The sequence below is a fragment of the Ornithodoros turicata genome, chromosome 5 (assembly GCF_037126465.1).
Source record: "Ornithodoros turicata isolate Travis chromosome 5, ASM3712646v1, whole genome shotgun sequence".
Lineage (NCBI taxonomy): Eukaryota > Metazoa > Arthropoda > Arachnida > Ixodida > Argasidae > Ornithodoros > Ornithodoros turicata.
The window spans coordinates 84,252,956-84,391,579 of NC_088205.1; the positions used below are offsets into that span (position 1 = coordinate 84,252,956).

At 45.6% G+C, this 138,624-nt stretch overlaps 11 protein-coding genes and 4 long non-coding RNA genes across 31 annotated transcripts in view; 7 read left to right on the forward strand and 8 right to left on the reverse strand.

Moving 5' to 3' along the window:
* Window positions 1-6,207: 6,207 nt before the first annotated feature.
* LOC135395126 (proline-rich protein 36-like) lies at window positions 6,208-13,793 on the reverse strand. Of its 2 annotated transcripts, none has more exons than XM_064626360.1 (2): window positions 13,482-13,793; window positions 6,208-13,411 (listed from the first exon to the last, which is right to left on the reverse strand). In XM_064626360.1, the coding sequence occupies exon 2, from the start codon at window positions 13,347-13,349 to the stop codon at window positions 7,275-7,277; it is 6,075 nt and encodes a 2,024-aa protein (XP_064482430.1). In that variant the 5' UTR covers window positions 13,350-13,411; window positions 13,482-13,793; the 3' UTR covers window positions 6,208-7,274. The 2 variants fall into 2 exon arrangements, with proteins under 2 accessions (XP_064482430.1, XP_064482429.1); XM_064626359.1 differs by having other exon boundaries at window positions 6,208-13,416.
* A 4,935-nt stretch (window positions 13,794-18,728) lies between these two features.
* Window positions 18,729-28,312, forward strand: LOC135395127 (calumenin-A-like). 3 transcript variants are annotated; one of them, XM_064626361.1, is made up of 8 exons: window positions 18,729-18,920; window positions 21,280-21,359; window positions 21,565-21,658; window positions 21,711-21,875; window positions 21,931-22,075; window positions 25,995-26,213; window positions 26,266-26,468; window positions 26,526-28,312. In XM_064626361.1, the coding sequence occupies exons 1-8, from the start codon at window positions 18,738-18,740 to the stop codon at window positions 26,628-26,630; spliced, it is 1,194 nt and encodes a 397-aa protein (XP_064482431.1). In that variant the 5' UTR covers window positions 18,729-18,737; the 3' UTR covers window positions 26,631-28,312. The 3 variants fall into 3 exon arrangements, with proteins under 3 accessions (XP_064482431.1, XP_064482433.1, XP_064482432.1); XM_064626363.1 differs by lacking the exon at window positions 18,729-18,920 and adding an exon at window positions 20,367-20,380; XM_064626362.1 differs by lacking the exon at window positions 18,729-18,920 and adding an exon at window positions 20,429-20,621.
* Window positions 28,313-28,433: 121 nt separating this feature from the next.
* LOC135395128 (pyrroline-5-carboxylate reductase 3-like) lies at window positions 28,434-29,773 on the reverse strand. The gene is made up of 6 exons (XM_064626364.1): window positions 29,477-29,773; window positions 29,360-29,424; window positions 29,128-29,307; window positions 28,859-29,071; window positions 28,714-28,806; window positions 28,434-28,663 (listed from the first exon to the last, which is right to left on the reverse strand). The coding sequence occupies exons 1-6, from the start codon at window positions 29,559-29,561 to the stop codon at window positions 28,460-28,462; spliced, it is 840 nt and encodes a 279-aa protein (XP_064482434.1). The 5' UTR covers window positions 29,562-29,773; the 3' UTR covers window positions 28,434-28,459.
* Window positions 29,774-33,968: 4,195 nt separating this feature from the next.
* LOC135395132 (ER degradation-enhancing alpha-mannosidase-like protein 2) lies at window positions 33,969-43,234 on the forward strand. Of its 3 annotated transcripts, XM_064626379.1 has the most exons (10): window positions 35,322-35,618; window positions 38,132-38,388; window positions 38,446-38,571; window positions 38,635-38,846; window positions 38,902-39,043; window positions 39,104-39,228; window positions 39,283-39,427; window positions 39,484-39,605; window positions 42,820-43,063; window positions 43,117-43,234. In XM_064626379.1, the coding sequence occupies exons 1-10, from the start codon at window positions 35,536-35,538 to the stop codon at window positions 43,209-43,211; spliced, it is 1,551 nt and encodes a 516-aa protein (XP_064482449.1). In that variant the 5' UTR covers window positions 35,322-35,535; the 3' UTR covers window positions 43,212-43,234. The 3 variants fall into 3 exon arrangements, with proteins under 3 accessions (XP_064482450.1, XP_064482448.1, XP_064482449.1); XM_064626380.1 differs by lacking the exon at window positions 35,322-35,618 and adding an exon at window positions 33,969-34,038 and having other exon boundaries at window positions 38,902-39,228; XM_064626378.1 differs by having other exon boundaries at window positions 35,315-35,618; window positions 38,902-39,228.
* Window positions 34,187-34,799, reverse strand: LOC135396276 (uncharacterized). Its single transcript, XR_010423367.1, has 3 exons — window positions 34,780-34,799; window positions 34,660-34,715; window positions 34,187-34,210 (listed from the first exon to the last, which is right to left on the reverse strand). It is a non-coding gene; the product is annotated as an uncharacterized LOC135396276 (long non-coding RNA).
* LOC135395138 (myotrophin-like) lies at window positions 43,209-44,469 on the reverse strand. The gene is made up of 4 exons (XM_064626386.1): window positions 44,061-44,469; window positions 43,577-43,687; window positions 43,438-43,521; window positions 43,209-43,384 (listed from the first exon to the last, which is right to left on the reverse strand). The coding sequence occupies exons 1-4, from the start codon at window positions 44,127-44,129 to the stop codon at window positions 43,295-43,297; spliced, it is 354 nt and encodes a 117-aa protein (XP_064482456.1). The 5' UTR covers window positions 44,130-44,469; the 3' UTR covers window positions 43,209-43,294.
* Window positions 44,470-45,521: 1,052 nt separating this feature from the next.
* LOC135395137 (small ribosomal subunit protein uS9) lies at window positions 45,522-47,717 on the forward strand. Its single transcript, XM_064626385.1, has 4 exons — window positions 45,522-45,625; window positions 45,693-45,738; window positions 46,239-46,340; window positions 47,404-47,717. The coding sequence occupies exons 1-4, from the start codon at window positions 45,618-45,620 to the stop codon at window positions 47,692-47,694; spliced, it is 447 nt and encodes a 148-aa protein (XP_064482455.1). The 5' UTR covers window positions 45,522-45,617; the 3' UTR covers window positions 47,695-47,717.
* LOC135395136 (very long chain fatty acid elongase 4-like) lies at window positions 47,711-55,260 on the reverse strand. Its single transcript, XM_064626384.1, has 9 exons — window positions 55,184-55,260; window positions 55,026-55,090; window positions 54,783-54,970; window positions 54,649-54,729; window positions 54,421-54,592; window positions 54,232-54,359; window positions 54,023-54,172; window positions 53,830-53,961; window positions 47,711-47,807 (listed from the first exon to the last, which is right to left on the reverse strand). The coding sequence occupies exons 1-8, from the start codon at window positions 55,231-55,233 to the stop codon at window positions 53,830-53,832; spliced, it is 966 nt and encodes a 321-aa protein (XP_064482454.1). The 5' UTR covers window positions 55,234-55,260; the 3' UTR covers window positions 47,711-47,807.
* On the forward strand, window positions 50,241-53,378 carry LOC135395140 (uncharacterized). The gene is made up of 2 exons (XR_010422998.1): window positions 50,241-50,313; window positions 50,375-53,378. It is a non-coding gene; the product is annotated as an uncharacterized LOC135395140 (long non-coding RNA).
* Window positions 55,261-55,297: 37 nt separating the features above from the next.
* LOC135395135 (basic helix-loop-helix ARNT-like protein 1) lies at window positions 55,298-57,607 on the reverse strand. Of its 2 annotated transcripts, XM_064626382.1 has the most exons (12): window positions 57,280-57,607; window positions 57,073-57,230; window positions 56,938-57,017; window positions 56,792-56,884; window positions 56,626-56,737; window positions 56,227-56,572; window positions 56,056-56,165; window positions 55,853-56,003; window positions 55,742-55,798; window positions 55,662-55,689; window positions 55,584-55,602; window positions 55,299-55,529 (listed from the first exon to the last, which is right to left on the reverse strand). In XM_064626382.1, exons 1-12 carry the CDS (start codon window positions 57,297-57,299, stop codon window positions 55,378-55,380), a joined length of 1,326 nt encoding a protein of 441 aa, XP_064482452.1. In that variant the 5' UTR covers window positions 57,300-57,607; the 3' UTR covers window positions 55,299-55,377. The 2 variants fall into 2 exon arrangements, with proteins under 2 accessions (XP_064482451.1, XP_064482452.1); XM_064626381.1 differs by having other exon boundaries at window positions 55,298-55,602.
* Window positions 57,508-70,112, forward strand: LOC135395131 (soluble guanylate cyclase 88E-like). 2 transcript variants are annotated; one of them, XM_064626377.1, is made up of 15 exons: window positions 57,508-57,612; window positions 57,678-57,988; window positions 58,041-58,308; window positions 58,370-58,515; window positions 58,571-58,639; window positions 58,688-58,879; window positions 67,513-67,588; window positions 67,651-67,735; window positions 67,803-67,932; window positions 67,989-68,135; window positions 68,191-68,337; window positions 68,391-68,547; window positions 68,602-68,711; window positions 68,767-68,856; window positions 68,966-69,083. In XM_064626377.1, the coding sequence occupies exons 2-15, from the start codon at window positions 57,821-57,823 to the stop codon at window positions 68,996-68,998; spliced, it is 1,818 nt and encodes a 605-aa protein (XP_064482447.1). In that variant the 5' UTR covers window positions 57,508-57,612; window positions 57,678-57,820; the 3' UTR covers window positions 68,999-69,083. The 2 variants fall into 2 exon arrangements, with proteins under 2 accessions (XP_064482447.1, XP_064482446.1); XM_064626376.1 differs by having other exon boundaries at window positions 57,512-57,612; window positions 68,983-70,112.
* On the reverse strand, window positions 69,236-97,623 carry LOC135395130 (C2 domain-containing protein 5-like). Of its 10 annotated transcripts, none has more exons than XM_064626373.1 (26): window positions 97,355-97,449; window positions 96,771-96,860; window positions 95,246-95,332; window positions 86,029-86,063; window positions 85,855-85,979; window positions 85,730-85,801; window positions 85,523-85,678; window positions 85,403-85,463; window positions 85,262-85,348; window positions 82,521-82,588; window positions 82,432-82,475; window positions 82,270-82,378; window positions 80,081-80,195; window positions 79,885-80,028; window positions 79,775-79,832; window positions 75,411-75,464; window positions 75,273-75,347; window positions 73,706-73,771; window positions 73,524-73,628; window positions 73,385-73,471; window positions 70,976-71,065; window positions 70,726-70,789; window positions 70,560-70,615; window positions 70,409-70,513; window positions 70,202-70,348; window positions 69,236-69,380 (listed from the first exon to the last, which is right to left on the reverse strand). In XM_064626373.1, the coding sequence occupies exons 5-26, from the start codon at window positions 85,973-85,975 to the stop codon at window positions 69,324-69,326; spliced, it is 1,941 nt and encodes a 646-aa protein (XP_064482443.1). In that variant the 5' UTR covers window positions 85,976-85,979; window positions 86,029-86,063; window positions 95,246-95,332; window positions 96,771-96,860; window positions 97,355-97,449; the 3' UTR covers window positions 69,236-69,323. The 10 variants fall into 10 exon arrangements, with proteins under 10 accessions (XP_064482443.1, XP_064482444.1, XP_064482440.1 ...); XM_064626374.1 differs by having other exon boundaries at window positions 97,328-97,410; XM_064626370.1 differs by lacking the exon at window positions 96,771-96,860 and having other exon boundaries at window positions 85,523-85,627; window positions 97,328-97,623.
* LOC135395139 (uncharacterized) lies at window positions 70,293-72,846 on the forward strand. The gene is made up of 3 exons (XR_010422997.1): window positions 70,293-71,115; window positions 71,432-71,486; window positions 71,596-72,846. It is a non-coding gene; the product is annotated as an uncharacterized LOC135395139 (long non-coding RNA).
* Window positions 97,624-120,524: 22,901 nt separating the features above from the next.
* Window positions 120,525-121,186, reverse strand: LOC135396277 (uncharacterized). The gene is made up of 2 exons (XR_010423368.1): window positions 120,896-121,186; window positions 120,525-120,840 (listed from the first exon to the last, which is right to left on the reverse strand). It is a non-coding gene; the product is annotated as an uncharacterized LOC135396277 (long non-coding RNA).
* A 2,421-nt stretch (window positions 121,187-123,607) lies between these two features.
* The window catches only part of LOC135395141 (ATP-dependent RNA helicase DDX54-like), a 30,618-nt gene continuing 15,601 nt past the window's right edge, over window positions 123,608-138,624 (forward strand). The window contains exons 1-11 of the mRNA XM_064626387.1: window positions 123,608-123,806; window positions 129,189-129,228; window positions 129,283-129,353; window positions 129,410-129,592; window positions 129,648-129,835; window positions 130,229-130,412; window positions 130,462-130,593; window positions 130,662-130,872; window positions 135,666-135,770; window positions 135,819-135,892; window positions 135,958-136,090. Of these exons, the coding sequence (XP_064482457.1) occupies window positions 123,786-123,806; window positions 129,189-129,228; window positions 129,283-129,353; window positions 129,410-129,592; window positions 129,648-129,835; window positions 130,229-130,412; window positions 130,462-130,593; window positions 130,662-130,872; window positions 135,666-135,770; window positions 135,819-135,892; window positions 135,958-136,090 (1,342 nt within the window). The 5' untranslated portion in view covers window positions 123,608-123,785. The remainder of the gene's footprint in view (window positions 123,807-129,188; window positions 129,229-129,282; window positions 129,354-129,409; window positions 129,593-129,647; window positions 129,836-130,228; window positions 130,413-130,461; window positions 130,594-130,661; window positions 130,873-135,665; window positions 135,771-135,818; window positions 135,893-135,957; window positions 136,091-138,624) is intronic.

Consider the following 138,624-nt stretch of genomic DNA (forward strand, 5'->3'; position numbering starts at 1 on the left):
GACAGAAGAACTTTGATTCCACCGTTTGGTACGGTCCCAGACGACACACAAAGTCCCAAGGATGTCCTATGTCGGTCTCGTCGTCCGCGTTCCATGCGGGACAAGTTTCGGATTACCCAGGACGTCCGTCACGGGGACGACAACTGTCCCGAGGATATCGGCAGGCAATCCCGCCGATGGAGCCAGAACCTTTGAAAAAGGATCAAGTAAATGAGTAACGACTGGTTGTCCTTAGCGGCCGCTAACAGACAAACCTGCGCCGCATGGCCGCCACTGTTATATTGGAAAAGGTTCATTTCCTAATTATACCCCTCTCCTCATAAAAGGAGAATGGTTCCATTTCAGATGAAGGTGTACAGGAGGTGTATGAACCTCGCGGAGAAGTGGTAACGCGTGCGTCTTACACCTTCCTTCCTCGACCGCTCAGCCGCTATGCACTTTCATCCGTGCATGTAGGACATATAGTTGCCCCATACTTTTAAATGTTTAAACACATTACCCCAAGAACACAATGATATTCTCAGGTCATCCCAAGGATGTTCTATTGGGAATAACTCCTACAGGACTTCTACAGGAATAACATCCCTCAGACATCCCCGTATGGTCCTCGGTTTGTCAGAAAAGCGTTAAAATGCAACGCCTCGGGCCATCCCCAGAAGCTCCTCAGGAAGTGTCCCCAAAACACCACCAGTAAGGTTTTAGGAGCAGAACAGGATATCTCATTGTGTTGATTTATGTATTTATTTATTAGCGAAATGGGGCCCATTTTGAGTACAAGGCCGTTTTTCTCTTTCCGGCACTTGCTCAACCTTAGTCACCAGCTTTTCGTTTGCTGCTTTTTATTTGTTTAGCGTATTTCTCATAACGGACAAAGATAAGTATAAAATGACGATATTAAATAGGTGAACTCTGTCATCGTTAATCATCACCGCTACCAACGCAAGCAAATTATTTGTGAACATGTTTCATTCTTTACGCCCTTATGCGACCTTTCACTTTCACGTCGGTTTGGAGTGTGGCGAACGCAGGTTTGTGGTCGGTCGTTCGCACAGGTTTCACTGTGGCTGAGACGTTGAAGATCGTATGTGTGAAGCTCAGGGTTATCAAGGAATTTATACTTTTCGGAAGGGTCCTTCGGACAGAATGCATTCGGTATTAGGTTCATCCACGGAAGTGAGAGATGTTCTTGAATACGGTAAGGCTTAACAAAACCGTTTTGTAGTCATAACCTTTGTTCTAGGGAGTCAGTTCAGCGAATTCTTTATCATTTATTCTTTCTTTATCATTTTCAGGTTGCATTCCAGCTTGACTGGTAATGAGACCTGTTGCTGTGTCACAGGTGAGGTCAGTTTGGGTCCATAACATTGTTTTTGTGGTGAATCAGTTACCTCTTTTGCTTTACAGTTTCATCGTGCAAATTGACCGCTGGACGTTCAAACGCTTTCAACGAAATGGTGCACAGAGGCGTCGTGGTATTAATGTGTGAGAACTTGGTTTCTGTAGGTACTGTGACTTTTCGGATTTGCATTTCTTCTGTGTGGTGGTCGATACTGGACGCTTCGATACTAATGGTCAAGCCGGTTTAGATTCGAATTTGAACGTATTTACTATTTCACTCTTTGTACCTGATGGCTAATAAATGTGTGTTACAGTTCACATTCGTCTTTCTGTGGTGCCAAACTGACGCATTCTCTTGTTCGATATTTTGTATTTCACTCCTCATTTGGTATATCATTTAAGCTACAGAACTCTATGGAAGGAGTAAATGCTTACTTCTTCTAGAAGTGGCAAAAAGACTCCTCTGGAGGGGTTCGCAATGGGACAATCCGTTAACTGCTATTCGTGAGTCAATGTGTACATGTAATGTGCACGCATGTCCAATCTGTGTCATATTTTTGCAGTGCTGTCCCAGTGTATGTTGAAATGAATAAATATTACAGGAGCACATCAGTGCATGATGATATTTAATCATGTTCTTGAGTGTGTACCACAATAAAGAACCACATAGAATGTTGCAAAACATGTCCGATATATGAAATAAAGCGACGTCGCCAGGATTTCATCCGAACAACCCGCGATATGCCAACGGGACGTCACAGATAGATCCCCAGGATATCCCATGCGGGATACCCTTTGACGTCCGTGGGATGTCTTTGTGTTGTCTGGGGTGTTGGATAAAATCCTGGACGATGAGGACGAGACTGACTACGGACGCCTTGTAGAGCATACACAGAAAACAGCCGAAACTGTCATAGGACACGTGTGGCTAGACTCAAACCGGATAAGACATCTATGGTTCGACGGAGAAATCGAACAAGCAATACACCAGAGAAGACTCCTAAATCGAGAACACCGAAAAACAATAACGGACGAAGCCAGCCAGGAAGCGCGAGAGACAACATGGAGACAATACACCGAACAAACGAAAGCAGTTAAGACCCTTGTTCAGAAAAAGATCAAAGCATACGACCACAGCATCGAAGGCGATATAGCGAGAGCGGGAAACAAGTCTGGAGAGCACTTCTGGCGGTACATTGAATCTCTACAAGAGACCGAAGGGCAAACAAACAGGGACGCCATCGCACTACAGGAAAAAATCAGCAACCTCAAGGAATACCTCACCCAGTACTTTACATCACAGCAGCTTACACTCAATAACAGAACAAAGACAAGCCTTCATGAGAAACGGCAAATAGACAAACGCGTATGCCCCGAGAGAGACGTCAGCTATATGAAGCAGCTGGACGACCCAATAACCCTCTACGAATTAAAATCACACGTAAAGAAACTTGAATCGAGGAAAGCATCAGGACCTGACAACGTCCCAAACGAATTCCTAAAGAATTTAAAGGCTTCGACAATGCTACAACCATCATGGCCTCAAAAGAAATCCCTACGGACTGGACAACGTCAAGGACCAGGCTAATCTGCAAACCTGGAAAAGAAAAAACAGACTTATCCTCTTACCGCCCAATCGCGGTGCAGAGTAACATCTACAAACTCTTCACTTGGATCCTAAATTCTCGCCTCCAGAACTACTGTGAACATCACAAGACGTGCTGCGAGGCCCAACAAGGTTCCAGAAGAAACCGCAGAGCCAGTGACAACATCTACATCCTAACCCAGTTGATAAAGCTGAGTAGGAGGAAAAACGAACCACTGCTAGCTGCCTTTCTCGACCTGGAAAAGGTGTACGACGCGGTAGACCATAAGATCATGCTCGACAAACTGGACGGGCTGACACAAAACGAGATGACGCTCATAGAAAAGCTGTACGAAGAATGCAATACGGTCTACACAATTGGGAAACATACACATGGGTACACATCAAGGTTGGATTACGGCAAGGGTTCCCCCTATGCCCCACACTCTTTAATACGGCTAGAAAATGAGGGAATCACGCTAAGCACGGCATCGACAACCGGGGAGATAACTGAAAGCGTTTGCGGATGACGTGGTACTACTGGCGCGACAACATATGCTAGACATTTGTACCGAAGAAGCTGTGAGGGATGGACTAAAATTCAATACATCAAAAACTCTCTGTATGGACTTGAATGGCAATGAAACAAGCAGCGATACTTTCTACCTGCAGGGTCGACCCCACAGATGAGTACAAATACCTCGGCGTAACACTGACAAGCGAAGAAGACTATATCGCGAAGCACGAATCCAATGTACTAAAGAAATGAAACAAACTCAAAGGGTACGAATGGAACCTAGCCAGGCACTCGTACAACCAATACTGTCGGCCAACTCCTTTGGAAAACTACAGCCGTCCCAGCCGTAAGCTACGCAAACGACGCCTTATCAACACCTACAATGAAGACTATTGACAGACATCAACGTGAGTTGGGAAAGTGGATCCTCGGCGGAAACTTGGCCACGGCAAATGCAGCCATCCAGGGAGAAATGGGATGGTCCACGTACTCCGCAAGAGATGCAAGATCCAAAACTACGTATAAGAAACGTATTCTATCACATAAGATATTGCGGTTTCAAGACAAGGTGGATCCAAAAAGTGAGTCAATATGATAGAAAATACAGAAGAAGGCACACTGTCCCAAATGAAAAACAATGGACGCAATAGAAACTGAAGATTGGCGAAGGAACGTTGCAAAGAAACACAGTGTCCACAGGCCTGAACCGTCGGTCTCCCATGCATACACAGGCGACAGCGCACTCTTATTTCAGGCGGTTCACTGCTAACCAACGTTAGAAGAAGCCAACTGTTCAGCAACGTGGACCCCACCTGCGAACTATGTATCAGCGCCCCAGAGACCATATACCACGTCCTGGTGGAATGCCAGGACTCAAAAGTGATGACACCGAGGCGATCGTCACTTCCATACTGTGGCAAAACGAAACCGAAACTGAGGAAACCAGCGACCGACTCGAGACACCAAAGGGGGGGGGGGGGGTAATTACAAGTAATTACATGTAATTTAAAACACGGCCGTCTGCGTCATACGTGCAAAAGAAACGGTTCAGACACGCTCTGTTAAAAACGATCACCGCCACACCGCAGGAGTTTGGTGTGCCCAAACTCGCAAAGACTGAAATGTTGAAACGCGCTTTGAATTGTGCAATATCCCTCATGGAATAAAAGTGTGTCTCCTGTAACATGAAAATATCCACACCTAGGCGACGTCCAAAACTAACTACGTCCGCCTGTTTCTGAACATTGCGGAGTCCGTTGACATTGCCTTTGGACTTTGCTAATGCCCTCCTAGGGAGTGCCCTTCAGCATATGCTATATTGCAATTGATTTCATCTTGGAAAAAGTGTTATATATATTTTTAAAAAATATGTTCACAGTTAGCTGGGACACCCTGTATATATATATATATATATATATATGTTTACAAGTCGTGCCATAATCCCAGCTGTGGACGACCGTTTCGAGCTTGTTGGCTCTCATCGGCACAGCGTAGGGATGTGACACCCATATATACATATGAATACGTATATATCAAGGTGAAAAACCGGGCGTGTTGGTGTTGATCTTGCATGACGAACTAGCACTGGGAACGGGACAGAGAGAGCACGGAGCTCTCTGTCCCGTTCTTAGTGCTAGTTCGTCGTCATACGTATATATCTTTTTTTTTTTTCTACTCATATCTGCACTATTTTCGTGGGTCGGCCCGTCGCAGGTAGAGTGGGTCTCCTCCCCCGTGGCTGCATTCTTTTGCTCATAATGTAGCTCTAGTTAACCGCGTATGATGTGGTACTGCTGTGATATAAAAAGCACGAAATGATGGTGTTGTAGCGGCATTCGCGTGTAAAGGACGTGCCTAGACCGACCCTCAAAAGTCTTCCCTTATTAATTGCGCGCGCTCTTTTGCTACGGATCAGCGTGCATAATGTCGAGAACCATTATAATCCCAAGGGCCACATTTCACTCTCACTTGGTAAATTTTTTTCAGGGGCCGCACAAGTCTAAATTAGCCTGCCAAAATTATTAGTATGCCAAACAAACCAAACACTCCTTTGTAACTATTACTGTACTGGAAACTTGACAAAGTTACGGTAAGAGAACACCTTTTGTTCATTTTATTAAGAGCGGGAAAGGTAATGCAGAGAGGCTTTTGCACGCTTGGTCGGAGGACAACCGAAGCCCCTAAAAACTGTCACGCACCTAAAGTGCTGATGGTGAAAGGGCTCGCCGTTGTTGGCCTCACGGAGGTAGACAACGTCACGGCTGACGGGGAATGTGCGTCCTGGGCCGACTTCTAAGGGCCGGAATTGATGTGATGCCCTAGAACGTCATGTTAAATGCACAAGGGCGTTCCTAACGTGGCAAAACTAATTTCAAGTTGCAAGTGTGGGAATTTCACCCTGCTCGAGGGTTCCAAGCCCTTTACTGATAAGCTAAGACAAGAGAGGCCAGAAAAGAATAGCAAGCTCATGCGGAGTTTGTAGTACTCCTAAAAGTACTCTCCCCCCAAAGCAGCCCATACAAAGAGTCCTGGCAAACCAACCGCCCAGCCAGACGACTATGAACAGAACTAAGACCCTCAGCTGCCAACTCGGTGGCGTCAATATAAAACGACATACTTTATTGTCATCCGGATTTCTTCCTTGTACTGACCGGCTCATATGCAATTCATCCTAGGGAGTAAACAGCGCACAAATAAAGGGGGAGCACACAAAAAGAAAACCGGCTGCTCGAACACGCCTTTATCGCTATCAGAGGACACGTAGTACGTATGTCGCAAGATACGAGTGCCGATCGGGACGGGCCGACGCAACATAGGCGCCGCCAGGATTTTTGGGGGCAGGGGGGCATAATGTTTGGGGTGGTCGTATTCACGTTACGGGATCTGCATGTAATTCTTGTGAGTCGGCTGTGCTCAAACTACATTGTCTTGGCTCAGAAACCCTACGTATCTGGAACGTAGAGAAAATAAAGGAATCATAATTTGTGATTGTGTTGCAACGGCAAAGTTTACTTGCTGAAGCCCCCTGTGACGGCGCCCCTGATCAGAACAGATGCCCCATTCGTTTGCTGCTCTTGGTGACACCCGAAGTGCACCTTGGTTCGTGGCTAAGAAAAGGTGCGCTCATGGACTAACGGCAGGTGACCAATCACGCTTGGCGCTATCTCAACAACCTGCGTTCGGCACACCATGCAGTCTTTTCTAGCCCACCATACCTCCGGCCAATAGCAATCGCGGCGGCGGCGGTACTCTGAAGCTTGCCTGTGCGCTATATGTACAATGTCTAACCTTCAAGGCGGTTTCTGCGCATACATGTCGCTGTCCACTGACGCTGCCTCACCGTCTTGTGTGTTCCTCAAACTCGAGGAAATGTTTCTACAGTACACCATTGTAATCTGTTTATCTAGCACAGGTTCAGACTGGCGCCTTGGTAAAGTGATCCCGAATAAGAGTGGAAACAAAAGTGCGCATTCCAATTACAGACTGTATAACAGACTGCTCTAAGCTCCTGCAACACATAATACATTAAAAAAATTGCTAAGAAGCAAGCGAGCTGGTGAAGATGATACACACTCATGTTTACAAGATTTTTTCTCACACTCAGATAGGATTATTCATGCGAGGCCCTTTCATTAATCTTGACTCAAACAGATGTGTAGACTTCCCCACCTTCGTGGAGCAAAACCTTGACGTGGCTCAACCAATGGAATTCGCCATTATAGATATGCCTAATTATAACGATCGGATGTGTACTTCTTTTGAACGCGCTTAATGAAGCATTTTCGAGCGTTACCAACTTTATATCTGTGGGCAATGTGTACAATGCACCTGGCTTTAAGCTGTTTCAATCCGTCGCGCTTTTTTGTAATCACAGTCGTCGCAGTTGGGATCGAAATGAAATTCTGGGTACTTTGAGTCATGAAAAGTGCCTAGGAGACGATAGCTTCTTCGTTTCCGCCCTTCTTTCCACCAGTACCACAGTCCAAACCCAATGGTAAGTGCGAGTGGACCAAGGATAGCGTACAACGCGCAGGAAAGCTTGCTTGTGGAAGATGAACTACCCTTGCCTCGAAAGTAAGCGGTGCCTTGAAAAGATTTCTTTGAGCTCTTGGTCGTCGTGTTGTCATTTTCTTCCAACTTGGGTTGGCCCCTGAAAAAGGCCTTGACTCCAAACCTTTTAACGGGCGTTGTCGTTTCATATTTCGTAGGGGCCGTTTCCTTGCTATTTAGCGTCTTATCTTCCACCACAAAGCATGATTTCTTTATCAGTGTTGTGCAAAGGACACGTGTCGTTCTCTCGGTGTCCTCTGGAGGACAAGTAGCTTCTTGCTCTTCTTTAGTGGTTAACCGTTTTCCGACAATTTGCCTCCCAGGTGGTCTCTGACTTGGAGTTAAGGGATTCAGAGGGCCCCGTGCCATCGGCGGAGGACGTTTTACTGGATGCCGTTTCTGCGCAGGTAAAAATTGCAGTGGGGAGGGCGTTAATGGGGGTTTCGTCAATAATGACCTGGACGGCACTGGTGAAAGCCGTGCCGGAAGTCTCATTGCTGGGTATGCTGCTGGTTTAGGAGGTCTCCTCAGTGGTGAGGGCCTTTTCCGAGCTGATGATTTCACACCTGTGGACAGAGGTCTTATACCTGGTACTGATGGTTTCGGGCGTCTTTTTCCAGGGTGTGGCGGCAGAACAGGTGGCATGCCTGGTGACGGTAGAGTTGGTAGACGTCTCCTGCCGTGTTGCCCAAGAGAAATGATGCCAGGAGGCTGCGGAGGAAATTGCATGCCTGGTGCTGACAGAGGCCCGGGTGGCCGCATTCGTGGTGGCGGTATTGGTGAACGAAGCGGTCCTTTAGCAGGCGCAAAAGGTGCCAGTCGTCCGGGAGGTCTCGAGACGGGCTTCAGAGAACGTAGGGGTTCGGGGGGTCTTCTTGGTAACGATACGAGTCTCGGTGGGCCCGGTAACGGCATGGTTGTGAGTGGTTTGAGGGGACCAGGAGGTCTCGGTCCTTTCTGTAGAAGTCGTGAGGACACGGGGAGTCTTTGCGGCAGCGATGGGAGAACCGGTGGTCTTATGCCTGGGGGTGGCATTGGTGACTTTGGTGGACCAAGAGGTACTGGGCGGGATGGCAGAAGATGTGGGGGCATGGGCGGTCTTCCTAGTGGCAGAGGGAGCCTTGGTGGCCCCGGTGATCTCACGCCTGGGTACGGTATTGGTGGTTTTGGTGGACCAGGAGGTCTCAAGCCAGACGGTGGTAGACGTGGGGCGCCGTTTTTTTTTTCTGATGGTGGTGAGAGCCCCAGTGGGCCCCTAGATCTCGCGCCTGGTAATGGCACTGGTGACTTTGGTGGACCAGGCGGTCTCACGCTCTGCAGTGGAAGGCGTGATAGCCCATGGTGTTTTCCCTTTGGCGCTGGAAGCCTCGGTGATCCCGGTGATTTCATGCCTAGGGGAGGCATTGGCGGTTTTTGTGGTCCAGGAAGTCTCGGGCCAGGCGGCGGAACACGTGGGGATCCGGGGGGTATTCTTGACGGTGGTAAAAGTCTCGGCGGCACCGGTGACCTCATGCCTGGGGGTGGCATTGGCGGTTGTGGTGGACCAGGAAGCCTCACTCCAGGTGGTGGAAGATATGGCGGGTTGGGGGGTCTTCCTGGGGGCGGTGGGAGCCTCAGTGGACCTCGTGATCTCACGCCTGGTGGTAGCATTGGTGGCTTTGGTGGACCAGGAGGTCTCCAGCCAGATGATGGAAGACGTCGGGGGCTGGTGGGCCTTCCTGGTGGCGGTGGTAGCCTAAGTGGACCCTGTGATCTCACGCCTGGTGGTACTATAGGTGGCTTGAGTGGACCAGGAGGTCTCGAGCCAGACGGTGGAAGACGTGGTGGGCTGGGGGGCCCTCCTGGTGGTGGTGGGAGCATCAGTGGACCCCGTGATCTCAGGCCTGATGGTAGCATAGGTGGCTTCTGTGGACCAGGAGGTCTCGAGCCAGGGGGTGGAAGACGTGGGGGGCTGGGCGGCCTTCCGGGTGGCGGTGGGAGCCTCAGTGGACCCCGTGATCTCACGCTTGGTGGTAGCATTGGTGGCTTTGGTGGACCAGGAGGTTTCGAGCCAGACGATGGAAGACGTGGGGGGCTGGGGGGCCTTCCTGGTGGTGGTGGGAGCCTCAGTGGACCCTGTGATCTCATGCCTGGTGGCAGCATTGGTGGCTTTGGTGGACCATGAGGTCTCGAGCTGAACGGTGGAAGACGCGGGGGGCTGGGGGGCCTTCCAGGTGGCGGTGGGAGCCTCAGTGGACCCCGTGATCTCATGCTTGGTGGTAGCATTGGTGGCTTTGGTGGACCAGGAGGTTTCGAGCCAGACGATGGAAGACGCGGGGGGCTGGGGGGCCTTCCAGGTGGCGGTGGGAGCCTCAGTGGACCCCGTGATCTCATGCTTGGTGGTAGCATTGGTGGCTTTGGTGGACCAGGAGGTTTCGAGCCAGACGATGGAAGACGTGGGGGGCTGGGGGCCCTTCCTGCTGGTGGTGGGAGCCTCAGTGGACCCCGTGATCTCATGCCTGGTGGCAGCATTGATGGCTTTGGTGGACCAGGAGGTCTCGAGCCAGTCGGTGGAAGACGCGGGGGGCTGTGGGGCCTTCCGGGTGGCGGTAGGAGCCTCAGTGGACCCCGTGATCTCACGCCTGGTGGTAGCATAGGTGGCTTCAGTGGACCAGGAGGTCTCGAGCCAGACGGGGGAAGACGTGGGGGGCTGGGGGGCCTTCCTGGTGGCAGTGGAAGCCTCATTGGACCCCGTGACCTCACACCTGGTGGCAGCATTGGTGGCTTTGGTGGACCAGGAGGTTTCGAGCCAGACGATGGAAGACGTGGGGGGCTGGGGAGCCTTCCTGGTGCCGGTGGGAGCCTAATTGGACCCCGTGATCTCACCTCTGGTGGTGCCATAGGTGGTTTCCGCGGACCAGGAGGTCTCGAGCCAGATGGTGGAAGACGTGGGGGGCTGGGAGGCCTTCCGGGTGGCGGTGGAAGCCTTAGTGAACCCCGTGATCTCACGCCTGGTGGTAGCACTAGTGGCGTTGGTGGACCAGGATGTCGCGAACCAGACGGTGGAAGACGTGGGGGGCTGGGAGGTCTTCCTGCTGGCAGTGCGAGCCTCAGTGGACCCCGTGATCTCACGCCTGGTGGTAGCTTAGGTGGCTTCAGTGGCCCAGGAGGTCTCGAGCCAGACGGGGGAAGACGCGGGGGGCTGGCGGACCTTCCTGGTGGCAGTGGGAGCCTCAGTGAACCCTGTGATCTCATGCCTGGTGGCAGCATTGGTGGCTTTGGTGGACCAGGAGGTCTCGAGCCAGATGGTGGAAGACGCGGGGGGCTGGGGGGCCTTCCAGGTGGCGGTGGGAGCCTCAGTGGACCCGGTGATCTCACGCCTGGTGGTATCATAGGCGCCTTCAGTGGGCCAGGAGGTCTCGAGCCAGACGGTGGAAGACGTGGGGGGCTGGGGGGCCTTCCTGGTGGTGGTGAGAGCCTCAGTGGGCCCCGTGATCTCACGCTTGGTGGTAGCATAGGTGGCTTCTGTGGACCAGGAGGTCTCGAGCCAGATGGTGGAAGACGTGGGGGGCTGGGAGGTCTTCCTGCTGGTGGTGCGAGCCTCGGTGGACCCTGTGATCTCACGCCTGGTGGGAGCACTGGTGGCTTTGGTGGAACAGGAGGTCTCGAGCCAGATGGTGGAAGACGCGGGGGGCTGGGGGGCCTTCCAGGTGGCGGTGGGAGCCTCAGTGGACCTGGTGATCTCACGCCTGGTGGTATCATAGGCGGTTTCAGTGGGCCAGGAGGTCTCGAGCCAGACGGTGGAAGACGTGGGGGGCTGGGAGGTCTTCCTGCTGGTGGTGCGAGCCTCGGTGGACCCTGTGATCTCACGCCTGGTGGGAGCACTGGTGGCTTTGGTGGAACAGGAGGTCTCGAGACAGACGGTGGAAGACGTGGGGGGCTTTGAGGTCTTCCTGATAGCGGTGGAAGCCTTTGTGAACCCCGTGATCTCACGCCTGGTGGCTTTGGTGGAGGTCTCGAGTCAGATGGTGGAAGACGTGGGGGGCTGGGAGGTCTTCCTGCTGGTGGTGCGAGCCTCGGTGGACCCCGTGATCTCACGCCTGGTGGTAGCACTGGTGGATTTGGTGGAACAGGAGGTCTCGAGACAGACAGTGGAAGACGTGGGGGGCTTTGAGGTCTTCCTGATGGCGGTGGAAGCCTCAGTGAACCTCGTGATCTTAAGCCTGGTGGCTTTGGTGGACCAGGCGGTCTCGCGCCATGCAGTGGAAGACGTGATGACCCGGGGAGTCTTCCTGGTGCGGGTTGAAGCCTCGGTGACACCGCTGATCTCATACCTGGGGGCGACATTGGCGGTCTTTGTGGTCCGGAACGTCTTAGACTAGGCGGCAGAACATTTGAGGGCCCGGGGAGTATTCTTGCTGGCGGTGTGAGTCTTGGCGGCCCTGGTGATCTCAGACCTGGGGACGCTATTGGCGGTTTTTGTGGACCAGGAAGTCTCGGGCCAGGCGGTGGAAGACGCGGAGGACCGGGGGGTTTTCCTCGTGGTGGCGGGATCCTCGCTAGCACTGGTGATCTCACGCCTGTGGGCGGCATTGGTGGTTTTAGTGGTCTTGGAGGCCTCGGGCCAGGCGCCGGAACACGTGGGGAACCGTGGGGTCTTCTTGCTGTCGGAATAAGTCTCGGCGGTACCGGTGATCTCATGCCTGGAGGTGACATTTGCAGTTTTGGTGAACCAGGAGGTCTCAGGCCAGGCGGTGGAAGATGCAGAGAGCCGGGGAGTCTTCCTCGTGGTGGTGGGACCCTCGGTTGCCCCGGTGATCTCATGCCTGAGGGTGGCACTGCCGATTTTTGTGAACCAGGAGGTCGCGGGCCAGTTAGTGGAAGAAGTGGGGTCCCGGGAGGTCTCTTTGCTGGCGGTGAGAGTCTCGGCGAGCCCTGTGATCTCATGCCCGAGGGCGGCTTTGGCGGCCTTGGTGGACCAAGAGGTCTCGTGTGTGACGGTGAAATACGTGAGGCCCCAAGAGGTCTTCCTCGTGGCGGTTGCATCCTCGGTAGCCCCGGTGGTCTCATGTTTATGGGTGGCGTTGGTTGTTTTGTTGGACGAAGAAATCTCGAGCCAGAGGGCGGTGCTGCAGGTCTGGGTCGTGGTGGAGCTCTTCCTACTTGAGGTAGCTTTTGTGGCACTCGTTGTGTGTTGTCAGGCTGTTGTGGACCAAGTCGTCTTGGACCAGATTGTGTTGGCCGTCTCTGGGGATATTTATGTGGTCCTGGCATTAGCGGTGGTCTTCCCCGTGGCTGGAGAGGTCTCTGTGCTGAACCTTGTTGTCCAAGTGGACGTCCAAACCTCAAAGGGCCTTGTCTTCTGCCTCTTACGTAAAATAACGATTTATTCGTCACTTCCGTGGAATTAATCTGTGGCGAGCTAAGCGCAGTCGATGCATTTTCCTTTGCAATATCTTGATTTGTTGTGTCATTTGGCCTTTTTTGTCGTCCTATCAAGGACCGGAGGAGAGAATCTGGAAATCCTTCAAGATCCTTTAGAGCAAACGCATTTCCTGTTTCCACACCCGTTTGAAAGGTTGCACTCTCGTTGTTGCTGGACAATTCGGATCGTTGTTTTTTCTTTTTCACCAGAAGTTTCCGAGTGCCATTCTCTGGAGAGTTTTGTACCCTTAACCAAATATAGTCTCCTCGTGGTACTTTCTGCCAGCTTCCTGGCGTCCCATCATCACACTCATCGTCGCCGTTGCACTGCTGTGGTCTAATGACCCGTACACCGAGAACATCAAGGTTAAGGGACACATTCTTGTGGATGACGTCGGCACTAAGACGTTGAGTACATTGGAGAAAAACTGAAAGCCAAAGGAGGGACTCCCTCATGTTTGCCCTACGTGACCTCTACCGATGGTGATTTCTTTCGTCAATCCACTTGAGATGCCCTACTATTCTGCAATAGCCCTTTTATCAAAAAGATGTCTGTTGGTGATTCGCGTTGGTTACACTGGTACTTACGTTAGCACGCAGCATTGTTGCAATGTTGTCGAATGTGGCAGCGTTTGGTTGGTGCAATGTTATCAACGTTTCTTTGCATTTATCAAAGTTGCTGCGATCAAGCAAAGTTGAACATGGATGTTGCCCGGACACCACCAACGTCCTGGTCCATACTGGATGTCCCAGAGATATCGTGTTTACAAAGGCATCCCGAAACGCCCAAGAATGATGTTATCATTTCCGAGACATTATCCGATTGTCCTTGCGATGTGCGTGAAATTGCGATGACGATTCCGCTATGCTATAAAAGTAGGACTTGAACCATGAGCCCATTTGACCATCATCCAGTGACCGTTCAGAGGAGATACAGTCAACTTTGGCTACTCTCTGTTTGAGCTAGCGCTGTTGTGCTATTTTTGGTTTCACCTTCAAGGTCCTCTTGATGAGTGCTACGAAACAGAAAGAAGAGAGGTTTCTCGGGCACTGTACGAAGGAGGCGAAGACGATGTTAAAATGTGCGTGAAACTGCAATGACGATTCCGTTATGCTATAAAAGTAGTACCATTAGCCCATTTAGGACCATCTCAGTCAGCGTTAGCGTCATTGTGGACAGCGCCCTTTCCTTCGGCCCACATGTGAACACCATTGTGAACAATGCTGTCAGGTCTCTGGGTGTTATAACGCAATTTACTCGTGGCTTCACTGGCCCTCGGTGCTTGTTAGTACTGTATATGAGCCATGTCAGGAGCAGACTCGATCATTGCAGTATTGTTTGGAACCGTTTGACTAAAACGCAGTCAGACCAAATTGAACGTGTACAACGTAAGCTGGTTACTACTGTTTATTACAGATATATTGGTAGGAGGTTATACTATGACTATGAGCGCATTCTTGATTATACAGGACTTTCGTTATTGTCGTGTCGAAGACGATGTATTGATTTGCGATTTTTTGAAAAAGTAATTAACGGTGAAATCGACTGTCCCATGTTGTTATCACCCGTTAATTTTCTGTGTACAACAAGGACAAGGGCACGAAATTTGTTTTACATTAGTCATCCATACGTTGCTTCTCCTTTGTCTCGGTTACTGAAAGTGTATAATGACTATGGTTGTGATTGTGCGACATTTCGATAGTATATCTTTCTCTTAATTTAGTTATCCCGGAATCTTTAATTAGCCAGCATTATGCATGTGTAGTTCCCTGTTGTATATAGAGTATGTATTGTGTTTCGTGCACCACACTAAAGGCCACGGCTGTTTGTGGGCACTTTAAATAAAAGCAATCAATCATCAATCAATCTTCCAATGACCGTTCATAGGAGATTCCGTCGATATGGAGCGTATCCTGCGGTACTGTGCACCTCCTGCGCAACCTTGTGGTGGATGCTCCCAGCTTGTGTAGGGTAGTGGCCGTCAACATGGCTCCCAGTCGTGCTCGATGGATTGCCGTCTTGATCGGTCGTCACTATATCAGGGCTATTATACTACTTGAATATCTTTCTCATTTCTAGCCGCCTTTCACCGGAGTGCCTTTAGTCCCGTCACTTCCGGCTTACCTCTCACTCCGGTTACCAGTCCCCGGTTCTTTTTTTTGCGGTGTGTGCAATAGTAGCTATCATAGCGCAAGTCAGTGTGCGTTTGCAGCATTGATTGTAGGTCGTGTTACCTTGTTCGCGTAATGATTATTAGTATTATTTTTTCAGTTTAGGGGTTTCCCAGCCTGTTCACCACGTGATACGGTCAGTCCATTGCAGCTTCGACGGGGGGAACAACACGCACCTAGCCACTATTTGGCGAAGCCGCCCTACGTCGTGATGTGGATGGGTGGCTCCCGACCGCTCAGACTAGGCTCGGCACATACTTGGCCACTGTGTTGACGACACTGCCCTACGTAAGGTGGATCGGTGGCTCCCGACCGCTGAGACTAGGCTTGGCACATACTTAGCCACTGTATTGACACTGCCCTACGTCGTGAGGTGGATCGCACCCTCCACCTCAAGACCTTTCCCCCCTCCACCTCAGCTGTGTTCCTCTAACGTGCCTCGTACCTTCTTCCAGACAGTCCATGGCTTCCCCTCAAGACGCAGATCTCAGGACCATAGTGCTCAGGTGGACCACTTGATGTAACGAATCCCACCTCTGGATGGTATCGACAAAGAATTGCTTACAAGTCCGTGTTGCGTAGATACCTCCACCGCAGAGAGATCATACAATAACATGCAATCATCAGAGGTCTCGGAACAGGCCCAGAACCAGTGGCTAGTGGGCTTGGCAGGAGTGAGCCCACAAGCTCCGGCGATTAGGAACTTCCTAAATTCCGTTCCCTGAGGTGTGCTCGGAGCGGTGTCGGTAGGCCATTTCCGATTTTCCTCGGCTCAAGTTCCCTTTCCTCATCGTGCCCGAATGAAATGCAGAAATGAAGGCACTCTCCCGCCGCACGGGACCAGAAACGCCTGCAGACAGCGACCCAGACAGCAGCAACGCCTGCCAGCGTGACCAGACCTTGCGGGAGCTCGGGGTGGTATCTGCCATAAGCCCTATCATAGTGCTCCTCGAGTCCTACTCAAAACCGAACATGGCTCCCGAAGACCCATCCAACACGGGAAGGGTCGAAAGACGTGTGATTGCCGACCACTTGGCGGCTACGCTTTCCCATCTGAGGAAGTTATTTGCCACACTGGACGCTGAGCCTCGGGGATCATCATCCAGTGCATCGCCCCTGAGCTCCGTGTCCAAGGAGGCGGCTCCCGAAGGCGAGGGTTTGTTTGGTCAACGCTTCCTGGACCAACTCCGAGCCAGAAATGAAACATATAGGATTCTTCGAGAAGCTCATCATAGCAGTCGAATGGATTCCTATATGAGGTCACCCCCTCTTCTACTTTCCGACGCACAGCCCCGCCCTTTCGAGGGAGGCCCTTCCCACCGGGAAGGGCTTTTCAGTCCTATAGAGGTAAGTACCATAATCTCCTACACTCTACTAGCGGGACGACTAGCGTATTGCGTTCGGGCATGGCAAACATTAACTGGAGATGCATGGGTTCTTCAGGCTGTGACAGGATACCGTCTCGAATTTACGCACCTACCACCACAAACTGACCATATCGAGCACAACGAGCAACATAAGCGTCGTCCAGGAGCTCTTACACAAGGGAACGCTTCCTGTCTCCCAAAGAAGGATGCTCCCCCCAGACCAATTCTGAACATCAAACTGTTGAACACCTTCACGGTCCACGAGCACTTCAAGATCCGTGAAGGACCTAGTCCTTCCGGGCGACTTTCTGGTTCGCCTGGATCTCAAAGATGCCTACCTGTCTGTTCCAATAGCAGTGTCAGATCGGCTCTGCTTCCTCTATCAGGGGAGGTAACCAGTGGAATGTCCTCCCTTCGGTCTCAGTTCGGCCCCAAGGACATTGACCAAGATTATGAAGCCAGTAGTGGCCTTTCTGAGAATCCTGGGAGTCCGGATAGTCATTTTCCTGGACGTCATCTGGACCAGTCCTCTGCCCGCCTGTCACTCACTTAGCAGTAAATCTCCTGCATTCCCTGGGCTTCATCGTGAACCTGGCCAAGTCGCAGCTGTTACTGACACACTTCTTGGCCTTTCTGGGCTTGGAATTCTCCACAACATCCCTAACAGTGAGCCTTCCGAGGCCGAAAAGCTTCACAATCGTACAGGAACTGGACACCCTGTTGGGACGCCAGGCCAACGCTCGATACCTAGCAAGGGTCATAGGCCGCCTGAATGCAACATCCCTGGCCATCCAGGAAGCTCCCCTCCACCTTCGGTCACTGCGCAAGTCAAACTTTATCAGGCTTTGAAGCAGGGGTTCTACACGAGCACAGTTACGCTTTCAGCAGAGGCCCTGGAGGATCTAGAGTGGCGGAGAAGAATGCTCCCTCTGTGTCAGAGCGTACGCGAGCATTCAGTGTCGCAGGTTATCCAGTCAGACAGCTGACTTGAGGGATGGGGGCCTGGCCGCGTCGTGGGACATCGGTGGTTCAAGGACCACATAAACAAGTTGGTACTTCTACTGGCCTTCTTAGCTCTGAAAACCCTATCGGGTAAATCGCGCACTGGGTGTATCCTACTCCAATTAGACAACTGGTCGGCAGTGGCAGCGACCACCGTATGGGGAGCACCCGCTTGGCTCGGCTAATCTGCAAATCAATCGGATTCATCTATAGAAAAGATGTCATAGTCAACAAGTTAAAATCGCCGTTCGGAGCTAGCTTGGTAGAGTTCATATATAGCTCAAATTTCCCCATTCATTATCATCAATTTATTTGTTATTGTTGTTAACGGGGCGCACCCTCCAAAAAGCGCGCGCTGACTTGATCTAACTGCGTGCTCTCTCCTATGCCAACAACACGTAGATAGAGAACGGCTGCTTACTCGTCGACGTGACGTAACGGTGAAAGGGCTCGCCGTTGTAAGGGTCGTGTTTTCAACGGCGGCAGCCATTCACGTTCGTGGCCGAACCACCGTCGTCTGCGAGTGTTGATTGTACGTCACCGCGTAATAAATAGGAAACCTCGCACAAAAAGCGCAAATCTTTCTCAAAAGTGATTTTCTGGAAAGCGCACTTTTTGTCTAAATATTCAGGTTCATTTGCCGGCTCGTGAATTCGCAGTAGCAGATGAATCCTGGCTATATATGTCCACGTAGCGAAGGAGACAATAAGCGGGCCTTCTTTATCACCATACCTTCTGTATCTAGGTGCCGTTGCAAAAGTCCCTTTGAGGGATCATGTGAGGCGCTTCATGCGTTTCACGTCATCGGACGTCAGAATAACGTCACTGCGACATCCGGTGGCTAGTGCTTACTGATTGGTTCCCATGAGGATAAATTCGTTTTCCGAGCGATGATTGGCCGTTTTCAAATTTGTTCGCGAGCGCTAAAACAGGCGCGTCGGCTGGAACCGGAACATGGCGGCACTTCCGGTTAGACCGCTAGGCAGTCGACTAACCGGGGTATTGGAACGAACTTTCCTTTCGTTATCCTTTCACCAACGCCTCCTCTATAAATATTTATAGAGAAGGCGTTGCTTTCACTATGACGTCATTTGTTTACAAGCAGGGAGAGGTCTATTGGTAGAGCCCTGGACCGGCAATCCAGAAGATGGGGGTTCGAGTCCCAGTAGCTGACTAATGATTTCAGTGACTTTCATCTTTCATTGGCTGCGTCTACTAAAAAAGCGCCGACAGCACCGGTAGGGGGCAGCGCTAGCGACAGCAGGCGCTGGTTTAGTAGACAAGCTCGCTGGTTTTGCTGAAAATGGCGGCGAACGAGCAGACGACGAGATCCCCGATGGTACCGCGCAGTCGATTACTGGATGTTCTTATTTCCGAAGCCTCCGAGACAGATGGAGAGCTGTGTATAACTGGCGCGCTTTCCGTCCTTACTACAAAAAAGCAAACAGACAAAGAATCCGAGGCCATGCACGAGAGCCGCCTTCAGGTTAGTCTCGCCGTAAGCGTATCTCGGTTCAAACCCTACCGCTTCCAGACCGATTTTAGAACGTCACCAACAGCGTTTGAGGTTAGTTCATGTATCCACGACCCGTATAGGCTGCATGTTGGCGTCGGGTAGCCACTGTGACAGTGATGAGCCCAACAGTCGATGTGGACGCTATGTTCAAACTACGCAGCGGGCGATGTCGTCTGCTATCGTGACGTCACACAGCCAGCAGCAGCGCGCTCAGCGGCTCCCGACCAGTGTTGCCAAGTTGGAGGATTTCCCTCCAAATCTGGAGGGTTTGTGCCGGAGCCTAGCGGGAAGAATTTTAATTTGGAGGGAGGAGGGAAATCTGGAGGTTTCGGTTGCACTTCGGAGGGATTTCAGAGGAATTTCAACTTTCGTCATGTACCCATAAAAGTTTTGCTAATACGACCCCGAAACAGGATCAACGAATGTCAGATGACAAACTGCAGAAGTTTCAGAACGCCTGATGTTTTAGAAAGTAGCGTGTTGCACACCTTATGCGGCTTACTCGGGGTTTCTTCGTGCTTCGTGTGCTGGCGTCTGCTCCGGCCAAGCGTCCGCTCCTCTCCGTGACGGCGGACGCGTGTTGGGTTTGCATACTCTGTGAAGCTCTTTGGATTTTTCGCGTGTCTGTTTGCTTCTGGGGCACAATATCCATCCTCACAATAATGGGGAAACCTTCCAATCCAGAGAAGAAGTCACCATATACCGGCAGAAGTTCTCGAAGGAGTACGCGTGACTTAAACTTGATGAATTCAAGGACTGGCCTGAAGAGGTTTCCCAAAGCATAGCATTGCAAAGCAGTGCATTCTACCAGACTTTTAGACTCGATCTCCACTCTTTAGTTTTATTTTCTCACTACTCTCACCTCAACTCGAGTCGGGGCGATGCTCGGTAAAGGGCATGCCTGCGTATACAAAACCTGTGATATGTTCCTTGCAAGTGAATATGTCAGTATATCATCAATATCTAATTGTTTCACTGAAAATACACGACATTTTTAGAAACGGAGGTTTTTGTCCAGATTCTAGAGGGTTTTGGGGTTGACTTGGAGGGAGCGCCGAAAAAATGTTGGCAACACTGCTCCCGACCTGCTGTAACATGTTCGCACATGCTATGTGCACATGTCTGAACATGCTCGCTTGTTTTCTGAAAAGCACTTCAAAACCCGTGACCTGATAACGTACAAGCACTTTCATGTCCATGCCGTGTGAAAACTAAACCGAACAAACCGTGAACCGTGTTTGTGTCTGTCCCTTCGTGTTCCCTAGTCTCGGGGGTTTTTTACATTATGCAAATTTCTTGTGGTCGGTATTCCAAGACCTTGCTAGGTGGTGAAAAGGGTTAGATGGAGATAGACAACGTTCAGACAACAAAACAAAGGTTCGATAGAGATAGATAATGAACCCATTCCTTGTGAAAACAAGCAGAAAGCAGTGAGTAGAAGGGGCCTTGGCATTTTCGTTAGACAATTTTATTTCACTAAGAGCAACGTACGCATTTGACAGTCACCGTAAATCAAAATATCGAATACTATAGTAACGAGGCAATATTTATACGACAAAATCCCGTAGAAGAATCTCCACACAACACAGCAAGGACTGTTCTGCGCAGCAGTAGGACGAACCTACGTTGAATGTCATGAAACTGACTACACATCAACGAAGAGTCAATCAGGTAATACGAGGCTCAGACCACCACCACCACAGTCATCTCAAAGTTCACTTATGAGCTCAAAATCCACAATATATCTCTCACACAAACGCCTTTCACCTAGGATTGCGTTCCTAGGTGTGTGCACTAAAAGGCTTAGCTGCTGCGTACGCCTTCGGAATGTGCGAAATGTAAACAATGACACAGTTGCCAACACGTTTTGTGTTTCCTAAGCCGCTGCTGCCGCTAATTCAAAACGAAGCCAGACGGGAGAGCTATGGGAATGGGACGCCTCCAGCAGCAGAGCTCTGCTGCCATGTTGCTGCTGCTGCTTTGCTGCTGCTGCTCGGATAAAGCTATGGGACCCGGCCCAAACAACAACAAAAGACGGAAAGCAGCGCAGAAAGGAAGAAACTAGTGCAAGAGAAACACGAGCACGTCACTTACGTCATTGGCGACATAATCAAATAAGAAAAAATAGGGTAGCTAGAAGTAGTAGAAGCATAGAAGTAGAAGTAGCTGCGTTTTGGAGGACATTAGGGTAGGGTAGGATAGGGCGTTAGGGTAGCTAGAGAAGATGAAAGAACTGACTAAGGGAAGGGTAGCTAGTCCTCAGTCATTGGTCCAGCTCCGGAGGTCACGTGAGTTTTCCTCTACAATATGGTTCTTGGTTCTACTGCAGCTTCGTACCCGTGGTGCCTCCCCTGCCAAAACTGCCAGCGGGACAGCAAGACGCATTTTTAGTACCCTAATTTTTGTTAGGTGAGTATGGAAATGATGATGATTGACAAATTTGTGGCGTGTCCTTCGTTTTTTATTCGCGCTATCTACAAACAGAGCTGACGGTGTTGAAGTGAAATAATCTTTGTGCATAGCATTTGTTCATAGAAAAGACAACCGTTGAACCTAAATACTCATCAATTTGTTTTTCAAGCGAATCAAGAACGGGCAATGTGTTTGTTTGCAGGATGCTGCTCTGGGTAATGTTTCAAGTATTGGCTGGACTTCTTCATCTATCCCTGACCATTGCAATCCCCAAAGAACAGCATCGCCCTCAAAAGGTGTGGTACTACCTTTCTAAACGTGTGGTTCGTAACGGAATGACGTTTGTAGCCCTTGAGTGAAGCGGAACATTATGTCTCTACCGGTGAGCATAATCCAAAGTATGACCACGACGCATTCCTGGGAGAGGATGAGGCCAAGAGCTTTGACCAACTCTCGCCTGAGGAGAGTAAACGGCGCCTCAATAAGATCATTGACAAGATTGATAAGAACCAGGTTAACATATGTTCACCAGTAATGCGCCAAATTGTGACGGCTCTTTGTTATTCAGGACGGATATGTGACACAAGAAGAACTGCAACAGTGGATTCAGTACACACAAAAGCGTTACATCCGTGAAGATGTCGAGAAGCAGTGGCAGGTTCACAACGTCACCGACAGCATCAGCTGGGAAGATTATCGCAGGACAACTTATGGTCCGTCATTTTATTATTATAGAGAGTGTTTCGAATGTTACTTTATAAATTCGCAGTGGCTAGCGTTACAACAACAGTAACACTAACTGGCTGTTAAAGTTACTACAACAATAACGGCAACCGCCTGTTGCAGTTACAACAACGTTAACACTAACTGGCTGTTAAATTTCCAACAACGGAAACCGCTTGTTCCGACAACAGTAACGGCATCCACAACAACCGCCGCAAACAAGCGATCGTCGGTGCATCTTTTGTAAAAATAGGCGAGAGGGGCGGATGACATCGATACCATTTCTGTTTCGTCGCAGCATTTTCTAACCCAGAACTTCAAAGTGAATGATCGTCGTTGTAAAGTTGCTATACAAAAAGGTTCCTCCCCCCTCCCGTAGGCGTTGCCATTCTGGAAGTCGGCTTCACCTAACTCCGGGGTGCATGTGGGTGAAGCCAACTTTACGAAACGTCCACTATTTTCGTTGCCTGGTTTTTCTTCCTTATGTTGTCTTTTTAAGTGCAATATATCATAGAAACATTCATGGTTAGGCTGGGTGTTTGTGAGGTTAGATTGGATTAGGTTTGTCGCCTGCCTTTGCTAGTGCCAATATTTCATTTAACCTACCCAACCCAACCTTACGTTACACGTTTCTTTATTATATTTAATCTAAAAAGAAAAAAGAAAAGACAACACGTCTCGTAAAGTTGAGCACTACGGTGGTCACCACTGAGCTATGTAAAAAAAAACCAAGCTATTCTTTTTCCACTGCGAACAGGGGTATCATGATTGCAGTCTGCTGACAGTGTATCAGCAAGATAAGCCTTGCAAGCCTCCTGTCACGTGTTGCTCACAGTTTGTTGCCCCAAATACTTATACGCACCTATGAGCCACAACAAAAAAAATTAATTTTACTGCATGCATGCAGAATGCACTATACCAGTTTGAACTGAAATGAATGTGGCATGAGTATGGTATGAAATGAATGAACAGCACAACCTTTATGTACAGGACACAAATATGTACATGAGCTATATACAGCATATATGGCATATTGAATATGCATCCATGCAGAATATGTAATGCAGCTATATACATATATATAGAATGCACCTTCAAACGTGAGAGACTACTACGAGAAGAACTGGAGAATGTGTAAATGTTTACTGGGCCGCAGTTCATGGAGGGCACTTTCAACAGCACCACAAACAACCGGCTGGAAAACTTCAACGGGCAGTTAAAGAGTATTAACTCCCTACGAGAATTTTTCATCCAGCTTTTCAAGTTGCTGCATGTGCTCAAAACTGAGCACACACATAGCTACTGCTATGCACTGTCAAAGCGACCAAGAGATTTTTCCAGCTGGGATATGTCCCTTCAGCGCTACTACGAGAAAGCCACACCGTACGCATTCAAGCACATTAAGAAGCAGAATGAGCTCTCCAAGAAAGTTACGCTCCCAGAGGAAACTGGAGGCATCTACATATACCAAAGCAGCACTGGATCGAGCTTCACTGTCTACAGAGGAATGCCAGTGCACAGATTTTTTATCTATGCGGCTTCCATGTAAACACATTTTTGCGGCAAGGAGTCACCAATGCATGAACCTGTTCTGTGAGCATCTCCTGGATAAAAGATGGACACGGGTATACTATTTAAGAGGGCAGTCAGAGGAGAGAAGCACAGGAAATGATACCTGCATTCAGCTGCCAAATGAGATTTACATTTTGACATGTGCACCTTTCTTTAATTTGGGAGGAGGATGTGGAAGTGTTTCCAAGCAGAGTGTCGAAGGTTGTCCTTGACGAAGGAATTCACCTTAGTGATATATCGAAATATTTCACAGCTGACGGTTGGGATGCAGTCTGTAATGTTGTCGACACCAAAAGGTCAAATATAATATGCGAGTGTAATGTATGTAGGGATGTTTTAGATGAGGAGTGTGTCTCGTGTGATGGTTGCTTGCTGTGGTACGACGTTGCTTGTGTGCGTATACTCAAACCAAGTCTAGGAAGTTAGGCACCATGGTTTTGTCACAAGTGCCACAGGAAATGAAAGTATCCAGTAGCATATTGAATGCTTGATCCATTGTATATCTTGCTGCATTCTGTATACAGTCAACCCTCGATTTATGAACACCCTCGGTTCCCCGAAAAATCGTTCATAAATCGAAAATTCCGTTAAGTGAGTACTATCGCGCAAATGGAACAGTATTTCCGAGTTGGTATTGTGTTTATAATGCAATATATTGTGTAATTTTGCTTTCGACCATGCCTTCTGCTGTATGAATCTCACAAAGCACTGATGTTAGCGCATTCACACTCTGTTTATTATGCAATACTAAATAGTTTAATTTTGCTTTGGACCATGCCTTCCCCTGTGTCAATCTTGGAAAGAGGAGATGTCAGCACATTCGCACTCAACTGGTCTCGGATTTCCTCTGGGGTTTTTAACCTAAGTTTATCAATCTCCGGGTGACAGCGGACACCTTATTCATGAATTGAGGTCAGGAACACTTCTGCAAAAACCCGTTTGTTGTTCGGATTTCGAGGGGTTAAGAACCGAGGGTGCAATACCTGGAAAATGTTTTGTCTGTTCAGGCGTCATTCATAAGACCACGAATAATCCCTTTGAAGGTTTTTGTTGGCCTCGGAACGACCCGTTCATAAATTGAGGGCAAAAACGCTGGGCAACTCCTAGTTGATTCCCAGAAATTCCATTCATTATTCGAATATCGAGGTTCATAGAACGAGGGAAAAACGCATGTAAAAAGTTTGGTTCCTCATGCTAGTGTTCATTAAACGAGGGAATTCATAAATCGAAGGTTCATAAATCGAGGGTTGACTGTATATGTATATAGCTGCATTGCATATTCTGCATGGATGCATATTCAATATGCCATATATGCTGTATATAGCTCATGTACATATTTGTGTCCTGTACATAAAGGTTGTGCTGTTCATTCATTTCACACCATACTCATGCCACATTCATTTCAGTTCAAACTGGTGTAGTGCATTCTGCATACATGCAGTAAGATTAATTTTTTTTGTTGTGGCTCATAGGTGCGTATAAGTATTTGGGGCAACAAACTGTGAGCAACACGTGACAGGAGGCTTGCAAGGCTTATCTTGCTGGTACACTGTCAGCAGACTGCAATCATGATACCCCTGTTCGCAGTGAAAAAAGAATAGCTTGGTTTTTTTTACATAGCTCAGTGGTGACCACAGTAGTGCTCAACTTTACGAGATGTGTTGTCTTTTCTTTTTAGATTAAATATAAAGGAACGTCTAACGTAAGGTTGGGTTGGGTAGGTTAAACGAAATATTGGCACTAGCAAAGGCAGGAGACAAACCTAATCCAATCTAACCTCACAAACACCCAGCCTAACCATGAATGTTTCTATGATATATTGCACTTAAAAAGACAACATAAGGAAGAAAAACCAGGCAATGGAAATAGTGGACGTTTCGTAAAGTTGGCTTCACCCACATGCACCCCGGAGTTAGGTGAAGCCGACTTCCAGAATGGCAACGCCTACGGGAGGGGGGAGGAACCTTTTTGTATAGCAACTTTACAACGACGATCATTCACTTTGAAGTTCTGGGTTAGAAAATGCTGCGACGAAACAGAAATGGTATCGATGTCATGATTTCGTGTATCGATGGTATTGATTTCTTAGGCAATTTGAGGCTTTGTTTGTATCTGTCCCTTCTATGTTGTTCCAGCCTCAGAACATCAGTTTATCTGATGTCATCCGCCCCTCTCGCCTATTTTTACAAAAGATGCACTGACGATCGCTTGTTTGTGGCGGTTGTTGCGGATGCCGTTATTGTTGTCGGAACAAGCGGTTTCCGTTGTTAGATATTTAACAGCCACTTAGTGTTAGCGTTGTTGTAACGCTAGCCACTGCGTTGTAAATTACCAAAGGTGAGGACAGCGAAGCCACATACCATGACATGATCCGCCGAGACCAACGCCGCTGGGATCGTGCAGACAGGAACCAGGATGGAAACCTGTCAAAAGATGAGTTTGCGGATTTCCTTCACCCAGAAGAGAGCGAACACATGAAGGATGTGGTAGTGGAAGAGACCATGGAGGACATTGACAAGGACAAGGACGGCAACATCTCCCTGGAAGAATATATTGGTAACAATTTATTCGGCATAGAGGGATGGTCTATGGAAGGACGTTTTTGCAGGTGATATGTACGGAGGAGCAGAAGAAGGAGAAGTTGAACCAGACTGGGTACACAATGAGCGAGATCAGTTCAAGAATTACAGAGATCGCAACAAGGACGGGTTTATGGATGGGGACGAAGTCAGAGAATGGATTATGCCCGCAGATTATGACCACAGCAAAGCAGAAGCCCATCATCTGCTCTATGAGGCTGACAAGGACAAGGTCTTTCTTTTAACGCAAGGCTCCTTTCCAGAGAACTGAATGAAACATTTCTTGCAGGACAACCAGTTGAGCAGAGAAGAGATCCTCAATAAGTATGACCTATTTGTTGGAAGCCAAGCCACAGACTACGGAGAAGCCCTCACCCGGCATGACGAATTCTGATCTCATTTCAAGAAACCAAACAAGATTTTATCCAACGTGTTTCTCGCCATATGCAATGCATTTCCTAAACTTTTTTGCCTTGGGAAACAAGATTTCCTCTGATGCGACAAAGTGTGTTCTACGAACCATCACAGATGGAAACACTTTTTAAATTGAGTCCAAGTGATGATTGTGCCATTACTTGCCTTAGGCAACACGGAAAGAAATGGTGTACTACAGAAAATTATTTTGTCTGTTGAACAATTACTACTCTGCCATGACTTTTGCTCTAACTAGCCATTTGAATCTATTTTTCTAATTCCAGCAACTTGTCACTGGCAATGTGTCACGATTTATGTGCAGGTACCATTTCCTCAAATATAAATACATAGACAGTACCATTACGACATCTTGGTTACCTCATTTTTGAGAAAGCGAAAAAAAAATAGCTAGTTAACACTATTCTGCTTTCTCTGATGATTTCTTGTGTCCATCTGAGACTTTTATTCAGGTGCAAGACCATGATGCACGTTGTGGTAGTATAAATAGTATATTAAGGGTGGTTACGTTGAATGGATTGTCTTTGATTTGAGCTGCAGCTCTGGCAATAGTGCGTACGCCACTGACTGAGGCTGCGTGGTCACTTTGAAAACACGAGTGCAGTCCCCACACACATGTTCTTCATGTTTGCCTGCCTTTCACATACCGGGAAATTTGTAATTTGGAAGGAACCTGCTGTCATTGGATTTTGTCTCTGTTATCTGGAATTGGTTATTTGTATCCAGACAGCAAGTACTGGGACCAATGTTCCAGAATCTCCATGATTCTGATTCGTTCATCAGGAACTGTGTCAATGGCATGTGCTGTGTGTTCCAGAAAGGCATCACATCTCACACAGTGGTAGACTAAGCGCAAGAAATCCACATGTGAACGTCAATGTCCGTCCGAAAGCATCTTTTGGCCAAATACGTTACCACCTTTCTGGAAGTTACCCTTCTTAGAACAGCAGTGTGCCTACTAATTTTGAGTAGCTCACTTTTCCTTGTGTCCTTTTCTGGAGCTATAAAGAGGTCTCCAAAATTTTTCGAGTTTCCCCGGAAGATTGCTTGGTTCGGCTATCCGGAAATTCATTTTTCAGACGAAAAGGGACAATTCCCGAGATGTCCGGATAATCGTGTTTGTGCTTTAGTAGTTATTGAAATAAGTGTTTCATATGGCTCTGTTCCTGTAAGCAGCTTTGGAGCTGCTGGATTCTGAGAAAATGTGTGTGCTTGTTTGCAGCAGTGCTTGAATCCACAAGTGCTGCATCACCTTCAGCGAGTGCAGCCAAGTCAAAGAGCATGCTCATTTCTGGTTCTGTCAAAAAAATGTCTATTTCTTGAGGAGCTTATGTCTGTTTTGCAGTACTACCTGCTGTGCCAAATATGTCATGGGCAAAGATGTGCATAAGATGCTGCATCATCGTGTTGAGAGCTGTTTAAAATTAATTTTGATTAATATGGATAACATTGTGACGCTAGCTAATGAAACCCTGTACATGAAGGCTACACTTTGTGAAAAATTTTCCTTTTCAGATTATTACAGATGGGTGCATGAAATGTTGACAACAGCCAAGGCTATGTAGTCCTTGTTCTTGCGCCTTGTTTAGATTATCAGTTTGGTTTTGGGCCAACATGCCAAATAAATTCAACTATTCAACTTTATTCTTTGTTAAATTTGTTTTCAACTATGGCTAGAAATTTAAATGGGCTGCCATAGTTAGCGTTAGTTTTTAAATTCTGAAAGAACAATTGCTTCAACTGAATTACAGCTTGAAAAAAAAGGTAAGGTAAAATGAGGGTTTATTGCAGTCATTGTGGGCTCTGTGGGTGGTGCTTTCTACCAAGCTCAATAGATCGAAGTGTAGCTGCTTCAACGGCTTCCATGAAAGCAGCTCTGACACATCGTTTTTCAAGTGCATGTACCCCTTGAATGGTTGTGCCTTTTGGAGAACAGACATTGTCCCGCAGTTCTGCTGGATGGATCCCACTTTCCAGGACCAACTTGGCTGAGCCCTACATGAGTACCTTGTGTGAGGCAATAACCTATTGAGGCAGCCACTCACCATCACTGTCTGTGCAGCAAACTGTAAAGCCATTGTCCGTGACAGGCCCATCTTCACACCTCCATCAGCGAGACCTTCAATCATCAGGAACACCTATTGGGAAGAAATTTTTACGTGGCTAATAACAAGTAACAAAGGAACTCACGTAAGCAGGTCCGCAGCCACTGAGTCCTCCGACGGCATCCATGAGGTTCTCGGCAACTTCCTCGCAGAGGGAGATGCTCTCAAGCAGCGTCCGCAACAAGTCCATTTTCTCGTCACCAACATCCGGGCCACGGCAAAGAGCGCATACTCCAGCTTTGGCCATCATAGCTGTGTTTGGCATGCAGCGTACCACCTTGCCATAATCTGGCAAGTGCTATAGCAAGGGCTACATTGCACTCATCAAGTGAAGGACAGCAAGGGAGCACGTACCATTTTCAGGTCCGAAATCCTGATGCCAGCTGCTACACTAACCAGGAGCTGTTCCCCTGTCAGGATAGGACTGATTTCGCTGCACACCATTGGCACCGTGTTGGGTTTCACGCAGAGAAAGATCAAAGTGCAATTCTTGACCACTTCCATGTTGTCATGCGTAACATTGTAGCCTCGTAACTTAAAAGTGACACCTTTTTACCACTTGAACTGACTAGGATGTGGGGCTCACCTTGAGTTTGACTAGATGCTTCTCTGTAGGAGCACTCACCCAAAACTGGCTATCTTTCAAGTGAACTACAAGAAAATGGGTGGCTCATTAAATCATATTACCCGGTCGGGTTATTACCTGACTCGTGGATGCCCAGCATGATGCACTGAGCCATGTTTCCGGCACCAATAAAGCCTATCTTTAGGTTCTGTGTGTCCATCATGGATATGACAACCTCACGATGGGTGAAGCCTCCCAGCCGACGAGAGATGCTTGGGCTTCTATGACTTCAGTAACACTGGTAACACAAAACCACAAAACGCTGTGGATGGATTGCAGTGGCACCAGTAACACCCCTGGTGAGCCTCTTTGCAACGAGGAGTACTGAAGCTGAAGCCACGACCTACTAGATTATAACGACCATGTCAGGCGCACCCCTTCTATGCGCCGCATTTTTGGAAGCTAGCGGTGGCGCTTCTGATCGTCCTAGTTATTGCTTCCTCAACTTCTACAATACTTTGTACTTCAGCTTACCTTAGTATTTCTGTACAAGCGGTGGGCGTTCCACAGATGTTTCATTCTGATGTTTATTATCATCATCATTCTACGCGTTTTCATAGGAGCTATCGCTGTCGTCTGCTACGGTAGTCGTACACACGCTATTCTAGCCACCATACACACGCTTCACGCTTCTGCGCGTTCAGAATTCAAATTTCCATCGTCCAATCGTGTTGTGCCGATCAGTAGCGCCCCTGGCGGATCGTGCGGACAGGCTCCTCATAGGGTTTTCTGATTGTGACGTGGTCGTTATAATCTACAGCTTTTTCCGGCGTTATTAATCCTCTTGTCGTACATTTTAATCCTTATGCCATGACATTTAATCCTTTTGCCATCGGAATTAATCCTCCTTTCATTATTTTTAATCCTCATTTTACATAATTTAATCCGTTTCTCATGCAATTTAGTCCACGTGACTATGTGCGGGCTACATGACTTTTTTTGTGTATTTTGGGGCAATTCCCATGTGTACGCATATTGCACGTGCTTTTCACTAATATTGTGGGTTTCTGCACCATAATGGAATACTGCGATGCTTTTCATTAGATATGCAGGTTTCTGCACTGTAATGGGATAATGTGAGACTGTCGATCTTCATTATGATATCCTGGGACTATAAGCAAGTCTACGGTTATTCCCAGTGCTTTCCATTCGAAACGCGTTTTTTGCACTGTAATGGGATACTGTTTGACCGTCAATCTTAATTACGATATTGTGGGACAATTTCCATGACTATGGGTATTACCCATGCTTTTCATTCAAATGCAGGTTCCTAGAGTATAACGGGACAGTGTGGGAATGTCTCTCTGGTTTAGGATATTGTGGAACTATTCCCATGTGTGCGGGTATTACCCAGGCTTTTCGTTAAATATGTGGGTTTCTGCACTGTCATTGGATACTGTGGGACTATTCCCATGTGTGTGGGTATTACGCACGCTTTTCGTTAAATATGTGAGACTCTGCACTGTCACGGGATACTGTGGGACTATTCCCAAGTAACGGGTATTACCCATGCTTTTTGTTAAATATGTGGGTTTCTGCACTGTCATGGGATACTGTGGGACTATTCCCAAGTACCGGGTATTACCCATGCTTTTTGTTAATTATGTGGGATTCTGCACTGTGATGGAATTGTGGACTATTCCCATGTGTGCGGGTATTACCCATGCTTTTTGTTAAATATGTGGGATTCTGCACTGTGATGGGATACTGTGGGACTATTCCCATGTGTGCGGGTATTACCCATGCTTTTTGTCAAATATGTGGGATTCTGCACTGTGATGGGATACTGTGGGACTATTCCCATGTGTGCGGGTATTACCCGTGCTTTCTGTGAAATATGTGGGATTCTGCACTGTAATGGGATAATGTGGGACTATTCCCATGTGTCTGGGTATTACACATGCTTTTTGTTAAATATGTGGGATTCTGCACTGCAATGGGATACTGTGGGACTATTCCCATGTGTGCGGGTTTTACCCATGCTTTTTGTTAAATATGTGGGATTCTGCACTGTAATGGGATAATGTGGGACTATTCCCATGTGTCTGGGTATTACACATGCTTTTTGTTAAATATGTGGGATTCTGCACTGCAATGGGATACTGTGGGACTATTCCCATGTGTGCGGGTTTTACCCATGCTTTTTGTTAAATATGTGGGATTCTGCACTGTGATGGTATACTGTGGGACTATTCCCATGTGTGCGGGTATTACCCATGCTTTTTGTTAAATATGTGGGATTCTGCACTGTGATGGGATACTGTGGGACTATTCCCATGTGTGCGGGTATTACCCATGCTTTTTGTCAAATATGTGGGATTCTGCACTGTAATTGGATACTGTGGGACTATTCCCATGTGTGCGGGTATTACCAATGCTTTTTGTTAAATATGTGGGATTCTGCACTGCAATGGGACAATGTGAGACTATTTCCATGTGTGCGGGTATTACCCATGCTTTTCGTTAATTATGTGGGATTCTGCACAGTAATGGGATACTGTGGGACTGGCAATCTTGATTACGATATCCTGGGACTGTAAGTGTGTCTATGGGTATTCCCCTGCTTTTCATTAAGAACGCGTGTTTTTGCACTAATGGGATACTGCGGGGCTGTCAATCTTGATCACGGTATTTTGAAACAACTCCCATCTCTACGGGTATTGCACATGCTTTTCATTAATAATGTCGGTTTCCTCACCATAATGAGATACTCTGGGACGGTCAACCTAGATTGCGGTATCGTGGGACTATTCCCATGTCCACGTATTTTACCCATGGTTTTGATTAAAAATACGGGTTTCTGTACCGTAATAGGTTAGTGGGACTGTCAACCTTGCTTACGATATTGTGGGACTATTCACATGTGTGCGGGTATTACCCATGCTTTTTATTAGATATGCGGGTTTCTGCACCTTAATGGGATACTGTGGGACTGTCGGTCTTCATTACGATATGCTGGGTCTATATGCATGTCTATGGGTATTCCACCTGCTTTCAATTAAAAACGTGGTTATTTGCACTGTAATGGGATACTGTGGGTCTGTCAATCTGGAACATGATTTCGTTGGACTATTTCAGCGTCCAGATAGACAGTCATCCGTCATTCCATAGAGAGAGTCATTCCATCCAGATAGACAGTCCCATAGTATCCCGTTACAGTGCAGAAACCATCATTTTGAGTTAAAAACGTGAGTGATACCCGTAGACATGGAAATAGTCCCACAATATTGTGATCCAAATTGACAGATCCACAAAGTCCTATCACAGCGCAAAAACCCGCGTTTGTAATTAAAAGCACGAGGAATACCCGTAGACGTGGGAATAGCCCCACAGTATCGTAATCAGGATTGACAGTGCCAGATTATCACATTACAGTGCAGAAACCCACATTTTTAATTCGTAGACATGGGAATGGTCCCACAATACCGCTACCTAGATTGACAGTCCCACAGTATCCCATAAGTGCAAAAACCTGCGTTTTTAATGAAAAGCAAGAGGAATACCCATAGACATGCTTATAGTCCCAGGATATCGTAATCAATATTGCCAGTCCCACAGTATCCCATTACGGTGTAGAAACGCACATATTTGATGAAAAGCATGGGTAACACCCACGCACATGGGAACAGTCCCACAATATCCCATTACAATGCAGAATCCCACATATTTAACAAAAAGCATGGGTAATACCCACACACATGGAAATAGTCCCACAGTATCCAATCACAGTGCAGAATCCCACATATTTAATAAAAAGCATGGGTAATACCCACACACATGGGAATAGTCCCACAGTATCCAATGACAGTGCAGAAACCCACATATTTAACGAAAAGCCTGGGTAATACCTGCACACATGGGAATAGTTCCACAATATCCTAAACCAGAGAGACATTCCCACACTGTCCCGTTATACTCTAGGAACCTGCATTTGAATGAAAAGCATGGGTAATACCCATAGTCATGGAAATTGTCCCACAATATCGTAATTAAGATTGACAGTCAAACAGTATCCCATTACAGTGCAAAAAACGCGTTTCGAATGGAAAGCACTGGGAATAACCGTAGACTTGCTTATAGTCCCAGGATATCATAATGAAGATCGACAGTCTCACATTATCCCATTACAGTGCAGAAACATGCATATCTAATGAAAAGCATGCGTAATATCCTTACACATGGGAATAGTCCCACAATATCGTAATCCATATACAGAGTTCCAGAGTACCCCATTACATGACACAAATCCACGTTTTTAATGAAAACGATGGGTAATACTCGTAGACATGGTTATAGTCCCACAACACCGTAATCCAGATTGACAGTCCCGCAGTATCCCATTATGGTGCAGAAACCCACAATATTAGTGAAAACCATGTGCAATATGCGTACACATAGGAATTGTCCCAAAATAGACACAAAAAAAGTCATGTAGCCTACACATAGTCACTTGGATTAAATTGCATGAAATACTGATTAAATTATGTGAAATGAGGATTAAAAATAATGAAAGGAGGATTAATTTCGATGGCAAAAGGATTAAATGCCATGGCATAAGGATTAAAATGTACGACAAGAGGATTAATAACGCCGGAAAAAGCTGTAGTAGATCGTGACTGAAGCTGAGAGGCTGAGATATGGTGAGTATTGTATAACCATATTGTATAACCACATGGTATGTATTGTATTATTGCCGCGTCACTCACGCTTCCAGATGCTTCCGCGCAAAAATGTAGCATGTAGCTCCTGCTTCTCATTGGCTGCTGTGCTGCTGTATGGGACGCCTTGCGTGCTAGTTTCCTCCATGGTTTCCTCACCGAGAAAAATGATGCCATTATATTTAAATGTTTATAGCCCTCTCCTTAGGATTCTACCTCCATGTTAAAATTTCATCCTTTTTGTTTTGGCATTTATTAATAGGCTTGTTCTCTCACACGAGTGCCGCACAGACTGTCTTTTCCACGTTGTTGAAATGTTGAAATACTCGAGGAACTTTTTAACTGCTTTATTTGTAGTTTGCTGGGCCTGTATGTTGAAGTCGTTGAAACCGGTTGAAGTCGCCACCCCATTACACTTGACTTTCGGGAATGTGCGCCTCTATTGCCACCTCGGGTTTTTTGGGTTTTCTGCAGCCGCCGCCGCATTATGGTGCTACTGGCTACTGGTGCACTAAGGCTCCCACACTCCCACAGAGCCCATAGTTTGAGATAATTCAGGCAACACTGGACATGCAACCAATGAAAATGAACTATGATGCCTACCTTTCGTCCAATCAGGAGTCTCTCAGTTTGGCTTTTACTTTGACTGGTCAAAAAATCTGTAGATTTCAGAAATAATCTGTAGATCTGTAGATGTTGTCGGAAATCTGTAGCTCTACATACAAATCTGTAGATGTGGCAACACTGGCTGAAACTGCTGAAACGGCCGCCGGGACGCTGCACACACATGCGCGCGTACAAAATGCGATTTCAAATCGTTGTCGACCAATCGGAGCGCGCACGCAGTCTGGGCCAATGAGCTTGCAACGTTGTAGATTGGCGCAGTGGTACATACTCTACAGCCGCATCCTCGGTTACCTGAGGAGGACTGGTCGAGACGCGAGACGCCGCTGCCACTTCTCTCCCTTCTCTTCTCGTTCGTAACTTCCCGCCAGACAGGCAGCTCGCGAAAGAATGCTCTCTTGAAACTTTGCCAACCAATAGCGGAGCGCGCAATGTCCTTCGGCCAATGGGTATCAACTATGATGCCTGACGGAGTAATACCACGTGTTTATGACGTGCAAACATTTTTTTAGATCCATGACGAAAACCCGAGACTGGGAAAAAGACGAAAACAGACGACACAACACAAAGTCTCAATTGAGACTTTGTGTTGTGTCGTCTGTTTTCGTCTTTTTCCCAGTCTCGGGTTTTCGTCATGGATCTTAGCCACCAGCTCGCTTGCTTTTTAACCATTTTATTTTTTTAGAGCCGCGAAGAGGGGGAGCTGTGGGGGCCTGCTATGGTGGTGCCGCCGCTATTCATCTAGCCACCATAGCCGCATATCGACTAATAGCCGACTAGAGCTAATTCAGAAGGCGGGACTTATCGTCTGCTTGCGATGAATTTCACCGCTCTTCTGGCTCTTCCCCAGTGATCATGAGGTTATGGCTGTTGGTGTGCGTCTGTATCGCACAATGTCATTGCCACGAGTGGACCAAGGATGCCATCAAGAATTACAGGTGCAGTTACCTTATGTAGCATTAATTACAAGAGCGAAACCCTTCTGCCATTAGCATCAGTCGCAGTTGCTAAGGTACGACGTTCGGGGTTCACACATTGAGGATCGCTTTTGTTCGATAGCAGTAACGCAGCCAGAAAATATATATTTCGGGAGGGAACTTTACATGGGGCTTTCACCCTCGTTTCCCTTTCCAAAATGGACTTCGGGAGGTTTTGAACCCAACACACACCACAGCCACAGTTGCTCACATTCAAATCCTGCAAAAGATAAAGAATGCCTCATTCTTCTTGACGCTGCTACAACCTCATCAACATCTTGATGTTCTCCGAGGTTCTGTTGCCCACCCGAGCTTGCTTGCTGGGGTGAATTGTAAAGTTAAAATATGAGGAGTGGTTGGTTGCAGTTATGTAGTTAAGACCTAGCTACTACGCATTCATTTGCTGCAGGCAGCGCAGCCGCTGACACATGCGTCAAAGCGCTTCAACCCTAAATTACAAACGATGGCAAAGGTAAAAAAAAAAAAAAAAGTTTTCTGTTGTGGATCACTCAGGTCTCCACTGTAAACATGATGGCAGATGTGTTATGCTTAGTAGTAGTGAGCTCACTCTGTCAGAACGATAGAATGAAAATGAGGGCATCTCAACACAGATAATATTTTTCAAAAGACCACTAGCTTGAAATGTCTTGAGAGGAGGACTAGACTTGCTATTAATTGCCTTGGGACAAGTCTTGTTCATTGTTCACACAGGGAAAGCATCACTGCCAGGACAGACTCAGTATTTTACAGCCGAGGATTTCCCCTAAAAAATTTTACAACACCCCCAAAATACAAGGAGGGTGCTCTAAAAGGTGAGTCACATATCTACTTGACAGACAGGCTTCCGCTACCACACAGTAAACAATTTGTGTCAAAGAAACGTACGAAAACATCAGGGTTGCCATGCATTGTGTAACAAAATAAATACGACTATGGAAGCTTTGGTATTCGTGCATTTTGTGTGCGCTATACCGATAGACAGAGATGAAAGTTTGCGTGGTCGTATTATTTTGTTACACAGTGCTTGGTAACCACATAGGTTTCTCTGGCATAAATTCTTTACTCTGAGGCAGCGGAAGTCTGTGTGTCAGTGAGGTATGATGTCACGGATGAAAATGTGACTGACCTTTTAGAGCATCCACCCTGTACTAGAAACCTCTCTAGTATCTAGCAGATATGAGTGTACTCTGTACCAACACCTCCTTCGAGAAAACCCTGTTTTGAGTCATTCGTCATTGTGTGTCTTGTCCTTTTTCTCTACAAGTTTCTAAATACTGCTTCCTTGACGTGAGGGACATTCTGATCTGAAGATACGTATTTGAGGGCCCAAATGTACCCAATGTATCCAAAATGTATTTTGCTGAACAGAGTTCGAGGTAACTCGTTACTGTAACTAAGTTCCTTTTTTTGGTAACTTGTAACTTAACTCAGTACTTTTGCACCGTGGTAACTTTCAGGGGAACTTGTTCCTTTTTCAGGTAACTTTGCCAAAGTAATTTAAGTTAAGTTCCAAGTTACTTTTAACTCGTTTTTCACTCACGTCCACATATTTTCTTGCTTTCTCTCCAATTCCTTCATGTCATTTCTTGCCATAAAACGTGATATTCAATCAACGACAGTATTTTATTCAGGAAGTAAGAACCGCTGCCATTGAAATGAAGCTGAACCATTGTGCGCCCACGGGGAGTAAGATGCAAAGCGTTCAAATAGACCTCTACCAGAGAAACGTCATCATGACATTGACTGAAACGTAAACAAATCGGAAGGAGAGGGCTGGGTTCCACAAATGGGCCGCTGCCTCCCATTGAAAGAAAAGTAGGACCGAGGGTCGTGTCCCCATATCTTAATTCCCTCAAGACCGTGGCTTTCGGGCATGACCTTGTTCACCTCTAGCTTCGAGCGTAGTTCAATTCTACCAAATTTTGGCGCTGTCGAACACTATGACGTCATTTGTTTACAAACAGGGAGAGTTCTATTGTTGGATATAAACGAAAACGATCTAAGTGTGTTGCACTCCTCCCTTTCATTTTTTCTTTTTCTTTTTTTCTGCCAATAAATCCCCCCTCTCCAGGCAACTCAAGGTCTAACTCAATTGCTCACGCGCGCTGCACCTGCATAATGCTATTTTGTGTCCGAAGTAACTTGGAAGTAACTCGTTCTTTTTTTTAAGTAACTCAGTAACTGCGAGTTACATTTCAGGCTGAAGAACTTGGTTATTAACTTAGTTACATTTTGCACACGGTAACTTAACTTGTAACGAGTTCTTTTTGACGGGTAACTTCTCAATCTATGTTGCTGAATATTGTGCAAGAATTGTGCAAATAAGCACGCTTCTTGAGATCTTTCTACATGGTCTTGTTCATGTTTTTATTCCAGGAAACATTCTTCCCTGACAGAAAGCAAAATAATGGCATCTTATTTGCGTTGAACACATTGTGCATTTCTGATGGTCTCCATCTACTTATTGACTGCAGGGATCGTGCAAAGGCCATGTTTGAACATGCCTACGAAGGATACCTGAGACATGCCTTTCCCTATGATGAGCTTCGTCCCCTGTCATGTGATGGTGCAGATACCTGGGGTGGATTCTCCCTGACCCTGGTGGATGCTCTAGATACTCTAGCTGTAATGGGAAACCAATCAGAGTTCCACAGAGTGGTCCAGCTCCTCAGCAGGGGGATCAACTTTGATCGTGATGTGAATGTGTCTGTCTTTGAGACTAACATCCGAGGTGAGTATCCCACCCCGTATATCCCCCTCCCCCTAAGAAAAGAAACTGTATGACCAGTCGTGGGAGGCCTGCTATCTGCACACTTGCTCTCTCAACGAATGGGGATGGAGCTGGAACCTGATTGGCCATATGAGGGACCTCTACTTCGGATGGCTCATAACCTTGCCCAAAGGCTCTTGCCTGGTGAGTACCATTCCATTCAAAACTGCCATTACTCCATTCAAAATTGCCATTATTTTGCTGCAGCTTTCAGTACAAAGTCAGGGATGCCATACGGGACGGTGAACCTATTATATGGAGTTCCTGAGGGGGAAACGACTGTCACCTGTACAGCGGGTGTGGGCACCTTCCTTCTGGAATTCGGGACTCTGAGCCGACTGACGGGAGACACAAGCTTAGAGGAAGCTGCACGCAGGGCTCTTGATGCTCTGTGGAAGTCTCGATCTCCCATTGGACTGGTACGTACACTTGTGTTGGGTGTTGGACACTTATGTTGGACAGGCTCTGTTGCAGGTGGGCAACCACGTGGATGTGCAGACTGGACAGTGGACGGCCCTAGATGCAGGCATAGGAGCAGGAGTGGATTCTTATTACGAGTATTTGGTCAAAGGATCTCTCTTGTTTCAGGAACCAACACTTATGAACATGTTTCAAGGTTCAATATCAATTTTCTTCAATTGTTCGGTCAATTGGCAAAGTTGCTCTCTCTTGACAGGATACTTGAACGTAATCAACAAGTATGTAAGACGTGATGACTGGCATCCCTGGGTGAGCATGGGATCTGGCCAAGTTACTCTTCCAGTTTTTCAGTCCCTAGAAGCCTTCTGGCCTGGACTACTGGTCAGTCAACACAGTTGAACATAAAAGCTTGCAACATAAAAAGACATTATGCAGAGCCTGGTGGGAGACCTAGAAGCAGCTCGCAAGTCCCTATATAACTACTACCAAGTGTGGAGACAGTACGGCTTTACACCAGAGTTTTATGACGTGGGACATTTCAGAGCCAGTGCCAAACGAGAAGGCTATCCCCTCAGGCCAGGTATGACCAGTATGCTATGCTATGGTTTTGAGTGATATGTTTGGGGGATATTGCAGAGCTTGTGGAGAGCATCATGTACTTGTACCAGGCCACAGGGGACAAACACTTCCTTGACATGGGTGCAGATATTATGGAATCCATCCAACACAGTGCACGCACCCTCTGCGGATATGCCACAGTAAGCATCCCATGCCAGAACCGCATATAAATGATCAATATATACAGGGTGTCTCACCCAGTGATCGGAACCGGAACTGAACCGAAAAATACCTAGTCCTATGGTTCGGGAATCGGTTGAAATAATTGTACTACTGACAGACGTTTTCTTCACTCACCTGAAATGGTTGTCTCTCAACCGGTACGGGGAGCGTGAGCAAAATTACTGCCAGTTAAACCGGGACCAAAAAAGTAACAGTTCCAATCGCTGTAAATGTCACGACTGCTGACCAATTTTTTTGTCTGTGTATGTGCGGGGGGTGTTCTCCCTGAGCCGAACCCAAACTTCAAGCTGATAATTCCGGTTCAGTGGGGCTAAACCCGAACCAAACCAATATGCCTGAACCCGAACCGGACCGAAAAAAATACCTATCCAATTTCTGGTTTCACCTGATTTGACCTTGATGCTGGCGACAAGCAACTTATCAAAAAGAAAACAAAACAACCGGCATATCACAAAGAAGCCAAGACAAATGAAGGTGGGGATACACTCTCGTCTAGACGCAGATTTCGCGCACGCTTCTCTGCGAAAATTAAACAGGCGGGGCTAAAGCCTAATTTTTATGGATTTTTTAATACTATTTTTGTTGCGATACTGTGCATAGTTTTGGTTGGGTCTGTGGTTATCCGAGGAGGACTTCATATTTCTGTGGGAAAAAAGTGGAGTTTGCTTGGCAATTTTCAAAGTTCAATTGAAAAAAATAAATTTCCCACAATTAAAAATTGTCTAAAGCTTTTCTCAATGGTGGCAAAAGTTTCTAGAAGGTAATTGCCGAAAGTTTCACAATCCTCCGGCGCGTACGTAGCCAGTTAGAATTTTTTATCACCTTAGGTGAAACACCCTGTATATACAGGGTGTCTCAGTTAAATCCCTGGGCTAAGTAATCCGCGAACGGGTGCACCAATCCAAGAACTTTCTTTTTTACGAGTATCTGTCTTATACCACTTACAGGCTGTGCACTGTGTGGATGAGCGGGAGGCGCTCATTATTTGAATAAAAATTCAAATGTGTTTTTTGAAAAACATAACTTCTATAGCAGGGTGCCATCGGCTACTACCCCTTTTGGGATTTTCAGTGGACACCTTGTGACGTTCAAATTAATTTTAGTGCATCAATTCCATAAAACATTGCTTGGTATTTTTGATATTTTTGTGAAAGTATTACTATTGCACTCAGGGATGCTCAAGGTCGATTCATTCTCTGGCACACCCAACTCTGTCTCCGCTTCTGCCGTCCTTGTATGAATTGATCCTTTGTATAGTGGTCATCTTTGCCGTGAAAATGAGTTCCCTTGGGACTTATTCTTTTGTTTTGTGTGGTTTCTGTGAATTGTTTGTCCGTCGCATTTTGTGTTAGCATTGTCTGGGTTTGGAGGTCGTGACGTATGATTGGACGTGTCACGAGGCTCGGGCAACGAAGGATAAACAATAGCTTATAAGCTGCCGTGTGACGTCAAGAGAAGGAGGAGAGTCAGAGCCCAGCAAGTACAGCCGAGCCAGAGGACAACCTCAATGACGAGAGCGGGTTCGTAGCCGACGTCATCTTCCATGTGCGCTGGCTACCGAAGCTGAGGCTGGGAGCACCTGGGTACCATGAGTCTGTGGCTGACCGACGACAATGAGGAGAAGTGCAGACGGCTGCTCAACTCCAGGGATCCATATGCAGGACTAGACTTGGGTTGTGGACAATGAGCAGAAACCGTGGCTCGGGAAGATGGATGGAAGCGGCAACCAAATCCTGTACCTGGAGCCTCCGCTCAAGTCATCTTCCGTGTCTACGGCCTGAGGAAGCTTGTCGGTGTCGTCAGGTCCTTGTGACGTCGTGGTCAGTCTATTCTTGTCGGGTCAACGTTCTGGACACTGGGTGCATTCGGTTATTTTTGGAGTTTGGTTGCTGTTATTTCTGTATTTTTATCATTGCTCCCATACTGCATTCAGTGTGTCAATATTAAATTGTGTTTGTTAACGTTAATTAGTTTATGAGCCTGACACATCTGCGGGTGCCCGGGAGTTATGGCAACCTTTTAGAGAAAAATCTGCCACCGAAGCGGATCATTGCTTGCAGTAATTAATTGGTTTCAGATTATATATTTTTGTCACAGCTGGTCCCAGTGAAGCTTAAAAGGACACTCTTCCACTTCCTTATCCACCAATGAATTACATGTTCTTGATCTTACTTCACAACAGGGAGTGCTGAAGCAAAAGTTAACAGCATCAGACTGGCTACGGCAGGCCCCACCCCACTTATCTGATTGATATACGCCCTTGCAGTCATGATCGCACGGACGAAACACAGTTACAATCACATAGTACCTTGATATTACATGTTTTCTATTTCTCCTTCAGCACTCCCCATTGCGAAGTAAGCTCAAGAACACTCAATTCATTGGTGGATAAGGGAGTGGAAGAGTGTCCTTTTAAGCTCCACCGCGACCAGCTGTGACAAAAATTTGTAAACCGAAACCAATTAGTTAATGGGACAAATAACCCAATTCAGTGGCAGATTTTTCTTTAAAAGGTGTCCATCGAAGGTCCTAAAAGGGGTAGTACCCATTTTAATGCCGATGGTGCCCTGCTACAGAAGTCATGTTTTTCACGAAACTCATTCGAATTTTTATTTAAATATTGAGACCCTCGCACTCATTCACACGGTGTGTGGCTTGTAGGTGGTATCAGACAGATACTTGAAAGAAGAAAGTTCTTTGGTTGGTGCACCCGTTTGAGAATTATTTAGCCCGGGGATTTAACTGAGACACCCGGTATATTGATATATCGGTGTTTGAAAAGCCGTCACGCCATTACTTGAAGAAGTGAAAAAAAAAGTTGCCCTTGTTTTGTTACTTTTCATACGTATTACCGCACATGATGAAGACAGAATGATTGGAGAATAACTAGTGCAGAGAATGTTGCCCTCTTTGTATCCACCTTCTTCGAGGAGTGGATGTCACCAGCAAGTTTCTACTGCTGTGTACGATGCGTGCTCGGTGAACCCCCCGGACAATCCACCAACTTTGAGAAACTAACAAAGTTTTTCCTTAACGTGCATCACATGTTTGCAAGAGGAAGTGAGGGGGAAAAAAGCCTTCAAGTGTGGCTAATAAACTCCTCTCCTGAGCCACTCCTTTTTTTGTATCCTGTCCTGCTGAATGATATTGTTCCATCCTTCTAATCCCCAGGTAAAAAATGTGTTTGATCACCAACTAGAGGACCGCATGGAATCCTTCTTCCTCGCGGAGACCACTAAGTACCTGTACCTGCTCTTTTCGCCGGATCACTATCTCCATGGAAGCATCTTCAACACAGAGGCTCACCCCATCGACCCTTCTGTGGTCCTTCAGAAACTCAAGATGCCCTCCATCAACCTTGACCACCTACTGTTACCAGAACCAGGACAACCAGTCGAGGGGATGACACTTAAAGGTGAGATCTCTCTTGGTGGCCAACATGTGTGATATGACGTGTGTGATATGCAGGCCATCACGAAGAAGGCACACTCAGCTGCCCTGCAAGGCCCTTTGTGGCTGCAAGGCTCGCTTTCTGCGGACAAATGTTTCATGGCCCACAATAAAATGTTCCCACGGTGGTCCAATTTATTCCGTTTATGATTAGACTGTACAGTAATAAGAAAAATGCTCTTCTGTATCAACATGGTTAGCTCCGTAGCAAATCTTTGATCTCGGGCTTTTCCGCTGCTTCCATGTAGCTGACACCCTCTGGGGTTGTGCCATCTTTATGTGCTCCCTGCAAAATGTTGCTTTCTTTTGATGGCACAAGAAAAAGAGCCAAATGGTTACCTTCTCCAACATAAGTTTGACACAGGCCGTGTGGCCTTCCCAGATCGCAGCTAGCAATGCCGAAATACCATACTTGTCCTTTGCCTGCGGTTAAGGAGAGAAAAAGGTATCTTACGAAAACCTCTACTACATTACTTACATTGACGTCAGCACCACTGTCGATAAGGAAGCGAACGACCTCAGTCTGACCGTAGTCTGCTGCGTGATGTAGTGGCGGTCGTCCGTCAATTGCTTCGTTCACATCAATGCCCTTAGTAGAAAACATGTTCAACATGATTGGAGATGTTGAATGGTAAAAAAACCTAAAGGACGATTCTTTGCTGCGATGGGTGGCCTCTATAGAAAGGGTCACCATACCAGTGATATTCCAAACTACTACCAAGTCCAATTTTAGCACTTTATAGTAAGTTAGTAGAGGCTGAACGAACACCAGTCAGGACGGCAGTATTTTTTGCATTTTCGTCGGCAGTCCCACCGCAACGAAGGTGCTACTGGGTTCCATGACTTGGGTTATGTACTTATTCCGAATTGCGGGCGATTAATCGTAGTAGTTATACGGTACCTCAACGGCAGGTTTACATCGGGCCTACATTCCCACAAGACATCTATCCCTGAGCACTTGCCTTGTGTTCCAAGCAGTCCTTTACTTGTTCTAGGTCACCAATCTTAACACTCCACAAAAATCCACTCATACTGTCGCCGTTTCGCTTTTGTATGTGGTGGATATATGGAGCAGCACGCACTTTTCAACGATCAGCAGCATGAGAGTGCTCCAGAGTAGTGTAGATCACGTGACCAACAAGAACGGGTTTCAACGACGGCAAAAGTCCTGTGCGTGAGATGCAGAGAAGCTTGATATGCTTTAATATGCTTGATACTGGCAGACGTGACGAGTATGATGCTGCGAGCTAAATGATCAGGTAACCCAAATGGACAAGCTGGGTTGCGCAAGCACAATATGCCGTAGCATCCAAAAAACAACGGTGCATGAGGCAGAAAGCATCTGTTGACGTCATGGGCCTGAGTCTGGTCTGGAACAGCTAGCTCCGGTTTGTTAGACGCTCCAGTGTATTAATATCACGTGACTTCTCACTTCTTCGTATTGTGCAGATTTTGCACATGCATGTTTTGCCCTTCCCAGATCATCCACCATGACATCGCAAAATAAGCGCAACCAAAACTTTGTATTTAGTTCTTACATGATCAATTTTACTTTTGCTTGCACTTTGTGATTGTTGAAAAGCAGGCAGCGCCAGCAACGCTGGCTGTTGTCCGCATCATGGTCCGCTACGCTATGGTGAGGTATGAGTAGTATGAGTCCGAGGTCCGAGCGGATAAACATTAGGGCCTTAGGGTGAGGCACCCTAAGTAAAGTAAGCAAAGACAGTGGAAAAGTGAAATGCAGGCGAAAGCGTCACTTGGGGTGTACAGGGAACACAAAAGCTTACAGTTCCTCTGTCCCTTCGTGTTCCCTAGTCTCGGGGGTTGTTTTTACATTATGCATCATGCAAGATGGAAACAAAAACACCGACTGAACATAACAAACTAACCAATTTATTCAGACGTTTCGTCTCCCATACGGGAGACTTCATCAGTGCACCCTCGGGAGGGTGATGTCTCCCGGCTTTTGGAATATATTCGCATTATGCATCATCTTCACCAGCTCGCTTGCTTCCTAGCCATTTTTTCATTGACAAAAAGGAAATACGGTCAAAGAGAATTTTTTACAACTCCAGAGCAAGCGCGTTGCTGTCACAGATAAAACATGGGGTGTGTTGACAAAAGAGTAGACCGCGGAGCATTGGCATCATGGGCATGCCCAGGCATGCGGCATGCCAAAGGGGCCAAAGGTATTTGGCTGATTTGGCCGACGCAGTGTGATGATGTGACATTATGGGAAGCACTGGGTTTCCGAAACGATAGGAACGAATTTAACAGTACAAAATATAGAAGACTGACTAAATGATTGGTGGCACAGGAATGATGTAGATATTTCCACTGGCAATGTGAATTCGTTATCCGTATATGAATGTCCCCTGAGGTGGCGCAAGCTACCGCTCATTCCAAAGGGAAAAGCCGTAGTACTACGCCCCATCCATCTATGCAATCCGCAATCCATCCCATCATCCTTTCTTTCCTCGTGTCCGTTTTGGCGAGGTTGGTGACTTTAAGGTTCCAGTATGTGTAGGTAAGGAATATAGGTGTTGATAATGTTTTTTGGAAACTTATCATTTGCAATGTCTGTTTTTCCCCAGCGGAACAAAGGAAGCGATTCAGTCCGTGCAAGTGTTCGGAAGGAAGGTATGTGCGTGAGATTAGGCTTATCCGTTCGTCGATGCAAGCTTTTCTACACACCCGCAATACGCCGCCGGAGCGTTTTAATAGGCATCCGTACATGTTCTGGATATGTCCTTGAGTTACTTTGCATGAGAGGAACTGTAAATTTTGCTGTTGGAGGACCACGTGGGCTGGTCGTGTTGGGGACAGAACGTCACACCAGTCATGTTTAGAGTCTGGTAATCCGTGCTAGATTGCCTCAACTTGTACAGTACCGAGCGGGTCAAACGCTTCTATAGTTGCTGAGTAATTGGAGGGGAGGATCTGTCAACGGTACGGGTTCGGGGGTATACCAAACTGGATAAATGTCAATTTTAAGTAACACCACAAAACAAGTAACAAATTTTAAAGCATTCCTCGTCAAAAGCTCGTTGAACTCTAGGTCACAGAATCCTGGAGGACAGCTCATCATATTTACAGCTTTGTGTCCTCAATGTTGACCTAAGTTTAATCCTTGCTTCCAGAAAACTGCAACAGCTGTGGCCTACTGCAAACGTGGCAACGGTTTGTTGAAAGTCAATGGTCGTCCCTTGGAGAATATTGAGCCCCTTACGCTGCGTTACAAGGTACACATTGAATTCTTTTGGGACTACAAATGATTAGATAGGAGCCATTCACTAGAGCACTGTAAAGGTTTCTTGGGCCAGAGTCTGCTTCTGTGAACAATTCTTTAACGTTATGTCAACATTAGTTTTGAAAGTGCCTTCACCCTCCCTCGGTCGCTAAAATGGGCATCGTGTTATTCTTTCACGCCCTCGCTGCAGACAGATGCACGAGAAAGTACAAACTGAGATGACATTTAATGTCGCTCAAAATCCTGTCCCCCAGGAGTCACCATGCAGTGGCGTAGCACCCCTGCTCTACTGCGCATTATAGCTGTGCAGTTGCATTTACAGTCTGAGAAAGCAGACACCTTGATTTTTTCGCCGCTTATACGTGTGAGTCACATGACGGGAGTAGCACACGTCACCAAGTCCTCTCGTTCTGTTCCCTTTTTATGAGGAGAAAAATTTTTTATAGGTGTGCAGAACAGATCCCTCGTCATTCTTTCACTGGAACTCATTTTATTCGTTGAACATTCTGCACCGAAAAAAGGGGGAGCGACTTCGGTGCTCCTCTGAAGACTTGCCGGTATTATGAGTGCCTGTTGTATGGATAGAACTTGTTGGATGGATCGCATTACAAATCTGCCAGCTGAATGTTGGGTAAGACCCTGTGGCCGGTAAATTGGAGCCCATGCAGTGCTCTGATCTAGGTGCCCTTTCTTACCTGTGCGAAACAGTACACGTGGAACAAGAAGGGGACAAGCGCATACTCACAACTAACTCTTATTTGTGAAGAGCATAGCCAGGGAAAACATCCTCTCTTTTTCTGATAGAGCGATAGACTGATGCACGTACAATCGCCTCTATAATCTCCCTTACGAGGGCCTTGCAAGCAACCCCCAAAATCAAGTCTCGTCGTTCTTGTTCCTCGTGTACTCTTTGGCGCGCTACCATGTTGTTTAGTACATACCAACTTGCACAGGTAGAGATCTGTACAACGCTCATAAATGTGTTACAGCTTTAACCTAGCTGTTACGACTGTTTTTATTATGGAAAAGCCACTTATTTGATACGAAATTTGCAGTTGTTGGAGCCTATTCTCCTCTTGGGCAAAGAACGCTTCGCAGGTGTGGATGTTCGTATCCGCGTCAAGGGTGGAGGCAATGTGGCGCAAATGTATGCCATCAGACAGGCTCTGTCTAAGGCCCTCGTTGCCTATTACCAGAAGTACGTGGATGAACAGTCCAAAAAGGAGATCAAGGACATTCTCATCCAGTATGACCGCACCCTCTTGGTAGCAGATCCACGCCGTTGCGAGCCCAAGAAATTTGGAGGACCAGGAGCCCGGGCACGCTACCAGAAGTCATACCGTTAATACAATAAATGTCCAATTTGTCATTTTAGGATTTACTTGATAAGTTACATAGTTTCGTGTTGTTGGAACACAAAGTTGTTGGAAGACTTTCTTTCTTTGTCGGCATGCATGTTCTGGAATGAGAAAGATGAGCTCATGTGAATACACTCAGTTGGGCTCATAAGTGTTGGTAATTCTGCATGTAATAGCATATCTTTGCTGGCCTTCCTGTGTGCGTACATAAGGGATAGCATACAATGTGCTAAAGCTTGCTATTAGTTAGGTCCCAAGCTTGGTCATGAGCTTACCAAAATGATTTGGAGTGTACAAGCATAAAAGAGGGAGGGATGATGCACATTTTTGGCATGGTTTTGATTTATGCTCGTTCATACTCCACATGGTGAACACATCAGAGGTTGTAGGTTCGAATCTCACTGCCGTTTCTTGATTGCTGTCATTCAACTTGGTTAGGGTACGACATAGATGCAGGCCAGCTTGTGGAACTTGGTAATGTGAGGGAAAATACACCCAGACACATTCTAAAATACCTGATGGGGAAGTTTCGTTACTGGAAATGAAAATTAACTTTCAGTTCCTAAGCTACTTTGGAGAAGTACATATCAACTTGCACAATGGGTGCTGCAAGAACTATACTAATATTTAAGATGACAAAAGATGCTCTTGAGGGAGGATGATTTTGATCTCATAAGGTTCTCGAACACACAAATGGTTTCATGAAACTGTGCCAAGTTTTAGTCCTCTCATTATCAGCAGGGAAAGGCAACAAACACACTCGGAGTACCTGAAACGAAATTAAATGAAGGACAACATCATCATGACGTTGGTAGACAGATCGGAAGGGGAGAGCTGGGTTCCACGAATGGGCAATTGTTCGCTGAAAGAAAAAGAGGACCGAAGGTCGCGTCCCGTTCAGAGACCATCGTAATCCCCTCAAGACCGTGGCTTTCTGGCGCGACCTTGTTCGCCACTAGCTTTGAACGTAGTTCAACTCTACCAAACTCGTGGCGCTGTCGAACATTATGACGTCATTTGTTTACAAACAGGTAGAGGTCTATTCGTGGAACCCAGCCCTCCCCTTCCGATTTGTTTCGGTTTCAATCTGTCTACCAACGTCATGATGACGTTTCTCGGGTAGAGGTTTATATGCTATACGTATAGGGATATAAAGTGTTGTGATGGTCCCAAATCTTATCAAAAAAGAAGGGAAACGAAAACCACAATGCTTGTAACGGAATCTGATTTAGGAACAAATATGGGCCACAGTAAAGGAAACGAAACAGATTCCGTTTCCTTTCTCTGATCATAAATACAGGGTGTTTCACTAAAAATGAGCAAAAATTTTAAAAATAAAACAAAAACATTGTCGATCCGACGGAAATGCGTAAGCATAAAAACTTGAAAACCCTTTGGGAACTTTCCTTCAAAACGCTACATAACACTTCAACGACCCTTCGCAAGACAGCATTCGCAGCCAAACGAGCCAGCTTGGCGGCGCCGTCTCGCAGCGGCAGCCTTCTTCTTTCGCTGCCGCTTGCTTGATTAGTAGGGGGTGCTCCTTCGCACAGCTTTCATAACCCTGCCCACTGTCCGCCCTCTCCACTCACCGCGCCATGGCTACAGACAGACCACGCCGCGATTATTGCACAGCGAGGACTCAATGCTAACGCAGTAAAAATGGTTCATCGCGCACCAAAAAGACGGACTGTATAGTGTTACCAGTGGTGTGAGGATACTCAAACTATTTTTTCTTTTGTGATTAATAGACCCGAGAAACGTCATCATGACGTTGGTAGACAGACTGAAACCGAAACAAATCGGAAAGGGGGGAGGGAATCCACGAATGGGCACGTGTTCGTTGCACAGGTTTCAGGTTGTAATTATCTCAAGACCGTGGTTTTCCTGCGCGACAATGTTCGCCTCTACCTTCGAGCGTAGTTCAACTCTACCACTATGACTTCATTTGTTTGTAAACAGGGAGAGGTCTATTAAGTTAAATTAATTAGTCCGTTTTTAATAAGGATTAGACCAAAAATAGCAATGAGAAAGTTGTAGCGGGCGATACAACGACATGAAACCCGTTTATTGCAACTTTGTACCTATAACGGGTCCTTTTTTTTTCCCTGACTCCAAATACTAACTTTCTGGTTTGCAAAAAAAAAAACGACGCGGGACCTGTCGCAGATGCGTCCTGTTGAGGGCGCGTTAGGCACTCCTACCGTTAAGTGGTTACGCCCCTTACTCCGTGTTTCGTACGCGAGCGCGCTCTTCACGCGCCTGCTTTTGGAGGGTGCACGAAAACTGTTCATGCTCTGTCCCCTCCTCTCCACGAGAATGCAAGACAGAGCAGAGATGCGTTTTGACGCATAGGCATCCCTTCCGTTGGCCTGTATCCGTCAGTTACCATGACAACGAGCTAACGGAGAGCTCTCATGCACGGAAGTACAAGAGTTGGCCCTTTTCCGCACAGCAGCGCGTTCGACGCAGCAAGGAGACCATTCAGAGCGGCGAACCTGACGCATGCGCAGTTTGTACTTGGTAGGTATACAGCAATGGCGGCCAACGGAGCAGCGTTGTGTGGTTTTGTGTGCTGCCACGGGAATGCTTTGCAGCGAAACAGAGGTGACAAGGCGGGTCTAGATTATAAAAAGGCAGTGAAAACGTGTGTTCTTGTCCCCTTCAGTTTCTGCTGCAAGAGCCGAGGAATATTGGGCCACAAGAAATCGAGCGAAAGCATGGCTGAGCGTCACCGTTTCCGGACCTTCCATATCGAGGCACTAGAGCACGCAAACAAAACGCTTTTAAAACACGGTGTTTAATGGCAGTGCCTTCGCTGTGTGGGCATGCACTGAACCCACCCCCGGTAATCCAGAAGGTGTGGGTTCGAGTTCTATGGCTGGCTAACCTTTTCAGTGACTTCCATCTTTCTTAACTGTACCCAAGTTGGTGCGCTTCGTCAACCACCGTCAACCGACGGACGTATAGGTCCGCGGCAGTGAGAACATGTCAACGCATTGCGCTGCGTTGAGCACTGAGGATGCGTGCCAACGCAACGGCATGTGCGTCAAAACGCACCAGTGACGACCAACCTTAGCAAAAAGAGCAAGGAAGAAACGGCAGCACAGCCCCCGAACGTGTTCAAGCGTCCTCCAGTCGTCGCCCGATAAGAGTACGCCTTTCTCTCAGGCGCTTCGAGCACGTGACACGCTCGCTCTTGCGTTCCCTTTCTTCGCTTTCGCCATGGCTTTCGCGGAGAGGAGGGAAGAGGTCACGTGACGGAGCACGATACCCAACGCCACCTAGGCACAGACCTCGCACACAAAAAAACATCAACACGCAACGGAACAATTCTACAGAGGAGACAACCGAAGCGGCCTACTCTTCCAAGCACGTACTGGATCATTGCCCACAAGGAAGCGCATTCAAGAACTTTTCCGTACCGACAACGCAGAATGCATACTTTGCATGACGGGCGAAGACGAGGATCTCCACCATATAATGTATTCATGCCGGGCACTACTACCAACGAAACCGAAACCAGAACCGCTCCAAAAACTGCTAGGTTTTGAGAGTGACACCCCGCCATACATTATTGAAACTACAAAGAGACACCTGGAGGCTTGGGAAAAACAATGCAGAAGAATTAGCGTACTGCAAACATCAGCCGCATCGGGACCAACGGAAAGGTCGGATAGCATCTCCCAAAGAACAGCAAAGACGACTACGAAGCCGAACAGGACGACCGGATCCCGGAACGCGAGCGACGCCCCACGACGACAAACTAACTGACTTTTTCGTTTTTATTTCTTTTTACATCTAGACTTTGGTCTAGTACTGCGCCTGTGGTACTCTGTACCTGCCCTGATTCGAAAGGGATGAGGCACACCTGAACCTGAACATGGTTGCAGCTAACTTGGAACCTGTAGGCAAGAAGTGCAACACGCTTTCCAGAAAATCGGATTGAGCAAGATATGGGACCGTCTTGAGCTTTACTTTAAATATTTCCCATTTAGTACACGGGGACGTTCCATTAATACTCGCAGACGACAGTAGTTTGGTCTCCATGGCTACGACCGCTGAAAGCACGTCCGTGATTGGCTACCGCCGTTGAAAACACGATCTTGATTGGCTGACTTGTAGTTGTTACGTCACTTGGACGAGTAAGCAGGCTTTCTCTATCTAGGTGGTGTTGAGGATACCCCGTTTTCGTGTGCCCTCCGAAAGCTGGGGAGCGAAGACTTGCGTACGAAACTCGGACGAGTACAAGCGTAACGACAGGAGTGCCAAATACTCGCGCTCCGGCGCAGCGACTTAACGGGCCCATTGACTCCGCGCGCGTCTGCGACAGGTCCCGCGTCGGTTTTTGCAAACCCGAAAGTTAGCCTTTGGAGCAGGGGAAACCCGTTGCAATCAACGGGTTTCGTGTCGTTGTATCGCCCGCTACAACTTTCACGTTGACATCTTGGCTCTAATCCTTATAATTAAAACACGGACTGATAAATTTCACTAAATTAGTTAATTACAAAACAAAAAATAGTTTGAGTCCGTCTTTCTGGTGTGCGATGAAGCATTTCTTTTTAAACTTTGGCTCATTTTTCGTGAAGCACCCTGTATACTACTCGTCGCAATTATGAACGTCATCTGAGTCTTCTATCTATCCAAATTCGGCCAAGCTCGACTACTCCCTCCTTCTTGAGGTCGATTTCTAGGACGCGATCTTTGCAGGCAAGAAACAATCAAAATGAACTTACCCCAAGTTACTTTGATACAGTTACCTAAAAAGGAACGAGTTCCTCAAGAAGTAACTGGAGCTCAAAAGCACCGCAAAAAAAGTAGCTTCAGTAACGAGCTACCCCAAACACTGTAAACTATGGCACTCGTTGAAAGAGCCAGACAACGGCAGGCCCAGCCTTGTCTTGAGGGGAAGCTTCCCATAATGCGTCTTCTCAATTGGCCGAATTTACCTTGCTACCGTGTCTAAGATGATCGAAACTGGGAGGTTTTCCCTGGATTCTCCTCAGCTGTCGGTAAGGTTCCCTATGAAGTTGGCCCTTCCGCAGCACCGGAAGCGGAAGATCTCGTGGGATTTTCGCATGGAGTGCTTTCATTACCTTGATACGCTTGAATAATACGCTTTCGCTGTAATTAATACGCAGAGCTTCCAAGTGCATAGACCAATAGGAGCCAAATATCCGGTTTAAAAAACAACACTTAAAACTTAATCAACTCAAGTGTATCGCTGTAAAATGGACCCTGAAATATTTTTTTTCTTACTCTAAATTAACAAATTACAAAATAACACGTGTATTGTTAATGAAAGAATGGCAAGAAAACATGCGTGACAAGGACGCAATAAGAAAAACTCTGAGACCGTTAACCTATCACACACAAACAAGACAACTGATACTGTTTCTCTTGCTGCGGATAAATTTATAGTCTGCCTCTTAAAACAGTGTTTCAGATCATCAAATCTACTCCTAATGATTATTTATCATGTTTGCGCGGGCTCTCGCTACGGTTCCTAGTCTCGTGGGATACTGTAATTTACTATATACAACAACAATATATTGTTGCATCGTTTCATAGCCAGCTAGTGGCAGTGTGCCATGTGCGTGTGTCATTTTTCAACACCATGTATAGTTCACTGAGTGATGTTTGACTGGTAAAAGCAAAAGAATGGAGATGATTCTCATCTTGCCTCTCGCCCCTTTCCTATTTAGGTCATTTTCCGTCTCGCCGAAAAGCTCCCATCTGGTCGAAAGGGGTTGACCTTCCTCCTCACAGACAATCCGGCGGACTGGGCAGATTGAGATGTGACCCCGAAATAATTTAGAATATAATTCACTTTTTGCAGCTGGAATTTTTCTGTGCAGCTTTGAAACACATGTGCGTATAGCTATGGAGAACACACATGTAAATTGTATTGGCTATTGTGCAATTTGCTTGCAGAGGAGGCCATCCAGCCATAGGCCGGTGTTGATATGCATAGCTGATGATACTTTTGGCGTCCCTCACAGGAACCTACGTGTGCCTCTCAAACCAGAGCACACTGCCGAACATATTCGAGTTTCCTTGTGGACAGTTTGAGCGGGTTTCAAATGCATCTTTCGTGGGCTGAATATATAAAATGGCATGTACTTAGTCCTTCTTGGTGGGCTCCGGGAAGCACATGGTACTAAGTGCAGGCAATGCGTAACGCTTGTTTATGGCGTCGCTGTCCTCTTGGGAAAGTTGGCCGCACTTCTCAAGCTGATAAGACCTCGCCTTGTTCTGCGTCGTGGATATTTCAACAACTTGGAGCGGCATTTGGATTAGGACAAAAAAAGCTTACCCTACTCCTGTACGCGTAAATGTAAAAGTTGCCGAACAGAAGGAGGAAAGAAAAGGCATATGTGACGAAGGCATATTGCATCCACCGGGTGAACTTGCAACCGCTCAGGATTCCATTCAGTCCGAAGCCCAAGCCGGCCGAAAATTGCACCTAGAAACGGGGAGAGAAACGCCTTTGAACCGGGAAAGAAGAAAGATGAACGGACATACCAGTTGAATGAGTGTCAGGTACTTCTTCCACCAGAGGTAACGCTGTATCTTCGGACCGAGGGCGGTGAGACCGTAATAGGAGTACATCAGCACATGGACTAGGCAGTTGATACTCGGACCGGGGGCAGCTAAAAAATGTATGTGACACCTTGAAGCAAGGATCGATACAAGGAGGGCTTTACAAAGTACCCGATCCTCCAGCCACCCATTTGACGCCGATCCACCAGAAAAAGAACATGGTTGAGTGATGATAGATGTGCAAGTAGGTGAGTTGATTGTCCTTTTTCCGTAGGACAAAAAACACCGTGTCCAGCATCTCGATGAGTTTACTCATGTAGTACCACCATAAGGCCCTCGCGATCTGTGCAGAGATTTTTCTTGGCAAGAGCGCTATATGGATGGTCTCAGTTGTCTTACCCGCACTTCATATTCGTTGTCACTGTAGTCAACCAATTGGCAGAGCCAGCTGTACCGTCGTTTAGTGATGCAATAAAGTATCTGCAAGAATAAAGGATTTCTCAATGGTCCATCCTCCGAGGTGCATGCATCACCTCAAGAGCGATGTACAGGTTAAGTGAGGCCACGGAGAAATTGTAGATGATAAGCACAGGTCGGAGCTGGAATGGCTGTCTCTTGGACATGACACGGGGACCCCAGAACACAATAGCGAGGTATACTGCAATAATGGCTAGTACTGGGAGCGGAGACTGGGCCAGGAACCATTTCTCCGTTCGACGATCTGCAATAATGCACGGAATGCAATCAACTATTGCACCGTATTGGTGGCTATTCACCTGCGAAGGAAAGGCACCACAGGTAGCCTTCATATATCCTCATCAATGGTGGGACCGCCATGTCACTACATATGGACAAAAATACGTTCAGTAACGCGCTTTCAAAATGTCCACCAATCTGTGACTTCCTACGGCATCCCGAAAAGCAAGTGTCTCACCTTGAGCAGTCAGACGGTGCACTGCCCGATCGGGCCGCCCGTGACCTCATTTTGGGGGGGCCTCCGCAGAAAAGGAAAGTGAAGAAGCGAGAAGAGAGAGTTTTTGAAAGGTTTATGGTCGTACATGGCGTACAGCTTTTTAAGGCAACGGCGGTTCAATGACCGGCGATGTAGAGCGTGGCGATCAATAGCAGTCAGGGTAGAGGCCAAGGCATGCCGCTAAAGTCGACGGGTCCACCGAGTCCGGCGTCGGCTTCTAGGAGACTCATAATTACAGCCATGGCAGCCTCATCGTTCCCATCTGTTCCTCCGATGTCCCGTTGTTGGACGAGGGAAGCCATCAGTTCTGTGTTGGACGAAAATGTCTCGGGAAATAATACCCCAGAATCCAAATACATACCCGCCTCCGGAGATTCACTCTGAGAAGAGAAAAACTTTTATTTCCGAGCTATTCACAACAAGTATATAGATGACCCACCTCCTCTGAAGCTGCCTTTGACAAGTCCCTGAAACACACACATAAGTGTACATGCGGCATTAGAGTGGCAGAAGACGTACCTCGTAAGCATTCTTTTCGTCTCGTTTGAACTGTCTGCTACAGCGACCTCTGGTGATCTGGGGAACATATATTCATTTTACTTGTCCTTAGTTTTACCTAGAGTTGCTTACAGTAGTAGTGTGTTGACAGCGACCAGACATTCCACTTCTTTGGTCCAAGGATTTTTGAAGGCTCTCCAACAACTCTGAAGACAGGCGAAGGACCCTGCTTTGGTTCGAAAGCGATAGGGCTCCGTGCAGACAGCTTCCGACGTCTGCGTCACTGTCCGTTCATGATTATAATGAGGCCCATTCACGTCAGCCGCCTGCTTTACCTGCCGCCTTGTGACATTCGGAGAGTAACTCTACATCTTCTTGGCTGTAATAATCGTAACAGGCTGTTCCCATCAGTTCTTGCGGGAGGTATCCCAGGAGTAGTGTTGCCCTGCACACACACACACAAAAAAAGCTACATTGTTTGCACTGCTCTTTGGTAGTGCACCCACTTTTTGTCTACAAAAAGAAACTTTCCGTCGAGCGCGTGTCGAGAGACAAATTGGAGAGGTTCGGTGCACAACGGGCCATGGACCCGACCGACAGCTACTAAGCAACTCAGCTGATGATTCTCGTTGTCCAGAGAGCATTTTGTCTTGAGGTATCCTGTGCAGTGAACGACCGAATAACGTCTGTCGGAGCTATGTGATTTCCTACGTCTTTGAGCACCCGTCGTAGTGTCAGCTTCCTCCGTCTTGACGGCGTTCTTGGTGCGAATGCGGCAAAAGAAAGAACGTCTTGCTCCTGGACACAGGCGACTCTGCGTTGCTGGGAAATCCCCTTTGAGGGGCTGCAGGGCTGAAAAGTTTTCATTTCCATATCCACATGGGCTGACTTAGTAAGCCTCTTACTTTTGGCGTCTATGAGTCTTTCCTTTGGTTCAGAGGATGATAGCTGTTCTTTTACTTGAGAGATGTCTTTCGGATGAAGTATATCGAACCAGCTGTGGCCCAAGAGGTCGCTCTGCGAGAGATGGAGCTTCACTAAAAGATCCGGTTAGTGGGTCGATGCGAATACCTGCGAATAGTGAAGCGTTTCTTGCACCGATTCCGACACAAATAATATTCGTCCACGGTCACAGCTCACCACAAATAGGAAGCCGTCAGCTGCCTGAGAGAAAAGAAGCGTTTCTGAAAGGCTTTCTTTCACATCCGAGAACTCACCTGCAATAGGATCTCTTTGAGGTCCTCATCTCGCAGCCAAGGCGGCTTATATCGGCCCTCCGTGTACGAGTTGATTGATCCTTAACAATACGTGCATGGAATACGTCAAGATACAGATGAACTCGTGATACTCACCTCTCATGGCACGAATGTGCTGCACCGCCATGCGTAGTACAGTCAATTTGTCCAACTTTCGGGACATGGCTTTACACATTGGCACCAAGGAAGCCATTTCGCCGATGTACAGGTTCATCTTGTCTCGGCGACGTTTCTCGATCTCGCTGTGATTTTGCCTGCATGTTGGCCTTGTTGTGCATGTACAAAACAATGTCCTACCCTTACTTTTTACTGTCTTCTGCCATGCTATCATGTGGCTGCGTCGAGAGATGACTCCATCGCACTCGCTTGCGTAACTCACCGCATACGATCGATCGCCAGGGTTATCGGACGCCGAAAAAATGTATAGAGTTGGCGCTTTAATTTGAGACAGAACCGAGAGTATTTCTTAAAAAAATGTCGCCAATGAAATAATTTGGGATAACCACATGATTGCGGACGCTTTCATGTGTCTCAAGAAAATGCCGCGATCGCCATTGGTCCGAAAGATCACGTGACGTGCTCGGGTCTCAGGAGGTCCGCCTTCATTGCGAGGATTCTCGTCCAAGCCACATGCAGGTGAGTATCCATTTGGGGAGGTTTTTATCTCTTAAATTTTAGGCTCAATTATTTCGTCTTTTCAGCCGCATGGAAATAATAACGTGTCGTTTCTTTAAAATCCTGGGCATTTCAAGATATTGTCGATCCTACAAATTTATTTAAAGAAAGCTTTCGTGACTCGGCGTCACCGAAGAAGGCTCTCATTATCCTGTCGATAACCGACGCAATGTACGGCCTCATCTTCGAGAACCTGAGCCAATACGTGTGTGCCGTATATGGTGCCAATCGTTGGGACGAAATTCGTCGAAGGTCCCACGTCGACCAATCCACCTTCAGCACGCACGAAGTGTACCCGGATAGCTACATACCCAAAATGGTATCCAAAGCGTGCAAGGTTAGTTGATATCTGGAGACTGCGTGCAATATTGGCAGATATATGCTTTCAGATATTGGATCTAAGCGAGAAAGAATTCCTGGAAGGCATGGGAGTCTATTTTGTGTCCTTCCTAGCACAATACGGGTACGACCGTGTCCTATCCGTACTAGGCCGTCACATGCGGGATTTCCTCAATGGACTGGACAATTTACACGAGTATCTCAAGTTTAGCTACCCTCGCATGAAAGCTCCCTCGTTCTTTTGTGAAGACGAGTCCTCAACGGGTCTCACACTCCACTATCGCAGTACACGCAGGGGATACCTGTGGTATACTGTCGGTGAGGACACTTGATGCTTGAGGTGATGCAAAAAGAAATACTATTTACTAGGCTTTTGTAGGACAAATCAAGGAAGTTGGTCATCATTTCTACCAGACGGACGTCAAAGTGGACGTCCTCAAGGAAGAATCCATCTTCAACACCTTACATGTGATCATGAGGCTCAACTTTGACAATGTCGCCTACAAACCACAGGCTCTGAGACGGGTATATACTTGATCGTTTTGCTCCAGCCTGCGTTAATAAATGAGCTTCATTTCAGTGGGACACGACCTTGCCTATATCCATGGAGTTTCTCACCCATATTGTTACGGGTCAACAACCCGTCAAGGTATCATTACTTTGAAGGTACTTTCAAAGACTAATCACTGCCTTTCAGGTAGAAGCGCTTCTTCCAGTGCGAGCCTACATCTTCCTCGAAATTTTCCCTTTCTGCCTGATTTTTGACGAGAAGCTCATCATTACCAACATAGGCAACAGCCTTCAGGCAGTCATGGCAACAGTAGTTGGAAAACGAATCCCAGAGGTGTTTGACCTGACAAAGCCTCTGGTCGAGTGCTCATGGAAAGCTGTGAGTCTTTCTTCTTTGACCCCGTCTGACCCCACGCACCGCACCAAGGGGGTGTATCATATATGCATATGCATTTAGACAAAGCCGTTACACTCCGGTGCAACTGAGTCCCGTGTCATAGCCCTTTCGGTTTCGGTTTCGCGTCCTTCTCCATCATACCCTTCTTGGGGATTTTGGAGGCGCTGGGAGTGTGACGGAATACTGAAGCACTTTACTCCATCAGTTTTTAAAGCGTCACACCCTGGAAGAGGCTAAGATTTCTACGTCACCGACCTGAAAAGGAATTTCGCAGGAAAATATTTCCGTGTATATAATGCGCAGGACCTCTTCAGAGAACTTTTTTACTGTATAATTCGCGCGTTATACACCGAAAAATACGGCATATCTGCTCCAAATGAGTGGCTGGAGGGGACGCTTGGAATCCGGTGTTCTGTGGGTCGTCACCCACAAATTAAAAAAAATCCCTGACATACAGTATACGCGACCTCGTTTTCACGCCTGCTTTCACTTGTCGTGAGGTGCCACTGAAGGTCACGGTGTCTGCGTTTATCGTGGCATTACACGGACGACGGTGCACCGCGCAGTGGCTGCAGAGAACCCGCTCTGAATGTGGCTCCAATAAAATGGTCGCCTATATTTTTATGGGCCAAAGATCTTACACGCTTGCGGAATTGCCCTCACATATAAAAATCCTGGGCAGATACTTGAGAAAAGTTTCCGTGAGCTTTTGGGCTCCCGGACACAAGTACACCGAGCAAAAGCTCAGCCCCCGCCTGTTTTTAAAACGGAACATTTATTTTCTCCTGACCTACCTTGGTCAGTCTCGACGGGTGCATATTCTACATGAACTAACCCACTCCCCAACGTGTGAAATACGTAAAAGGACTAACCTCGGTTAGCCTCGACAGGTGCCAAAAGTCAATTTTCCTCCCCAGCCAACTCAAAGAATGAGACTTTGATTGACCTGCCCTAATGGCTTTTATTAGTGCCCAAGCAGGTAATAAATAAAGTAGTCGCAAAAGAAGAGGCAAGTAAAGTGGTGACGCCCCCAGATCAGTGGTTTATCCACAACACGGTCATTACCGACATTTGTCTAAAGCGCAACGTCACTCTCTGCAGGGGCTACACAGGGGATAAATTATTGCCCGAGAGGGCTGCTTGGTAACAGCGTGGGAGGGACAGTTATATTTATGGTCGTCCCCCTAATTACACCCATGCTTTCAATGGGGTAATATTAGATGTTTGCCGCATGACTAAAGATGGATACGTGCGCTCTCTCTTTCTTTCCAAGTGTCCGAATAGTTGCGGTCAGGGATTCCCCCCGTAATTTCTGAGGTTGGCAAACATGTATCTATATAAGTACCCTCCCCCATTTCTGGGGAAATTAATGGTTGCGGTTCAGACTCCACCGAGAACGCCAGCAACTTGGTGGCAAGGTATAAGCTGGAATAAGTGGGAAATTTCCCCCGACCCTGTATTCTTAATTTTCTCTCTGTCGTCCGAAAGCCGTCTTTTTGGTGCCCTCCAGGCGGGCAGTGTTGCCACACCCGTCGGAGGAAAAGTATGGAGATTTCTGTAAAAATCTGTAGACGTCGGTAAAATATAGAGGGTGTCCCAGCTAAATGCGAACATATTTCTTAAAAATATATATACGTATCACTTTTTCCGAGATATGAAATCAATTGCAATATAGCATATGCTGAAGGGCACTCCTTAGGAGGGCACTAGCAAACTCCTAAGGCATTGTCCTAATTAACTTTCAATCATTAACTTTTTAATTATAAGAGCTACGAAGTTGTCCCAATGAGAACATCTGGTTCCTTCGGTCACCTGATACCGGAGCCGTTTTCACAACAAAAATTCATTCGATAAGTCGTCCGCAAAAAATTCGTGAAGGAACACCATTGTTTTCTTTATTTTGTTCATTGCGCATCTTCCGAGACGCGTCTTTCATTCTCCCCAATGTGAGAGGGTGAAAAGCACACTGTCGCCTCTTGCGTCCTGGAAAAAGATTAAAAGAAAACAGAAAATGCGACCCAACATAAGGACAGTTCCCATAGAGTCACCCGATACATTTGCTTTTGCTTTGTTTCCGCAAGTTAAAGCTCATCTTCAACGCATGAGGAGGCACTGTGCTCTTTCACCCTCTCACATTGGGGGTGAAGGAAAGACGCGTCTCCGAAGATGCGCAATGAACAACAAAAAAAAAAAAAAGAAAACAATGGTGTTCCTTCACGAATTTTTTGCGGACGACCTATCGAACGGATTTTTGTTGTTAAAGCGGCTCCGGTATCAGGTGACCGAAGGAACCAAACGTTCTCATTGGGACAACATGCTATATTGCACTTGATTTCATCTAGAAAAAAAGTGATATATATATTTCTTAAAAATATGTTCGCGAGTTTGTGCGTTTCATCGTCTGACATTTTCTATTCCGCTTTTTGCATCGAAACAACGGGAATATGTAAAAGTTATTTAAGAGCTGCGCTCCCGGGTTCAAATCCCGGCGCCGGCTGTGGGAAGAACCGAGCAACAGCCCGGCAGGGAAATCGCTCTGATGTAGTTCGGGTGCTAGTCGGTGCCAATACGCCGGCGACTGCGCGAGATCTATTTCCTTCCAGTGGTGGCAGCAAGAAAAGCATCATCACCAGGCAAATCAATACATAAGCGATCTAACCATCTGCATATGTGATTAAGTACGAACAGCTTCCGAATTCGTTTTTTTTTTGTGTGTGTGTGTGAGTTTTTGTTTTCGCCCGAGAGTGGCGCATCGTGAATCGGGATTCTCGTCACAACATTTTTAACGATTGTCCAAGAATCTGACAACATACCGTAAACGCAGGCCTAATCATTGGTACAGATCATATGCACAACGATCGTTGTGTATGTTCATGTATTTTGTATAGCCCGTGCTCGGGCTTGTTATATCATGGAGTCAAAAAATATGTAGATTACAGAAATAATCTGTAGATCTCCATACAAATTTGTAGATGTGGCAACACTGGCTCGAAGGAGGGATTGCCCTGGGAGACCGTTTCCGGCAACGATTCCGGGTACAGAGAGGACGAGGAGGCAGAAAAGAGAGTGGAGAGGGAAACGATGCTGTGACCAGGCAGGGTTGCCAGGTCTACTGAAATTTCAGTAGATCTACTGGTCTACTGCAATACTGAAAAAAGAACAAAACGCGCTTAAATCTGCTGATTTTTTGCCTGAAAGCGTGGTTTTACATAGCCAACTCCAATTCACGTTTGCTGACACTGTCTTGTTGCATTGTAGCCCGCGTACAACCGAGAAAATCATGTCTACGCGTGGCAAGCAGTCACCTTTAAAAAAGCGAGCGACTGCCCAAGTAGCAAGGACATTGCAGAAGTATGCATATTTCACAGGGCACCCAGTAACATAGCAAGCTTCGGTCGTTAGGACGTTTCGTTGTAAACCTCCTTGCCGCATTCGAGCGCGTGCGTGGAACGGATGTTTTCTGTGGTGAACCTCATGAAAACGAAACAGCTTTCGACAGAAACTATCACTGGACTGCTCCACACGGAGCGACTGATAGGAGACAAGAACTACTGTAACTTCATAGAGGATCGAACATATCTTGCTAAGATGCCCCATACGACCACCTCTTCGAAACCGACCGCGCCCCGCTTCCACCCAACCAGCGAGGAGATCATACTGAAAACGAAACGCCTTCTACTAACTTGGGAGAAAGCCACACAACAGAAAACGAGAAACAGTAACCCTACATCAACCAACTCGAAGAACGTTACCGCATCAACTAGTACAGCGCCCACATCAGCTTCATATTCCGAAACCGAAACCATGACTAAAGTGAAAGCATGAAGACATGAAGCCGGCAGCCAAGTCAAGCGCATCAGAATCAACCAACGAACAAAGGAAACCCGAAATCCAGCGACATCTCCCGAACGACTCCGTGGTTCAACCCTCCTTCTAGACGTTGTTTTGTCTAGTCTCTCGCTTGTGGTGCCCTATATATTAGGATACCTGCCCTGCTACAAAAGGGATGAAGCGAGCCTGAACCTGAACCTGCCCGCTCTCTCAATGGGAAGGCGAGCTCAGCTCCCGCAGCAGGTTCCCTCTAGTTGTCATAATATTATAGCGACCAGGTTCAGTTGTGCCTAATCCCTTTTAAATCAGGGCAGATGTCTTGCGACATCACAAATACATGATACTGACCATGTCATACGAACCAGTGATACTAAACTGAAGCATTGGCTGAGGGAGCATCCTTCAGTAGTTTTCATTGGGACGCTCCCTGTACCACGGTAACCGCCAGGATTATTGACGAAATTACCCCATCGCCGAAACTGTTGCTGTCGTCTGGTACGGTGGTCGTACGTCCGCCTCTGATGCGTTCAAAATTCAAATTTCCATGATCCAATCATGATATAGACCTCGATAAGTATCGCCCCTAGCGGATCATGCGGACGGGCAGTCTGGACAGTTCCTGACGGTGATGACCCAGCCTGTGGTATCCTGAGATACCTGCCCTGACTCAAAAGGGAATAGGCAACCCTAAACCTAAACCGGGCACCCCATTGGGTTTGCCGATTATCACATGGTCGCTATAATATAGTAGGCCGTGGGCAGCACATCTTCTTGCTAGCGACAGCAGCGGCCTCCTACGTTGCAAAAAAATATATAAAAATATAAAAAACTATAAAAAAGGTCCTTTTAAAGGCTCAGCTGTCATTTTGCCTGGCGTGTAAACTGTGGGAAAATTGTTATGTCTCCAAAACATTTGGGGGGTGTAGGGCAGTCTGGATAAATCACAGCAGCGGAATACACATGACATTACTGAAAGCCAGTTGTTGGCAAAGTTTATTAGGAAATTTGAAGTTCCATCAAATTACTGGACCAGGGACATGATAGGCCAGTCCCATTTCGGTAGCCTTTGATCCAGTAGGATACTGTGACGTCCAGTGCCCAGTTTGAAAAGATGCCAATGCTGCAGAGGTCATTCTCTGCTTGCTGAGGCAGTCGTCATTCAGGAGGTATCCATTCTATCGAGGGCAGTCCTTCTAAACAACGCTTAAGATTTCTTCATCAACCAGCCGTGAAACCCAACCGAGGGCAACTCACACTGTCAAGCTAAAAAGAAAAAAAAGCCGCCCTCGCTGCTGCCCCTCACCTTCTCTGTACCTGGAATCGGTCCCGATTGCCCCTGTATTGCGCTGCTTCTCCAGAAAGAGGGAAAAGAAGCACAAAGTGGGAAAGCACGTGCACGAAACATGAAATTTGGAGCAACTCGACGTGGTGCAGTCGGAAGAATTATCTGTTCCCTGTAGCAAAGCGGCCCGGGCTCTGCACAAGCATAATATGTTCTTTCTCCACGGGCATTGCTGTTCTGTCGGATGCAATGCTGCAGATGCCAAGACTTGCCTGGAAAATGATGCAAGTGGCCATATGTTTCGTCAATGCCGTGCTCTTTTCCCAACATTGAGCTCTGGTTTCTTCGCAGTAACGAAAAATGAAATGTGATGAGGTGTGTTCATGGACACCGCCAGGATTTTTTTTTTCAGCGGTGAGGTGGGGGCAGAACGTTTGGCATTCTGACAGAAATTTTGCACCCGCAACTACAACTATACTGTCTTGGCTCAGAATAGCAAACTGCTAGCAAACTAGTATGTAAGAACTTGTGCTCAAGTACAACCATGCAACGGGGGTACAATAAGGTATCTTAACCCTACGACTTCCATAAAAACTGCCGTCTGACTGCATCGCTATGGATCGCTTTATAATTACCCGAGCTGTACCGGATAATTTTGACAAGCCGCATGATACAGTTAATTGGGAACGACATTGTGTACAAGTTTCACTCACCAAATAACCTAGTTACAGACAATGACAAGGTCTTTCTGTCCAATGCCTTGTAGAAATACTTGAGGGACTGCTGCATCAACCACACATTGACAGTCCCATACACAACAGAATCAAATGACTTAGAGCGGGCAAATGGAAGACTTCCCCTTGGAAAAAACATAAATGGTGACATCAACAGTAGGAGCTCATACTTATAAAGGTGCACATCTGATGTCTGATGTGCACTCAATAAAACACAGGAATCTGGGCAACCCAATTTGAGCTTGTGTACAACTACTCACTATGTAAACCGGTAGACAATGAGTTAGGTGTCAATGTTGAAACTGCAGAGAATATAGAGGAACGACGAAAAGTGTCGAATGAAGATTTGACGGAATATCTACTCAGCATGAAGCAACACTTTGCTCAAAAATACTCGAAACCAGTCTATGAGGTAGGAGACATGGTGTTGTATTATAGTGGCAGCCATAAACATAAGCCTGCACCAAGGTATGATGGGCCATTCGTGGTGTTAAGGGCAAGTGGACAGACATACATAATATCACGGACACTCAACGGCAGAACTGAAACGAAGATGTTGCAGAATCCATATGCCAGCTGAGAGTCTCAAAGAATGCCAATACAAGTGTTTGGTGAACGAATGAATGAACCACTACACAAGAGCCATCCAATGAGACCAAATGGGTTAGATGTCAGCCTCGTTGGGTGACAGACTACATAGTTGGAGATCAATGGGCGTGTTAAGTAACGGCTCTGTCTCCGTCCATTCTGTCCCTCCGGCTTTGCGTGTGCAAAGCAGCTTCTAGGTGTCACTGAACGTCCTTTTCCTGTAGAGCTGTCTTCCAATTCATCTGTCTGCAGCCTTAAAAAGATTAAGGTGCAGGTGGAGACTTGTGGTGCCACAAGAGGAGATGCCCCATTTAGTAAAAAGGAGCGCACTCCATGTGAGGACACAGTAGCTGCCTTCGATTGGGCTACACTTTGGCAACTAGTGCAAACGGTGTCCACATTCGATTCAGCGGAGGTGCAGCCTTTGCACTACACGTTCCTGCGGAATTTTTTTCCAATTAAATAGTTATTTAATTGGAAAAAAATTCTGCAGGAGTGCAGTAAAAGTTGACGAAAACGCTGCACCTTCTCCAACATCTGTGCAAAATTTCGTGCATCGTGGAGCAGACAACATGAATAGGGTAGCTGTGGTTTTTGGCAATGAACTGTCATCGACCTGGAGCATACTGACAATTAATATTGTTAATATGGGCCTGTTTTTACTCCTCTATCTATTAATAGATCCCTCAGAAAATTAGGATGCAATGCAGATGTCTGTGAGAAACTATCAGACAGGCTTTTCTATTTGATTGGGCTCAGTGTACTTTGCACGCACGAGAACAGCACCTGCCGTGCACTTTGTTTGCACTCCTTTACACTGCCACTTTTTCACAAATCAAAGACAGCTAGTATTTGAAGGACGGTGGTGTTAAGGAGAAGTTAGTCAGCGAACATTAGGGGGGGACACGATATGGTGCCTTCCATGGCATACATGTGTCCCAACATGTAATAAATATGAGTTTCTCTGTAATCCAGAGTAGAGCCCTGCACGGCTGGACCGGGCTTGTTATTGGCTGTGTGCTTCGGGCCGGGCCGACAAATATGTTTCCGAGCGTCAGGCTCGACCAGGTCACGTAGCTAATTCCGCGCAATTTATGACTATTCGTTTATGTCATCACGTGCTTGCGTCATTCTTGTGCATACAGTGTTTGCTAAAACAAGCAAGGGACACTGCATTATCCGTATGATTCCACGTTTGATGTTTTGATTGTATAACGTTCTCAAAGCCACTTTACACTGTTCCTGACTCATCATGTATTTCACAAACACATTCGCAAAGCTTGGTGAGAGGGGTAAGGATTGGGAGGAGTTTGTCGACGGCATCCTCTACATCTACAAAAAATTGGTAGTGTAACGGTAACACGGGTAGCCCCCGTGCGATTTAATTTGGTCGCATGCTGCTGTGGTGCCAAACTGACAGTTCTTGTATGTTTGTGGCCGTGTCTTCTCTTCTTACAAATTTATCCATAAATTTTTGTGATAGGCGCTAGAAACGAGAACGTCACATCTGGAAACACTTTGCCGGGATCTACGGGCTGAGTCACCAGGCCAGGCCGGGATCTATTCACTGGGACATCGGGCCGGGCCACATAAAAACATGAAGGTCCGGGCCATTTTTCGATCCGCCCGTGCAGAGCTCTAATCCAGAGACGTGAACCATTAACAAAAAACAACGGGGACAGCTGACTTTTGTCTGTCAAGGGTTTCAAAGGGCAAAGCTTCCTCAAGATAACTCTGGGTCTTATCTAGGTTCTCTTCTTGGCATCACTAACGTGTCACAAAAGACACTGAAAAGGTGAAAGGGCTCATTTCGAAAAAAAGCTCCTCCATTGTTCTGGGCATACCTCTTGGTTTGCGGTGGGGTGGTCATTCTGCCCCCCAACGTAAGTTTGCCTCAGCATGACTCCTTCCACACTGATCCAAACTCCATTAAGGCAAATGTTGAAGTGCAACCAAGAGGACCCCGCCCCCCTCTCTGAATAGACCTGCAGATCACCCAGCAACAATGTGGCACCAAACAAGTTCTTCAGCAGCGTGCAACCTGCAAGAACCGTTTGAGAGTGTTAGGATGGCCCACGTATTCGGAAATTCTCATCATATTTGCTGACTTTTCAGGAGTTTTTGTGGGGTTTGGGGAATGTATGGGAAAATCCCTGCATCTGGTGATTCTGGTTTTCCAGATCATTGGTCACACAAACAACGTGTTCGAGCTCACCTCTCTGGAAGCTGTAAAAGGAAAGGACAACAATGACTTGAGTATGTGGACGATTGGTCAGATGGACGATTGGTCATATAAAATGACCCGTTGTCTTTTAAAGCAAGTGAGGAGGCCCTATTGCACCTCAAAGGTCAGATGATGTACATGGAAGAGTGGAAGAGCATGGTGTATTTGGCAACACCTGTGTGAGTACATGCTCCTGTGTGTGTACCTAGTACATGCTCCTGTCCCTGACACCACCTTGTCTTTCAGAATGCGTGATCTGGACACCATGGTTCAAACGGGCCTCTACATCAATGACCTCAGTATGCATGATTTTAGTCGAGACATGGTACTAGCTGGCCAACAACAGTCCGCTGAACTGAAGCTAGCTCTCGACCAGGTTAAATTCAAAGTCATCCCCAAAGCTATCTTTAAGGCACACCCTTGTCATTACAGGAGCTACAGAAGAGCAAACAACTGGAAGATTCTATGCGAAAGCTAGACAATGAGATGAGGCGCACCGATGAGCTTCTTTATCAAATGATTCCCAAGGTAGTTGCCGACCAGCTGCGAACAGGGGAAACAGCTGTTAACACTTGTCAGGTAAAATGACAACAGGTGGCAAGAAAGTGTCAAATATAGATGACTGTCCTCGCAGTACTTTGATTCGGTAACCATCCTGTTCAGCGACGTAGTCTCTTTTACGGAGATCTGCAGCCGGATCAGCCCCATGCAAGTGGTGTCTATGCTCAATTCCATGTACTCCCTCTTTGATGAACTGACGGAGAAACATTGTGTTTACAAGGTGAGAAGGTTTACACCAAGACATGGGCGAGATGGATTTTTGTTTCACCAAAGGTGGAGACCATTGGAGATGCATACATGGTGGTATCTGGAGCACCTGAACCAGAACCCAAGCACTCTGAGAAAGTGTGTGAAATGGCTCTTGATATGGTACAGCTGATTGGTGATCTCAAGGACCCCTCCACTGGAAACAGCTTGAGGATCCGAGTTGGCAAGTGACACAAAGACACCTTTTCACTTTAACTTTCACTCAGGCATCTTGCAGGTGTGCATTCTGGACAAGTAGTGGCAGGTGTAGTAGGGCTTAAGATGCCCCGCTATTGTCTCTTTGGAGATTCTGTCAACACTGCTTCACGAATGGAGAGCACCAGTGAGGTGAATATAGTAGTAACAGATTAGTAGTTGATTCTCAACATCCTCTCATTGACAGGCACTAAGGATTCATATTAGCGAGAAGACCAAAGACTTGCTGGACGAGGCAAAGTGGATCATACAAGAACGAGGTACTGTCGACGTCAAGGTACATACCAATATTTTATCATTCCTGAAATACGAGGCTTTTGTGCATGAGGCAGGTCACAAGTGCAGCCTCATTCACAAAAACTGTTTTATTCTCAATTTGTTTCGAGGAACAATACTTTAACAGGGCAAGGGCTCCATGAAGACATATTGGCTTCAAGGAAAGCGGCATCATAGAGGAAGAATCTATCCTACAACTTCGCATATCAAAAGGCCATCATCCACGACACAATCCTTCTATTCACCAGTGGCATACGAGGAAGCCTACAAACCTTCACCCAACAAAGCTTGGACAAAGCAGACCCACTGCAAACAATGCAGGCGTTCCCCTACATGTTCTTTGCTCTGATCACATCACTTATTGACATACTTTAAAGACAATCACTTAAGAGATGCACTTTATTTGTCTTAGTAAAGCCCTCGAGGTTCATAAATTGACACTGACAATCTAACATAAATCCCATATATTCATGAGGAGTAGCAAAGTCTAACAGCATCGCCAGCCACACTCACCAGGCATTGACCCTGCAAAAGAACACATCAAAATAGCTGTGGCCAAATTCAACTGCATCAAAAAGCATCACTGTAAATGTACTATATTTATTGATCCACTTTTGCACATACACACACAATTTTTGTTGCTATTGACACAAGTGCTAGTTACAAAGCATGAAATGGGCAGCCAACTATGCTAGTATAAAATAATAACAACTGTGGTTCTCTTTGAAAAGTCCTCATGGCCAAGGAAAGTGGCACAAAAGTCGATAATATATGTATGTGTAAAATATTTGGAGGGAAAGTACACTTGGTTTTAAATTTGAAACACACCAGTGTACACAACGATTAAAAACAGCAGTTTGACGTTTCGGAATTAATCCAAATTCCATAACCAGAAATGACAAAAATGGCAAACAAACATTGCTATAGATACAGTAGGATGATGATGGCATTGGGATGAATTCCAAAACGTCAAACTGTCTGCTGTTTTTAATTGTTGTCTACCCGGTGTTTGGACTATAATTAGGTACATTTAGCGTAGACAATTTGAAACATATTCCAGTAATGAGAAATGCATTACCTTCCACTGTCTTGTCTCTGATTTTGCTGCCCGTTTCTGATTAATTTCAAAGCTCGCCTTTTGTTGAATCATACAGTGCCTGCTGACAGTCTTGTCCAAAGTGTCGCAATAAAACCAACATGGCATTATTTTAACGGGCAACAGTATCGTGTCAACAATTTGTTCCTTGACATGTTAGACATTTCTTTGAGAACAACTGCTAATGAAAATGGTCATACTAAATATATGTTTCTGACAGCTATGATTATTGAGCATAAAGAGAAGTGACCTGATTTTTATGTAGACTGTGGTGAAGAATCCAATGAGTAACACGGAAGGCAACAATGGCATTTCCCCCCAGGGAAGCAACATGGGCTCGGGCAATGGCCAGCACTTCTGTCATTAAACTGTGAACGACCCCACTGAGGCCACCTTCCTGCAGTAATGCATGTTCTTCAAGTAGTAGTAGTAGAAGTAAGGCACAGAGGGAACTCACCTCGCGTGTTTCTTCGCGGATCAAGAAAAAGTCCACATTGCCCAGATACTTTTCTATTCTGGCCCCAGGAACAGTGCTCAGTGACGTCAAGTCAATTCCGTGCAACTGCATTAAAGCTTATCAAGAAAGGCTCAAAATGGTTCCAACCTGCCTTCTGTGTCCGTTGACAAGTAGGCTCTTCATCCATGTCAAATATCAGATCTTGCTCTGCATCAAATACATTAAACCTGTCAGTAAATTCAAAGGACAAGATGCGAAAGAGCGTAAGGCTTATCTTGATGATCTTTACAAAGTAAAGTATAAATGGTAAAGATCACCTGTTGGCCTCCAGTCCCTGGCTGAGACAGCAGTGCCCACAACTGTCACCTGGAAGAGAAACACCTGCAGGATGTGCTGCACCATCTTTTGTGAAATCCGGCCACTTCCATTAGTAAGGTCTGCCACACACTCTTTTTGACATTTCCACATGTGTGGTTTGCAAAGAGATCAACTGCACCGCAGATTCCATCTTGTGTAAATAAGATTGCCTGGCATTAACTTTAACATAAAAGCATTTGTGATAAATACCTGCAAGTCATCTTGGTCTGGCAGCTCAACATGGAATGAGAGGTTCAGGAGGCAACAGGGGACCAGATGACGCAATTTCACAAACAGGCTCTGCAATTTCAAAGAGGTCCCTTGGTAGGATCTTTGTACTTTAAAACCAAGTAAGTAACTCTGCTTTCTTTTGTGAACAACATTCTTCTTTTAGTTATATTTTGTAATGTAATACATACACTCGCGAGAAATCTATAACACTGAATCTGAGGTATTATACCTAATATCACTTGTACATAACGTTTGTATTATGCGAGTAATACATTGATACTCAACCGGATCAAGAAAAAAAAAAAAAAAAAAGCAGACAATTTTTGTTCTACTTGAGATTCTCCAATCATATTTTATTTCGCTAAGACGTTCTCAGAGTCATAGAAGAAGGCTGATTTTATGTGATCCAATCAGAAATCGTCTTGTTTGTGACAGAGAAAATCTAGAGAAAAGCAAATCATGTCAAGGCCATGGAACAGGGAGACGGCAGGTAAGCAGTCTTACGCGAACCTCAGGGAAATGTTGCCATCTACTAACTTATACTACCAGCTAGCTCGTGTTTTATCACTACATTCTGGTCTAAGTTTGCGCTTTTGAAGCAGGGCGTCATGCATCACCAGGAGGAGCCATGATTGTGTCATCACGCTCAACAGGTCTCAATAATTTATTTGCTACTGAAAACTGAAAAGGACTGGGAAAGTAAGGAAGCATAAGAAATGTCGAATAGAAGAGGAGTGTGATGTCTGCTGGACCCAAAGAGGTACAATTCACCCACTGACTTTCCGCTTCCAGTAGTGCAGCACAAGGCTCACAAAAACGTGTGCACCATGCTGCCATGCTCGCAACAAAAATCGACTCTATCAATGAATTGAAAGTAGTTACTTTAGCAACATGGCACTCGCACAAAAGATTCCAAAGAACATGCTGACAAGGATTCCTCACGACAAGGAGAAGCTGAGTGATGCATTCAATGTGGTTCTTGATTTGAGTATTCACATACACACAGTAGCTTAACATAACAGAATGCTAGTCTACCAACAAGCCCAATTTTCTGCCGTGATCACAACGGAAGAAAACAGAACAAAACCCCCAGCAGAGAATCATCGCAAACATCTCATTGAACATGCACTAAAAACATGCAACAACCTCGGCACATCTACTCTGAAGATAATGCATTGCATGTCAGTGACTTAACCAGAACCCCCTAAAATTTTGTGAGATTGTGCAATATTTCATCAAAAGCATGTACGGACACCCCCTTGCAGAATTCTGGGTAAACCACTGATGCATGTGACAGGAGGCCTCTTCCTGAATGCTACAAAGTCATGACCATCATGACCACTTGCATGAAGAAATTCCTCTGTGGCGTCCTCTGTAGCTTTGGCAGTGCCTTACAGACGAGCAGTGTCGAGCACAGTAGCGGTGCCCGAGGTACTACAGAAGCAACTGAGGACACCACTTAAGAATCTCCTCAACGTTTGTGCATGCGGGCAAGGCAAAAGAATTCGTACTTGGGATTGTAATTGAAGGTTGGTTGACAACATTTCAAGAATCTCATTTTTTTCAACAGTCTCATTTTTTGCATAGCGTTGGGAGAAGGTGCAGCTGCTGATGCTACTGCGTGCAAAAACTGGCAAACATGACGGGTTGAGAGATTCTTTGGTTCCGGTAGTAGCACATGTAACAATAAACCTTCTCATTATCATCAAATAAAGTTGTTTGGCTCAGTCGGTAGCGCCTTCTGATCTCGAGATCGCGGGTGCGAACCCGGCCGAGGACGCCAGCAACATGGTGGCAGGGTACAACGAAAATGGTTAAAAATTGGGCTGTTCGGTGCAGCATACTTTAAAAGCGATAAAACCCCCATGCCGGGGAACAAGTCAAAAGACGACACAACACACAGGAACAGTGTGTGTTGTGCCTGTGTCGTCTTTTGACTTGTTCCCCGGCACGGGGGTTTTATCGCTTTTAAAGTAGGCAGGGTACAAGTTGCTTAGACACGCCGTCTTCCGTGAGGGACGTTAAATACGGGGTTCCATGTGGTGAGCTTTCATCGCACCTTAAAGAACCCTCGGGTGCGCAAAAGCACTCCACAGACCGTCACTCATGATCTCAGTTGTCTCGCGACGCAAACCCCCAATTATTTAAATAAAGTTGTTATGTCTGCTACAGTGTTTGTGTACCTCTGGAAACAAACAAAGACTGCATTTGACATTCTGCACCACATCTTCTCAGTAAATAGAACGCATTTTGAAATTAGCATGCAGCCAGGTTGAGGACGTTCCTTTGGCGTCTGTGAAAGAATGTCCATTTCGGAATTCATAGGACATGGGGATCTACACCGAGGATGTGTCACTGTAGTAATGTGTAAGGAAGGTCACAACTAACCTGGAGGATGTGATCAAAGTGTCGAGCAAGAATCCGAGTTGGATGAGAACCAACAAGTAGTTTTGCACGGTATGTCTGCAGAAACAACTGTCCCATTTGCGATCAGAAATCATGTCAATTATGTATTTCCTAGACCTACCTGGAGGTTGCAAAGCAATTCCCCAACCCCAGGGGCCAACTGAGTGCTGCATAGGGCAAGACCCTCAGGTAGCTGGAGCATCCCTCCATCTTCTTCATCCTCATACTGCAAACAACAGTCCATGCTGTACTGTAGTCTATTCTTGGCATTCAAAATGGCCATTTGATGCAATTATAGCTGACCTCGTCTCCTCGTAATGCAGCGTCAGATTCCCACCATGGGGAGGATAGGAAAACACCAGTTCCAGTCTACAAATGGTGGACACACAATGGTAAAGACCCAGAAATAAAGGCTACGTAGTAAGGCACTAGTAAAGTGCCAAACATGTGACAATTGTAAGAGCCACAATCGCCATACATGAATTGTTACGACCGAGGCCAGACAATACAAGGCAGGAACAAACTTTAATAGGCTTAAAGGGAGATTTCGCGGTATTCCCACAATCACATATACATACATATTTCACAACACAGTTGTGAAATATCTCACTTGAAAACGAAGGTAGATTCATAAAAACGACTTTGGAAATTTGAAAAAGTCTGCTTTCTGACTCTCAGGGATGACCCAATCTTCAAAGCAACGCAGCGACTACAACCAGCGTGGTATACTGCTTGTCTGCTCCATGCATCGTGACGTAACGGCCTTCGGAAGGGAAAGTTTTTCAGACTCCTCTCCACATTTGATTGCTCGCTTATTTGAGGCATAATTCGTTACACGAGAAAGAAACAAAGTTGATTGCAGGCATACAGTGGATGTTATATGCAGCAATTTTTTCACCCATCATTCCACCTTTAATCATCTATGTGGCCAGCCAGGAAGATGAAGGTGATGACATCTCCATGCTACCAGCATGCTCCAACTTTATGTTGATCCCGTAGTCTGTCGATGCTCATGCTGATGAGACCTCGTACATAACCGTACGTATACACAGTTGAACCTCCTTAATACAACCACAACTGCAGATATTGGTCATAAAGACAATTGTCATATTAACAAACATCATATGCTATGTACCAGTGGAAACCTAGCACTTAACACAAGACTGTGCTATGACTTAGTACAAAAAAGAAGGAGTTGTTGAAGAATACCTTTCAGATATTTGCGGAATTAATCCGATAAAAGTGTCTGTAGTTTTTCCAATGATACTATCACATTGCTGCTCAAGCACACATGCTGCTCAAAAGAATGGCTTCCAGGAGTGAAACCAGGCAGGCATCAACCAAAACCAAGGTTCCCATCATATTAATGAGGTTTGACTGTACTGTATGCAAAGTTTGATTCAACAGTTTCATGCTGGTGTAAGCAGGATATAGGAATATTAACACAGACTACTACAGAAGATGCATGCAAAAGTCAGCAAATTTCGTTTCAATTTGCTCACAGTGCTTAAGAAAATTTTTCAAAACATGCACATTTTCAACTTGCTAAACCTTCCATTCTCACTGGGATGTCATTTATATTGGTTGCATCACTATAAACAAGTTTGAGAAATGTCAACATTATTTTGCTGGCTGACTCGACAAAGACGAAACTAGAGACTTGTTTATGAAACCCAGAGCGTGACAGCTTTTAGAGTAATCACTATTGGCTCGCATTTTTTGTTGGTGTTGTGTTCTCACACAACTTGTGTCTAATGTTGTGCAGCTCAAGTCTGCCACAAATTGCTACGTGAGCCGTTAAATAACCTCTCAAAATTTTTGCACATGTGTTGGACATCCTTTCCTCATAAACTGTGTCATCCATGCTTACGGCAATTGCTGTCATGATTCTTTCCCCGACAGCCACTTGAACTTTCAAGCCAAAGATGGCGTTCATGTTTTTCATCTGCAACAAAAGAGGAAATTCTAGAAAATTCTAGAACATCCTAGAGAACCACAGGGCAGTCACCTTTAGTTTAGAGCGCATCTGACGGTGCAGATTCAACTCCAGGAATGGAAGGCCCTGCAAATGCACCCAACCCCTCATATTTCAAACAATATTTTAGCAATTGCAGCAAATAAAATGTCATCCTTTTTCTTTTTTACAGGGTTCTTTTCTAAGCAGCTCCTAGCTGCTTAGGGATAAGAGCAGTCACTTCTGTCTGTGTTACTACTGCAAGGAAGAGTTACCTCTCCCTAAGAATGAACCTTAGCAATGGGTAGCATTTGGGGTCATAATATCAAAAATAAAATGGACAATAAGACAAGGAAAGCATGTTGGATCTGACAGATTCGCATTACAGAAGGACGTCAGCAGAACAGACAACCTCAACACTGTGGTTGTTTGCATCTTTCCATAATACAAAATTAAATGCTTGGAAATACTTCCTTGTGGGTGGCATAATGTTAGCGAAGCAGCTGGAGGAAACATGTCATCGCCCCACAATTTGTTGCGTGGGATCTTCCCGGAGGTCCTAAGAGGTAGTTAATCTTCGATGGTGTACTATGCTTTCCGCAACAGAGCAAGTACAGGTGTTGGGTACTGCAGTACTGCATTGCTCTGGTATTATTGGACATTTTCTTGGCTGATCAAGACAGCAGCTTGTGCTACAAGGTATAGGGGTAAAATAAATGTTTTGGGTACATTGATGATTACTTAATATTTTATTCAAGTACTGAAGGCCAAGATTTACTGGCAAGTTTATAGGATTAATCCAAGAGCCTTTGTCGCAAAACTTTAGTGAACAGCATGCAGACTGAGGTGGCTTTTCTTCACTAAAAAAATGAAGGTGCAATGATCACATGCCATCTGGAAAAAATGGAAGCTGGATGTTTGGGGAATGTTGGTTTGACGTGTTATTACACCCCGGTTCCTCAAAAGACATTGCTGCTACAAAACCAGGACATAAAATAGACAGAGTTTTCGTCTGCACTGATCTTCATGTGATTGATTCAGGGTGGAGTGATTTGAATAATTCTGATTTAAATTGCAGATTTTAATCATGTATCAGTATCCAAATTTAATTTCACCTGAAAGAGAAACTGATTCAAAATGCAGAAAGGAGCTCCAAAATGTGGCAAAAGATGACAAATATTCAGTTAGTTATAATTCCAGCAATGCTCAGTCTAATAATCCTTTGTTACAATGGTGTCACCTAAATGAAGGATACAGTGCACACACTGTATCTTTCCCGCCAGACATCGTAACGCTTACGGGCAATGCCGTACTTCACACCATACTTTCACAATCAACTTTTTAAAATACTTTTGGGGATAACTTGGTACCTTAGTACCATTATTTCAAACTATTTTTAAAAGAATTTAGTGCTTAACTTGAATACTGATGGGTACCTAAGTCCTTGTTTGGAGATGCCTAGTTAGGAGGAACATCTCAGGTTTAGTGGTGTGTTTATTTATTTTTATCTACGAACCCCCAGTGCATAATGGGCATTACAGTGGGGAGGTTCAATATACAACAAAGGAGAACAGTCAGCAACAATCTCATAGCACTCAATGACAATGACCATGCAGACAATGTTACAGAATACACTTTTTACAAAACATTGTCAAGCTCAAAAAGAATTTATCATTACACATATTGTTGGCAATACTGGGGGGAGAGAAATCGGGCACTATTTTTATATCTGTAATTCAGGGAGAAATCTCTTGTCTATTAAGTCCTTTCCCCTCTTTTTTTGGGTGATCTGCCAGCGCTAATCCCTGAACGCAGGCAGTGCTGACACACATGGAGGTTACAAAGGGCCTCAGTGAGAATGACCGACTGGCTGACGCAAGCATTGTCCGAGCCTATTACGACAGCTTCAAGAATGACCCGGTTAGCATCATCCCTTACAGTGTGAAGACCTTGACACGAGATCACGTGTTTGGCTAATTCTGAGGACTGGATCTTATTTTTGGCAGCGCTAGAATGCTCTTTGACACAGCGTTTGCTTTGGCAAACATAGGATTTTCCACAAGTTAGGGGGATGGAGTACACATAGTGTTCTTCGTCTTGTGATTTTTCAAATTTGGGAGGGAAAAATCTGGTGCTATTTATGCACAAGAATTCAGGGGGGCGCTATGATCTCTGTTTGAAACATCATCGGGGAATTTTCGGGTGAAACGAAAGGCATGTCAAACAAGCCATTGCTGTGATCTTTATATTTCCGCTCGGAATTGAGGCAGTGAATGACAACACCTGCCGGGGAATCGCTTGTCAAGTTAGTCAAGCTGGCCAGTTTGTTTTCCACAGTGTAGACGACGCGTATTCCGTTGGAAGTGAGGGATTTTCCAACAACAAACCGGGAATCGGTCAAGTCAGCTTTGTGGGAAGGGATCTGAGAAACTGTGTTTTTTAAATGACCTATGACAGAACTAAACGGAAAACCAGCACGTGTCAATCTCGATATTTGGTTGGTAATGGCAGAGGAAACGTGATGGTGATAGGATTTCTTTATGCAGGTAGACAGCAGGTTTTTTGCTACGGCATGTTTTACTGCCTCTGGATGATTGCGGCTACAGGGAAGGAGGGGTTTTGGATCGTCCGTAGGACCAACACAGCCCAGCTTCAGTGTGGAAAGTAATGTCAAGGAATCTTAGTAAGTGGTTGTTGGGGACTTCAATGGTGAACTGCAACTCAGGAGAAGACATCTGAGTGACGGTTAAAGCTTGTCTTACAGTGTCGGGGTCAGGCCCAACTAGAAGGATATCATCCACATAACGTCTGATTAAGACAGCGTCATTTTGAGTGTCAGCCCATTTAGCTTCTTTACGGATAAATCGTGAAAATTAAAAAAACGCCACTGGCTAATGGGCAATACCTGTGTTGTAGCTTCTTCTCGTCCGATGGCGAAATGGTTGAGCGCGGCATTGTAGACAACATCAAACCAAGTGAACAAGTGGAACTGAAAGCAGACTTGTACTCTGCAACGCCACGCTCGACCGTGTCCCCATCTGACGGGAAGGAGCTAAAACACAGGTATAGCCGATTAGCCAGCGACGGGTTTTTAATTTTCACGATTCATCTGTAGAGAAACACACCAAGCGGAATTATTGACATTAAATTTTGGGGCATAGTACTAACATCTACTTTGGCTTTCCGACACTGTTCTTATTTGTTTTATCTTCATTACAAACCCCGAAGTTTATCTTGGCGAACCCTGTATTTCAATGGGCGAGCTGACGGGAACCAGCAATTTGCTCGTAATATCAGAGTTATCGTTATATCGAAGATCGTAATGAACGGGATCAACTGTAATAAGTCACATTCCGGCACTTGAATGATAGGGCCTGTACTAGGTGTCTAAACAGAAAGAAGATAAATTATAGTTTCTCCATTTTCCTGGGAAAACAATATGTATTCCGAATGCTTGTGCCCATCATACTTAAAGGGACCATAAAAGGATATTTGACAAACCCACGATCATTTTTAATCTGTTCCCCCGTACTAAAGCATTGACTTTGTGAAAGATGAAGTTGAAAATGGTTCAAATATTAACCACGGGCGTGAACGGCAGCTGCTACAGCCCACCTCTGAGGCGAACTGGCCGTGACATCATACACAGAACATGTTGCCGATTCGTGGACGGGCTTTTGCGAGCAAACTGCAAAATTTGCAAACAAGCTTGCATACTTGGCCATGAAATATGTTTTCATTTGACCTGGAGGCAAGATTGTATCTAGCCGTTGACACAGAATCCTACGAAAAATGTAACATAGCCGTTGACTGTCAGCATGGTTACCGGAGCACATTTTCCTCTTTGAACTTGTTCTTCGTCAGAACATACCTCCGTCGGTGACATTTTACGAGCTGCTGAGTACGGAACGATCCATAGATGCTGTGTGTGTCGCATAATCTCTTCCTCCATTGCTGACAATTTGCCTTTCGCCATATTTCGAGTGATTTCGACGGCAGATATACAACATCGTTGTTGTCCAAACCGAAACCATGCACCCACATGGTCCAGTGGGGTGTGTCTTCCTCGTCGTTGACAGTTGGCTGAGAGAATTGGATGGCGATGATGTAAGCGAAGGCATATATTCAGCGGTCACTATTGTTGTCTGATAACTGTGCCCCCGTTGTACTGAATACGGTTAAAAGTCTATGTGTGTACGATAGTGAGGGATCATGAGAACGGTTTCCTGCAGAGTACTCGGAATTTGCCAAAATCATTTCATGGTCCCTTTAAGGACAGTGTTATCTTAATCACCGGTAGTATTCCATTATTGCGCACATAGGGCCTCAATAAACTTTTATTGGGGCACCCTCAGGTAAGAGAGATGAGTTTTCCATAAAAACAAAAGAAAAAAACCCACGATGAAACTTGTACTTACATCACAGATTTCCCGGGCATTATGTTCACCTTTCAAATCCTTTTTTTGTCTGCATACTCTGAAATGGAGGCAAAAATTTAACTGAGAGACATAAAAAAATATAGACATACCGTGCTTGAATTAGGGTTCCCTTTCCCAGGATGGGTACATCAGATGGTGGCTCAATGGTGGCAAAGAGGATGTCGCAAGACGTCGTGGCGCCATCACCAAGGAGCACCGCAGTTCCACTGGCAGATAAGACCATTACGTCCTCACTGTAACCCAAAAGTAGTTAAACAAATTTCTTGGGAGTGTCGAGCGACTCACCAAATATTTGTAACCTCCGTGTAGCCCAAAACAACGTTACAGGACAGAGATCGTGCATGAGATCGAATTTCTTTGCGCACCTCCGTCCACCAGGCATCCCTCGTTTCTGGTTCATCTAAGATCAATTTATGGGTGGTGTTTGTGGCACAATTAAAATTTGGGTACATTTTACTTGTGTGAAACAAGAAATGACAAGTCAATTTTTCATCATCTTTGGGAGAGTTCTGAACAACACAAAAGAATAAGAATATATAATAATCATATGTAGAATACATCTCTGTGGCAAGAAAGTTGTCTCAAAAGAAGCAAAATACATGTGGTTGTAAGCTGTGTGTTAGAACATTTTTCATTTTTGGGCTCAAGTTGTAAACGTGTTACAAAGGGAAGAAGACAACGATCGTGCCGGGAGCACGTCAACTGTTTTTTTTGTGTTTGCTTTTGGGGTTTTCTTGGTTCGGGTACCGCGAGACATGGTCGCAAGTAAATGATGCTGCGATGAAATGCTTGAGTCCCTGTCTTGGAGCGAAGCTCCCCAACGAACGATTTCACATAACTTTTGGTGCCGAAACCCGGGAGCAGGCAACATCTACCCAAAAAAACGACGACAAGGGACAGTACAAGACTTCTCACGATTGGAAACGCCAGCCAACAGCTTCAGTAGCCGCACTGCAGCACTTGGCTGGGAAGACACGCTGCACATTCTGTTCATCACAACAACATGGGACGGAGAAGTGAGATTCTGACATTCCGTTAACGAGGAAAAAGAAGATTCTCAGAGCTGAGCGGAGGTGCTACCGATGCACTAAACTTAATCATCAATCCAGGGAGTGCAAGAGCAGGTTGCGTTGCAGGAAATGCACAGGCCGACATGCAGCTTCAATGTGCGATCCAAGCTACGCGTCGAAAAAAGGATCGTAAGAAATTGACAGGGATCAGGACTCTGTCACAATGCCAACGACATCCGTTAGCCTACATTCAGCTGCTGACAATTCAAGGAGGTTCTGCTTCAGAATGCGATGGCTATGCTGTCACGAGAAATCTCTACGACACTTGCCAAAATCATGTTTGATGGCGGGAGCCAGCTGTCCTTCATATCAAGGAAGGTGGCGGAGAAACTGGGGTGCAAGTATTTGGAGACCGAGGAGCTTACCGTTGAAGTGTTTGGAGGCCACCTCTCAGAACGGAGCTTCAGGAGAGTACGATTGTCAATGAGCAGTCGTAATGGAGAAAAGAGCTTCGAAATTGAAGCATTGGAAACCGACAGCATTTGCGAGCAGATTCTTGCGATGATTGACAAAGATATACAAGGCAAGCTGAACGACAAGAATCTGGAGCCAGATGATGTTATTCAGACCGATTCCAAAGAGATCGCAGAGCTCATAGGATCCGACTATTACTGGGACGTCGTCAGCAGGAAGGCGGAAGGCCTCGGCAGGGGACTGAGGGCCATGGAAACGTCCTTTGGCTGGTGCGACCCATCCTGATAGGCAGAAATGTTGTACACTGTAACAAGACGGTAGTGCTGCGGACGGTGACGCAAGGGCGGCCACTGGAAGAGCTTGTGACAAAGTTGTGGGATTTGGACAGCCTGGGAATACGTGAGACAGAAAAGGATGATGCGAAGGATCATGACATTGTAACATCGTTCATGGAGCCTGTGGTGAAGGTCGACGGTCCTTCAGCGTATCCTGATGCCTGATGTAAATGGATATTATATTGAGCGAGCACGCTCTCTCTCACTCTATGTGTGCTCGTCCACCCACTTTCCCTTTTCCACAAGCATTTCCTCCTTTCCCTCTATTCCACCTCCTCTCCCTCATCCGGTATTTTTCACTACGAAAGGTGGCAACCCTACCTGGGCAACTGCTGTTCATGGGCACCATAAAAATACCAATAAATAAATAAATAAAAATATTTAGTGCTTTCATGTAACATGCATTCATGTTTCGTGGCACGTCATGTCATGGCATTTGATTTCGAAACCCAAGACAAAGCCAGGACAATGAAAAACTGATAAAGGTACGGTATTGTACGCTTTAGACACCAAAGAATGTTGTTAATGAAAAAGTATTTTGGACATTCATATAATATGGTTCAATAAGCAATAGGGCACCAAAGGACATTCGTAAACAACGAAAGAACCACAAAATAAAGGCTGTTTCGAATCTCTCGTAATTTAGGTCTTTCACCTGGATTGCTAACTTGGTCAAGGAGTTTCACTGACCGGGCTGAGACCATGCCTACAATCTTGTAGATAAATCCAGCTGGCAATTCCCTGATGGTGAGAAAGGGATACTCCTGCAAAGGAAAACATTTCAATAACCGTTCCACGGGCAAGATGAGCTGTGTACCAGTATGTCAATTCTGCTCGCTGTCTTGGATCCTGCAACAACACCTGAGATTTATTCTCACACACAGATGTCACATGTTGCAGATTCACCTCTTGATAAGTCGCTTTGCTGGGGTGGCGAATTGCTAGGCTGTTCCTCCAAACACTTCCGAGCATCCCTTTTTCATAGTAGGAAACATATCACAATGCGATAATAATCACATTCTCATTATTCTGTGTGAGGCACATTTGTAAGCACTAAAAACCCACGAAATATCCAAGCAAATATGCGACAGAGAATGAAAAAAAAAGGAAGAAAGAAAAACATGCAGTGAAATATGCAGCATCAAACCTGAAGCAGGCATATTTTTGCGTTATCGCCTCAGGCTACTAGCACCCTCAACGCTAATAAGAAATGACTAGAGAACGGAAGGTAACATGCTCTCAATAACAAACAGGAAGTATCAACATAGGGATAAATAACTGGTACCCCCATGTAAGTGCAGTCATTCAAAAATTGTAAAAAAAGGAATCATTGTAAGCACTTTACAAAATACCTTGTAAAAATCCTGCGATAACCAAATGACAAAAAACTGTGAGATTCAACTGAATTGATTTCAAAAAGCTCTGTGTGCGCAGAATTAAAAATAATGTCTTCAGAAAAGATGCCACAAAAAAAGGGGACAACAAAGGCAGTTCCATGCACATAGCAACACATTGCGTTAAAAAGCTAGGAAAGACATTTGTTGTCTTTAAAACTCATCTATCATCCCAAAAGTTATTGAAGGAAGAAAAGTGGCATATAAATCAGTAATGTAATCTGTAAAAGTAGAGTGGTTCTGTTAAGTTGGAACAGAGAATACATAGGTCAAACCTGAGGGACTTTAGGGCATGTAGAATGTAACGAAAACACAAAGATTGTGTTTCAAGGAAAAGGAGCCTATTATACCGGTTTTTCCACGAAGGTCCCTCAGCTGAATAATTCGTGAACAGGAGGCACTATCGGAAAGCTTTCCTTTTGGTGACCACCCCTGAGACACCGGACAAAATGTGAGCGGCTGATTTGCATAAGCTCATTAATTAAATAAAACTGCTAACTATGTAGTATTTTACTAACTACTACGTACTACAGTCTGGTAGAGAAGGCGTGGGAGTACCAATGCCTCTCCTGTGTTATCTTCCTTCGCCCCAGTGTGTCCCAGACGATTTCAGGAAATCCCAGTGCTCCTTACACAAGCATTGCATCCTGTTATTCTCATAAGGAGAATAGTCCTTCACGTTTCGTATTCGTTTACCTTGACTTGACATGGGCTATGAGCCGAAAGAGGAGAAATCGAAACAGACTGGAGACCTTCTTCTTTCCAATAACACTACATACTTCCCACACTTGAAAGCGGCGCTAAGCAGTCTGGGATTTTCTCCAGCCATCTATATTTGACAGTCGGACAGTTCAATGAAAGAGCGCACTAGTATGATGGTCAGTGCAAGAAATATGCAAATGAAAGCCAATTAATTACTCGAAAATCACTAAGTGTCGACACAGATTCTCTTTTGGAATATTTTTAGCTTAAGGTCCCAATCAGCAAAACAGAGGTCCTGAAAGCACCCAAAGAAAAATTTCAAAGTTAGGAGTTGTATTTAATTAATGAGCATTAAATTTAATAATTGTATTTAATTAATTAATTAATGCAAATGAGCCGCTCACTGCCCAGTTCTAGGCCGATGTCTCAGGGAAATTCACAGGGCGAATTATTCAGCCCTTTCGTGAAGCACCCGGTAAAACAAAGCCACCTTTATTCTGGAACCTGGCGACAGTAAGCCTTCGTCAGAACACAGTGAAAAAACCTGCAACTATCATGATAAGCAGACTGAAAGAAATCAGAGAAATTTAACCACGTGCCCTCTGAATGCTACCTTGGTGAAATAAAAATGCCACAATTAAAGTTGAGTGCTTTGTGTCGTGCAGTCACTTTATTTGTCCTAGCACTGGGGGGCTTTTAGTGATTTCAAGTGTCGTCGTGAACCAATAAGTGCCAATTTAGATTAGATGACAATTTATGGCCAGAAACACTTCCTGGGTGCCATAAATGTTTTTCTCAAGCTGATCTAATCAATGACAATTAATGACTGAAGTATCTTATGCACTGTTCCTTTGCTTTGACTTGTGGTAATACTCCTGTGAGATAGTCTTAAACGAAAAGGAATCAAAAGTAGGCGGCTTTTCTGCCAAGACACTCCCTTCTTTGCTCCCTGCTCGCCTTTTTGGTGTTGAGAGTAGCCAGTTTGTCTCCGTTTGTATCTCGGTTCCCCCTTGGACTGCTTTTGTTCTTTTTTTAAAAACATTCCACATTAGCACCACAAAGCTTCCACAACGCAACCGTTGCTACGAGCGGCACACAGACGTGGACAGATCTTAGGAGTGGAAGGGCCACCAGAAAACTGGTTTTGTTCATATTTTAAAGGAGCATAAACGAAAAAAATATGTCAAGAGGAATAAAAACTAGGATTACAAGCAATGGGATATATATATATTCGCACAAGAAGTGCAAGTGCAGTGCACAATCCTGGTGTGCACAGCAAAGCAGCTTTGAATCTCGCAGCTCAGAAAAGCTATTTTCCTAGGTTTTCTGGTCGTCTGTTTTATGCATGTAGTTATTCTGAAATGCATGGTAATTCCAGTGCACAGTCATTACGTCGTCAGAACCTTTCCTGCTTCTATGACAATTTGAACAAAACTGAGTGTGTATGACCAGACAAACATAGGGCACTTAAAAGGATCCCAACTAAAATAATAACCAAGTATTAAAAACTATTTTGCATTCCAGCTATCTGACCACACATGACAGACTCACTGGTCAGCCGGCACAAGTATGGCAGCCGTTCCGATGCCGCGTACCACCACTCCTGACTCTCCTTCCAGGTCAAAACACTGCATGTATCTGCAAGGAACGTTGCAGACTTTACTGTGCAAACTAAAGTATACAGTTACCTACCCTAGGACAGCGTTGCCACCCAATTCCTGGGTTTTGTGAGCTATGTGCCTCTGTACTTTTCCTGTAATTAATGCAAGTGGCATTACCCTGCATATCGGGTGGCAGCAGTCATTGGCCTACCTGAAAGCTTTGAGAAGAGCGTTTGCCTGGCCTCATTGGATGCTCTCGGGGTACGGATCTTGTCAATCCACTTGTACTCTGGGTCATCATTTACCACCAGTTCCTCTACAAATCCCAAAATGCTGGTGGCTGTGTAACCCTCAGGAATGCTGCTGCCTGTGCTTCTACCTTTCAGATGTTGTTCAAAATTGTTTGAGGAGCACTTACTGTAGAAGAAACGTACGCCACACGAACGGTCGGTCGACAGCTCCACTGCCACGTTTACCTCACCTCGGATACCTACATGATCAATGAATGTCAGTAACTTTGGTTCAAAAGAGGGCAAAACAGACCGTGCATGGTGTCATAAATTGGAAGCCATCCGGAGAACATCACGTCCCGGCTGAGCATTGGGCTGAGGCCGATATACACCTTGCCGATGGCATCATTAGCGCTGTATGTGTCATAGTCCATGATCCTGCACATTCCTCAGTTAACATCTGCAGTAGCATTGTAGTACAAAATACCTGATTTGCAAGGGTTCATCCTCCTCATCCTCCACCTGCGCTCACAAACGTTGTTGTCACAGTTTTTCTCATCATTTTGCTCAACAGCCGTTGTTGCTTACCGCAACAGGCGACCATTGCCAAACAAAATATTTTCAACTCAGGGTGACATGTTTCTGGTAAAAAATTACTTCCTGGCTTTTTAGATCCAAGCTAGACCAGAACAACATTTAGACACAGCATTAGAGATTGGTGCACTTGACAATGAATAAATAATAGCATTACAAAGTCAGAGTACACACCACTGTTGGTAGTTGCCAATCAATGAGAAGCTCTTTGAGAGCTCAATGAGAAGAAAAGTTAACAGCATTTTTGGAACAAAGTTTTGTGCAGTACTCTGCCCTGCTGTACATTTGACAGTTTCACTCACAAACAAAAATGGGCACAGTCTAGCTCAAGAAAGTAGAAAACCAAACATCAAAAAGAGCGAAACATCCTAAATAATGAAAAAATGGCTATGAAAAAATACCTGAGTGTAATTGACAACCCTGTATTATCCTTTATATCCTCTCCATCTTCAAATGATATCGTTGTAAAAAGGTTTGTAGATGATCTGGTTTTCATTTCCACCAATGAGAGTGTTATTGATCAGTGAAAAAATGTAGTTGTGTCCGCGGCCCCAGAGCTTGTATTTACCAGTGAGTTCCCCACTGTTGGCGTGCTTCAGTTTCTGGATATCAGGCTCTTGCTATAACCCGCTCTTTGTTGGTCTAACGGCAAATCTCAAGCTAAACCCATTTTGCCTGCTTCAAGTTGTAATTCTAAAACTGTAAAACGGGGTTTGATCACAGGTATCCTATCAAATGCCGTAAAAAAATCTTGTTGCCATCATATCATTCCCTCTGTGGAAAGTCAGCTTCTCCGTTTGAATGATGCTGGTTAACCCCATCACATGTTACTTGGTGCTTTAAATGTTTTGTTAAACACCTTGCTTCCTGGTTCACCTGAAACTAAGCCCTCTGTCCCCAAACGGGTGGTTTTACCTTTCTTTCACAAAGTGTCTCACAACTTGTTAGCCGTTGCGAAGAAGTTTCAAATCAACATCGTTTTCAAGAACAACTTCCGTCTTGACCGCCTCACGCCTTTCGCCAAACCTGAAGTTTTTTGCAAGAATCACCGGAATAAATTTGTCCCCTGTTCTTCAAACGTTGTTTACCAGATCCCCTTAGCTTGTGGTTTCTGTTATATTGGCCAGACAAAACGTTGCTTAAATTATCGTTTGAGAGTGCATTCATTAAAAGTAAAAAATAAAGCTTCAAACTTTGAAATTGCAAAACATTTGGAAGAATGCTCAGATTGCTTCCCTCTATGGGATGAAACAATTGTAAAGGCATCCGAAGTGGACCCCCACAGAAGGCTTTTGAGAGAGACCCTTTTCATAACTTCTTGTGGGAACTGTGTCAGCAAACCTTCCGTAATCCTCGGTCCGGCCTTGAACAGACTGCTCGTTCCCCCGAAATGACCTCCTGTTTTGTACTCAAGTGGTGTTTACTTCCCTTCTGTTTGTATATATTTCTTGTTTACGAAGTAAAATTTTCAGCTGTGTTTGAGACTTTGTGTTGTGTCTGTCCCTTCGTGTTCCCTAGTCTCGGGGTTTTTACATTATGCATCCTAAATAAGGTTATTTAAGATGGTTCACTCTCTTTTACTGATGACTAGAGCACGAATTTTCATGTAAATGCATATTTTTTTTCACGATATTGTCCTGCATGTGGGCAATGAAAAACGGCTTTTGGTCCTTGTTTGGGGGCCAATTACAATGATTTTATGTTGCATATACTGCATATATTACACATTAGTGCATGCTTCGCATAAAAATCCATATTACCCACAAAAATGCATGCCTAGTGCATATTTTGGAGCATTTGCCATTGGTCAGCCAGAAGTGCCGGAGCAGGAGTCACCAGTATGGTGGAGCTTATGACATGCTTTTCCCCCCCTCTGTTTTCCTAACGCAGTTCGGTGCTATGACCTGAAGGTTCAAAGAATACACTGTAGCTTCAATCCACACAAATGCCGGGGAATACCTCTCTCCTCGTTATTGAAGCAACGCGCGGGCGACTCTTCTCGACTGGCATGTCTGCGTTCACTACTAGCAAGCGAGACGCCTGTTGCTTTGTTGTTGTTTGCATCGAGGAAAGACGTACACTGCTCGACCCTGAATCTGAATTGCCATATAATGCTGAAAACGAAGCCTTCCACTGGTAACCAGCTCGTGAGATGGGAGAAGTCAGATTTCTCTACAGACATTTTGCAAGGTTTGCAATAAAAATGTAAGCCGTCTCAGACACTCGTGAGCCGCGTTCGCTTGTCCCGAAAATTAGACATGGGACTAAATGTTCGGCAAAGCTTTTTTTCATTAATACAAGTTCATTACAACTTCCTGCTGCTGAGTGCCTCACGGAGCGGTGGTAAATGGTTGATGGTAGTTTTGACTGCCGCCAGTCAGTTAACCAATGCACCAGTGTCGGTGTGTCTGTACGTATGCCAGTACAAGTGGAATAAATCGACATAATATAGTTCCTCTACCTGCTATGTGGGATCTTCTCTTTTGTTATGTCAGCGCCTGGCACGAAAGGCGATTGTTGTGTTATTACTAGGGTTCCGGGTTTTCGGAGTTTATTTCTGGGCGTTACCGGAGGATGTTTTTCGGAGTATATTGTTTTTTGAAAAAACGAATTTTTTCGGAGTGAATGACTTATAGCTCAGTTAATATCCGACATTCGGAGAAAACTTGGCGCTGCACACACAGCTGTGCAGCGAAAACGCAGTTGACACATTTATGCTTCAACACTAAAGAGACACAAGCTTAACAACACATTTCGTGCGACGCACACTAAGGTGTTCCGCAATTCCAAATGCACCCTTTCCGTGGGCACTGCTCACTGTTATGCGGCAGTACTTACATACGACAACCTCTGCATCGCGATCGCGGGACGATGTGAACTCCTCGAAATCAGGGTACTCCTTGACCTAGACGCAGGGCAGCTTTCGCTTGCGTCCCATCTTGTCGTCAGCACTGCAACTAATTGCCCTTTCAAGAAAGCACTCCATATGATCTCGGTTCGATGCTTATTTTAGTACTTAGGTCGCGTGTAGGACAATGAAATCGGAAAACAGACTGAGGAACAACCCGGGCTGTGAATCCTCAAATGGTCGAGATGACCGCCCAAGAAAAGGCTACAGGTCACGGAAACCATTATTATGTTTCGGTGGGGCCGGTATCCAAGGTCAGAAGCCCGGGACACAAAAGGAGGCCAGGAACAATAACCCGGCTATCAGGGAAACATCTGTCAAGCGGAGTTTTTCTGATTTTTTCGGATAAATCCGAGAACCCGGAACCCTAGTTATTACCCCTTTTAATATGCTCGAAATTTGTAATATACACTTTTTGGTGACGTTTTCATAACGAGGGATCCCAAAAAATAGTACATATGTTCAGAATTTTTAGTGCTCAATGTTATGTAATGAAACAGCAGCGCAGGAGACAGGACCAGTTTATTTCGTGACCAGCAAGAACTGACCCCAGCATTAGCGCTCGTGCCGAAGAGATCTCAACCTCTTCAAAGACGCTTCTTAACAATATTTTCACGGTTTTTATTGCATATTTGCATTTCTATTTCTGGTGTTTTCAGTGCATATTTATCCACGCTCTACTTATGACTTAGAGATGGACGAGTTTTTGTACACGGTCTGCACTTCCTCAGGTAACTGCCTGTTTCACTACATGGAATGTATACTGGGATTTTTGTTTTTCCTTTACAGAATTTTTATAAAAGAAGCTATGAGAGCAGCATAGATGTCATTTTCGCATTTGAGTTATACGGCCAGGAGGACATCCTCTCCAAGACAGAATGTAAAGCTAGATAACTAATTACCTAAAATTCATTCATTAACTTTTTAATCCCAGAACTCCCGGAAAAAGCGAGACAGCAGAATCAGAGACAACTCTCCTTGAAAGCATTCTGAAAAATCCTGAAACGCACACGCGTGTTGAAATATCCATAACCGAATTATGATATGCAAATGAACCGAAATCAAAACTGTAGTGACCAGGAGCTAGGGATGGAACAGTATCGATATTTTATGCATGGGATGTTATCGACACTTTTAATATATCGATATTCAACTCCCCTCTGAACCTGGGTTTGCTTTCCTCTCAATTTGGGTTTGCTTTGCCGGTCAGGAAGGGTTGGATGATGCCAATATGTCCAGTAAAGATGCGATGCACCATTAGGGGAAAACTTTTTCCCCTAAACTGAGTTTTTTCGTGCCGAACAACGCATCAGAAATTGCAGAACGAGCTAACCGAGCGCGCAATGTACACGGCAGCCAAGACAGTATTTTCTGTTGCTGGCGTGGCTCCACAAGCATACACTCCTCGAAGGACAAAGAAGGATCTCACCACTGTAGGTACATGATGGTGTAGACATATCGCAGCAAACGGGGAACACAACACACTTTCGTATCGTGGAGGAAGGCAAGCTCCCAACATTCTCTGCTCTCACCTAAATTCTTGCACCAATTGTTAAACCAACCAAGTTTAAAATAGACCGATGAACAACGTCTCCTTTGCGTCCTTTCGGACATGACATCCTCTCACGCCTTTAGACATCTCTCAGACATATTGTAGCTTGCGTACGGTATATGAGTAGGGAGTTTTCGGGTTAAATGCCTTTCTCAGATTCGGGGGGAAAAATCAGCTGCTATTTTTAACAATTAAAAAATGGCTAGGAAGCAAGCGAGCTGGTGAAGATGATGCATGATGTAAAACCACCGAGACTAGGGAACTAGGGACTCGTGTTTGTGGCTGTCCCTTCGTGTTCCCTAGTCTCGGGGTTTTACATCATGCTATTTTTAAATCTGTAATTCGGGGAGAAATTGGGCGATGATTGTGCGTTCGGGTGTTATAAGGTGTTATCTGGTGTTTTTGTTTCTCCTCTTGTATATTAAGTCCTTTCCTATTGTGTTTTTTTTTTCCTTTTTTTTTGCGGGATCGTGACCTACCATCCCCTATCCCCGAGGGCATAGATAGTGTTAACACACATAGATGTATTGCTGGGAACGTAAGTGACCCATTCTTACATGTGTTACATGTGGCGACCTTTGTTCGTCTTCAGTGGAAACGTCACTTGAGGATTTCATAGTGACTGGAATTCGGGAAGAAATCGGGTTTAACCCGAAAAAGTCACTCCCTATATATGAGCCACAGTTAAGATGATGTTGGATTTTGACTGTGAAACTACTGCATGCATAGGAAAACAAATTTACATATTTGGCACGGAGCTGGCTGCCACAATGAGTACAGCCAAGACGTTGTCTGTGAATATGTGATGATGCGAGTAGGTTATGTAAGCAACTTTTATTTTATTTTATTTCTTTTGCATTCCTCACCACTAATAGAGAAATGGTTCGTTACCTGAGGAGGCACAGACCCTGCGTGAAAGTTTGTCTATCATTAAATAAAGTTAAGATATTTTGCTATTTTTGATTTTAAAGTTTGGTTTAACCCATCATATTTAATATGCATTTACAAACTATTGACATGAAAGCCCTTGGCAAAGGTTATTAAAGACCTCTGGGCCTAATCTACGCTCCCGTCTTATACTCAAGTTATCCAATTTTGAAATGTAACATTTCTACAGGCAGCTTGAATGATAGACAAAGTCGACATATAAATGCAGTTTCTAAATGAATTCTGAAATAATGTCTCGTGAAATTATGGACAGAGTGAAATTGTAATTAGACACGTTCTATCAATGGGAACATCATCATTTTAACCACCTGTTACATTGCTGTGCTGCATCATTTAAAGCAGCTCTTTTTCCTATATTAATCAGAAATACACTGACATATTATTTGTACATCTCTTCCAGAAGAACTCTGTAAGTGCCATGAGATCACACACACTACATCTTTTAATACATTGTTGCCATGTGATTGTGGTACAAGTAGTTTTGGGAATCATTTTTTTCAGTTCCAGGGTTTCTCCCGATGGAGCACGGGATTCTGGGATCGTGATAAAACCCAGACAGTGTGCATACACCTATTGGAGTTGGAAACCTGATGTTTCTTGAGTTCTTTTTTTTGTGTGTGTATATCCTCAGTGCTCTCCCTACATGTGAGTGAAACATTTGTCATAACATAATGCTCTTCATGCTTTTTTAACATACTACGGTGTTTTACAAAGAAACTGACAACGTCCTTTTTTGTCTTCTTCTCAAATTATTTGCAGTCATCAGCTATAGCATCCACTGGTTTATTCTGAACTCTCACCAAGAGTAAAACCAAGTTTACAAAACTGATTCATAGAACTATCAAAACCTGGCAAATGACAGGAAGTGAATGCCCCTAACTGCTTAACATTGAAGAAAGGGTTGGCTTTCGAAACTGGAGATAGTTTATTTGCCAAGCGAATGGTCTGCTTTGTATTTTCCTTTATTTCCTGTATTTACCTCCTGCACTTAGCGTCCAGTCCATCTCCAGCACATATAAGAAGTAAACTGCACGCTGGTTGAATCACCCGACTTTTGCAGGAAGTCGTTATACTTTGTCTGCTCATCGTGGAAATTAAACCAAACCCTCCAATCACCATGTAAGTGCTCAAACGTCAACATGACCTTCTTACACCATTTGCTCAAACGTTGTCTGCCTGCGTACTGCTGACGATGGCCCAATAAGGCCGAAACAGCTGTCCAGTACTGGCATGGCGACGTTTGAGCACTTGCAAACGCATGCTATACGTGCAGCCAAAGAGCTCCGGCTAATTTTTTCCCCTCCAATCACCAGTCTTTTTTTTGGCTGCTGTTAATGTGCATGACGCTACTAGGTCGGTTAATTGCCGATACTCCTTGAAAGAGCAAAGCAATGCATGAAGCTCCAGAACGTGTCACAGGAATCAATGACCGAAGCTGCACAAGCACTGTACAAGGGAAGAAATATGCGTACATTATTGTGCTTTGCTTGAGAGGCAGCTAAGGACAAAGAATCGTAGATAATTCATACCAGCGCTAGAAATTAAACAACCGGTACTTGCTTCACAGTTGTGCATTGTGATTGCACGAACAGTAGCCTTGCAGTATTTCATTAAAGTCCCGAAAAACTCCCAGGATTGCAGGACGTGGAAAAAAACAGGGATCTCGAACCCCAACACTTGGTACAACATTATGAAGCCCACAAGAGACTAGGACCACAATGTGAAACATCACTCGGAGAACTAGACGGTTCTGGTGGCACAGTGCGACGTATTTCAGACTTCCCAGCTGATTTCTAAATAATGAGTGGGGTGTCTTGCAGATGCAGTAAAACCTACGTATAATCTTGGTGCAACTAAACACACTGCACAACGATCGTATTTGCTTTGGATGTTAAAGTACGAGGCTGGATCAAGTATAAACGAGACTTTCATTATATTGTTTTTTAATTGCAATAAGAAATAAACCAAGTGCACATTATTTTTCCACATTATCTCCCAATGTGTTTCGGTGGCTTTTTTGTCCCCTCTTCATAAAAGGGTTGTGTCAGCAGCCAGTTGCGCACAAACTCCCTCCACTGTGTCGTCATTGTCAAATTGTTGTCCTCCCAGTGCTTGTTTGAGTGGCCCAAAAAGGTGAAAGTCACAAGGTCAGGGCTATTGGGAAGGTGTTCCGGTGGTCTCCAACCCCTTAATTTTGCATGTGTGACGGCTGCCGTGTGCGTTGTCATGCAGGAGAATCACTTGACGTGTTCGTTGCTCACACTTTTTGCTGCGATAAGCAAGTTTAACCTCACTCAAAAGCTCACAGTAATATGCGGCGTTGATGGTGTGACGATTGTGCAAGAAATCAATGTGCAAAATGCCGCGCTCGTCGCGAGAAACTGTTGCAAGCACCTTGCTAGCAACAGCCTGGCCTTGGCTTTAACAGGGGCTTTCGTTTTCAACCTCGTCACGGCCTTCCGCAAATTCCTTATGCCAGGCAAACACACGTGGCCTTGACTGTTTGATCTCCGAAATGTACTGCCAATCTGTGAGGAATATTGGTTGGTTTTACAACCTCACGAAAAAGAAACTTTATAACAGCACGTTGTGCAATCGACGGGTGTGCTCCTTTCTCAGACATCGTATGATGGACTACTAAGGAAATGTAACGAGACCGGTTGGCTTCTCACGTAACTACTGAGCCACCTACCTACCAATTCACACAACACACTCTACAACAAAAGTCTCATTTATATCTGATCCCCCCTCGTATGCATTATTTCTACGGAGGCCCGCATATAATGATGGAGCCCACCATTCAGAGTTGTTCATAACAACTTTGGCATTATGTCATTTATGTCATCTACTCTTTCCCACGAGTGCTAGGACACCACGCGGGTAAGCGCACCAACATTCCACACTAGTTGTGACACTTTCTTGTCTTGAGAAGTGATCTCTTTCTGCACTTGTGGTAGCTCGTTTAGAAAACTTTTGCCTGCCAACAGCCAGTCAATGTCCGAACTGAAGATATGCAAAGCCCGCAATCATCGATGAACATCACTGTGGAACAAAGGCCATGCCCACCATTCAGAAGTATGTCTTTTTCCAATTAACAGTTCCAACAATCCTGAACTTGAGTTTCAACGATTGGAATGCGTTTGTTGCATGTGTATTAACCAATGTGCCGTACTTGGCGTCCCTTCCCCCCAGCTTTCTTTGCTGTTGTGTAGAGGCTTTGCATTTTAATTTTATCTGTGATGAAGTGCCGAAAGCAAAGCCTTCAGCTGCACGATTTATATCTGTGGCACAAGCCTTTCTGGTATGGGCTCCTGAACAGAGGCGGCTTTACATTACCCTGTAATCAGTAATACAATGCTCAAATTTTGTCAAATATGTATTAGACGTATTGCCTTCATACCAAGAACAATTAAAAATATTGAGTATATTCCATGTTTTTACTGCATATTTCAAAGTTTCTCGTTGCATAGTTGTAGGCATATTACTCGAGTTTTTAGTGCATAGTATTTATCCGTTCTCTAGTGATGACCATCGTTAGGTACAATGAACCCTCCATTTTCACAAGTGTGGAAAGAGGCGGTTCTTGCCCACGCACCAGAACACACTAAGAATGGTGTGCTCCTTTTATTCAATGATAGACTGTCACTGTGTTTGTCTCGCCAGCAGCCACAAGGACGTAATCCAAAATTATGAATGCTTCACCTCAAAGCGAAACCAGTCAGAGTTCCACTGTGGGTTCAGGGATTTCCTGCAGATCTCAGTTTTGTGACACGTGCTTCCCAGCTTCACCTGCGACAGATCAACAGTCGTCTTCTCTGAACCAGTGTAAAGATTAACTAGTAATTTTGAGCACAACTAGAGATATGCCCCTCTACATCATACAAAAGCAAATCACAGAAAGAAAGGTCACCCCAAACTGGTCTTCAACTTAAACGACAGGACTATCTGTTCTTTCACTGCATGTCAGTGGACTGGTGCTTTCATTTGTGCATGTTGGTATCGTGACGATATTATCGTCATTTTTAACAACTCTTTTTTTTTTCTTCCAATGCTCTTGCAAACACTATTGTATCCTCTGCACCTGAGCTTACGTTTTCTCCCAAATATCCCACAACCGCCAAGCTGAAATTCCTTGACCTCAATCTTTCATCTCAAATTGGTCTTGGTAGTGACAGCACAAAAAAAAATTTTTTAACCTTTCTCTCATTCTAAACTTGTAAAATTTGGTGTCATTTCATCTTTACTCAAAGCTGCCACCTCTAAGAGATGTGCTTGTCACATTACTTTGTCTTTTTAGTTTTTGTAACAGATTGTCACAAGCTGGTTATGACTCAGTTAATCACATCCAGGGTCTCTTGCAAATCACTTGCAAAAAATAGGTTCTGTCACACCAAAGCTCATGAAAAGTCTTCAGGAAGTTGTACCAATATAGCCACTGCTTTCACAGTTTCCCAAGATTTTGGTATCAAAGTGATAGTATCCAATATTCTCTACCTAGTGTCTAGTTAGTGTCCAAGGACTTTGTAACCTGCTGAGAGAAGGACAGAAGTAGAAGAACTAAGAGGGAACTGTACACCCTCTTCAAGGTTTCTTGGGCATTCAGGGTTAGTCTAGCAAATGTTACACATTTCGATCGTATTGTAAAAATAGAAGACTGTCGACAACAGAGAGAGGGTGCAGACAAGCTGGTTCATGATGACAAGGATGCAACCCGAGGCAGGGAAATAAACAACAGACAAAAATTTTTGTCTGTTGTTTATTTCCCTGCCTCGGGTTGCATCCTTGTCATAGAAGACGGTGTTTCGCCCGGATGGTTTTCGTCATGTAGAAATCAAATTAAAAATCTAGCAAAATCTCGTCCCGTGCATTTTCGATGGCCTATCCCACAAAAACACCACAATTTTTTTCTTGTTTCTGCATCACATTACCACCACCTCACAGAGGCGGCGCTGCCTACTACAATGTGTAACTGGTGCACAAAGGGGGAAACAGCTGAGTGTGTCATCCTGAGATGTAGGGGTCTCAACCTGGCACCAATAGAGGGTGTCAAGCTGTGGGAAGCTCTCGGTTTTAATAATGGCCAGGGAGAGGTGGACGAAGACACGGTGGTAGTGACCAAATTTTGGATTCAACGAGTGATTGCGCAGAAAGAGAGATAATTAATAGTGATTTATTAAACACCATCCAATTACTTTATGAATTAACTAAATTGTAGCTCTATTATTACTTTGTTAGCAGGCTAGGAGGCGTATGCTACCGCTCGGGAAGGCCGTTATCCATATCCGTCCAACCTTCTTGTTCTGTATGTTGGCACCACCTGTGTTTAGTGAAATGAAAATGAAGCACACACAGGAAAAAAAACGGCGGCTTTTGAGTGAAATGGACTATAAGGATATTATATATATGGATATTGCTTGATTTTTAATTTTTCTTCTGCAGGATCCTAAGGCTCACAAAGAATTCCAACAAAGCTTCAAACAAATGGCTACCAGTCTGCAAAGTTTTGGGTTGGCTAAACCAACTCATTTATTTTTACGATGCGATCGAAATGTCTAAGTTCGCTAGAATAAGCCCTGCAGTTTATCGTTTTGTTGGAATAAATCGTTGCTCGTATGTGTGTTCGTGCTTCTTTGTTGTGGTGTTTTTCTGTTTTCTTCATAACCAGCTCAGAAATCGCTCTTGAATAAGAAGCTATGCTCACCCGAGCGTCTTGTAGCATTTGTTTGGAGCTAGAAATCTCGTATAAACACCAACGTTTCTCACAAAATCACCAACTACGCACACCTTCTTGTCACTTTGACTGTTCTTTACCTCTCCAAAGGCGTCGCAAGCCTCGCTTGCACGATCCATAATGGGAAGGTTCCTGGCTGCGAGCAATTTCACCCGCACTCTGCCTGGCATTTCGTTGCACAGTTTAGGCTGTACTTTAGTATAGTAATAGCACGGTCTCAGCAATAGCAACGATGCCGCGGCGGACGGATAGGCGTGGAATTAGCGTTTGGCGACGGATGGATGATGGATGGATTGTAGCGGCACCACTGGTGGGTCTCTTTGCAAAAAGGATTGGCGAGACCACTGATCTCTATGTATAAAGGCTGGATCGCGCATGGGAGAGGGGCTCGTGGGGGAGAGGCGTGCCTTCGGGCCGCCATGTTGGTGGGCCCTAAAGTGCTGTGTGTGCCCATAGAAAACAATGGGAGGCAACAGAGATTGTGAGTATTTATTGCGCTGCTAGCATTGATCGTTGTTTGTCATCACACAATTTTGTAAGGTGCCAGTATACTGATGTATCCTAACAGTGTTTCACAGGTGTCCTGCCGTTCGATTCTTAATTACGTTATGTTTTGCATTCCGAAACTAGACCGTCACTGCAGTGCAGCGCTGGGGATTGTACTACAGCACGTTTCCCAGCCAATATATTCCAGTACAAAATACGCACGATGCTGAGGTTCCAAAGACCCTTCCGTGTGACATGTCATATCCTACCGAACCGCTACGAAGACGCGCCTCGCCTGTTTGAAACGGCGGTTGGAGAATGTCGATGGCGATGAGGCAGACGTCGTTACGCTTCGGCTCGCGCTTGTTGGGAACTTCATTCTTGTTATATCACTCAACATACCTGACCGATCATTATAATTCCCGTGGAAAAGGTAAAATATGTTTTTTTTTCTCTTTCTCTTTTGTTTATTGACTATGGTGCGATACGTGATGAGTCGTTACAAATATGATTAGAAAACGTATGGATATGATGGCATAAAATCAATATTATTATTATGAGGAAAGAGTGAGATAAGTACCAGGCCTTCCTCTACATGCGAACGGCACGTGAACAAATTGGGTGCGCAGTATGTTGAGTAAAGACGCAACGACTTTTCCGTTCGTGATAAAAGTTGACAATATGTCGAAGGTACAATATAGAACCCACGCAAATATTTGCTGCGCAAATCTTTCGTTGAGTGGCTCTTGGAAAATCAACGTTGTTCTTTATGTTCACAATCCACCATTGACCAGGTACAGTTGAAATAGCGTTGATTCAGCACTATCTATCTATACATACAACATTGCTCAACATTAGACAACGTGCATTCTACGTTACACCAATAGTCGGTGTTGAACAGCAGCTTATTCTGTGAGAGCTTTTTATTTGTTCAGTTGTACATGTCTGAAGTGAGACGTGATTTATTTAAGGATAGTTTATAACCTTTTTATGCAAAAAATGAAATTGCCACGTCTGAGAATGCTGGAAATGGCTGTTATCGACACAATACATCCTTGTAAGGTAAAGAAATGTCATTGTTGTGATATTCGTAGTATATCCACAGAATATTCACTGGGGGATATTTGTGACGTCTCATGGTGGATATACAGCGGACGTTGTGAAGATACGCGTGACATCTGTGACGTGTGAGACCAATTTGGGAGGTCTGTGGGATATTGATGGTTTGCTGGGACTATTTTGGCTGATAATCAACAACAAAGCCTGGCTTCATGCAGAAAACTTCATCCATTCATCTGATTCTGAACGGTCTTGTTCTCCACTATATTTTGGAGGAAGGCCCGTTGCAAAAGATTTTGGCATGTGGAGGGCGATTTCGTTGAAAGCTGCGGTAATCGCGCGCGTCATCTAGGGTCCGGTATCGAAATCGAAACTACCGCTCGCTGCAGCAGACGGAGCAGACGACAGGGGGTGGCGCTCCTAGTCGCAATCGCATTCCTGGTACGATCTGAATTTAAAAGTTCACTTACATACTATGTTTAGTACGTGCTAGTATTCGTTTTTTTCACTGTTATGGACATGTGTTGACATACAAACACATGTTTCGCTTTGTTCCAGCTGTACAATCGTATCACGTGATTGTCGTCTGCCGGTTTTCACTCTCTTTGCAGACGACACCGAAAGTCGTTTCTCTGATTGTCATGTACGAATTTCCTCAGTGTTTTTAGTTATATTCTTGCTCAAATCAGTGCATACCTTCTTGCTTTACATCTCTGAAGAGTTTTTCGTCACCACATCTGCAAGACGTTGACGTAAGCTGTTATTCCTTCATTTGGTTTGCCGTTCCTATAACGAAGCGCAAATCCTTCCGTGTATTGTGGTAAGCTGTGTAGCTTATGTCAGATTATAGTTGTGCTTGGAAAAATATGTTTGGAACTACAAATGGGGCACGATACACCTGATCGTATAGCGATATGTTCAGTTGTGAAGTTGTGAATATCACGCGCGAGGATACGCTGGCTCTATCTATATTCTTCTACGTGATAGAGTGAGCCATGAGTCGTGCCAGTCCACAGATTCTATTACATCGTATTTGTGTTCTTCAGCCACATTATACGGCTTTTGTGTTGCGCTATTTGGTCAATTCCGCACCGTGCAACACGATTGGGAAACCGAATGCCGTCTGCGTGGGGAAACCAAGTTAATCCTTCTTTACATACAGCTTATTCTACTAAAATACATCTCAAGTTGTTAAGCGTATTTTTTTCTGTTTGTATTGGTCATTTCCACATCACAGAAGAGTTATTTTCTTGTTCTGTACTTTTGCCCACCCCAGTGTAATTTTCTTGCAGTCAGCTTTTGCTTTTTTACTATGCAACGTATATATGCACAAAAAAAGAAAAGAAAAGAAAAGGACGCGGAAATATATTGATATATATAAATTCTTTATCAAACGAAAAGCATAAACAGAACTGCAAATGTGTGTTCTGACCAGCGCAAGCCGTAGCAGACGACAAGGCTTGGCCAAGCCTTGTCGTCTGCCACGGCGCCACGGCTTTCGCTTTCGAAAGGGATGAGCTTAGCGTGCAGACGCTAAGCACATCTCTTTCGAAAGCTGTAGTTGACTTGGGAGAAAATGCTAGTGGTTTCATTTTTATTAACACGTGTAACATTTTACTGAAACTTTACTGAAGTTTTCAGAAGATATTTTTGCTCGTGACGCAGCATAGTTACGTCACGTGACTGTCGTCTGCTAGCATTTGTTTCTCATCGCAGACGACATGAAAGGAAGAGCAAAACACGAATGTCTTCGTCGCATTTGCGCTATGTTTCGCTAAAATCAGTGCACACTTCGTGATTTTGTGTTTCCGAAGACGATTTCATCACTGCGTGCGGAGATGATACAATGTAAGCTGAATGGCGGTAATTCATTATTTGCTTCCGGACTTCCTTCTTGCAGAGCGACTTTTACGCCTTTACTTTTGCCGTGCGCGGAATTTCTAACTGCTATTTTTCTTGGATACGTTTGCTAGTATTTTTTTTTTACGCGCTTTGGGTACACTCATTCCAAAATCCGCAGTGGTCTGTGTCTGATCGACAAGGGCAAGACAGAATAGATGTAGTTGTTGTAGGCAGGTTGAAATAACTGCCCTAGAGTGACTATAGAGACTGTTGTATGTGTGTCTCGCAATTTTCATTCGATTTCTACACTGAAATCTCGAGCGAAACAAAATGGGACTGAAAAAAATACGGAAATATATCGACAGATATAAATAATTTATCCAACGAAAAGCATAAACAGAACTGCAAATGCCCGTTCCGTAGCAGACGACAAGGCTTGGCTGCTCCAAGCTGCTATAGCACACGCTAAGCACATCTCCTTCGAAATTGTAGTTGACTTGGAAGAAAATGCTAGTGGTTTCATTTTTATTAACACGCGTAACGTTTTACTGAAACTTTACTGACGTTTTCAGGAAGATATTTTTGCTCGTGACGCAGCATAGTTACGTCACGTGACTGTCGTCTGCTAGCATTTGTTTCTCATCGCAGACGACATGAAAGGAAAGCAAAATACGAATGTCTTCGTCGCATTTGCGCTATGTTTCGCTAAAATCAGTGCACACTTCGTGATTTTGTGTTTCCGAAGACTATTTCATCACTGCGTGCGGAGATGATACATGCATGTAAGCTGAATGCCGGTAATTCATTATTTGCTTCCGGATTTCCTTCTTGCAGAGCGACTTCTTACTTTTACTTTTGCTGTGCGCGGAATTTCTAACTGCTAATTTTCTTGGATACATTTACTAGTATTTTTGGTACACGTTTTGGGTACGCTCATTCCAAAACACGCAGTGATCAGCGTCTGTCTGACAAGGGCAAGACAAAATAGATGTAGTTGCTATAGGCAGGTTGAAATAACTGCCCTAGAATGACTATAGAGACTGTTGTATGTGTGTCTCGCAAATTTTTATTCGATTTCTACACTGAAATCTCGAATGAAACAAAATGGGATAGAAAACAATTTCTGCGCCGTGGTGAAAAATATATGCGTTCGCACTGCGGACCATCCTATGAAGTGGTCCGCAATGGCATAAAGGTTTAATTTGCGGGCGACCTCTTTGTGGCGAGCGCTACATGCTTCAGTCGGGCTTTGGACATTGTTGATCTCAAATATGTTTTGATGCGACGGAGGCAGGAGAACGATCTTTATGACGACACGACGTCAGTGGAATGGTTAGTTTGATTTTTAAGAGTTCTGTCAATTCCGATATAAGGTCTCTCTTATATGGCTGTCGACATCCCCCCGAGAAGTGTCCTATAACATATCACAGCAATGTTTTCAAGGGCACGACGCAACGCTGCGTAGCAATATATCGATCGCCATGTCCCGGTGTAACTCAAGACGTCCAGCATCAAAATATGCACAGTAGAATTTAGAGATGAAAGTGATGGTGATTGTCATCCAAACACTCGATAGTACAATCGATGGTTCAGATGACTACTCATTTAAGTATCGGCTCGTTACATCACTCTCAAAAATGACCTTCACCGCATACCACACTCCTAGCCAATCATCACCTCGAATAATATCGTTATCTGCCCTGATTTGTTGAGAACGGGAGGCGTACGCCTTTTTTGTGACAATTATGAACAGCATAAGTGTCACAAGAAATGCGTACGCATCCCGTTTTTAACAAACCAGGGCAGATAACGGTATCATTCGAGATCATGGTTGGCTAGAAGCGTGCTACGCGGTGAAGTTCATTTCTAACAGTACAGCTCAAACGTCCGAGGTCGGTGGCTGGGCCATCAGGCATTTCGACGAAATTGTTTTGTGGCGTTCCACTTCACGCGCACAACGCAATTGCAAAATATTTCGGTCCGAAAGATAACCGCTTCTCCGCTAGGTGTCTCAAAAAACTTCCGCGCAGTGCGCGAAACCTCACTCTATGTGCGCGGCTCTTGCGTGCCAATCCTTCAACGGATCGGGAACATTTTAGAGGGATGTGCTTGGAGAAGTGTGTGTCTATTTGCGAGCGGGTTTCTAGCGATTTTGAACATAAAACAGCAGAGAAGAACGACTGCCAATGTTGCACAAAACCTGCAATATTGATTATTTTTTAATGACACGTTAGGTATTACGTATCGATTTTTTTTTTCATTCAATCCCCACAATGTGTACATTACCTAAAAAAAATGTCAAGCCCCTAGGTATAGCCATTTTTTAAATGGAAAATCCGAAGTCCGAAGTTTCAGTTTTTTTCGCAAAAATGCATAAGTAGAGACGACAAAAAAAAGCAAACTGCAGGACGGTCTACACTCTTTAAAATGAACATCACCGCATAGCACGCTCCTAGCCAACCATAAATGGTATCGTTATCTGCCCTGATTTGTTGAAAACTGTAGGCGTATGCCTTTTTTGTGACAATTATGAACAGCATAAGTGTCACAAAAAAGGCGTACGCCTCCCGTTTTCAACAAATCAGGGCAGATAACGATATCATTCGAGATTATGGTTGGCTAGGAGCGTGCTATGCGGCGAAGTTCATTTTTAAGAGTGTAGTGCCTCTAGTTTGCAGAAATAAAATATATCGAGGGTGTTTTTCCTTGTTAGGAACATACAATTTTTTGAAGTAGAGCGGTGTAGTATCTATGCCGCACGTGAGGTTTCTGGGTCCCGGGCCGCCTACGCCCCCAGCATACTACCCGACCTACGGCGCCTTCACCCCTGTGTTCCGTGTTAGAGCACCGCACGGGCCCGGGCTTACCCGAAAGCCCGAGCCCGATCCGGCCCACGGGCCGGGCCGGGCTAGAGTTTTAGTCACCGGGTCCGAGCCGGGTACGGGATTGAACACGCTGGCCGGTCGGGCTTGTATGCGAGCAAATTCAACGGGACTGGACAGCTGAATTTTGATGTCACTTTCTTTTTCCATTGGTTATGGGATATCATGGTATTCTCATCTAGAACTATCACCTTTTTATACAGGGTGCGTCACGTAACGAGCCATTTGTCCTTGTAAAAAAAGAAAAAAAGAAAAGGCTCAACAGAAAAATATGGGGTAAGCGGTTGCCTTCCACCACCACTCAATTTGACACCTACTAAAAATAATTTCGACGACTAATAATTGAAATGAATCGAATTTTTTAATTGAACTCGGAAATTTCCCTAGTCAATGTAACGTTTTTCTTGCTCAGTCCGATAGACCGTGGTTGAATTAGCCAAACTCACCGCAAAATACGATTCGTAGTACGGTGGTTATGTCCAGAAAAGTTGTCCGAAAATTGAGGTTTAGTTGCGCATCTTTCAGCTGGCAAAGGCGCAAATAAAAACCTCAGTTTTCGGACGACTTTCCCGCATATAACAGCCGTACAATACGTAACGTATTTTGCAGTGGGATTGGTTAATTCAACCACGGTCTATCTCATTTAGCAGGAAAAACGTTACATTGGCTAGACAAATTTCCGAGTTCAGTTCAAAAAAGTCAATTCATTTATATTAGAGGTCGTTGAAAGTAATTTTAGTAGGTGGAAAATTCAATGGCCGGAAGGTAGCCGCTTGCCCATATTTTTCTGTTGAGCCGTTTTCTTACAAGGGTCAAATCACACGTTGCGTGACCAACCCTGTATGTGATCATGATTATTACGTGTAATGAGTCTGCTAGATTTCGCACGTGCACTCACACACATTTGGGGACAATTGGTGTGGCGGGCGTGCTGAGTGTCCGGCACGAGGGTCAGTTAGGTTAGGTGTTCTGACATATTTCGTTCGCGGGAGAGTACGAGAAAGGGGAACTAGCACCGGTGCGTGCGCAATAGAGTGGAGATGAGTCTCTCTTGAACCGCAAGGTACAAACATATCGCCCACGCGCCGTTCCGCGCTGCCTTCCCAAGCAAAAGCAAGCAAGCAAGCACCAAGCACAGAGCGACTTGCCGGCAGAGAAACACAGCCGTTCCGTTCGAGTGTACCTCATCACTCTCCCTACCAGTTAGCTGCGTCCTTTTCCTCCCTGGGCTTTGCTCTTTAGTAAATGTAAATAGAAACACGCGTCTCCGGGCCTCGAGAACACATAGAGCAGAGGCGGGCAGGGACGGGGCCTCAGCATCGAAACAGTTGGGTATGGGCCGGGAAAGGACTGGAAATCTAGACGATGTCGGGCCCGGACCGGGTGCGGGCCGTAACAGCCCGGCCTGGGCCCTGCACGGGCCTGAAAATTAGGCCTGTGCAGTTCTCTATTCCATGTTAAGCTGGGTTACAGTAACACGGCGCTGTGCAGAGCTTGCCACATCCTAGCTACAATCCTTCATATCATCGAAGACTGTGAGCGGTACACGTGTGAACGCTGGGTGTTACGATGCCAACTTGAGCTCCTTTCCATTTCTTTATAAGAATATTTCCCCCAAAGTACTTGACCCATGGAGTTCCCCTCTGCATCAGTGTCGGGCTGTTCGCTCTATTTTTGCTTTCATGCAAGCCACTGGACGTCTGGATGTGCTCTAAACAGAACTCCGACCTGTCGTCGCTTCGCGTTCATCATAATTCATCCTCTCATGTTAACCGCTGTGAAGTTGGGTAGGGTCCTGTTGCTACCTTGGGGTAACATCCCATGCATGTCATCATAACTTCTTCCTCATTTATTGTTGTTGTTGTTCTTCTTCTCATACTACGATTTCTTTCAAGGAATAGTTGCTGCCCCGGACCAATGGACAAGACAAGGTGGAAATAAGGGTCTCACCTCCACCACAGAGACAGCCGGGAGCTTCACCCACAGCACAACGGAATACCTACACCAAAGCGAACTACTGGCGGAGCTGCGCCACTGGTGTCATTGGTGTATTTGTTGTTAGGACTGTAGATTACTTTTAGAAAGCCAGCCAGCCAGCCAGCCATGTGCATACATGTGACTGTTACTTTGTTGCATGATTTTCTGCGTTGCTCGGTTTCCCACTGATTGCTTGTAAGTTTCTTTCAAGGAATAGTTGCTGCCCCGGACCAATGGACAAGACAAGGTGGAAATAAGGGTCTCACCTCCACCACAGAGACAGCCGGGAGCTTCACCCACAGCACAACGGAATACCTACACCAAAGCGAACTACTGGCGGAGCTGCGCCACTGGTGTCATTGGTGTATTTGTTGTTAGGACTGTAGATTACTTTTAGAAAGCCAGCCAGCCAGCCATGTGCATACATGTGACTGTTACTGTGTTGCTTGGTTTCCCACTGATTGCTTGTAAGTTTCTTTCAAGGAATAGTTGCTGCCCCGGACCAATGGACAAGACAAGGTGGAAATAAGGGTCTCACCTCCACCACAGAGACAGCCGGGAGCTTCACCCACAGCACAACGGAATACCTACACCAAAGCGAACTACTGGCGGAGCTGCGCCACTGGTGTCATTGGTGTATTTGTTGTTAGGACTGTAGATTACTTTTAGAAAGCCAGCCAGCCATGTGCATACATGTGACTGTTACTTTGTTGCATGATTTTCTGCGTTGCTCGGTTTCCCACTGATTGCTTGTAAGTTTCTTTCAAGGAATAGTTGCTGCCCCGGACCAATGGACAAGACAAGGTGGAAATAAGGGTCTCACCTCCACCACAGAGACAGCCGGAGCTTCACCCACAGCACAACGGAATACCTACACCAAAGCGAACTACTGGCGGAGCTGCGCCACTGGTGTCATTGGTGTATTTGTTGTTAGGACTGTAGATTACTTTTAGAAAGCCAGCCAGCCATGTGCATACATGTGACTGTTACTTTGTTGCATGATTTTCTGCGTTGCTCGGTTTCCCACTGATTGCTTGTAAGTTTCTTTCAAGGAATAGTTGCTGCCCCGGACCAATGGACAAGACAAGGTGGAAATAAGGGTCTCACCTCCACCACAGAGACAGCCGGGAGCTTCACCCACAGCACAACGGAATACCTACACCAAAGCGAACTACTGGCGGAGCTGCGCCACTGGTGTCATTGGTGTATTTGTTGTTAGGACTGTAGATTACTTTTAGAAAGCCAGCCAGCCAGCCATGTGCATACATGTGACTGTTACTGTGTTTGCTTGGTTTCCCACTGATTGCTTGTAAGTTTCTTTCAAGGAATAGTTGCTGCCCCGGACCAATGGACAAGACAAGGTGGAAATAAGGGTCTCACCTCCACCACAGAGACAGCCGGGAGCTTCACCCACAGCACAACGGAATACCTACACCAAAGCGAACTACTGGCGGAGCTGCGCCACTGGTGTCATTGGTGTATTTGTTGTTAGGACTGTAGATTACTTTTAGAAAGCCAGCCAGCCAGCCAGCCATGTGCATACATGTGACTGTTACTTTGTTGCATGATTTTCTGCGTTGCTCGGTTTCCCACTGATTGCTTGTAAGTTTCTTTCAAGGAATAGTTGCTGCCCCGGACCAATGGACAAGACAAGGTGGAAATAAGGGTCTCACCTCCACCACAGAGACAGCCGGGAGCTTCACCCACAGCACAACGGAATACCTACACCAAAGCGAACTACTGGCGGAGCTGCGCCACTGGTGTCATTGGTGTATTTGTTGTTAGGACTGTAGATTACTTTTAGAAAGCCAGCCAGCCAGCCATGTGCATACATGTGACTGTTACTTTGTTGCATGATTTTCTGCGTTGCTCGGTTTCCCACTGATTGCTTGTAAGTTTCTTTCAAGGAATAGTTGCTGCCCCGGACCAATGGACAAGACAAGGTGGAAATAAGGGTCTCACCTCCACCACAGAGACAGCCGGGAGCTTCACCCACAGCACAACGGAATACCTACACCAAAGCGAACTACTGGCGGAGCTGCGCCACTGGTGTCATTGGTGTATTTGTTGTTAGGACTGTAGATTACTTTTAGAAAGCCAGCCAGCCCCATGTGCATACATGTGACTGTTACTTTGTTGCATGATTTTCTGCGTTGCTCGGTTCCCACTGATTGCTTGTAAGTTTCTTTCAAGGAATAGTTGCTGCCCCGGACCAATGGACAAGACAAGGTGGAAATAAGGGTCTCACCTCCACCACAGAGACAGCCGGGAGCTTCACCCACAGCACAACGGAATACCTACACCAAAGCGAACTACTGGCGGAGCTGCGCCACTGGTGTCATTGGTGTATTTGTTGTTAGGACTGTAGATTACTTTTAGAAAGCCAGCCAGCCATGTGCATACATGTGACTGTTACTTTGTTGCATGATTTTCTGCGTTGCTCGGTTTCCCACTGATTGCTTGTAAGTTTCTTTCAAGGAATAGTTGCTGCCCCGGACCAATGGACAAGACAAGGTGGAAATAAGGGTCTCACCTCCACCACAGAGACAGCCGGGAGCTTCACCCACAGCACAACGGAATACCTACACCAAAGCGAACTACTGGCGGAGCTGCGCCACTGGTGTCATTGGTGTATTTGTTGTTAGGACTGTAGATTACTTTTAGAAAGCCAGCCAGCCATGTGCATACATGTGACTGTTACTTTGTTGCATGATTTTCTGCGTTGCTCGGTTTCCCACTGATTGCTTGTAAGTTTCTTTCAAGGAATAGTTGCTGCCCCGGACCAATGGACAAGACAAGGTGGAAATAAGGGTCTCACCTCCACCACAGAGACAGCCGGGAGCTTCACCCACAGCACAACGGAATACCTACACCAAAGCGAACTACTGGCGGAGCTGCGCCACTGGTGTCATTGGTGTATTTGTTGTTAGGACTGTAGATTACTTTTAGAAAGCCAGCCAGCCAGCCATGTGCATACATGTGACTGTTACTGTGTTGCTTGGTTTCCCACTGATTGCTTGTAAGTTTCTTTCAAGGAATAGTTGCTGCCCCGGACCAATGGACAAGACAAGGTGGAAATAAGGGTCTCACCTCCACCACAGAGACAGCCGGGAGCTTCACCCACAGCACAACGGAATACCTACACCAAAGCGAACTACTGGCGGAGCTGCGCCACTGGTGTCATTGGTGTATTTGTTGTTAGGACTGTAGATTACTTTTAGAAAGCCAGCCAGCCAGCCATGTGCATACATGTGACTGTTACTGTGTTGGTTTCCCACTGATTGCTTGTAAGTTTCTTTCAAGGAATAGTTGCTGCCCCGGACCAATGGACAAGACAAGGTGGAAATAAGGGTCTCACCTCCACCACAGAGACAGCCGGGAGCTTCACCCACAGCACAACGGAATACCTACACCAAAGCGAACTACTGGCGGAGCTGCGCCACTGGTGTCATTGGTGTATTTGTTGTTAGGACTGTAGATTACTTTTAGAAAGCCAGCCAGCCAGCCATGTGCATACATGTGACTGTTACTGTGTTGCTTGGTTTCCCACTGATTGCTTGTAAGTTTCTTTCAAGGAATAGTTGCTGCCCCGGACCAATGGACAAGACAAGGTGGAAATAAGGGTCTCACCTCCACCACAGAGACAGCCGGGAGCTTCACCCACAGCACAACGGAATACCTACACCAAAGCGAACTACTGGCGGAGCTGCGCCACTGGTTGTCATTGGTGTATTTGTTGTTAGGACTGTAGATTACTTTTAGAAAGCCAGCCAGCCAGCCATGTGCATACATGTGACTGTTACTGTGTTGCTTGGTTTCCCACTGATTGCTTGTAAGTTTCTTTCAAGGAATAGTTGCTGCCCCGGACCAATGGACAAGACAAGGTGGAAATAAGGGTCTCACCTCCACCACAGAGACAGCCGGGAGCTTCACCCACAGCACAACGGAATACCTACACCAAAGCGAACTACTGGCGGAGCTGCGCCACTGGTGTCATTGGTGTATTTGTTGTTAGGACTGTAGATTACTTTTAGAAAGCCAGCCAGCCAGCCATGGTGCATACATGTGACTGTTACTGTGTTGCTTGGTTTCCCACTGATTGCTTGTAAGTTTCTTTCAAGGAATAGTTGCTGCCCCCGGACCAATGGACAAGACAAGGTGGAAATAAGGGTCTCACCTCCACCACAGAGACAGCCGGGAGCTTCACCCACAGCACAACGGAATACCTACACCAAAGCGAACTACTGGCGGAGCTGCGCCACTGGTGTCATTGGTGTATTTGTTGTTAGGACTGTAGATTACTTTTAGAAGCAGCAGCCAGCCAGCCATGTGCATACATGTGACTGTTACTGTGTTGCTTGGTTTCCCACTGATTGCTTGTAAGTTTCTTTCAAGGAATAGTTGCTGCCCCGGACCAATGGACAAGACAAGGTGGAAATAAGGGTCTCACCCTCCACCACAGAGACAGCCGGGAGCTTCACCCACAGCACAACGGAATACCTACACCAAAGCGAACTACTGGCGGAGCTGCGCCACTGGTGTCATTGGTGTATTTGTTGTTAGGACTGTAGATTACTTTTAGAAAGCCAGCAGCCAGCCAGCCATGTGCATACATGTGACTGTTACTGTGTTGCTTGTTTCCCACTGATTGCTTGTAAGTTTCTTTCAAGGAATAGTTGCTGCCCCGGACCAATGGACAAGACAAGGTGGAAATAAGGGTCTCACCTCCACCACAGAGACAGCCGGGAGCTTCACCCACAGCACAACGGAATACCTACACCAAAGCGAACTACTGGCGGAGCTGCGCCACTGGTGTCATTGGTGTATTTGTTGTTAGGACTGTAGATTACTTTTAGAAAGCCAGCCAGCCAGCCAGCCAGCCATGTGCATACATGTGACTGTTACTGTGTTGCTTGGTTTCCCACTGATTGCTTGTAAGTTTCTTTCAAGGAATAGTTGCTGCCCCGGACCAATGGACAAGACAAGGTGGAAATAAGGGTCTCACCTCCACCACAGAGACAGCCGGGAGCTTCAACCCCACAGCACAACGGAATACCTACACCAAAGCGAACTACTGGCGGAGCTGCGCCACTGGTGTCATTGGTGTATTTGTTGTTAGGACTGTAGATTACTTTTAGAAAGCCAGCCAGCCAGCCAGCCACCATGTGCATACATGTGACTGTTACTGTGTTGCTTGGTTTCCCACTGATTGCTTGTAAGTTTCTTTCAAGGAATAGTTGCTGCCCCGGACCAATGGACAAGACAAGGTGGAAATAAGGGTCTCACCTCCACCACAGAGACAGCCGGGAGCTTCACCCACAGCACAACGGAATACCTACACCAAAGCGAACTACTGGCGGAGCTGCGCCACTGGTGTCATTGGTGTATTTGTTGTTAGGACTGTAGATTACTTTTAGAAAGCCAGCCAGCCAGCCAGCCATGTGCATACATGTGACTGTTACTGTGTTGCTTGGTTTCCCACTGATTGCTTGTAAGTTTCTTTCAAGGAATAGTTGCTGCCCCGGACCAATGGACAAGACAAGGTGGAAATAAGGGTCTCACCTCCACCACAGAGACAGCCGGGAGCTTCACCCACAGCACAACGGAATACCTACACCAAAGCGAACTACTGGCGGAGCTGCGCCACTGGTGTCATTGCTGTATTTGTTGTTAGGACTGTAGATTACTTTTAGAAAGCCAGCCAGCCAGCCAGCCATGTGCATACATGTGACTGTTACTGTGTTGCTTGGTTTCCCACTGATTGCTTGTAAGTTTCTTTCAAGGAATAGTTGCTGCCCCGGACCAATGGACAAGACAAGGTGGAAATAAGGGTCTCACCTCCACCACAGAGACAGCCGGGAGCTTCACCCACAGCACAACGGAATACCTACACCAAAGCGAACTACTGGCGGAGCTGCGCCACTGGTGTCATTGCTGTATTTGTTGTTAGGACTGTAGATTACTTTTAGAAAGCCAGCCAGCCAGCCAGCCAGCCATGTGCATACATGTGACTGTTACTGTGTTGCTTGGTTTCCCACTGATTGCTTGTAAGTTTCTTTCAAGGAATAGTTGCTGCCCCGGACCAATGGACAAGACAAGGTGGAAATAAGGGTCTCACCTCCACCACAGAGACAGCCGGGAGCTTCACCCACAGCACAACGGAATACCTACACCAAAGCGAACTACTGGCGGAGCTGCGCCACTGGTGTCATTGGTGTATTTGTTGTTAGGACTGTAGATTACTTTTAGAAAGCCAGCCAGCCAGCCAGCCATGTGCATACATGTGACTGTTACTGTGTTGCTTGGTTTCCCACTGATTGCTTGTAAGTTTCTTTCAAGGAATAGTTGCTGCCCCGGACCAATGGACAAGACAAGGTGGAAATAAGGGTCTCACCTCCACCACAGAGACAGCCGGGGAGCTTCACCCACAGCACAACGGAATACCTACCACCAAAGCGAACTACTGGCGGAGCTGCGCCACTGGTGTCATTGCTGTATTTGTTGTTAGGACTGTAGATTACTTTTAGAAAGCCAGCCAGCCAGCCAGCCAGCCATGTGCATACATGTGACTGTTACTGTGTTGCTTGGTTCCCACTGATTGCTTGTAAGTTTCTTTCAAGGAATAGTTGCTGCCCCGGACCAATGGACAAGACAAGGTGGAAATAAGGGTCTCACCTCCACCACAGAGACAGCCGGGAGCTTCACCCACAGCACAACGGAATACCTACACCAAAGCGAACTACTGGCGGAGCTGCGCCACTGGTGTCATTGCTGTATTTGTTGTTAGGACTGTAGATTACTTTTAGAAAGCCAGCCAGCCAGCAGCCAGCCATGTGCATACATGTGACTGTTACTGTGTTGCTTGGTTTCCCACTGATTGCTTGTAAGTTTCTTTCAAGGAATAGTTGCTGCCCCGGACCAATGGACAAGACAAGGTGGAAATAAGGGTCTCACCTCCACCACAGAGACAGCCGGGAGCTTCACCCACAGCACAACGGAATACCTACACCAAAGCGAACTACTGGCGGAGCTGCGCCACTGGTGTCATTGGTGTATTTGTTGTTAGGACTGTAGATTACTTTTAGAAAGCCAGCCAGCCAGCCAGCCAGCCATGTGCATACATGTGACTGTTACTGTGTTGCTTGGTTTCCCACTGATTGCTTGTAAGTTTTCTTTCAAGGAATAGTTGCTGCCCCGGACCAATGGACAAGACAAGGTGGAAATAAGGGTCTCACCTCCACCACAGAGACAGCCGGGAGCTTCACCCACAGCACAACGGAATACCTACACCAAAGCGAACTACTGGCGGAGCTGCGCCACTGGTGTCATTGGTGTATTTGTTGTTAGGACTGTAGATTACTTTTAGAAAGCCAGCCAGCCAGCCAGCCAGCCATGTGCATACATGTGACTGTTACTGTGTTGCTTGGTTTCCCACTGATTGCTTGTAAGTTTCTTTCAAGGAATAGTTGCTGCCCCGGACCAATGGACAAGACAAGGTGGAAATAAGGGTCTCACCTCCACCACAGAGACAGCCGGGAGCTTCACCCACAGCACAACGGAATACCTACACCAAAGCGAACTACTGGCGGAGCTGCGCCACTGGTGTCATTGGCTGTATTTGTTGTTAGGACTGTAGATTACTTTTAGAAAGCCAGCCAGCCAGCCAGCCAGCCATGTGCATACATGTGACTGTTACTGTGTTGCTTGGTTTCCCACTGATTGCTTGTAAGTTTCTTTCAAGGAATAGTTGCTGCCCCGGACCAATGGACAAGACAAGGTGGAAATAAGGGTCTCACCTCCACCACAGAGACAGCCGGGAGCTTCACCCACAGCACAACGGAATACCTACACCAAAGCGAACTACTGGCGGAGCTGCGCCACTGGTGTCATTGCTGTATTTGTTGTTAGGACTGTAGATTACTTTTAGAAAGCCAGCCAGCCAGCCAGCCAGCCATGTGCATACATGTGACTGTTACTGTGTTGCTTGGTTTCCCACTGATTGCTTGTAAGTTTCTTTCAAGGAATAGTTGCTGCCCCGGACCAATGGACAAGACAAGGTGGAAATAAGGGTCTCACCTCACCACAGAGACAGCCGGGAGCTTCACCCACAGCACAACGGAATACCTACACCAAAGCGAACTACTGGCGGAGCTGCGCCACTGGTGTCATTGGCTGTATTTGTTGTTAGGACTGTAGATTACTTTTAGAAAGCCAGCCAGCCAGCCAGCCATCCATGTGCATACATGTGACTGTTACTGTGTTGCTTGGTTTCCCACTGATTGCTTGTAAGTTTCTTTCAAGGAATAGTTGCTGCCCCGGACCAATGGACAAGACAAGGTGGAAATAAGGGTCTCACCTCCACCACAGAGACAGCCGGGAGCTTCACCCACAGCACAACGGAATACCTACACCAAAGCGAACTACTGGCGGAGCTGCGCCACTGGTGTCATTGGTGTATTTGTTGTTAGGACTGTAGATTACTTTTAGAAAGCCAGCCAGCCAGCCAGCCATGTGCATACATGTGACTGTTACTGTGTTGCTTGGTTTCCCACTGATTGCTTGTAAGTTTCTTTCAAGGAATAGTTGCTGCCCCGGACCAATGGACAAGACAAGGTGGAAATAAGGGTCTCACCTCCACCACAGAGACAGCCGGGAGCTTCACCCACAGCACAACGGAATACCTACACCAAAGCGAACTACTGGCGGAGCTGCGCCACTGGTGTCATTGGCTGTATTTGTTGTTAGGACTGTAGATTACTTTTAGAAAGCCAGCCAGCCAGCCAGCCAGCCATGTGCATACATGTGACTGTTACTGTGTTGCTTGGTTTCCCACTGATTGCTTGTAAGTTTCTTTCAAGGAATAGTTGCTGCCCCGGACCAATGGACAAGACAAGGTGGAAATAAGGGTCTCACCTCCACCACAGAGACAGCCGGGAGCTTCACCCACAGCACAACGGAATACCTACACCAAAGCGAACTACTGGCGGAGCTGCGCCACTGGTGTCATTGGTGTATTTGTTGTTAGGACTGTAGATTACTTTTAGAAAGCCCCAGCCAGCCAGCCAGCCATGTGCATACATGTGACTGTTACTGTGTTGCTTGGTTTCCCACTGATTGCTTGTAAGTTTCTTTCAAGGAATAGTTGCTGCCCCGGACCAATGGACAAGACAAGGTGGAAATAAGGGTCTCACCTCCACCACAGAGACAGCCGGGAGCTTCACCCACAGCACAACGGAATACCTACACCAAAGCGAACTACTGGCGGAGCTGCGCCACTGGTGTCATTGGTGTATTTGTTGTTAGGACTGTAGATTACTTTTAGAAAGCCAGCCAGCCAGCCATGTGCATACATGTGACTGTTACTGTGTTGCTTGGTTTCCCACTGATTGCTTGTAAGTTTCTTTCAAGGAATAGTTGCTGCCCCGGACCAATGGACAAGACAAGGTGGAAATAAGGGTCTCACCTCCACCACAGAGACAGCCGGGAGCTTCACCCACAGCACAACGGAATACCTACACCAAAGCGAACTACTGGCGGAGCTGCGCCACTGGTGTCATTGGCTGTATTTGTTGTTAGGACTGTAGATTACTTTTAGAAAGCCAGCCAGCCAGCCAGCCAGCCATGTGCATACATGTGACTGTTACTGTGTTGCTTGGTTTCCCACTGATTGCTTGTAAGTTTCTTTCAAGGAATAGTTGCTGCCCCGGACCAATGGACAAGACAAGGTGGAAATAAGGGTCTCACCTCCACCACAGAGACAGCCGGGAGCTTCACCCACAGCACAACGGAATACCTACACCAAAGCGAACTACTGGCGGAGCTGCGCCACTGGTGTCATTGGCTGTATTTGTTGTTAGGACTGTAGATTACTTTTAGAAAGCCAGCCAGCAGCCAGCCAGCCATGTGCATACATGTGACTGTTACTGTGTTGCTTGGTTTCCCACTGATTGCTTGTAAGTTTCTTTCAAGGAATAGTTGCTGCCCCGGACCAATGGACAAGACAAGGTGGAAATAAGGGTCTCACCTCCACCACAGAGACAGCCGGGAGCTTCACCCACAGCACAACGGAATACCTACACCAAAGCGAACTACTGGCGGAGCTGCGCCACTGGTGTCATTGCTGTATTTGTTGTTAGGACTGTAGATTACTTTTAGAAAGCCAGCCAGCCAGCCATGTGCATACATGTGACTGTTACTGTGTTGCTTGGTTTCCACTGATTGCTTGTAAGTTTCTTTCAAGGAATAGTTGCTGCCCCGGACCAATGGACAAGACAAGGTGGAAATAAGGGTCTCACCTCCACCACAGAGACAGCCGGGAGCTTCACCCACAGCACAACGGAATACCTACACCAAAGCGAACTACTGGCGGAGCTGCGCCACTGGTGTCATTGGTGTATTTGTTGTTAGGACTGTAGATTACTTTTAGAAAGCCAGCCAGCAGCCATGTGCATACATGTGACTGTTACTGTGTTGCTTGGTTTCCCACTGATTGCTTGTAAGTTTCTTTCAAGGAATAGTTGCTGCCCGGACCAATGGACAAGACAAGGTGGAAATAAGGGTCTCACCTCCACCACAGAGACAGCCGGGAGCTTCACCCACAGCACAACGGAATACCTACACCAAAGCGAACTACTGGCGGAGCTGCGCCACTGGTGTCATTGGTGTATTTGTTGTTAGGACTGTAGATTACTTTTAGAAAGCCAGCCAGCCAGCCAGCCAGCCATGTGCATACATGTGACTGTTACTGTGTTGCTTGGTTTCCCACTGATTGCTTGTAAGTTTCTTTCAAGGAATAGTTGCTGCCCCGGACCAATGGACAAGACAAGGTGGAAATAAGGGTCTCACCTCCACCACAGAGACAGCCGGGAGCTTCACCCACAGCACAACGGAATACCTACACCAAAGCGAACTACTGGCGGAGCTGCGCCACTGGTGTCATTGGTGTATTTGTTGTTAGGACTGTAGATTACTTTTAGAAAGCCAGCCAGCCAGCCAGCCAGCCATGTGCATACATGTGACTGTTACTGTGTTGCTTGGTTTCCCACTGATTGCTTGTAAGTTTCTTTCAAGGAATAGTTGCTGCCCCGGACCAATGGACAAGACAAGGTGGAAATAAGGGTCTCACCTCCACCACAGAGACAGCCGGGAGCTTCACCCACAGCACAACGGAATACCTACACCAAAGCGAACTACTGGCGGAGCTGCGCCACTGGTGTCATTGGTGTATTTGTTGTTAGGACTGTAGATTACTTTTAGAAAGCCAGCCAGCCAGCCAGCCAGCCATGTGCATACATGTGACTGTTACTGTGTTGCTTGGTTTCCCACTGATTGCTTGTAAGTTTCTTTCAAGGAATAGTTGCTGCCCCGGACCAATGGACAAGACAAGGTGGAAATAAGGGTCTCACCTCCACCACAGAGACAGCCGGGAGCTTCACCCACAGCACAACGGAATACCTACACCAAAGCGAACTACTGGCGGAGCTGCGCCACTGGTGTCATTGGTGTATTTGTTGTTAGGACTGTAGATTACTTTTAGAAAGCCAGCCAGCCAGCCAGCCAGCCATGTGCATACATGTGACTGTTACTGTGTTGCTTGGTTTCCCACTGATTGCTTGTAAGTTTCTTTCAAGGAATAGTTGCTGCCCCGGACCAATGGACAAGACAAGGTGGAAATAAGGGTCTCACCTCCACCACAGAGACAGCCGGGAGCTTCACCCACAGCACAACGGAATACCTACACCAAAGCGAACTACTGGCGGAGCTGCGCCACTGGTGTCATTGCTGTATTTGTTGTTAGGACTGTAGATTACTTTTAGAAAGCCAGCCAGCCAGCCAGCCAGCCATGTGCATACATGTGACTGTTACTGTGTTGCTTGGTTTCCCACTGATTGCTTGTAAGTTTCTTTCAAGGAATAGTTGCTGCCCCGGACCAATGGACAAGACAAGGTGGAAATAAGGGTCTCACCTCCACCACAGAGACAGCCGGGAGCTTCACCCACAGCACAACGGAATACCTACACCAAAGCGAACTACTGGCGGAGCTGCGCCACTGGTGTCATTGCTGTATTTGTTGTTAGGACTGTAGATTACTTTTAGAAAGCCAGCCAGCCAGCCAGCCAGCCATGTGCATACATGTGACTGTTACTGTGTTGCTTGGTTTCCCACTGATTGCTTGTAAGTTTCTTTCAAGGAATAGTTGCTGCCCCGGACCAATGGACAAGACAAGGTGGAAATAAGGGTCTCACCTCCACCACAGAGACAGCCGGGAGCTTCACCCACAGCACAACGGAATACCTACACCAAAGCGAACTACTGGCGGAGCTGCGCCACTGGTGTCATTGCTGTATTTGTTGTTAGGACTGTAGATTACTTTTAGAAAGCCAGCCAGCCAGCCATGTGCATACATGTGACTGTTACTGCGTTGCTTGGTTTCCCACTGACTGCTTGTAAGTTTCTTTCAAGGAATAGTTGCTGCCCCGGACCAATGGACAAGACAAGGTGGAAATAAGGGTCTCACCTCCACCACAGAGACAGCCGGGAGCTTCACCCACAGCACAACGGAATACCTACACCAAAGCGAACTACTGGCGGAGCTGCGCCACTGGTGTCATTGCTGTATTTGTTGTTAGGACTGTAGATTACTTTTAGAAAGCCAGCCAGCCAGCCAGCCAGCCATGTGCATACATGTGACTGTTACTGTGTTGCTTGGTTTCCCACTGATTGCTTGTAAGTTTCTTTCAAGGAATAGTTGCTGCCCCGGACCAATGGACAAGACAAGGTGGAAATAAGGGTCTCACCTCCACCACAGAGACAGCCGGGAGCTTCACCCACAGCACAACGGAATACCTACACCAAAGCGAACTACTGGCGGAGCTGCGCCACTGGTGTCATTGCTGTATTTGTTGTTAGGACTGTAGATTACTTTTAGAAAGCCAGCCAGCCAGCCAGCCAGCCATGTGCATACATGTGACTGTTACTGTGTTGCTTGGTTTCCCACTGATTGCTTGTAAGTTTCTTTCAAGGAATAGTTGCTGCCCCGGACCAATGGACAAGACAAGGTGGAAATAAGGGTCTCACCTCCACCACAGAGACAGCCGGGAGCTTCACCCACAGCACAACGGAATACCTACACCAAAGCGAACTACTGGCGGAGCTGCGCCACTGGTGTCATTGCTGTATTTGTTGTTAGGACTGTAGATTACTTTTAGAAAGCCAGCCAGCCAGCCAGCCAGCCATGTGCATACATGTGACTGTTACTGTGTTGCTTGGTTTCCCACTGATTGCTTGTAAGTTTCTTTCAAGGAATAGTTGCTGCCCCGGACCAATGGACAAGACAAGGTGGAAATAAGGGTCTCACCTCCACCACAGAGACAGCCGGGAGCTTCACCCACAGCACAACGGAATACCTACACCAAAGCGAACTACTGGCGGAGCTGCGCCACTGGTGTCATTGCTGTATTTGTTGTTAGGACTGTAGATTACTTTTAGAAAGCCAGCCAGCCAGCCATGTGCATACATGTGACTGTTACTGCGTTGCTTGGTTTCCCACTGACTGCTTGTAAGTTTCTTTCAAGGAATAGTTGCTGCCCCGGACCAATGGACAAGACAAGGTGGAAATAAGGGTCTCACCTCCACCACAGAGACAGCCGGGAGCTTCACCCACAGCACAACGGAATACCTACACCAAAGCGAACTACTGGCGGAGCTGCGCCACTGGTGTCATTGGTGTATTTGTTGTTAGGACTGTAGATTACTTTTAGAAAGCCAGCCAGCCAGCCATGTGCATACATGTGACTGTTACTGTGTTGCTTGGTTTCCCACTGATTGCTTGTAAGTTTCTTTCAAGGAATAGTTGCTGCCCCGGACCAATGGACAAGACAAGGTGGAAATAAGGGTCTCACCTCCACCACAGAGACAGCCGGGAGCTTCACCCACAGCACAACGGAATACCTACACCAAAGCGAACTACTGGCGGAGCTGCGCCACTGGTGTCATTGCTGTATTTGTTGTTAGGACTGTAGATTACTTTTAGAAAGCCAGCCAGCCAGCCAGCCAGCCATGTGCATACATGTGACTGTTACTGTGTTGCTTGGTTTCCCACTGATTGCTTGTAAGTTTCTTTCAAGGAATAGTTGCTGCCCCGGACCAATGGACAAGACAAGGTGGAAATAAGGGTCTCACCTCCACCACAGAGACAGCCGGGAGCTTCACCCACAGCACAACGGAATACCTACACCAAAGCGAACTACTGGCGGAGCTGCGCCACTGGTGTCATTGCTGTATTTGTTGTTAGGACTGTAGATTACTTTTAGAAAGCCAGCCAGCCATGTGCATACATGTGACCCCAGGCGAAAATCTGGGCTGGTCCCATAATGGTTCCAGTTGAATCTGGACTGGTTCCAGTTGGATGTTTGATGGTCCCGGAATGGTTCCAGTTGAATGTGGATGGTCCCAGCTGGATTCCCAAGTGGGGTGGCTGGTTCCACTTTGGTGACATCAGTGGTACCACTCTGGTCTCAGATGGTTCCAGAAGTTCCAGCTGGAGCCTCACAGGTACCATTTTGTTCCCAGAATGGTCGCCGAGACTCCAAGTTGGGCAGCTTCCCCCTTTAAGATTTCATCGTGTCCACACTTGCCATGTTTTGTTTGATCTATTACTCTGATCTATTTTAGCACAGGCATGGTCTCTTTTTATTGCTGTTTATCCAGGTGCGCGCGTCTGCGAATGCTGTAACTCCAATTCGTGCACATTCTCCCCAGGCAAAAATCTGGAGTGGGACCACTTCGAAGTGGTTTATTGGACAGGTCCCACTTTGAGTGTGGGACCACTTAGTGACTGGGACCAGTTGAAAGTGGAACCAGCTTCACAATGGTCCCACTTGAAGTGGAACCAGTGGAATTGATCCAGTGGTCCCCTCTGCTAAGTGGTCCGGGATCCGGCCACTTAGCAGCTGGGACCACTGAATGCATGACCGAAAATAATGAGTAGAAATGCACATATAGCTCAAGTAATTACCGTTTATTCTGCTAAAAGCATACACTGAGCAGAAAGAAATAATCAATACATCTCTACATTTACATCCCACGCAGTATAAGTCTGATCACTCACTGTGTCTAGACAAAGCATATGCCTGACTGTGCGATGCACTCACGGACCACAGGGAGCTTTCGTTCGTTGGCCACCTCACATCTTGTATTTTCTTAGAGAAGATGACACGACACTCCTGTTTTCTATGCAGGTCGCGACATACACCCCATTCCTCTTCACCGTACGTTCGGAATCTTCTTATCCTGTTTCTCTTCAAGTTCCTCCGAAGTTTCTAAAATGAAACATCTAATTAATAGTAATCAAAACATCACGGTCATCACTCATACCTGCAAACATTCGCGACGTGCAGTCCGATTGGCGTTTCACAGTGCGGTCTTGCCTCTACGCCGTTTACGTCTTCTTGGCGTCAAAACGCTTCCGGGAAATCGACAATGTGTTGCACAGGAACCATTGTCATCGCATTGTCTTACAAAGCGCACTGAAACACACGGAAATACTGCACAGGAGATACACCATCACCATCCTTGCGACGGTTACTGAAGAGAAAACCAAGTTGCTGCGACGCGTCGAAGTTCTAACCGTTCTAACTTCCAACTGCCACACCTGCCACTCTCGCTTCTCGCCACTCTCGCTTCTCGCCCTCTCGCTCCGTCGCTCGCTCTCTCCTCTCCCTCTCGCCGTTTGAAGTTTGAATTGCCGTGGCGTCTTCACATTGCATCAGCCTCTGCAATTACATTTTCTTTTTTTGTTGTCGTCTTTCTTCTAGTATTTAGCTTAATTTTTGTTGTTGTTGAGATGTATTTTTTTACATTACCCTGGTACTTGACCCTGGTAAGCTGACGATACAGCTCAGACACAAAGGCGTTATTCAAGTCGTGCTACACGCCGTTACGTAGGATTCTTTGTCACAAATCAAACCAAGGCACAAAACAATACCAATACATGAAAAATTGTGACAATCTTGGTCGCATTATGACGTAATACCGAACTTGTGCGCAAAGGTAATTCAAAGAAATGAATGTGCACTTGCTTCCGTAGAGAGCACCGTGTACCATGCTAGCAATGCATGCAGAAAAGCTCTCGAGTGTTCGCACATATATTGATGACAACACTACCAGTGTAGTGTAACACGTTCTCTCAAGCATATTATGCACTCAAAATGTATTTGCCTCCGGGTAAAATGCAAGTGTGCTCGATTGAACGTCGGAAGAGCGATTAAGCAACCTGCATCCAGTGCTCGTTTTGGGCAAAAAGCACTTCATAATGGTCAACTAAATATACAGAATGGACGCCTATTTATTCCTTGATGAAGAGTGACTCACCTGTATAAATTTAGGCCCTGTATCCTTGCCAGTACGGTTGGTACGACCGTAATTGCAAGAAGTTGACATGATCGCTGCGGCGACTGTTGTGGGTACAGTAAGATGGCGGCCGGTTTCTTCACGCTCGCGCTCCCTATCCGCGATCCAGCCTTTTACAATCGAGATCAGTGGGCGAGACTGAACCACTGAACCTGAACGAGGGTCCAGCACGAAAGTGCGGACATGCCGATAGATCTAAATGTTTCTTCGTCCCTTCTGATGTGCAGCCGTATTTGTTATCCCAGGATGATCAAATTCTGGTGCTTTCAAAATTGCCCGTTCAGACGTTGTGGCGCTGTTGTCGCGTGGTGCGGTTTGATGATTCCGCATTCCCTGTCTCCGTTTCGTTAAAATGATTAATTGCTCGTGTGCGTCCTAATGTGTTTGTTCCGGCACTTCTGTCTTTTGGCAATTTTGACGGTGGATGCATGGAGGAAGGAAACACAGGAGCGGCCGTTTCGAACAGCTCAGAGCCGTATATTAAAAGGGAGTCTGGCCATTAATGGGTCATGCCTATACCTGAAGCTCCACCCACTTTTTCAGCTTTCCGACCAATGAAGTCTTGAAATATGGGGCGCTATCAATCAGCCTATCCTCACTATTTGTCCCTGTATCCAACATGGGCAGCGCCATTTGGGTGGCAAGTGGATTGGATGGGATTGAAATCGATATATCTTGCAATCTGCAAAAGCAGTGGAATTTTGGTGCAAATTGAAGTGTGAATAATCTTTCATCGTGAATAAATTGGTTAGTTTGTTATGTTAAGTCGGTGTTATTGTTTCCATCTTGCAAATTTCATGAACGCCACCTAGGGAGCGTAAGGTACGTCGGGAACTGTCGTCTGCTTCCGCCGTTGCACGGCTGCCGGCAGAACCACCTGCTGGGACACATTCTGTCGTCGGTATGATTTTAAAACACATCTATATGAATAGTTGGAATATAAAAGGCAATACTATTTATATCCATGAAATCCAGCAATTAAATATAAGATTGTACAGCACAGTGCCGTTTTTGTTATGATTTCATTGTGATCGCCGCGACCGTCGTGTTCACTAGGCCTAACGCCGGCGACAAAACGTATTATTTTCGCTTAGATGTCGATGGATGAGCGTAAGTTGAAACTGATTTCTGAGAAAGGTATATGTGGATTTACATTTCCAGCGTAAAATCAGCGTAGTCTGTGAACATTTTTTGTCACGAAATCCCCGCTTCACCGCGTTTGTTTTTGTCGCCATTTTGGGTGGCAGTAAGGTGTCATGGCGACCCCCTTGGTAAAAAGCGAACCAATCAGAGGAGCGAAACTGTGATTGACAGGTCGAGCCTCTTTTTGTGACTCCTCCCAATGGCCAGACTCCCTTTTAATATACGGCTCTGGGAAACGTGAGTTGAGAGCGCCACCTGGTCCCATTTTTAGAAACTAAAGCTCTAGGAGCGACTTTGAAGTTGGCTGATTTTGGCGGAATACCACATACTACGAGGAAATGCTATTGTTAACCATGATAGTAAGTGCTGGAATTACTGAAGTATAATCTAGTAGGTCGTGACTAAAACTCACTATTGTCTCCTCAGTCTCCCCACAGATGGCGCAGTTAACGCTAGCGTCCCTTGCGGTCCCCTGTGTTCCTGTGTTGCCGTCTGCTAGCCACTGCTAGCTGTGGCCTGTGGCTCGCAGTGGCTCGTTGCGTCGTATTTGGTCATTGTTGCCAGACGATACGAGCACCACTGCATCCATCCATCCATCCGCTTTGCTATTCCCGTTTTGATGTCGTGATTTTGATATATCGATCGAATGCTTAGTATGCTGCAGTTTTAGTAGCGGTTAGAGGTTGCGAGTGGCACATCAGCAAAACGAAAAATGCCGCCTGCGGGGTCAAAGGTAACCAGGCTTCCCTAACGCTACACGTGTTGCCTCAATCAATGCCAAACAATGCCTCAAACATGTCCAATGCTGCGGCAATGGGACATGCATGATTGAGGCAACACGGAATGCTTCTTGGGTTCTCCTGTCCTTAGAAGCATAAGTGGCATAAGTACTTATTCTGCTTGCCTCGTCCGGATGTCTCGACAAACCACGCATTTGAAAAACTTTTTAGCAAGACTAGATTCTTAGTGTCCAGTTTGTCTTCATAGATAAACGTTTCCCCTAGCTTCCTTAGCTTGAAAGCTGGACCATCCCACATCACCCTGAATATAGCCACATTTGGCGAGGACCTATGGGTGCTGCTCTTTTGGCTACATTCGCTTCGTGTCAAGGAGTGTTGAAGTCGATGGCGTCACACAGAACAGTGGGTTTGCACAAAGATTGTACGAGGAACCTAACCGTAATGAAACTGCTTCAGTGGAGCTTTACAACTGCTTTAAGCACGTGCTGCAGTCAACTTGGTGACCTTTCAGCTCGTGCCAAACACACTGTGAAAGCTTAGGGTTTTGGCACAGTTCCCTTAGAAGTCTGCCCAGGATGCACATTCCCCCACAGCGTTAGTGATGACATTATACACCACTGTGAGGCAGACAACGGCGAGCTCTTTCAGAAGCACCACCACCATCCTTATGTTAGGTTCCTAGCAAACGGGCCCTGGTACTGCCACAGGTTTCCATAGCTTGCGTAGAACGTGGAAGCGGTTGAAAGCGGACGTATTTTGGTTACAGTTTCCATTTTCGTTACTACTATATTTTCGTTTCTGTTATCCGCTTCTGATACCGGCCTTTCAATTTCGTTTCTGTTACTGTTTCCGGTAATGGAACGGCTGTTACAGAGCTGCGGGAGGACGGCCCGTCCGGCTCTATCAGCTCCCTGTTTTGCCTAAGTTCTGCTTCGGTGTCACGCGTACACACTACACAAGTAGTTTTGCGTTGTTGGGTTGTGCACGTCATGCAAGATAAAAAATATATATATGTAGGAACATGTCTTTAGTCACTTGGAGTCCAGCAACTCAACGTTGGCGTAACTTTAATCCAATGTCGCATTCATAAGCGGACACTCTCAATAGTAAATAATACTGCCATGGCTGCAGTGGAAAGAAAAAAAGTGCAAAATAAGTAACTCAAAATCGTAGGCTGGCATCCTCGTGCTATGGCGGAGTATAGTCACGTGTTGATGTCATGGAGTTATGGGGACTGGGGCGAGGTAAGTGAGGGATGAACCCTTGAGATCCAATTTGCACTTTCTTTCCATGCTCTCGTGTAGTATTTAGAGCATTACAGGGAATGGAGTCGTCAAAATACAAAAACAAAAATTGAAAAGTCACTCAAATGTCATCGCACAACAGGAATAGCCATTACCCGAATCCAATACCGGACGATAAATTCATTTCTGTTTCTGGTAATGGAGGACCGTGATATGTGTTTCCATTACCGTTACCGTGTTTACATAACATACCGTAACATACCGTTTCTGTTTCCATTACCGTTACCCTTCCCTGGTTGAAAGACTAAGCATTGCCAAGAGGAATGTGGCTTCGAACATTGGCTCACATCCACAAGTTCTACAATGCACTGGAAGGTGACCTGATGGGGGTGTTTCATTTTACCCAAGCAACATGTTCTCTTCTGTCCTATATAAACACTACCACATGAGCGTGGAATACTGTAGACTTCTCCCTGTCTACACTTGACCCAGGGGGTCTTACGTTTGATTTGGCAAGGCTCTTTTTTTTTTTTACTTCCCTTGTTTATCATGGGGCATAGGCCAATAAGCTCCTTGGGCACTGGGGCCGCATGCCTCTCACCTACCTTCTTCAAATTATGTGTCAACTTGTGCACATAGGGCAACGAAATTGGTCTGCCTTTTGGTCGTTCTTTCCGGTTCTCATTTTTACTTTTCATAGTTTTTAAAATGCTTTGCACAACTTCGAGGTAACTTGTTACTGTAACTAAGTTCCTTTTTTTGGTAACTTAACTCGGTACTATCAGGGAGGAACTCGTTTCTTTTTCAGGTAACTTTGCCAAAGTAACTTAGACTAAGTTCCAAGTTACTTTTAATTCGCTTTCCACTCACGTCCACATATCTTCTTGCTTTCCCTCTGGTTCCTTCATGGCAGTTTTTGCCATAAAATGTGATATTCAATCAATGACAGTATTCTATTCAGGAAGTAAGAACCGCTGCCACTGAAGTGAAGCTGAACCATTGTGTGCCCACATGGAGTAACATGCAAAGTGTTCAAATTGTTGGACAATAACGCAAACGATCTAAGTGTGTTGCACTTCTCTGCAGACAACTCAAGGTCTAACTCAACTGCTCACATGCACTGCACGTGTGTACTGATATTTTGTGTCGGAAGGAATTTGGAAGTAACCCGTTCTTTTTTTAAGTAACTCCGTAACTGCGAGTTACATTTCGGGCTGAAGAACTTTGTTATTAACTTAGTTATATTTTTCACACGATAACTTAACTCGTAATGAGTTCTTTTTGACGGATAACTTCTCGATATATGTATGCTCAGGGTATCCGCCTTTCATTATCTTGTACACCTTTGTACACCTTTAAAGCTCCATTCGACAGCGTGTGCACAAGAAAAGGTTCATGTGATCATCGCTTTCTTTACGATTTTTGAGTGAGCCGATTGCTGAGGGAGAACTCCTTTTGTGATCTGGGGTTGTACGTCCAACATAGATGTTCATCTCCTTTTGCTCTAACCTCAAATCCAAAAACTGTAGAACACCACTAAGAGCTTGACAATAAAAGCGCTAAAAAACACAGACCACACAACATAGAGCACTCACTTTCAACAATTTAATGGACTGTCAAACACATCTTTATCACTACAGCAGGAACTCTCTTTCCATAATGTAAAAGCCGGATGAATAGCCGCAGAAGCAACACTGACACAGTTTCCCACACCAAAGCCTCTCTCAGAAGTTGCCTTCACGTCTCCTTCAATTTAATGACCTGTGATTAACCCCACACTCTGAATCGGACTTTGAAAATGGGTTGAGACGATGAAGACGAAAACGATTTCTGAAGAGAAGGCGTACATCACAAGTTTGGGCGATAGATTTAAGATTATGAGACACTTTGTGAAATTACGGTCCACATCACATTTGTTATCGTGCAACACAAATTTTAAACGCTGTAGAAACAGGCTGAGAAGGTTTCGTTCTAAATTACGGTTGCTGCAGGTTGTTGATGCAGGCTACATCCGTAATTTAATTGAATGTAAACTTCTCTATTTTTGGAGCAGCCAAAATTTATGTCGCGTGATAATAAGTATGTCATGGTCCCGTATTTTCACAAAGTGTCTCATAATCTTATTGGGGAATCGCTTCTTCAGAAATCTATGAGTGATTTTCGTTCGCACAAGACACGTGAATGCTCTAAACTATCATCGTAAGGTTGGTACTGGCGTGTTCTCTTAGCTTTTCGCTAGTCAATGATGTATTTTAGAGGACAAGGTAGAGCCCTTGATTTTTAATAAATTAAAGTTTGGTGAGTCTCGAACATGTGCTGCCATTTCGATAGAGTGTCACGCACTAAAATATTTGCAAATTCGGGCCCAATACAAATCAATGGATAGTCCTGGAATTCTACAACATGTGTCATTGACAAGGGCAAAGCAAGGAGAACACACCAGTACTTCTGTTTTGACGATATTTTACGTCGTCTCTGAGCGCTGTGCGAACAAACGTTCTCTGTTGTCTTGCATGAAGTGATTCCCCCTTAAATCTATCTCTCAAACTTGAGATGTTTTAAAATGTTACGATGTCATTGAATTTTGTTCCTAAGAATAGTTAATGTTAATAGTTAAATAAGAATGTAGTTTATTGTATCCCCTTGGCCTGTGGGTTTGTCTGTATCGACCAAACGTCGCAGTGTCTAAATCAGAGGTTGGGTCAGCATGGAGAAAATCCTGATTCAAATCTTTCTAGCCACCTCAGTCATAGCGTGGGAACCATATACATGAAGGTGACTTCTGAGAGAGGCTTTGGTGCGGGAAACTATCATCCCCCGATGACTTCTTGTAACCTTTGGAATCGCTTGACCTTCTGCCAAATATGTTACCTTCCTCTCTTTCCTATGCTGTTTCACTATATGTACATGGTGTTCTTGTGATGCTGGTTTGAATCGTGTGTTTGTGCCGTCCTTCTGTGTGCCCAGACTCAGGCTTTTACATTATAGAGTTCATCCACCAGATGGCCTGCATATACGCCGTCAAAACTCCATCTCCGATAGTATGATACTCTCTGTACTAACACCACTTTTACCAATCGGCAGGGCTTCCCAAATCTCCCTTTTATGAAGCCCTGCTGATTGGTGAAGGTGGTGACGTGGTACAGAGAGTATCATACTATCTGAAGAGGAAAGTGCTGCAGTGATAAAGATGTATTTGACGGTCCATTAAATTGTTGAAAGTGAGTGCTCTATGTTGTGTCGTCTGTGTTAATCTTTTTAGCGCTTTTATCGTCAAGGAATTATATTAACAGGCCCAAATGGATGTTTTAGTGACCTCTAAGAGGCCTCTTTCACAAGTAAAAGTGAGCCTTTTTGCACAAGACTGAAACACATCTAATATCCTCTGCACCTCCTCTTCTATAGACCGGCATAAAAAAGTAGAAAATCATCCACATCGTGGAATATTTTATACTGGAATGAGTTAGCTATAGTTGCTTGGATTCCTGCATCACATTGATCTTTTGCACAACACCAGAGAAACACTAGAGCCTATAGGGCAAGGGCCTCAAATTCATATAGAGTCACGGGCCTACATGAAACTACTCGGCCAAAAATTCCCAATTGAATGGTTCCAGCACCATTTTGGGTCTTTCACAGCTGGAAGCTTTCAGTACACTTTTGTCATAAATGGAATACACAAAGTAAGGACCGAGAGGATGGTGCTCAAGCCATTTTGTGGTGACATGGGAGCTTTTGTGGTCGCAGGATGACTGTGAAGCACCGCATAAAGATTGCACAATAGGCAGCACAGAACGGATATTTGTAATATAGCTATGTAGAGATATGACAGGTGGTTTACCCTATTGTAAGAAATGTTGTGCACTTGAAAGCTCTAGAGGAAAATTCTGTCATGAACAACAAAGTAAAATATTCTAAATCCTCACCATATGAGCAGAATCTTTCCTGTTTGGTGCCCCCCTCTTGCACCCCCCCTTGGGCAAACTGGCAATTGGGTACGGGAAAATGCATTTAGCGAGTCTTGCTTCATGACATCAGTGCTCACCAGAAACAGGCACTAGGAGCTGCTGATAAAGAGAGCAGCAAAAGTGTTGTCTGGCATTGTTAATATGAGCCTCTAAATTCTTATAGATGGATAAACAAAAGAAGCGTGGAGGATTTCAGGCAATGGGTAAGTGATTCACTGTGTGGAATGAGCACTTTGAAGAGGACAACCCCTGTGCAGGGCTCAGCCAACCAGTGATGAAGGGAGTACTGAAGAGAGGATACTTAGTACCAACCCCAATTCAACGTAAGGTAGGATATGTGGTGCTCACCTATAAGGCTTATCATAATAGTGTATCATTGGACAGACAATTCCACTCATCTTGGAAGGTCGTGACGTGGTTGCTATGGCACGTACGGGAAGCGGCAAGACGGCTGCTTTCTTGGTGCCCCTCCTGGAGAAGCTCAAGTCCCACGTACCACAGACAAGGGCACTAATCCTTTCCCCAACGCGAGAACTTGCTCTGCAGACGAACCGCTTTACAAAAGAGGTGATTTCTAGTTATTTCTATGTTCCAATTAATTATTGGGCAATTAATAATCCAGCTAGGCAAGTTGACGGACTTGAAAAGTGTTGTCATCCTGGGAGGGGACAACATGGAAGATCAGTTTGCAGCCATCCATGAGAAGCCAGATATTGTGATAGCCACACCTGGTCGCTTACTGCACTTGCTCCTTGAAATGGACCTCAAGCTCACTTCTGTAGAGTATGTCGTTTTTGACGAAGCTGACAGGTTAGTTCTTTGGGCTTCAATATGTTTCCAAGTTTTGTTTTTTTGCTGGCTGTACAGTTATATGCGAGCTCTATGAATGTCAGTCCCAATTATCCTAGGTTTTTGGCATTTTTACAAGATCTGTCCAGAGAGAAAATGGTGGTTAACTGCTGCTTAAATGATTTCCTATCTCTACATGCCAGAGTGGCATCCAATAAAATCTCCACTTGAAATGATTTAACAGTAGGTCAACTGCAGTAAAACACTGAGGAGAAAGGGAAAATTGTGGTAGTATAACTGACCGGAAGACCCAGGTTCGTTTCCCTGAGGAATTGATTTCTGGGCATTGGAGGCTTGCGTATTTGTGTTATCCATATTTGTGGCCTGCCTCGGCTAATTCCCCTTGGGTTACAGGTTGTTTGAGATGGGATTTCGTGAGCAGCTGCAAGAGATTTTGCACCGTTTGCCGGAACACCGTCAGACGGTACTCTTCTCCGCCACGCTTCCCAAGATGCTAGTGGATTTTGCTCAGGCTGGTCTCAGTGAGCCTGTCCTGGTGCGTCTTGATGTGGAGTCCAAGCTCAGTGAGCACCTGAAGGTAAGATGTCTGTAAGACTAAGAGCAGTTGAAACAAGTAATTTATGCAGACAGTTTACCTCAACTGTCGAACTGGAGACAAAACTGCATTGCTTGTCCATCTCCTGAAACATGTCGTGAGGCCAGATGAGCTGACGGTTGTCTTTGTAGCTACCAAACACCATGTGGAGTATCTGCGGGAAGTGAGTATCTGCAAGCATGGGGTATAGTCTTATATACTACTACTACTATAGTCTAGCTTTTCAAATAGGTACTGGAGAAAGTAGGAATAGGATGTGCCTACGTCTATAGCAGCCTGGACCAGGCAGCGAGAAAGATCAATGTTGCAAAGTTCCGTGCCCGTAAGATTCCTGTCCTCCTGGTGACGGATGTGGCAGCTCGTGGCATTGATATTCCACTGCTGGACAATGTCATCAACTATCACTTTCCCCCCAAGGCAAAACTCTTCGTCCACCGCGTAGGTATGTGCCGGACATTTGTTCTAAGAAGTACTTTTGCGGCTTGGTAAAAATGTCAGCATCTAGAATAGGAAATGCCCATAAATATTGCATATTTGCAGGCGACCTAACCACACTTTTGTGCCTTCTGTTAATCCAGTTTGAACAACAAGAACAAAAAAAAAGGTTTTCTAATCACAACAGTTGCACAAGATGTTTCACCTAAGGCTGGAATCGCGCTGGTTATACACGTGCTCCAAACATGTATGACAACATGTCTTCAAACGTGTATGGCGTATGTATAATACTCTGTCACACTGGGTGTACAATTCATGTTTGACAACATCGTTTGGTCTAAACACTTGTATGATTATACATTGTCTCAAACATGTGTTCTTCAAACATCGGTCACACTGGTTATACAACTTAACTGGAGGAACAGTGGGTGTGGCTTAAACCCTGATGTATGGCACACGACAGTGTCACAGTATCCAACCAAGGAGTTTATATACTTTCCATACGCCGCTATCGCTATTCAAAATGTACGACGAAGACTGAGCTGCACCTGCTGATTTTCGATTGTCTCCTGTTCCATGTGCGTGTGTTTTTAACACACGTGCAACCCAATGTCACTGACACTGACTCATGCAAAATAACTCACGTGCGTCACAATGTCGTTGGCACTGACTCGTGTGAACGAAAACTGTTGTGGCGATTAGCCCGCTTGTCGAACTTGTCCATCACCATTTTTCGGCAGAGCCCAAATATGTTGTCATGTGTTTGACAACATGTTGTCAGACATAGTCAGAGCGCTTGCTTGTATGATGACACGATCACACTGGTTATACAGACGTGTTTTAAAGCATATTTTGCTAGTGTATAAGCAGTGTGACCAGCACTGTATGATCATAGATGTTTAGGGAATGGTTGTTATACATGTTTGTCATACACGTATGACGGGATGTTTGTGTATAATGTATAACTAAGGCCCCTGGTTTTCTGCTGCGGAAAATTCAAAATTCTGCGGCACTGACTCGTAAATTCCGCGATTTTCCACGGCAAGGAGTCAATGGCTGCTTGAAGCGGGAAACACAATTTTCTTGGATGATGTGGGTACAAAAAGTATTTATAAACTTCAGCATTACATACCTTGTGATCTCCTCTGATAGTGAATGCTGTTGGCAGCTACAATAATTTTATACCTGCTGAAAGATATTTCAGCATCTGCAAAGGTTATAGGAATTGACAAGTAGTTGATCGAAATAGACGCTAAATTAGACGCTAGAGCAAGCACCCTAATTCCGTTCCAAAACCCAATGACAGTATTTACACTCAAAATCTGCGCGCTTTTTCTCCCTAAAAAATTGGAAAATTTAGGGGTGCGCAAATTGCGCAGGAACGTTTGTTACGATATTCAAACGACACAAAATTTCAAAATTTTAATATGCGGGTCATATAGGCTCTGGCCAATACTGACGTTATCACTGCATTGTGCCAGCGCGAAAGCAGCACCCAAATACCGCGCAACCGCCGACGGTCGGGATTCAAAACGGCGGCCATTACCGCTGATGTACCGGTAAAATACGTCGAGACGCTGCTGGAAGACTCTACTAGTCCGCACTTAGCAACTGAAAGCATGCTATGTCCGCAAACTTTGTCATGTTGTGCTGTAAGGTTTTTCCAGCGTTTCTTTCCGCATTTTGTAGTTCGTGTGACAGTATCGTCCATCGCGTCAGCGTACCATCACTCGAAAGTGCGTGCAAATCAAACAAAATCACCGCAATATAACTTCGGTAGCACTAACGGCGTTGTGAAAGGTAATCGCCATGGTCGCTGAGACGCTCAAGCCAGATATGCGCACTAAAACGTGATTTTTGGCTTTCTTCTCATTTTTAGTGCTAAACTAAAAAAATATGAGATGTGCAAATTGTCCGATGGTGCAAAATACGCGAGTAAATTTATCTAAGGGTCTGTGTACCTTGGAGCAGTTGGGAGCACTCCTGATGCTATTTCGCGTGCAATACTTCTCCTGCGTAACTGTCCACATCGTGCCAATCGTGTCCCAATAGGATTTCCGCAGAATTCCATGCAAAATTTCGAGCAAAATAAGGGATTCCGCGATGGATTCCGTGGAATTTTGCGGAATCGCAGAAAACCCGGGGCCTTATGTATAACCAGTGTGACTACAGCCTAACGTGATAAAAAATCATATTAAAAAAATCACCATGTCTAAGCATTATGGGGTCAGCACTATTTATCTCGGGGGAGATTTTGCCATGGCTTCTGGGCACCTTATTAAGTTTGCTGTAAAAGTGCTTAATTTTGCGGTCTTAATAATTCGCGAATTAGTTCCCGGAAGCACATTCCGGGAATATTTCATGGGACCTTAATTTCGTGAATTTGTGTGGAAGCGGAAATCGCGGGATCAAGAAGGATTAATCTTGCATTAACTTGACGGAGAACTGAGCTCGGACGACAATTTGTGCATCTCGAAACGACAGTTTTTTGTTGCAATTTTTGTTGTTCGGTAAGTAATTTATTTTACGTTGCTGCGGGGTAAATCTGACGTGTGCTTTCTGTTTCTGTCAAAAAAATGTGAGGTTGACGCGGGAAATTTCTGAGTTCAATTGGGGAAATTCAATTTCTTGTGAGGTAAATTTGATACAAGTACTCAGAAGTCATGTCAAAATCTCCCCCGAGATAAGTGGTGTTGGACCCCATTATGTTCAGACAAGTAATTTTTTAATACAATTTTTTATCATGTGAGGTAGAGAACCCGTATAACCAGGGTTCGGCCCATGGAACCCCTTAAGTGCAGTCTAACTCCTTATATTCTTTCAAGGTGAAGAATAATGGAATTTTAGATGAGGCTATTAAACACACCCTCTGTTCAGAGAGGCTAACAGTTGAGGGTTGAGGATGAGTGCATGTCCCCGTGTTTCCTAGTGTGGCTTAGGAAGTTGAAGCTAGCAGTGTAGAATCCCTGACTGGAAAATCCCACTGCTGGTGCCTTTTTCATCAACTGCCATTATTCAACGGAATCTGAATGTCTGCGGTAATTTTACGCAAGTGACTGTTCCTTCTGAAACAACCGCATGCTTTGTTGAGAATGGGATCTCATCTTGAGTTTAATTTACCTGGATCCTTCACTACCTGGACGTTTGCGCTTGGAACGGCAAGATCCGGATAAACTGGGGTCGCCTGTGGGCTAAATCTGGTGAATAGGGCAGATGGTCAATTTTTGTACGGATTTTTTTAGCAAAAAAATCTCACTAACTGTTGGTGCATCGTGTATCGCCAAGATGGAGAATCCACTTGTCAAGGTGGTCTCTTAAATGTGTCAGCACTAATTGTGTGAATTGACCTTGTCCTTGAGCAATGAATCCATGGTGGGCCTATCCCCTTATGCTGAAAAAACGAAAAACAAACGCATAACATTGAACTGTAGGCATACATACTTCTTTCGGCCGAGGTGAATTTAGTGTTTTCCAGTCTAGCATTCCTGGTCAAAAATCACCATGTCTTAGCACAGTGAATGATCATGTCAAACATTTCTGCAGTTTGCAGAAGCAGTGATATTGTGTTTGGTCATTTGTCAAGGCCTTGGCACATATTTTGCATGTTTTTAAGTCCTTAGTTAGAATCTGTTGCACTGCCAACTCATATTCAATTCTTCCGCCACACAAAAAGTCTAGATTTCTTCATAGTGTGTTGTCTGTAAACTTAATAGGGCGTTTCAGCTTAACCAGCCTTCACACACGACTTGATGTTAATCCGCTGCTCCAGATTCCTGTCAGTCATTTCCTGTCAACGATATAACACATGTAACTTCCTGGTGTTCCAAAAATGAATGACTTATTTGGTTTACATCTCAGCCAATTTAGAACATGTTGGATACAAATATTTCCTGAATTCACTGCGTGCCGCAGTGGAAATTGTCACACATGGTGCTAACTTGCAATGCTGCATTATCAATTGTTCAGAACTGTTCTGAGTGGGCCATGTTCTACAGGACCTTCAAACTGCGGTTCCGTACTTTCAGTGCCGGACAATGAAATTTATACTTTCGTGAATGAAATAGCATTGTACTAAACACACAAATCCCTATTTTTTTTAAATAGTAGAGTGCTTTCGCTAGAAATCCAGAATTGCTAGAATTGCTTTTGCTAGAATTGCAGATTTTGGTTCTGTGGACACGTGGACAGCACACTGGGAGATTGTAAAGCAGGTGTTAGCCATTCAGTAAGGCCTTTCTGCCTTGGAGGAGTTTCTTTGCAAAATCATGTGAAGGTCTCGTTCAAGATGTTTCAAGCAATACTGAAATTTCGCATGTCTGTTTCTGTTTCTTCCTTTCTTTCTTTCTTTTTTTTTGTGGTCATAAGCCATATTGATGATCATTATCGTGTGTATGCCTCATTTTTGTTGGTTTACTGTAAAAGTAATTGATTTCATGTGGATATATTTTCACGTTTTTGGGTATGTTTAGGTTGAAAAACAAGTCATGGGAGCTTAAATTATAATATATAAATAAGACGGAGGCTCATATCCTTCAATTACTTTAGAGGTCAACCTCAGGTCAGGCTGAAATTGCTAGCGATTCAGAAACAGGTTATGAATAAAGCAGCGCAATATTTGGTATTGTAATTCCACGTTGTTGCTTCAGTTGTCTTGGTGGCTTACAGTGTTCCTATTCATTGTATAACACCACATCCAATTCTTGGTACATAAATTTGCCAATTTTTCGTACACGTGAGGAATGCTAAAATAAGATACCTTTATAGTATTCATTTTTTAAAACTGTCTGTTCATCTTCGGAGGTCGTGTGGCCCGCGCTGGACGGAAGGGAACGGCCTACTCACTAGTGGGACCAGATGAAGCTCCCTATCTACTTGACCTGCACTTGTTTCTGGGACAGGATAATGGTACATAGCCCTCCTTCATTTCCTTTTCTAACATTCACCTATTTTCAGATGGTGGCTGTGTGCCGCAGTCTGTCATAGATGAAGAAACAGAAGCTCTCCAAGCATTCTGCACTGCTGACCTGGTAGTGTAGCCTAGGAGAATCGTTTTATAGCTTTTATACTTAACAGAACGTAATGTTGCTTGCAGAAAAATTTGGAACGCGTCTGCGAAAATGCTATGAAACAGTACATAAGGTCTCGACCCTCTCCTTCGGCGGAGTCAGTGCGTAGGGCCAAGCATCTCTTTGGATCAGGCTTGTGTGATCATCCGCTTTTTCTCGGTATGTTCACAATTCCATCATTGTTTCTAGCAGGGCTGGTTACCGAAAATATTATTGTTTCCGTTTCCGGTAACTGAAAAACTCGACTTTTCGTTTCCGTTTCTGGATGATTTTCGGTAGCGGTTTCTGTTTCCTTTTAAGAATTTCGTTTCCGTTTCCGAGATAATTTTGGTACTGGTTTCTGTTTCTCCGGAACATGTACTGTCTGTTTTTGGCTTTTTCATGTCAGATATTCTATTTACATAATGGATGCAAAGGGACAGCCACACCAAACACAAACACTGAAGACTTTAAAGGTGCACGGAAAGCACTGTAATCACCACTATTTTTTTAAACCAAGCGGTTCACATGCTTATTAAAACGCACCATGCGAAGTAATTCTATCAACAGATGCACAAATATTGCAGAATTTGATTTTAAAAATTGCCACCGTGCACATTGGTGGCAATGCCCAGAACGAGCCGTCGAGCTGCTGATTGGTTTAGAGGAATGTAGTCTGCTATTTTTCACTCGGAACCCCGCCGCAGCGGTGGAAGAAGTTCCTTTTTGCTTTTTCTTTGATTTATCAGATACAGTAAACGAACATTGGCCTACAGACACTATTCAAGGTTAGGCCGTGAGATTGTGGAGGCCATCGTCATTGAACTCCCCGAGCAAAGTTAACCAAAAATCGGTTAACCTCTCCCCGCTCGACCTCGCTTTCCCTAAAGCGACCTTCCAGAGTAGGTGGATTATGAAAATAAACTTCAGGTTTCTGTCCACGTCTGTGTTTTGTATGCTGTTCGTTATTGTGGTGTCTGTTTCTTGTTCTGTTGTTGGCAGCAGTAAATATAAACACAGTGCAGCACTAAGTGCTGCTTCAGTTCACGCTTCAAAATGATCGCTGCATCAATATGATCACTAATTCCGTTTGCTGTGATCACTAATGCCCGTCACTTCGACTAGCAACTTTGCTAGCCATTCAGTTAATGTCTTATTCATCTGGAGGAGTGTTCTTGGCTATACATTGTCAGATATAATCCAGTGAAATCTATCGCAATATGCAGTTGCCGGGATGTGGTAGCATCAGGCGCTGAACATTCATTGGCTGAGGTAAACACCAACATAGCCAAGCAGTGTCATAAAACCACCGCAATTTATGGTCAACTTGCCGATCATTGAGCTAAACGAGAATTAGCCGATGCAGACTACAAACGTGGACGACGCACACACGCAAGTTTGAGTTCGTGCGCAAAAATAACACGTCATCCAAAACTTTGCTGTGCAGTGGGCTCAACACGAAAGAAAGTCCCGAAAATAAACAAATGAATGAATGATGACTGGAAGAATAGTGCGGATATATGTAATTTTCATATGAATACGAAAACACTGAGGGAATCGTCCTGCGAATTTGGTTTTCGTTAACATTACCACTTTTGAATTTCGGTTCCGTTTTGGTTTCTGGTAGTGGAAACAAAAACAATTTTGTTTCCGTTTCCATTTTCGTTTCCTGTTGAATTTCGGTAATTACCGTTTCCGTTTCCGGTAGTCAACCCTGGTTTCTAGTGATGCCATGAACCTGTAGTCTTTACTGTGTTTGACATCCGAATTATGAGTCAAGACGCTGCCACGTACTAGGATTGCAATGCTGCAAGTCTTGCTACATATGTTTATTTGATCTTATCATATAGACACCTTGGAAAATATCTGCCACCTGGTGAGCTCTGCTGGGAGAAAAAAAAAAAAAAAACTTGTGATTTTGTTCACGTACATTGATACTGTTGGGATGGTGGCAAGTGCCCAACTGATCCTTTAATGAATGCTGTTCGGGCCTGTGCGAGATGATGTGTACAGCCCACAGTGGTGATGGCTATTCCACTACAATACCATTTGATTTTTAACTCAGTATATTTTAAATTATATCAAATATTAACTTTTGATTATAAAGTAGTTCTGTGAACCTTAGCGAGTTTGCAAAAGGTTTGAGGTTTGCGCTATAGTGGACTTTGCAGATGATGTTTCTGAAGCAGACGCACTGGCTTCCTTCCTGCAATCCTATCTTGATCTGTCTCTGCACCGCTCATAGCCACAAATCTTCCTTCCATCACCACATCCAACGCCAGAAAATCCAATAAGCCAAAAGATGTTCCATCACTTGACGTGTTTCAAATGTGAAGCCATCCCCTCCACAGAATGACCTAAGCACTCTTACGATGGAACAGTATCTAGAAAAAACTTGTAGCATTTACACACATGCTCTTCATCTGTGGTAACGTCGATATGACAGGTAACTGCTTCGTTGCAGACACGTTTGCGCTTGTTTAACAGAAACATTCAGACAAAAAGAAAGAGAGAAGAAAACAAGAAGATAGAAAGGTGAAATAGCCTATAATATACAGTGAAAATTCTTCCAGCTATCACTTTATTGCCCACCCCAAGAGCTTCCTGCCATGTCTCGGCAACTGCTGCTTTCGCGAGCCTGCTCAGAATGGCACTGTGTGAACCCATTTGGATTAGTAGCATGCTTAGTGTTGATGCTTCTCGTAAACTATTCA

What these genes read in the sequence shown, in the direction of transcription:
- LOC135395126 (XM_064626360.1), bottom strand. Translation starts at nt 13,349, where the DNA reads ATGAGGGAGTCCCTCCTTTGGCTTTCAGTTTTTCTCCAATGTACTCAA.
- LOC135395127 (XM_064626361.1), top strand. Translation starts at nt 18,738, where the DNA reads ATGGCGGCGAACGAGCAGACGACGAGATCCCCGATGGTACCGCGCAGT. An exon ending in TGCACGAGAGCCGCCTTCAG is followed by an intron (nt 18,921 to 21,279) that starts GTTAGTCTCGCC and finishes GTTCTACTGCAG; the next exon opens with CTTCGTACCCGTGGTGCCTC. An exon ending in ACAAGATTGATAAGAACCAG is followed by an intron (nt 21,876 to 21,930) that starts GTTAACATATGT and finishes TTTGTTATTCAG; the next exon opens with GACGGATATGTGACACAAGA.
- LOC135395128 (XM_064626364.1), bottom strand. Translation starts at nt 29,561, where the DNA reads ATGATGGACACACAGAACCTAAAGATAGGCTTTATTGGTGCCGGAAAC. An exon ending in GGATTTCGGACCTGAAAATG is followed by an intron (nt 29,072 to 29,127) that starts GTACGTGCTCCC and finishes CCCTTGCTATAG; the next exon opens with CACTTGCCAGATTATGGCAA. An exon ending in TTGCTGCACAGACAGTGATG is followed by an intron (nt 28,664 to 28,713) that starts GTGAGTGGCTGC and finishes GTACTCATGTAG; the next exon opens with GGCTCAGCCAAGTTGGTCCT.
- LOC135395132 (XM_064626378.1), top strand. Translation starts at nt 35,536, where the DNA reads ATGAGGTTATGGCTGTTGGTGTGCGTCTGTATCGCACAATGTCATTGC. An exon ending in CTCGATCTCCCATTGGACTG is followed by an intron (nt 38,847 to 38,901) that starts GTACGTACACTT and finishes GCTCTGTTGCAG; the next exon opens with GTGGGCAACCACGTGGATGT. An exon ending in AGGCTATCCCCTCAGGCCAG is followed by an intron (nt 39,428 to 39,483) that starts GTATGACCAGTA and finishes GGGATATTGCAG; the next exon opens with AGCTTGTGGAGAGCATCATG.
- LOC135395138 (XM_064626386.1), bottom strand. Translation starts at nt 44,129, where the DNA reads ATGAGTGGATTTTTGTGGAGTGTTAAGATTGGTGACCTAGAACAAGTA. An exon ending in ACAGTGGTGCTGACGTCAAT is followed by an intron (nt 43,522 to 43,576) that starts GTAAGTAATGTA and finishes CCTTAACCGCAG; the next exon opens with GCAAAGGACAAGTATGGTAT. An exon ending in TCAAACTTATGTTGGAGAAG is followed by an intron (nt 43,385 to 43,437) that starts GTAACCATTTGG and finishes AACATTTTGCAG; the next exon opens with GGAGCACATAAAGATGGCAC.
- LOC135395137 (XM_064626385.1), top strand. An exon ending in TGCAAGTGTTCGGAAGGAAG is followed by an intron (nt 45,739 to 46,238) that starts GTATGTGCGTGA and finishes CCTTGCTTCCAG; the next exon opens with AAAACTGCAACAGCTGTGGC. An exon ending in CCCTTACGCTGCGTTACAAG is followed by an intron (nt 46,341 to 47,403) that starts GTACACATTGAA and finishes CGAAATTTGCAG; the next exon opens with TTGTTGGAGCCTATTCTCCT.
- LOC135395136 (XM_064626384.1), bottom strand. Translation starts at nt 55,233, where the DNA reads ATGAGGTCACGGGCGGCCCGATCGGGCAGTGCACCGTCTGACTGCTCA. An exon ending in GTGGTGCCTTTCCTTCGCAG is followed by an intron (nt 54,971 to 55,025) that starts GTGAATAGCCAC and finishes GCATTATTGCAG; the next exon opens with ATCGTCGAACGGAGAAATGG. An exon ending in ACCTGTACATCGCTCTTGAG is followed by an intron (nt 54,730 to 54,782) that starts GTGATGCATGCA and finishes TTATTCTTGCAG; the next exon opens with ATACTTTATTGCATCACTAA.
- LOC135395135 (XM_064626381.1), bottom strand. Translation starts at nt 57,299, where the DNA reads ATGGCAGAAGACAGTAAAAA. An exon ending in AAACGCTTCACTATTCGCAG is followed by an intron (nt 56,738 to 56,791) that starts GTATTCGCATCG and finishes CATCTCTCGCAG; the next exon opens with AGCGACCTCTTGGGCCACAG. An exon ending in TTTCTTTTTGTAGACAAAAA is followed by an intron (nt 56,166 to 56,226) that starts GTGGGTGCACTA and finishes GTGTGTGTGCAG; the next exon opens with GGCAACACTACTCCTGGGAT.
- LOC135395131 (XM_064626376.1), top strand. Translation starts at nt 57,821, where the DNA reads ATGTACGGCCTCATCTTCGAGAACCTGAGCCAATACGTGTGTGCCGTA. An exon ending in AACCACAGGCTCTGAGACGG is followed by an intron (nt 58,516 to 58,570) that starts GTATATACTTGA and finishes GCTTCATTTCAG; the next exon opens with TGGGACACGACCTTGCCTAT. An exon ending in CGGGTCAACAACCCGTCAAG is followed by an intron (nt 58,640 to 58,687) that starts GTATCATTACTT and finishes ACTGCCTTTCAG; the next exon opens with GTAGAAGCGCTTCTTCCAGT.
- LOC135395130 (XM_064626365.1), bottom strand. Translation starts at nt 97,444, where the DNA reads ATGCCAGGCAGAGTGCGGGTGAAATTGCTCGCAGCCAGGAACCTTCCC. An exon ending in TGGCGTACGTTTCTTCTACA is followed by an intron (nt 85,679 to 85,729) that starts GTAAGTGCTCCT and finishes GTAGAAGCACAG; the next exon opens with GCAGCAGCATTCCTGAGGGT. An exon ending in GGTGGCAACGCTGTCCTAGG is followed by an intron (nt 85,349 to 85,402) that starts GTAGGTAACTGT and finishes CGTTCCTTGCAG; the next exon opens with ATACATGCAGTGTTTTGACC.